General features: G+C 38.5%; 2 long non-coding RNA genes across 5 annotated transcripts; one reads left to right on the forward strand and one right to left on the reverse strand.

The window, feature by feature from the left end:
• The first annotated feature begins 17,453 nt into the window (after positions 1-17,453).
• Positions 17,454-31,037, forward strand: LOC138849189 (uncharacterized). Its single transcript, XR_011387621.1, has 3 exons — positions 17,454-17,606; positions 17,946-18,091; positions 30,469-31,037. It is a non-coding gene; the product is annotated as an uncharacterized lncRNA (long non-coding RNA).
• On the reverse strand, positions 18,321-72,796 carry LOC103348729 (uncharacterized). Of its 4 annotated transcripts, XR_001793663.3 has the most exons (8): positions 72,560-72,783; positions 70,227-70,310; positions 63,670-63,805; positions 53,465-53,600; positions 49,183-49,273; positions 31,737-31,820; positions 22,264-23,440; positions 18,321-19,551 (listed from the first exon to the last, which is right to left on the reverse strand). It is a non-coding gene; the product is annotated as an uncharacterized lncRNA (long non-coding RNA). The 4 variants fall into 4 exon arrangements; XR_007920459.2 differs by lacking the exons at positions 18,321-19,551; positions 22,264-23,440 and having other exon boundaries at positions 30,831-31,820; positions 72,670-72,796; XR_007920458.2 differs by lacking the exons at positions 18,321-19,551; positions 22,264-23,440 and having other exon boundaries at positions 30,831-31,820; positions 49,183-49,268.
• Positions 72,797-144,179: the final 71,383 nt, after the last annotated feature.

The raw sequence follows: 144,179 nt of genomic DNA on the forward strand, positions 1-144,179 counted from the left end.
CATTTTGAATCTCAAGCTTAAGAGAGAAAAATTCATAATCTATTTTTCTTCATACTAGGTATACAGTGTTAACTCTTGCCATGATTTAGGCTAGAATTACTTAAAATGGGGTTAATGGATTTGTAGCACTGGGGTTTTAGTTGATTATTTTGTATCCCTAATACTCAAGTTGATTTGATGTTAGTGGACCAGCATGTATGTCTCTGAAAGTATAACTAGATTTGTTTAAAAATTTTTTTGAGAGAGGAGAAGGAGAGAGAGAGACTTCCATTTCATTCTGCAATTCCCCAAATGTCCACACTGGAAAGAGGTGGTCAAAGCTAAAATTAGGAGCCCAGAACTTGATCTGGGTCTCCCACGTGTGTGTCAAGGGCCTAAACACTTGAGCCATTAACTAAGTCTGCATTAACAGGAAGCTGGAATTAGGAACTGGAGCTGGGTTACAAACTCATGCACTCCCATTTGGTATGTGGATGTCTTTTTTTTAAGATTTTTTTATTTGACAGGTAGAGTTACAGACAGTGAGAGAAAGAGTCAGAGAGAAAGGTCTTCCTTCTGCTTGTTCACTCCCCAAATGGCTGCAATGGCTGGAGCTGTGCTGATTGGAAGCCAGGAGTCGGGAGCTTCCTCCTGGTCCCCCATGTGGGTGCAGGGGCCCAAGCACTTGGGCCATCTTCTACTGCTTTCCCAGGCCTTAGTAGAAAGCTGGATTGGAAGAGGAGCAACCAGGACTAGAACTAGTGCCCATATGGGATGCCAGCGCCGAAGGCGGAGGATTAACCTAGTGTGCCACAGCACCAGCCCCTGGATGTCTTAATTACTAAGGTGAACAACTGATCCTGGAGATTTTATTTAAACACCTCTGAAATAAAGTTAAGAACTCATAAGTCTGCTGTTTGGACTGAATTGCTCAAAGCACAACACTATTCATGAGGATGCATTATTTTAGATTATATCGTGTTCAAATTTGTAGCATGTTGGAACATTTTTGTATGTTTCTGGTTAATGAAAGACTGAAACTATCTTCTTTCATTTTGTCTTTTTATACATTCATTAAAATAAGATCAGCACCTATGTTATGTGTTTGAATGGACTACTATAAAAGTTAAGATTTCAGCCTTGAGCCACACTCAGCAAGTCATTCATTTCTCCGCATATGTGAATAAATTATCTTTGTTTTCAATTACAAGAAAACAGAGGAGACAAAATTATAGGAGAATGAGTTTTGGATGTACATTTCTATGAACTCCCCATACATATGTCATGGCAGACTATTAAGAAAGTTTGTTATCCAAGTTGTACTACCCTTGTGGGATCATAGACTCTGAAGAGTAGAGTGTTCAAAGAAAGTGCTATAGAATTCAGTACAAAGATAATAATAATGATTTGCTTACTAGAACCCACAATATATCTGCTGCTATTTGAGGAACAGGGACAAAGAGTTGTTGAATGGCCTCAAAAATAACAGTCATTTGCAGACAGAGTTGAGACGTTAATGATAGCACTTTGGGAACTTAATGTCACTAAGGTTAGGAAAATCATACATTTCATTTACTGAAATTTCCTTTCGTAAACTAAATGTGATTTTCCTTTAACTAATATTGGTCAGCCTATTTCGATGCTATTTTACTTGCCCTGATTGTCTGTGTATCTTCATACATACACAGTCATATCCTCATACCAACGTGTTACAAAGCATTTGTGAGAAAACACAGTTGAAAATATTTTTGCACTGGGGAAACAATTGAAATAAATGTGTAGTACTTTCACAATATGCATGTTTCATGAACTTTTTTTATGATCCCATGTGCACATAAACACAGTAAATACTTTGAATAGACCACTCCAATCTCCTCATTGCCAAAAATACAACAAAAAAAGGCCAATAGAGCACTAATAAAAGCCACAAGTATAGAAAGTCTTAGGAATAGTGTTGTGCTCCTGTTTTTAAAATATATTTATAAAAATAACTATATTTGTTGATAGTTCCACACGTAATTTGAAAGGCATTTGCTTTCCTGCATGCAGTAGTTGGCTAAACACTGATAAGTTAACCAAAGTGTATTTTTCACTTATAATAAGCATTAGTCATTAAGATTGACTTGGGGTGTATTCTTAAGAACGACATCTAGGAGCCAATGCTGCGGCATAGCATGTGAAACTGCATCTGCAGTGCCAGGATCCCATATGAGCACTGGTTCAAGTCCCAGCTGCTCCACTTTCAAGCTAGGTCCCTGCTAATGTGCCTGGAAAGCAGCAGAAGATGACACAGGTGTTTAGACCCCCGTGCCCCCATGAGGAACCTAGATGAGGTTCCCGTGTCTTGGCTTTGGCTGGGCCCAGCCCTGACCATTGTGGCCATTTGGGGAATGAACTAGCAGATGGAAGACCTTTCTCTCCCCCTCTCCCTATTCCTCTCTCTCACTATTCCCCTCCCTTTCCCTCTCCCTCTCTCCCTCACCTCTTTTCCCTCTCTTTCTGTAACTCTGCCTTACAAATAATTAACTAAAATCTTATTTTAAAAAATAAGATCAACATCCTACAAAACTTAATGAATATACCTGGGCAAAGAAATAAAATGAATAAGGGATTTGCAACTCAAGATGCTACAGAGACCTGAATACTAGTTGAGCTTTCTTTCTCTGAAGCACTTAGGACTAGAAGTGCTTCAGAATTCAGATTTTTTTAATGCTTTGGAAATATTTACATACACATAATGAGATGTCCTGGGGATGGACTGAAGCCTAAGCACAAAATTCATTTATATTTCATATACTCCTTAGACACATAGCCTGATGGTAATTTGATTCAACATTTTTAGTGCACCTGCACTTTGACTGCAACCTGTCACATGAGGCCAGGTGTGAAATTGTCCACTGGTGAAATTATATTATATCAGCTCTCAAAGTTTCAGGTTTTGGAAAATTTGGGATGTAGAATTTTCTGATAAGTCGTACTCAGCCTATCATATATTTAGAGTGTGTTAAGTAAAGAATAAGCATTTATTAAAAGATTGAAAATTATCCCTGGGAACTGACGCTGTGTCTAATCTACTGCTTGCAACATCAGCATCCCATATGGACTCTGGTTCAAGTCCTGGCTGCTCCTCTTCTTATCCAGCTCTCTGCTATGCTCTGGGAAAGCTGTAGAGGATAGCTCAAGTGCTTGGACCTCTGTACCCCCATGGAAGAAACTCCTTGCCCCTGGCTTCTGATCAGCCCAGCTCTACCTGTTGCATCCTTTTGGGGAGTGAACCAGTGGATGGAAGAGCTTTTTCTGTCTCTCTCATTCACTGTCTGTAACTCTACCTCTCGAATAAAAAAATAAAATCTTAAAAAAAGGAAATTATCCCAATGTCAATGGGCTGGAATTTGGAGTGGATTAGTCAAAAAGATGAAAAGATACAATTAATGTCGTGGCTATTGAGTCTCACATTACCTGCTGCACATATGTAGAGGCAATGAGCAATGTACTGCTTGAAATGTACACAGTCGCTTTTCCAGCAAGTTCCTGGAAAAACTGTGGTTTGCATAGTTTACATTATGGCTTTCACAAAATCTTTTTTTAACTGTAGTTAATTGAGAGTTAGGGAGAGGTGTGTGACTGAGTTGGAGTGGAACGGGAAGTAACTGCATGCACAGGATGGTAGATCCATTCCTTCCCATCCAGATTATTACTGCAGTGATTGGCTTTTACATAAACTCTTATATTATGACTTATTGGCATTGCATGAAAGCATTTCTTCTAACAGAACCTAAATTTACATCTATCTCAAGTAACCTGCATGGAGAAAATGTCCACTTACTGACCTATTCTATGATTATTCATTAATGTAATCATTCACCCACTCACCCACTCAGAGGAAATGCTTTGAGATGTGATTGTATGGATGATACTGAGTGACATTATAGATGAATCTGATGGTCTCTGCCCTCAATTGGTTCACAGTTCCAAAGATAGAGAAACACATGCTGATGAGTACAATGAAGTGTCAAGGACTCTTTCTCACTTATTTTTAAATGTTTATTTATTGATACATATATTTATCTGAAAAACAAAACAATAGAGAAGAACAAACCTCTTCCATACATCCATTCAGTTCCCACAAATGCCTGCAACAGCCTGGGCTGGGCCAGGCCAAAGCCAATATCCTGGAACTCAATAGGGATCTCCCACTGGGTGGGAGTACCTGGGCCACTGCTGCCTCCTACAAGGTCTATTTTCAGGAAGCTGGCATCAGAAGTAGAGTCATTGCTCAAGCCATGCCTCCAATATGGGATGCAGACACTCAAGCAATGTCTTAATCTCCGAGCCAAATGCCCACCTCGAGAAGTCTATGTTAGAAAGTCACACAGTGTAATGTGGAAAGGATAGCTATTTCCCAATGAAATTATACCAAAAGAAACTTCATGGAGATTTTTAGTGGTGATGCAAATCTTGAAGTTTCAGTAAAATTTTACAAAATGGGGAAAAGAATCAATGGTGTTTTGTACAGAAGCAGAATAAATGGCAGCATTCTGGAAACCACTTCTTGGCTCATAAAAGCTATAAATTATTCCATTCCATGGTTTATTATGTTAAAAATGATTCTTAAATGAAGCTCAGGCAATTGGCCCCAAGGGGCATTGCAATCCCTGGGATACCTTTTTGGTTGTCATATGGGTGCAGGTTTGCTTATAGGTTCAGGAATTGCTTGTAAGCAGTAGTTGGAAGTCTGTAATTCTGTCAAGCATCCATCAATGCTTAGTGGTCTTTCCCAAAACCAAGGATTATATGTTACAAATGTTAGTGTTGTGGTGAAGCAATTCTGTTCTAAAGTGCAAAATGTGAGTAAATAATACAGATACAAAATCAGAGATATTGTGGAGGTTGTCATGCAGACAGACTTCACAGATGACTATTTTACAGTGATAAAGAGAGGGGGCAAAAGAGGCAAGGAAGAGCACCAAAAGGTTTTATACCAGTTGCTGTTTATTCTGGTTGAAACATTATCCTTTTTAAAAATAAATACATATTTATTTATTTGAAAGACAGAGTTATGGAGAAGGAGATATAGAGAGAAAGAGATCCATAGTCCATCTGCTGGTTCTCTCTCCAAATGGCTGGAAAAGCTGGCACTGTGTCTGGCCAAATCCTGGAGCCCAGAACTCCATCAACCTCTCCCACATGGGTGACAGGGCCATATTCTACTGCTTTCCTAGATGCTCCAGCAGGGAGCTGAATTGAAAGTGGAACAAGCGTGACTTGAATTTGTGCTCAAATGGGAATGTTGGCAACACAGGTGGAGACTTAACCTGCTGTGCTATAACTGTGGCCCCAACATGTCATTCTGATCTGTAGCAGCCACTTTTAGATTAAAAGACCAAAATCTGGCCGACACCATGGCTCACTTGGCTAATCCTCCACATGCGGCACTGGCACCCCGGGGTTCTAGTCTCGGTTGGGTCTCCAGGTACTAGTCAGTTGCTCCTCTTCCAGTCTAACTCTCTGCTGTGGCCATGGAGGGCAGTGGAGGATGGCCCAAATGCTTGGGTTCCTGCACCCGCATTGGAGACTGGGTCCTGGCTTTGGATCGGCGTAGCACCAGCCATGGTGGCCATTAGGGGAGTGAACCAATGGAAGAAAAGATCTTTGTCTCTGTCTCTCTCTCACTGTCTTTAAGTGTCTCTCTATCTCTCTCTCACTGTCTAACTCTGCTTAGCAAAAAAAAAAAAAAAAAAAAAAGGACCTAAATGAAAGATCTCTGCGAGTGATATCCCAGTAAAAAGAACATGCCATCAAAGAAGGAGGTACCTTTCTCTGAAGGGAGGAGAGAACTTCCACTTTGACTATGACCTTGTCTAAATAAGATCGAAGTTGGCAAACCCAAAAGGCTTCCATAGCCTTGGCAACTCATGACTAGAGCCTAGGGAGACTGCTGACTCCATAAACAAGAGTGTCCAATTGTTAAGTCAACAACAGGAGTCACTGTGTACATACTCCTCAAGTAGGATCTCTGTCCTTAATGTGTTGTCCGATGTGAAGTAATGCTATAACTAGTACTGAAACAGTATTTTACACTTTATGTTCTGTGTGGGTGCAAACTGATGAAATCTTTACTTAATATATACTAAATAGACCTTCTGTATATATAGATAATTGAAAATGAATCTTGATGTGAAGATGGAAGAGGGAGCAGGAGATGGGAGGGGTACGGGTAGGAGGGAAGTTATGCGGGGGGAAAGCCGTTGTAATCTATAAACTGTACTTTGGAAATTTATATTTACTAAATAAAAGTTTTTAAAAAAAGGACAAAATCCAGGTAGTCAATGAATATCAACTGAATTCTTATTTCTGTTTTGAAGAGGTTGTGTGACTTTAGTGATACAATTGATGCAGTTTGGGTCCCAATGCCTTTATTTGCAAAGGGGAATATTTGCAATAGATAATCTATTATCCTCCTAAAATTCTAGAACATATACAGGGAAATATGTAGTGTGATGCAGGATTTTTCCATTCTTATACAGATGGCTCCTTGATTATGACAGCTCAGCTCATGATGTTTTGATTTTATGATGCTGCAAAACCAGACAAATTCAGTATAAGCCTTACTTTTCATTCTGATCTTTTTCAGACTTTTACTGTGTAGTCCAATTGTCTCTCACTATGCTAGTCAGCAGCAACAAGTGTGAATGGAGGGAAAACACCCTATACTGTATAATGTCTTTAGGTTTCTGAGCAATGGGATTTGGTGGATTAAGTGTATTAAATGCATTATCCTCTTATGGTATTGATTTAGAACAATCCCAAAATGTGTTAGAGGAGTTTCTATAGAACCACAAACAGAGTCTGCTCACCTGATAGGCAGAAAGCCAATCACTGACATCAAGGTGGAGGAAGAAAGGAAGCTAATATTGCAAGGAGACCAAGGGGCCAGGCAACTATTGCTTAATTCCCAGGCTCCTAAAGGGGCTAGTGATGAAGGCTCTTATGGGCTGAAGTTGGCATGAGAGGTGCACGTTTAGCACGTGTCCAGGTTTCTGGTTAGTTGGTGGTGCTCTTGGCATTTCTTTGATTGGTTAATGATGATGAGAATTTTTATGATACCAAAGTGGCCTTCTGTCAGTATGGGAGCTAAGTGAGGCTGCTAGCTATTTTCTGCTCCAGAACTGGAATCCTCCAAAGGATATTCCTAGAAAGAGAATATTGACCATCATGATGTTATCTATTGGAGAAGCAAATGATCTCACAGGTCTGTCTAGGAATAACTTCACTACTCCCTCAATTAATTGAGTTAGTTTTAGTAAATTATTGGTTTGCTTTCAGTAGGCAGGACAAGAACACTGTAAGCTAAAAGAATGAGGCTAGGAGACTGGGCCTGATAGTATGTACATCTGCATGCAAAGCACTTTTTCAGGGCATGGCTTGAATATCGTCAGTTTATCATGGATTTATTGGGATGCCATCCCTTTGTAACTCAAGGAGCATCTTAGTTAATCTTAGTCATGCCCATGTGCACACACGCACACACATACACACACATGCATAGTCATGTGTCATTTGCCTCTCAACCTCCCTGATAACAAAGGCACAGATTATAATAAAACCTTGCTGTATGTAGGCTGGTGAGGGCTGATGAACACTGATACATTTCCCTTATGAAGTGTTCTCTAACTCATTCATTGGCAGAATTTTCAATTGTCTTACTTAAAATCAATATATAAGAAAATTTATCATCACACATAGAAACTGAAAGAATTTGTGACATTTATTACACTCTCATTCCCTGTGATTAGGATAATTATTTTATAAAATTTTAATGGGTTTTATCATGCTGTTGATGAGTGCCAAATGTTGTACATCACTGAAAGAAGTAACCCTATGTTCTACCGGGGAAAAAAGTTTACTTCTAAGATACTGTAAAATACCTTTTTTAAAGAATTGTGCCAACAGCATGTTATCAAAAGTAGCATATGATAAACAAAATGTTTGTGTGATAAAGATAGGCATGGAATCAAGACTCAGAATGAGCAATAAGACTTCCACATGGTGCTCTACTTCCAGGGAACAATTTCAAATACTCTTTGTCTACAGAAGCAACAGAAGACTAACTCTCATCAGGTTTTTCTGGGGAAGGTGTTCTCGGGTTGCTGAGTTACATAACCTGAGTGTAAGAAGGTACACATAGTTCTAGCAATGCTGCCAGCCACAAGGATCAAAGGATATTTGTGTAAACATTTCTCTCATGAGGGAAGAATTATGAGAACCAAACCTTATCATTGATATTCTTATGACATTGAGAGATTTGCAGAGTGAAGAGTATTAGAAGAAATCATCTTGCATTAAATGTGTGTTGGAGAGAAGAATTAGAAGTACATTATGTAAGTTCTGCAAACTAAGGCTCTAGACAACTTCTTCACATTTTCCAACTGCAGCTACCTATGATTATATCATGAAATTCATGCAGCTTTGTTGTCATCTTCCTTAGCCAACCTGGGGAATGTTGATTTTATGTATGACTTTGAAGGTGGAAATGAAACGCTGAGTTTGGAGGAAATAGCAAAGGAGTTTCAATTACGCTCAGGATGAGCAAGGATGACAGCTGTGGCCTTGGGCACTTTTGAAATTCTTACAAACTCCATCTAATACATTCTTTGGTTAACCCCTAACCACATCCACTCAGTGGCAGCTTTAGTGCAACAACATAGCAAGGGAAAAATCTACCAAAATTTATATAGCCTAGTGACAGAAAAAGCTAGTGAAAGGGCCAATCACTTCATGAAAGACTGAGATCTCAGAGGTAACAAAGGAGGATGGAACAGACACACGGCTCAGTAGTGAGAAAATCATGGGGCTACTGAGTGCATACACTTTCCCAGTCTGAGATGGCTTTATTTTCCAGTTTTCACGGGGAAGATAACTGCTAAGCTAAGCCTGAAGGTACAATGAAAGGAAAAGGGACTACTTGGCTGGTCTAGAGCTGTGGGCGTAGGGGCAGAGATGATTCTACAGTCATCTTTTACTTTTGAAAGTTTTATTTCATTTATTATAAAGAGTTACAGAGAGAGGTAGAGAGAGAGAGAGAGAGAGAGAGAGACAGAGAGGTCTCCCATCCGCTGATTGACTCCCCAGATGGCCACAATGGCTGGAGCTTCGCTGATCTGAAGCCCGGAGCCAGGAGCTTCTTCTGGGTCTACTGCGTGGGTGCAGGGGCCCAAGCACTTGGACCATCTTCTACTGCTTTCCTAGGCCATAGCAGAGAGCTGGATTGGAACTGGAGCAGCCAGGATTAGAACCGGCAACCATATGGGATGCTGGCACTTCAGGCCAGGGCTTTAACTCGCTGTGCCACAGCGCTGGCCCCTACAGTCATTTTTTAACTCAAAATGGCATTAGAGCATCAGAGAAAAACAGACTTGTGTTGGTGGTGCCACTCAGTGGTAACCATATTTCTATAAATCTGTGGACTCACTTCATCACAAGCAAAAAGAAATGAATACAGACCTTCTAAATTTTGGAGGGAAATATATAACAAGCTACAAATATATCAACCTTTGGCATGAATTGAGAAGGGTTGTGACTCACTGTTCTTTCTCATAAGCACTTCACCTTTGGGGGATGGTAAATATATTCTACAGAGGTCAGAATCAATAGGGAATCATTTTCATCTCTATTCAGAAAGCACAGGATGAATTCTGCTCTACACATGATGAAACAGATTCACCTCAACCTCCTCATCTTGCTAACAATAATACACCCTCAAAACAATGAAAGTGGCAACAAAAGGGGCATTCAAAAAGGTAGAAGAGACAAAAATAAAACAAAACAAAACCTGAGAAATCTGGCCTGAGACCAAATGATTAGAGGAACAACATAACAAAGTTGTTTATGACTCTTTGAATAAATGATGTTGATCCAGATATGTTATTTCTCAATCCTCAACCACTTAAATGATGGTGAGCTTGTTTTGCCCCTAGATTAAAGCAACCAATCACATTTCAGTATGGGAGAATACTTCAAAGAACTCATGGAAATGTAATAAATAAATAAGTTTAATTTGGTGCAATTTTTTTCAAATACATTTTTTCAAAATACAAGCTTTTCAAATACTAAAGTATCATTCAAAATTTTCATGAAAAAAATCTATTTTTTGTAAAGCAAGCAGGTGGCACAAGAGTTAAGTCACTGCTCAGGACAGCACATCCCATGTAAGAGGGCCTGGGTTAGAAACTCATCTCCACTTTGTACTCCAGATTCTTCTTAATATACACCCTATGAGGAAGCAGGTAATGACTCAAGTAACTGGGTCTTTGCTACTCATGTTGGATAACTGGACTGAGTATCATGTTACTGACTTCAACTTGGCTGTTGCAGGTATTTGGGGATTCTGTCAGCAGACAGCAGATACAATGGATTCCCCCCACCCATAACCTCCCTCCCACCCACAACCCTCATCTCCCGCTCCCTCTCCCATCCCATTCACATCAAGATTCATTTTCAATTATCTTTATATACAGAAGATAAATTTAGTATAAACTAAGTAAAGATTTCAACAGTTTGCACCCACACAGAAACACAAAGTGTAAAGTACTGTTTGAGTACTAGTTATTCCACTTATTCACATAGCACAACACATTAAGGACAGAGATCTTACGTTGGGAGTAAGTACACAGTGGCTCCTGTTGCTGTAGGAATAAGAGAGGGAGGAGATGTAGAGTTCTTCACATGCTCAATCGGACTTTCCCCAAACGGCAGAGTTAAAAACATGCCAGGGGATTCCAATTCAATTCCATCAAGTTGGCATGTACCAATACCATCTCACTAGTCACAGTGATCAGTTTCAGTTCATAATTGATCATAATGATAGGATTAAGAGACAAAGGGATCACACAAACAAGACTAGACTGGTGTCTGCTAATACTGATAGAATAAAAAGGGGAGAGAATGAGCCAACATGGGAAGCGGGATGCACAGCAGACTCATAGAATGGCAGATGTCCTAAACAGCACTCTGGCCTCAGAACCAGCCCTTAAGACATTTGGATCTGGCTGAAAAGCCCATGAGAGTATTTTAGGCATGGAAAGCCAAGACACTGTGGGGAAAAAAAACCTAAATGAAAGATCTCTGTGAAGTAAGATCCCAGTGGAAAGAACAGTTCATCAAAGGAGGTACCTTTCTCTGAAGGGAGGAGAGAACTTCCACTTTGACTATGACCTTGTCTAAATAAGATCGAAGTCGGCAAACCCAAAAGGCTTCCATAGCCTTGGCAACTCATGACAAGAGCCTCAAGTGTTTACTGACTCCATAAACTAGAGTGTCAATTATTAAATCAACAACAGGGGTCAATGTGCACTTACTCCCCATGTAGGATCTCTGTCTTTAATGTGTTGTACTATGTGAAAACACACTTAATATCCTAATCAACCCAACAGCTTAGATCAGGAACATAACACACTGGGGTCAATTCTGCTATTGGCCATGGTTTTGAAAGAGGATCAAGCCACACATCGACTACCAGAAGAGAAAAGATGAAAATTCAAAATTTGCCAGTTTCTACTGAATGATCATCTCCTTCATACCATTTTAAGACTGCAAATGGTTAAGTGAAACCATTATAATTCATGTACCACCTGAACAAAAAAGAACTCAGATTTGATCACAACTCAAATGTAAAATCAGAAACTATAAAACTCTTAGGAAAAACTTGGAGAGAATCTTAAGAATTGATGACTAGAAACATGTTTAGATTTGACAGGAAAAAATAGTGATCATAAAATCGATAAATTGGGCCTCATCAAAATTAAAAAAAAATTCGCTCTGTGAAAGACCTTGTTAGGAGGATGGAAACTTCAGTTTTATGTTCAGATAAAAATGAAAGCTCATAGCAGCTTTACTCATAATAGCCAGAAACATGAAACAATCCAGATGTTCTTCAATGGGTGAATGGTTAAACAAACTGCACCATACTCGTCCCATGAAATAACGCTCAGAATTAAAAAGGAACTAACTCTATGTATACTGAACATCTTGACTAAATCTCCAGGGAATTATGTTGACTAAAAATAAGTCAATCCCCAAGTATGCAATACCAAAGGAGTCCCTAACATTCTTGAAATTATGAAATCATAGAAAAGGAAGACAGATTAGGGGTTCCCTTGTAGTTAAAAGATCATGGGTAGGGAGAAAGTAGCCCACAGTAGTGAGCTTTCTGAGGTGGGATGTTTCTAAATTGTGATTGCATCAGTGCCAATATCTTAATAATGACATTTGACAGTATTTTACAAGTTGTTACCAATGCCAAGCTGCTTAAAAGGAGTATGCAATCTCTTTGTATTGTTTCTGACAACTGCATGTGAATCTATAATTGTTTCCAAATGAAAAGTATAATAATTATGATAATAAAAACACAGAATGGAGAAGATTGCAGGTCCAAGTCTTTTAATTCTTTCAGTTCTCAGTTAAATCAAAGCAGGATAAACTATTAAATAAATGCGCTTGATGCAGAGGCCTGACTTGTGCTGCAGCAGGTTAAGCCTCCAGTTGCAAAGCCAGCATCCCATGTCAGAGCATAGGTTCCAGTCCTGGTTGCTTCACTTCCAATCCACTTCACTTCTACTGCATCAGGGAAAGCAGCAGAAAATGGCCCATGTGCCATTTCCCAGCCACCCATGTGGAGATACAGATGGGGCTCCAGGCCCCTGTTTTATTTTATGTTTTTTACACTTTATTTATTTATTTGAAAGTCAGAGCTACATAGAGAGAGGAGAGGCATAGAGAGAGAGGTCTTCCATCTGATGATTTACTCCCAAAATGGCCTCAAGGGCCAGAGCTGCGCTGATCCCAAGCCAGAAGCCAGGAGTTTCTTGCGAGTCTCCCACGCAGGTCCAAGGGCCCAAAGGCCATCCTCTATTGCTGTTCCAGGCCTTAGCAGAGAGCTGGATCAGAAGTGGAGCAGTCAGGTCTCTAACCAGCACCCATATGGGATGCTGGTGCTTCAGGCCAGGGCATTAACCCGCTGAGTCACAGCGCTGGCCCCCAGGCTCCTGGTTTTGATTTGACCAGCTCAGGTTGTTGAGGCCAATTGGGAGTGAACTAGTGGATGGAAGATCTCCTTCTCTGCCTCTCTCTGTGTGACTCTACCTTTCAAATAAATAAAATAAACTTCAAAAAAGAGAGACAATTGATGCTTGATGCAAAGAAACTTGAAGTGAGATATATCCTATAATAATAGAACATTCTCTGAACATACCAAGGTATTTTTGGTCCTTTAATCAGTATCATGGAGAGTGCATTGGAGGTGAGGCATGAGTTAGAACTTGGCTTGAGTTCTTTAACTCTTGAGTTGTTTCTTCATGTGGAAATATCCATCCATTCTTCATTTACCTGAGTAACACCAGCCAATATATATGTGTCCCAAACAGCTGTATTTTCCTAGGCATTTAAGATCTTTTTCACCTCCTTATTTTTCTAATGATTAAAAATATATGCCCATTTATAATGTAGCCCTAAGATTTCAGGGCAGCTTGTGACACAGTCTTAGGCAGGTGCTCCAAACATTTGCATTTGGATTCTTTCAATCCATTCTAATGTAGCACTCTCCATATAAAGCCAAGTGTTTATATGAACAGTCAAAAAAAGTGTGTGTTGTCATAAATTTCTACATGTTCATTGAATTTTAACATACTGGGGCTTAACTAAACTTGGAGAATCACTTATCTTAATTTTTAATTTAAATGTGCAGTGACTGACTAAAGTGCAAATTAGAGGCCAATTGACCTGGAATGATAAATATTTAATGGTCAGGGGGATAAATCTAATCCTTCTCTACCAGTCAGGAAAGGCCACCATCTTGTATGTGCAGAATCTGGCACTACCTACTTATATAACCTGGAAAGAGCAGAGAGAGACAGAGAGAGTAGAAAATCATACAACAGTTCTTTAAAATTTCTCCTGTAACTGGCATGCTTCATCATACAGACTCCCTTTTCTTTAGATATAGTAATTGGAAATATTATGCCTAGCCCAAGGGGAGAAATATTTTCATTTCACCATGTTTTCTTTCCTCAATGGATGGTAAAATTTCACTGAATGGAAGTGACAGGAAAGAGTATTTGAGACCCATCTATGGAAGACAAAATATAACAGAGTGAATCAACTCCAATTTACTTTATATCCAATTTATCCTTATATTTAATTAACATTAAATAATTTCATAAGAGTGATTTGCTAAATTATATCCACATAATTATTTTCAGGCTGTCTTTTATCACTGAGAGAATACATCACTTTTTGAAAGTAAACTTCAGTTTCTTTTTTTTTTTTCTATTTAAGATCCTTTGCTCTTTTTTAAATTTTTTTAACTTTTATTTAGTAAATATAAATTTCTAAAGTACAGTTTATGGATTACAATGGCTTCCCCCCCCCATAATTTCCCTCCCATTCACACCTCTCCCATCCCTGCTCCCTCTCCTATTCCATTCACATCAAAATTCATTTTCAATTCTCTTTATATACAGAAGATCGATTCAGTATATATTAAGTAAAGATTTCATCAGTTTGAACCCACACAGAACATAAAGTGTAAAATACTGTTTCAGTACTAGTTATAGCATTACTTCACATTGGACAACACATTAAGCACAGATCCCACATGAGAAGTAAGTACACAGTGACTCCTGTTGACTTAACAATTTGACACTCTTGTTTATGTCATCAGTAATCTCCCTAGGCTCTAGTCATGAATTGCCAAAGCTATAGAAGCCTTTTGGGTTTGCCATCTTCGATCTTATTTAGACAAGGTCATAGTCAAAGTGGAAGTTCTCTCCTCCCTTCAGAGAAAGGTACTTCCTTCTTTGATGGCCCCATTCTTTCCACTGGGATCTCACTCGCAGAGGTCTTTCATTTAGGTCTTCTTTTTTTTTTTTTTTCCATACTGTCTTGGCTTTCCATGCCTGAAATACCCTCATGGGCTCTTCAGCTGGATCCGAATGCCTTAAGGGCTGATTCTGAGGCCAGAGTGCTATTTAGGACATCTGCCATTCTATGAGTCTGCTGTGTATCCTGCTTCCCATGTTGGATTGTTCTCTCCCTTTTTGATTCTATCAGTTAGTATTAGCAGACACTAGTCTTGTTTGTGTGATCCCTTTGACTCTTAGACCTATCAGTGTGATCAATTGTGAACTGAAATTGATCACTTTGACTAGTGAGATGGCATTGGTACATGCCACCTTGATGGGATTGCATTGGAATCCCCTGGCACGTTTCTAACTCCACATTTGTGGCAAGCCCGATTGAGCATGTCCCAAATTGTACATCTCCTCCCTCTCTTATTCCCACTCTTATATTTAACACGGATCACTTTTCAGTTAAAATTTAAACACCTAAGAATAATTGTGTGTTAATTACAGAGTTCAACCAATAGCACTAGAACAAAAAAAAATACTAAAGTGGATAAAGTATTACATTGTACATCAACAATCAGGACAAGGGCTGATCAAGTCACTGTTTCTCATAGTGTTCATTTCACTATGGCCTTAACTGCTTTCATTATACAGAGTGAATAGTTCCTGGATTTCCTCAATTGCTTTTGTTATTTATACAAAAATTTTCATACACATTAAAAAGTTGATGGATTATTTATTTTGAACTAGGAAGACATTGCAAGAGACAGATGAGTTCTCACAGCAACAACCCTGTTACTTAACTAATGTTAGCTTCATTTCAAGATATGGAAACTGAGTCTCATAGGTCACATAAACTGAAAACCTTTAGTCCAGGCTGACTGATAACACACATTCTCAACTACTATCATTAAACAAATAATATTTTTAAAAAACTGTGCTTTGTGGATCTGATTTCTATTAAATTAATTTAGGCATAATTGTACATGACTAAAACACAAACAGATGGCCTCCACACTTCAGGATGCAGCAGGTTCTCTACTCCCCACCACACATCAAATTGCCACCTAACAGGGTGGGTTTTTGACTAGCGGTATACACCAGACTAAATATGCCTTATCCTCCTTATAACCTCAGAGTATCTACATTCAATCCTGTCCTTCGCTGTGGGCTCCAGCTTCCTGCTAATGGAGACCCTGGATGGTAGTGAAGAAGACACACATGATTGAGTTTCTGCAACCCACAAGAGAGACCTGGGTTGTATTCAGGGACTTGGGGCTTGAACTAGTGGATAGGAATTCTCTCTCACTCTCTCCTTTTTCTCTTTCTCAAACAAATGAGTAAATGATTTTAAAACTAAAGTAAATAAACAAACCACATTTCCCTGTTGTAATGGGCGCCCTAGGCTCACCAGCCCATTTTGCTCTATTGCACTCTCTTTTCCTCATCCTCCTCTGATGTGATGTTAGCCAGTCCTTAGAAACAAGCAGAAAAAGCACTCTGAAGAACATACTGTGGATATAATCTGAGTCTGTTCTCATCACTGGGGTATGGATCACTACCTTTCTACTTACTATGAGCTGAGAACTGGTAGGCTGCCCATGAGCTGTTTGTGACTCAGGTGTCTTCCTGAGTCACCTGAAACTATAGGAGCACAGGGCAATTGCTCTGCTCTGGGATTATGTGAAGAGGCTAATGCTCCACCAAGACCCTGACCTCTGCATTGCACAAGGATCTCATGTTCTTAAAAAAAAAAAAAAAAGTGTTACTTTAACAAAATCAATATGTTCCTCTGATCTCCACATCAAAACATATTATCTGGTATGGCATGGTCACAAGATACAAAATTGAAATCAGAACTTTCCTGAAAGACTACTTACAGACATAGTTACTATAATTTATGAATGCTTGCTTTAAGGTTGAATTAAGCCAATAAATTCAAAGTAGTTATAAATACAATTGAGGAACCAAAATTTTCTTAAATATCGTTGGCTTATCCTACAGTGATCAGATCCAGCAGAGTTGATTTACTTGGATCACATATTTGACTTGGTTCTCTTGTGACTTGGTTTCTTTTTCTGTTAACAGGGATGCTTGTCCATGCTGCCTGTACCCAGAAATACATGGAGAGTCAATGAGGTAAGAAGAGCCCATGCATTCACTTCTGGAATGCATATTTTTTCTGATTGGGCCAGCTGAGTAATCTCAAATTTCAAGGAATCTCAGTCTGAAGTCATCCAAGACCCACCCAGGGCTGCTAGCGGGTTGCCTTTTGTGTTTCTCCTTCTCTCCCACTCTGTGAAAGGGGCTCTAAGGTCATTCATAGAGGAAAGTTCTGCAGGACACAGATGATGAGCCTTGCTCCCAGGCTCTGGTCTCAGGCTCCTTTCCTCTCCCAGATTCCTCAAGGTCTGCCCCACACCTTGCACCCTACAGCTTCATGCACTTTCCAGTGCCTTGCTTTGGCTGCTTCCAGCACACAGGTGGCAGTAGAGGACTGAGCTGAAGCCAGTGATCTTTGCTATTCCATTTTTACAAGCCTGGCTGTCAGCTTCTGAACAGACGTGGGAGGAGAGGAGTGTCCAGCCGGCAAGCCATGCTGACCCTGGGAGTGGATGTGTGCATGCTAGTCCAGCCTGTGGTAGCACTAAAAGCAAAGAGCTCACTGGGACTCAGTCAGAGGCAATAAGACTGGGTGAACCATTGCCACTGCTGTTGCCTTTACAAGTATTTACTATTTTCTTCTTTCCTCCCTTCCTTCCTTTTTTCCTTCCTTCCTTCCTTCCTTCCTGCCTTCCTTCCTTCCTCCCTTCCTCCCTTCCTTCCTTCCTTCTTTTCATTATTATTGTTATAAAAATTTTTCTTAAATTTCTCTATATAACTAATTTGTCCATCTACTCCATTTACTTATCTGTGTAGAGTATATTGTAGTCTTTTGAGAGGATCTGCCTGATAGGATCTGATCTGATAGAAAAAAAATAAAGGGAGGAAGGAAGGGAGGAGGGGGAGACAAGGATGGAAGGGACTATCTATTAATTTATTTCTTTATTCTAAACATTTTTTTAGGGAGAAGACATTTGGACTAGTGGTTAAGACAACAGTTGGAATACTTGCATCCCATATGAGAATGCCTGGGTTGTATTCCTGACTCTGACTCCTGATTCCAGGTTTCTGCTGATGCAGATCCTGGGGAGGCAGAGATGATGTCTCAGGTAACTGGTTTCCTGATATCCACGTAGGGGATCTTAATTGAGTTCCCAGCTCCTAACTTTAGCTATTATGGGAATTTGGAGGGTTTAACAGTAGATATGAGATCTCTATCTCTACTTCATATATAAATCAATGATAATTCTATTTCTTTAATTGCTATATAAAAGCACAGGCTAATGGGATCATTCTCATTAAACATTCTCGTTAACTTAAAAGAAAACTGAAATAAACCTTATTGTCTGTTGTTTACAAATTCAGGATTAGGTGCATCTCTGGCTCCATCCTTTCCCATTGATACTGCACTGTCCATCCCATGACATGAAGCATCTGTCCAAGTATCTCGCAAACAGCAGCTTCTGTTTCCACAATGTACTCCTCTGCCTGCAATGCCTAGAAAATAGCTAACCTAAAAAGTCAGCAATACCGTCACCTCCTTTAAAAAATGCTTTACTTGGGAAAATGTTCGTTTTTTCATATCTTCTACATATCTTTTCATACAATGGATAAATACAGACTGTGGTGGATTGAATTTGTCATCTTTATCCATTCCTCCAGTGCAGAAAATCTCTGTTCTCACAGCATCTCATAATAGAATGTGGGTACATCCCAGCCCTTCCTTCCTTGGCATATAACTTGATTTTTCCCATTGAACATCAGTAAGCTCTGACACAAGCAGAGACTTGAACGGTGTTTGTGTGGTTGTGTCTGCTCTGCAGTCACCATGGGCAGACACACTGTGGGAGATGCTGCCTACTCTACCAGGCTTCTGAACCAGGCACATGGAGCAGACAAGCAGTTAAGAGCTGAGTGCTACTGAGTACAGTCAAAATCAGCTAAACTTCATGCTCCCACACTGAAGAGTGAGGGGAAAAATGAGTGCTATGGTGATTATTTGATATTTTGAGGTTATTTTTAGTATCAGCATTATTGTGGCAACCGCTGATTAAATGCTTTTATTGATTTGGAATGTAAGATCAATACCTTATTTACCCATGTCTTAATATGTCTTAATAAAGGTCTGTTGATGGAATAAAGGAAAATAACTGTGTTCTTGTAATAGGCATAAAGGTGACTAGCGTCTGTATTATACCTTCAGGGAGTAATGTATTTAGTTTGGAAGAGTAAGACATGTGGGTCCAACCTTCCTTTCTTTCTTGGATTTTGCAACAACAATTGTACAGACTAGTGTTGTGGCATAGTGAGTAAAGCCACTGCTTGCAACACTGGCAACCCATATGCAAGTTGGGCAGCTGGTTCACTGTGAATCCAAGGCTTCTACTGTACCTTCCGTCTACCTGTGAATAGTAAAGTTGCTCCATTTAGCCTTAGCTTGTTGCTTCAATGCTCCATCCATCAGACTCTTGTAAGTAGTAGAATTTGTAGTTCAAGTTGCAATGAGATGAAATGGCAGCCAGCGCACAGTGAATCTGCTCTCCAGGAACCAGTTCAGTTTTCTGAGAAGCTGAGTTAATGTATTGATTATGTATCAATATAACATAATCTTATGCGTGATACAATATACTGAGCTAAAATTCTGTGTGGAAAGTAGAACAGAAATGCAAGTTCAAATGACAAAGATACACAAAATTTCCAACTGTTAAAGTGTTGGATGTTACAATGGGACAACTAATTAAGCTGAAGCTGAAACATTTTATTTGTGAATTTTAGGTAAGGGAGTATAGTGTTTACAAAAATTTTGGGAGGCAACAGAACAGAAAGGATTGAAGACTGCTTGTAATGGAATGACTTAGAAAGTTTCTCTTGTCTTTGAATTTTGGAAATGTTATGTGAACATAGGCACTTTCCAATATATTGCAATATTAAGTTAGTGGAAGTAAGTGCATTTATCTGATCATGGAATTTCATAAAAATAATTTAGTAATGTCCAGTGGTAGTGTTTTTCTGTGAGATGCAATCTATGGAAATATATTAATAGTGACCAGGTTAAAAATTAGTCTATTGGGCTATTTAAATACGGATGAAGATTAATTTGAGAATAGGAGCAAAAAAAGAAAACCTTCTGACCCCTTTTGGACTTAATAGTTCATTCTAGTGACAGAATATCAGTTGATAAAATTCTGCAACTTTTAAGAGGTTCATTAAGGATGGGGTTTATTAAGTAGAAACAGAGAAACCACATGGTTCAGAGTCCAACATTAAAATTGATTTGATCAAGGAAAGGAATGAAAGAATGAATGATTGGGGCCTGGAGGTGGGAGGAAATTTCTGCAGGAGGTAGACTAAGAAACAGTGATCTGATATAAAAGTGTTTTGGGAGAAACAAATATAAAAATTAAGAATGCCACTTGTTTCCCTATTGCCATCAAATAAGTTATATATTTTCCAAGGTGTTTTGTAATATATTTTAAAAAATTCATACCCTTAATAACTCAAGATTATACTTGCATAATAAAAATATTTTCTAATTAATATATGTAAAATGTAATTTCAGAGTAATTTTTTCTAAAAATGGAAATATAAATCATATGTACATGATTAACTATTTTCTTAAAATACTATTTAATTTATATATTTTTCAAAATAGAACTACAAAAGTATGTATTTGTGGAAAACTGTCATTCAAAAATGGATCAAGATATACAGCTCAAGAGCAATGTCAACATAAAAAAAAAAAAACAAATAAGAAATGGTGAGAGTGACTGAAGGAAGGAGGGGTGAATGGGAATTATCATATGCTCTCTTTTTTTTTAAAGATTTATTTATTTATTTGAAAGTCAGAGTTACACAGAGAGAGGAGAGGGTGGGAGAGAAGTCTTCCATTGGATGGTTCACTCCCCAGTTGGCCACAATGGCCGGAGCTGTGCTGATCTGAAGCCCAGAGACAGGAGCTTTTGCTGGGTCTCCCACGAGAGTTCAGGGGATAAAGGACTTGAGCCATCTCCTTCTGCTTTCCCAGGTGTATTAGCAGAGAGCTGGGTGGAATTGGGGAAGTCGAGTCTCGAACCGGCAACGCTATGGGATGCCGGGGCTTCAGGCCAAGGCATTAATTCACTGTGCCACAGCACCGGTCCTTATCATACGCTTTTTTTTTTTTTTTTTTTTTTTTTTTTTTTACAGGCAGAGTGGACAGTGAGAGAGAGAGACAAAGAGAAAGGTCTTCCTTTGCCGTTGGTTCACCCTCCAATGGACGCCGCGGTGGCGCACCACGCCTATCCGAAGGCAGGACCTGGTCTCCCATGGGGTGCAGGGCCCAAGGACCTGGGCCATCCTCCACTGCACTCCCTGGCCACAGCAGAGAGCTGGCCTGGAAGAGGGGCAACCGGGACAGAATCTGGCACCCTGATCGGGACTAGAACCCGGTGTGCTGGCGCCGCAAGGTGGAGGATTAGCCTAGTGAGCCATGGCGCCGGCCATCATATGCTCATAAAGCTACATACAAGAGGGGATGGCGCTGTGGCGTAGAGGGTAAATCCGCCGCCTGCAGTGCCGGCATCCCATATGGGCGCCGGTTCAAATACTGCCTGCTCCACTACCGATCCACTCTCTGTTGTGGCCTGGGAAAGCGGTAAAGGATGGCCCAAGCCCTTGGGCCCCTGCACCCACGTGGGAGACCTGGAAGAAGCTCCCAACTCCTGGCTTTGGATTGGCACAGCATCTGACCAATGCAGCCATCTGGGGAGTGAACCAGTGGATGGAAGACCTCTCTCTCTCTCTCTGCCTGCCTCTCTTTCTCTGTGTAACTCTGACTTTCGAGTAAATAAATCTTTAAACAAACAAACAAAAAAACATGGAGTTTGTTCCCTTTTTATAAATTAAACATTAATTAGCTTGAAACAAAAAAAAATTCTCACACATAAAAAAGAATGAATGAAGCTATAGTAAAGCAAATAAATAGCCAATTAGTGTCTTTAAACATATTTAAAAGGACACTATCTACATATGGTAAAACAAAATTTAGGTAAAGAACACAATTTGCTATGAGAAAGTAAGTGAGAATGGAGAAGAGCTTTGGTAATTAGTGATTTTTTATGTTAATATTTGCCTAAGATTTATTCAAATATGAACTCCAGTCTTCTATGAAACTGTTCTTCTGGTTACCACACATCTGTCTAAGCCTCATTCATCCGCCATGGTAACTGCCTCCGCCCACGGCTCCATCCAGTTACATGAAGAAATAGCACAAATTCCCATCACCTCCACAATGGCTTCCTACCTTTCTCTTTGCTGCCGCTATGGTCTCATGAAGTGTCCCCTAAAATCAGTTCACAGAGGAAGAGAGAACATAGGTCTGATTTACAGAGGGTTCTGTAGGATGTATAGGCACCACCTCAAAGGGTTTTGTTTTAATCTAGCGCATCCCAGGAGCACAGTAGTGAAGGAAAATCCTTCCAACAGATAAAACTTCAAGTGGTGCACCTGGTTTTTGCCTTCTTCATTTTTCTGACAGGGGATGCAGCCAGAATTGAGTCTGGTGATGGGAGAGGAGATGAAAAAAAGCAAAGTTACTTCAAACTTCAGGAGGCCCAAACAGGCCCATGCAAGAAGAGGCACAGAGTGGCTATGAGAAGCAAAATTACACAGGGTGTTTAGGAGGGATGTGCAACCTTGATAAACTGTAAAGACCACGGGGAACCTGGGCAGAGTAACAACCACATCTGCATCAAGCAAAATCCTCACTGCATTATTTTTCTGAATAGAACATCATCTACAGGACTCAACCTATTTAAAGGTATGAACTTAGCCTACTGATAAAATATCTCTGCCACTGCCACGTTCTGATGTCTGGATTCAGTTATCTACATGTTTTCACTTGTACCAAGTGACAGACTATTTGAATTGCCACAGGTTTAAAATGTCTGATTGCATCTTATTCTTCTCTTTCAAAATTGTCTTGTCAATTCCTAAGACTTTAATTTATCTTAGGAAGGCACAGATCAGCTTTTCAATTTGCATGGATAGATGCTATTAGGGTTTTAATAGGAATGGCACTGGATTTGTGGACTGCTTGACATCTTTATGTCAATGACCCTTCCTATGCATTCCTATTGCGTACTGCTTCACTTACTGAGGTCTCCTTTTATTTTCCTCAACAAATTGATGGTCCTATTAGAAAATCTTGTTTATATTTCATTATATCACTGTACAGGCTATTTGCTGTTTTGAATGTTACACATTTTTAATAATAGATTTTCTTTTTTCTACTTTTTAAATGGAGATTTTCTATATAACCATACTACCAGATTCTTTAATTCGTTCCAATAATTATAAATTTCACTAATTGTCTACTGTAGATTATATTTCCTGTATGTGATGTAGATTCTTTCTTCACATCTTTGCATCTCTTAATTTTTTTGTTTTATTTTCTTGACTAAAATTTCAAGTTCATCATCCTAGAGAGAAAACAGACATCTTTAATGAGATCATTATTAAATTTTATTAAATTGATATCTGTATTAATAAGTACACTTTTCATAAATTTGAGATTAAATAGATTTAAATTTTTCCAACATATTTCCATTTTGCTAAGGATAAATATTTATTGAGAACAGATGTTGACTTTTGAATTGTTGACTATTGAATTACTTTTAGGCATCTATTGAGGTAATTTATGATTACTCCACATATGTATATTGAAGTGGTTTTACATGAATATATTTTAAAATATTCAAGCAATATATTCAGCTCTTTGATAAGTCATATATTTTCAATCAATTTGCATGATTACTAACTTGCTATTGTGGTTGAAATTAGAGAAAATACAGTTCTGTTCTTATTTTTTAACTAAGCTTATTTGAAACATAAGGATCCTAAATAAAAATGTACACATTATTGCAGTACACATCTCAGCAAAATTACATAAAGAGACCGCACCCCTGTGTATACCACTCAGTTTACGAAATGTCCCCAGAACCCCACAATCTTCATATTTTTTCCCATCCCATTTATTATTTCCTGAAGGAATGACAAAAATTTGAATTATGTCCAGTTGGTTACCATTAGTAGTAAAATGAATATTTCTATTACATTGTCTATTTTTCAACTAAGGTAAAATTTATACAACAAATGGTAGAGATCTTAACTGTGTAATGCAAATAATTTGGACTGTTGTATAACCCAGTAATCAGCACAACAACCCATACACAGAACATTTTCCTCACTCCTGCAAGTGACTATGTATTTTTTTTTTCAATCAGTTCCCCTCCTAAGGGCAGCCACTATTCTAATATCTATCATCATAAGTAAGTTTCAGCTTCATTTCAACCTCAAGCAAATAAGAGATTAGACCCTTGCAACTGACTTCTTTCCTGCACCATAATGTTTTTGAGGTTCTTCCATGTTATTGCCTACACAGTCACCTGTCTTTCTATAGTTAAATAATATTCCATCATTTACATAAATAAACAGCAATTGATGGTCCATATGTTACTTTTGTAGTTGTTAAGACAGAGACAGACCAAAAAGGTCCCCATCACCAGCCCACTCCCCAAATGTCAACAATGTTTCCAAAGTAGTTGTATGTAATTACTTACTCAGTAAGTAATTTCTGAGACCTTAAGATACTCCACACCTATAGCAGCCTTTGCAAATATCAGTGTTTTGAATACACAGTCTTTGTTTTAGATGTGAAAGCATAATGTACCGTGATTTTAATTTGAATTTTCTTGACTAGTCATGATGTTGAACATATTTTGCATGATCTTCCCATTGTTATAGCTTGTTTTGTGAAATGTCTCTTGCAATTTTTTGACCATGTTTTATAAATATGATTTAAGGATAAGCTCTCTGTCAAATATATGTATTGCACCATTTTTACAATTTTAATAAAATATTTTTATTTTGATAAGGTAAATTTCATCTTTTCTTTTCAATTTGTTTATTTTCTTGCATTGGTTCTAGTAAGTACTTTCCTACCCTAAATTCATAAAGATACTCTGGTATGTTGTATAGTAGAAGGTTTATAAATTTAAATTCTACAGTAATTATAATTTACCTCATATCACCTTTTTTGTGAAATGCATAAATTGGAGGTTAAAATTCATTGTTTTCTTTACATTGATTTGTTAGTTCAATATCATATGTTGTGTATATTTTCTATCATATTTGCCCATGAATTTTAGGAAGCTCTTTGGTAATTGCCATCAAAGTTAAAACCAAAACAAATCAACCACCCAACAAATTCTTATTAAGTGTTGATGAGGATTGCATTCAATACAGGAAGAACTGCATCTTCAAAATGTATTTCTTCATTTATTTGTATCTTCAGTTACTCAAATTCTTTTGTTGTTTTTCATGTAGATTCTTACAAATACTTGATCCATGTATTTTAAGCATCTTACAATTTTGATGTTACTATAAACATGTGCTTTATTTCATTTTCCAGTTTATTGTCTAATAGTGTACAAATATTAAATTGATTTTTAAACATTATTTTAAAATTTATGCAGAAAGTCTTATTGACTTAAGATTTTAATAGATTCATTGATTAATAATTTATATACAGCAAACTGCTCGTGTTGAAAACACATAATTTGATAATTTTTTTGAAGATTTTATTTATTTACTTGAGAGGTAGAGTTACAGACAATGAGAGGGAGAGACAGAGAGAAAGGTCTTCCATCCTCTAGTTCACTCCTCAAATGGCCGCAATGGCTGGAACTGAGCTTATCCGAAGCCAGGAGCCAGGAGCTTCTCCTGGTTCTCCCATGTGGGTTCCACTGCTTTCCCAGGCCATAACAGAAAGCTGAATAGGAAGAGGAGCAGTTGGGACTAGAACCGATGCCCATATGGGATGCCAGCACTGCAGGCAGAAGATTAACCTACCGCACCACAGTGCCAGCTTCCATAATTTGATAAATTTTAACATACATACAGATCTATGAAATAATTGTCAAAATATGTTTTCCCTAAAAATTTCCTCAATTCTCTCCCATTCCCTGCCTCCATTCCCTCCATCTCTAAACTCCACTCACTGTAGATAACCACTAATCTGCTTTCTGTCAATGTACACTAATTATGCTTTTTGATTTCATTTGAATGAAATCCTAATTTAAAGGTACTTTTAAAATATTTCTTCTTTCATCATGATTATCTTGATATTTATATAGGTTATTGAAAGTTAACTGAGACTACATCTTTGTAAAAATTATGAATGAGAATAGGAGAGGGAGGCGGAAGAAGGGTGGGATCATGGGCAGGAGGGGGGGTAGGGTAGGTAGCATCACTATATTCCTGAATCTGTATTTAGGAAATATATGAAGTTTATATATATATATATATATAAAAGAAAATTTAAAATAATAACAATAATAACAGTAATAAATGAATAATTTGTGAATAAAACAGCCCTTTAGCCCTATTTTGTTATGCAGATATACCAAAATTTGTTTTATCATTCATGTTTTGATGAATATTTGCTTCAATTTCATTTTTTGGCTCTAACACAGATAAAGCTACTATGATCGCTCATGTAGAAATCTTTGAATGGACACTTGCTTTAATTTCTCTTGGGTAAATACTGAGAAGTGGAGTAGCTCTATCCCACTGAAGAAATTTGCTTAATGTTTTAAGAAACACCTAAATTGTTTTCCAAAGTGGTTGTAATATTCGACATTCTCACCAGCTGTGAGAGTTCCAGTTGTTCCACCTCTTTACCAACATGAAGCTTAGCTATGCTAACAGATGGCAAGTGGCATCTTATCTGTGGTTTTAATTTGCATCTCCTTAATAGTAATGATTCTGAGCTTTCTTCATGTGCTTATTTGCCATCTGTGTATCTTCTTTGGCATGATGTCTATTCAAATATCCCACTGATTCGTTCTTCTTTTTCCCATTTTTCATTAGGCTCTTTGTTCTTTACATTGGAGAACTTTGCTTAGAAGAACAGATCTAAGTATTTGGTATATGTACTAATATTGACCTGTGGTTGTATGCAAGGCAACAGCAGAGCATGGTTAGGGATATTGGTCCTGCTATGGTTTGAATTCCTCAAAGTTCACAGATTGGATATATGACCTACAAGGTAGAGGTATTGGATATTATTACCCTTGAGAAGTACATAGATCACAAGAGTTCTGCCCTCATAAACCAAAGAGTGTAGTTTTAATGGAGTGGTTTTGTTATCAAAAAGTGAATTTAGTACCCTCTTGCTCTCACTCTTTTTTGCCTTTCTAAAATGGGATATTGCATCAAAAAGGACCTTGCTAATTGATAGTAGCTTAATCTTGGACTCCACATCCTTCAGAATCACAAGGAAATACAATTCTATTCATATAAATTTTTTCATCTAGTATTCTGTTATGGACGCACGAAGCAGACTAAGATTGGCACGCATCACTATACATTCAATCTAATTGTTTGTGTTCTCTATGTGTGTTGAAATCCCTGAGTTCCTAAACATAGCTCCATTTCCAATTCAACTCCACAAGATTTGTTCTAGGTTTTTATTCTGTCTCTTTTCATTTTCTGTATTTTTAAACTCATTGCTCTATACAGGGAAGTCTGGAACACATTATCCTTAGTATATCTGATAATTTGGATTTTTCTTCCAGGTAAGCAACCTACTATTCTATTTGCTGCCCCCACCACCACCGCATGGATACTTTTTTATTTAACCGGTTGTGACATCACAATGCAGGAATGCTAATTCTCCGTAGGCTCTTCTTCACTCCCTCAGAACTTAACACACACTTGACATTTGGATGCTGACTGCTTAGGCTGGGTTGTACGACCTCACCATTGTGGTCACTGGGACCAGCTCTGAAAACTTTCTTTGCACCATCACCCTCTACTCCCTCTTACCTTTCCCATTGTGTATATCTTTCTGGCTTGATATCATCTGATGGCTTTCAGAAAAAAAAATTAAATTTCAGGAAGCATAAATGAAACAGGAAGAGGGAGAAGAAAATGAAAAAGCTAGTGGAAAATGAAGAGGAAGAAATTCCTCTTAAATGATAACTTAAAAAAAGAGTAACACACAATTATATATTTCCTTTAGTCCTTTCCAACAAATGTTATATTAGTTTTATTATCACATAGTACAACGTATTTTCTGATTTTCCTTGTGACTTTCTTTCAACATTCACCTGTGTCAAAAATGTTTAAATTTTAAATAATTTTAACAATTTTTGGGTAATTTAAAGGTTTCTGGCTGTGTTACTGCTCATTGTTGCCAAGTTTATTCTACCATGGTCAAGAACATATTCACATTGTTCTTAAAATTTGAAGTTTACTAAAACTATATGTTCTGGCCGGTGCCATGGCTCAATAGGCTAATCCTCCACCTTGCGGCGCCGGCACACCGGGTTCTAGTCCCGGTCGGGGCGCCGGATTCTGTCCCGGTTGCCCCTCTTCCAGGCCAGCTCTCTGCTATGGCCAGGGAGTGCAGTGGAGGATGGCCCAGGTGCTTGGGCCCTGCACCCCATGGGAGACCAGGAAAAGCACCTGGATCCTGGCTCCTGCCATCGGATCAGCGCGGTGCGCCGGCTGCAGCGGCGGCCATTGGAGAGTGAACCAACGGCAAAGGAAGACCTTTCTCTCTCTGTCTCTCTCTCTCACTGTCCACTCTGCCTGTCAAAAAAAAAAAAAAAAAAAAAAAAAAAACTATATGTTCTACAATGTCCAACATATGTTCTACATTGGTGAAGATTTCATGTGCCCTTGGAAATCATTTCTGCTTTGCTTTCCCTGTTTCATTGCCTGTCATTATACTTAAGTTGTTATTCTGGACTGTAGTCATCTCAAGAAATGACTTAGGAAAGATTTGCCTGTAATGTCACTAACGCGATGGCATAGATTCTGTTCCTTGAAGGCCGTTGGACTTAGAGCTCTATGTCTCACTGGTCATTGGCCAAAGTCCTCCTTCAGTTTCCTTAGCTCTCATCACATGGACCTCTCAAAGATGGGAGCTTGTTCCATCAAAGAGAGAGGGAGTCAAGAAGGCAAAAAGAGAGAGAGAGAGAGGAAGAAATAGAGGAAGAGAGTGCAAGATGGAAGTCACTATCATTTTTACTCCAAGCCTGAAAGAAACACTCCAATACTTTTGCTATAGCATATTAATTAGGAGCAAGTTATTACATCCAGCACACACTTTGAGAAAAGAGATTACACACATACATGAATATCATGAGGTAGTGCCATTCAGAGTCATTTTAGTGATTACCTACAATAGCTTTTATCTTTAACTTGTAATAGGCCTATTTCCTTTATTATCTATATGAGCATGGTTCTGTAGCATGCATAAATTTGATTTAACTTATTTTACTTTCTTAGTGTGATACAACAGAATATTTTAGTGCAGCTCATTTCTTTTTGTACATTTTTGTGTACATGTACAGATCTTTCACTTCAACTCCTTAGCAGTCCTTTAAAATGATTATTTTATTTACTTGAAAAGCAGAGTAATAAAGAGAGGGAGAAATAGAAAGATCTTCCATCTACTGGTTCATTCACCAAATTTCTACAACAGCCAAGGTTAGATCAGGCCAAACAAGGAGGGTAGAATTCTACTCAGTCTCCCCTGTGTGACAGGAATACAAGGTCTTTGGTCATGTTCCACTGCTTTTCCAGGTGCATTAGCAGAGAGCTGGATCATAGGCAGAACTAGTGGGATCCCGACCAATGCTATGATATATAGGATGCCAGTGTCTCAGGCAAGGGGGCTAACCAACTGCACCATAATATTGCCTCTCCCCTCCTTTTTTAGCACTTCTTATTTGGACCTGCTATTAACTGATTATTTCTTAATGTGATCTTAGTTTTTTAGGATATCTCTCCTGAATATACAGTTTCTGTTACTATGAATTTCTTTTTGAAGGATATCTTTACTGAATATACAAGTCTGCAGTGAGTCATTTTCCTATTAACCCTTTGAGATGCTGGTTCATTATTTCTATTACAGTTGAGAAGTCAGCTTTTATTGCTAAAATTGTCTTCTATATATAATATACCTTCATCTCTCTCACAAATTATACATTAATCTTTGACTTGTATTCATAGTCATTTGATTTTAATGTACCAACATGTGATTTTTTTATTTATCTTGTTTAAAATTCAATAAAATTGTACATGCCAAATCATATTTTAATTTAGTTTAAAAGAATTTGACCATTATTACTTACATAATTTTTCAGATCATTATTTAATCCATTATAATAGTAACATATACTATGCAAATTAGTATTCTAAAGATTATTGTGAATTTTTTTCTCATAATTCTGTCTTTTTTCTTATTGGAGTTTTATTGATCCGCTCAAAGTCTACAAACACTTTCCCCTGCAGTCTATTTGATTCTGTTATACATTCTCTGAACTTATTTAAAATGTCTTATACCTTCCATTGATTTAATCTCCATTTTATTTTTCTAATTATTTAAATTTCTTTGATGATGTCTTTTTTTTTTTTTTTTTTTTTTTTTGGACAGACAGAGTGGACAGTGAGAGAGAGACAGAGAGAAAAGTCTTCCTTTTGCCATTGGTTCACCCTCCAATGACCGCAGCGGCCAGCGCACCGTGCTGATTTGATGGCAGGAGCCAGGAACTTATCCTGGTCTCCCATGGGGTGCAGGGCCCAAGTACTTGGGCCATCCTCCACTGCACTCCCTGGCCACAGAAGAGAGCTGGCCTGGAAGAGGGGCAACCGGGACAGAATCCAGCGCCCCGACTGGGACTAGAACCTGGTGTGCCGGCGCTGCAAGGCGGAGGATTAACCTAGTGAGCTGCGGCGCCGGCCCTTATATGTTCTATCATTATGTTTCAACATTCTCATAAGTCCTTATTCATATAAGCTTGTGTAAAGTATTTGCGTATTAGTCCTAACATTTCTGTCATTTCATGATCTTTTTGTAAAGATTATATTTTTTCTTGATTGACCATGTTTTTTCATGCCTGTAACTTTTAAGTTATGTTGGGCTTTATGAATAAAAGTAAATCTGAATGTCATTGTTTTCCTTTGTAGATTGCTGTATTTTCATAACTGGAAATAAATAACTTGGTGGAGTACCTTCATCTTTAGTCTTTGTTATATGCTTTATTAGACTACTCGGTTTTAGTTTTTATATTTTGTCCTTGAGCATAACTCTTCCTTTAAGCTATGATCTTTAAATATATGATCCTTTTAGATTTTTGCCCAATGCAGCAAATGCATTACAGTCTCCATATTGGCTTGGCCTAAACTCTGATATTGCTAAGCAATGAAGATCTATGGAGTCTCCATTCTCAACTCCATGGAAGTCATGCTGTGGTCAGACTGGTTAAATTTTGGATAACATATTTGCAGTTGACCTTCAGCCAAGATTATGAGAGGAATCAGCACACCTACATCTGGGTCCTCTTCTATGACTCTCCCTCTAATTCAACACTCTACCTTTGAAATTTAATCTCTGTCAATATAGTTTCAGTTATTGCTATCTATTCAAAAGTACAACGAGACTTCCACTAACTTCTTAGCATCACTTTCTCTTAGTGAGGATTAAGAAATTGCCCTCAGGAAGAGATCTCAGGATAATATGCTACTAATTTGCATGTTCTATTCTCCACAGAATTAGTCTTACACTATTAGTTGGTTTCATTTTTCAAGATTTTATTTATTTGAGAGGTAGAGTTACAGACAGAGAGAGGGAGAGACATAGAGAAAGGTCTTGGATATGTTGGTTCACTCCCCAGTGGCTGCAACAGTTGGAGCTAGGCTAACCTGAAACCAGGAGACGGGAGCTTCTTCTGGGTTTTCCATGTGGGTGCATGGGCCCAAGCACTTGGGGCATCTTCCTCTGCTTTCCTAGGCATTAAAGAGAAAAGTGGATCAGAAGAGGAGCAGCTGGGACATGAACATCTCATGCAGGCTCCATAGGTGGAGGCTTAACCTACTACATCACAGAGACTGCCCTTATGTTGCACTATTTGTTATCTGGTGTCCAAATATTCTAATACCTCTATTTTTGTTTAGTTCTCAATTTTTATGGCAATCAAGTAAATATTGAAATAATTACTTCATCATTAACAGATGAAGGAGTCAATTTGTCAATTTGATCTCATGAGTCAATTTTATCTCATTTGTACATTTGCATTTCTACAAGAAATTTCATGAATAGCTTCCACTTACATTTTATTTTCTGCCATTTAAAAAATATATACATAGTTTTACACACTAAATTTATATAAAAATGACTTTTACTGAATCATTTTATTACTGATTTAGTGTCTATAATGGTTGCTATTTCCATCAGGTTTAATATATATTATTTAAAGCTAAAACTAAAATTATTTAATTATTTTTATATGTTCAGTGCATTTAAATTTTGAAAATTCTAAGCAATTTCTAAAGGATCTTCTATAGGATTTGGAGGCAAAACAGAAAACCACTCGCTGAAATTTTGTCCAAAGATTTTAGTTCATAGTTTAATGTTTATTAAGAATAACATGCATTGAAAAAAATTGGGGTTCCTAGTTTTTTTTTTTTTTTTTTTTGACAGGCAGAGTGGACAGTGAGAGAGAGACAAAGAGAAAGGTCTTCCTTTTTTCCATTGGTTCACTACCCAGTGGCCGCTGCGGCTGGCGCACTGTGGCCGGTGCACCGTGCTGATCCGAAGCCAGGAGCCAGGTGCTTCCTCCTGGTCTCCCATGTGGGTGAAGGGCCCAAGGACCTGGGCCATCCTCCACTGCACTCCCGGGCTACAGCAGAGAGCTGGACTGGAAGAGGAGCAATCGGGACAGAATCCGGCGCCCCGACCAGGACTAGGACCCGGGGTGCCAGCTCCACAGGCAGAGGATTAGCCTATTGAGTCATGTCGCTGGTCAAAGGGTTCCTAGTTTTTATAGATGATCCTTTTCCAAACATGACCACAGGCACAGAAGTTCTCTTTGGATGGTCATGTTAAAAACCACTTTTGGGGGGTTTATTTTAATTTGAATGTGGAAAATCCACCAAAGCTTCATCCCTAGGGTGTTGCTGTTGGGAGGTGGTGGAAACTAGTAGGTGAGGCCTGGTGCAAGTTCATTGGGTCAGGATGGTTGTTCTCAGAGGAGAATCATTATGAAAGCCAGGGGTTAGCCTCTCTCCCTCTGACTTCTGGCTCAGTAGGTGATCTTCCCTCTAAACACACTCAATGGTTGTCCTCCTCTGACCCTATCAGAGGCCCAGTCAATGGGATTTCTCAATTTGGTCAGGCTTGAACCTCCAAAATTGTGAGCTAAAAGCACCTTTTATCTTTATAAAGTTGGTATTTTATTGAAGTGTTAAAGATGACTCTTGCGTCACTGAGCTCCCACATTTTCCTTGTTGTTAATCCCCGGGGACACATCCTCTCTCTCTCTCTCTCTCTCTCTCTCACACACACACACACACACACACACACACACACAACATCATGAGGGCGAAAGTTAAGCCAACTGAATTGAGCTGCAATAAACATGGTACTATAGATCACTTTTTAATGAGCTGATTTCATTTATTCTGGGTAAATTTCCAGGAATGGGATGGCTGGGTCATATGGTAGATCTATATTGAGATTTCTGTGGTATTTCCATACTGTCTTTTTTTTTTTTTTTCTAAATGACATCTCTTGTTTATTTTTTTTATTTTTTTTAGTTTTAACTTTTTTAACTTTTATTTAATAAATGTAAATTTCCAAAGTACAACTTTTGGATTATAGCGGCTCCCCCCTCCATAACTTCCCTCTCAGCCACAACCCTCCCATCTCCTGCTCCCTCTCCCCTCTTCCATTCCATTCACATCAAGATTCATTTTCAATTAACTTTATATACAGAAGATCAATTTAGTATATATTAAATAAAGAGTTCAACCGTTTGCACTTACACAGAAACACAAAGTGTAAAGTACACATTGTACAACACATTAAGGATAGAGATCCTACATGGGAAGTAAGTGCACAGTGACTCCTGTTGTTTAACAATTGACATTCTGGTTTACAGGGTCAGTCATCACCCTAGGCTCTTGTCATGGGTTGCCAAGGCTATGGAAGCCTTTTGAGTTCGCCAACTCCAATCTTATTTAGACTTTTATAGTGGCTGAACCAGTTTACATTCCCATCAACATGCATTAGGGTCCATTTTTCATCACATCATCCCCAGCATTTGTTGTTTGTTGATTTCTGTGTAAAAGAAATTCTAACGGGGGTGAGGTGAAACCTCATTGTGGTTTTGGTTTGCATTTCCCTGATGCCTAGTGATCCTGAGCATTTTTTTTTCATATGTCTGTTGGCCATTTGGATTTCCTCTTTTGAAAAAATGCTTGTTCAAGTCCTTTACCCATTTCTTAACTGGATTGTTTGTTTTATTGTTGAGTTTCTTGAGCTCTTTATGTATTCTGGATATCAATCTTGATCAGTTGCATAGCTTGCTAATACTTATTCCCATTCTGTTGGTTACCTCTTCACTTTGCTGAGTGTTTCTTTTGCAGCACAGAAGCTTCTCAAATTGCTTTAATGTTATTTATCAGTTTTAGCATTGATTGCCTGTGCTTCTGGGTTCTTTTCCAAGAAGTCTTTGCCTATGACAATGCCTTCTAGTCTTCCCCCAATGTTCTCTAATAATTTGATGGTATCAGGTCATAGATTCAGATCTTTGATCCATCTTGAGTGGATTTTTATGTAGAGTGTAAGGTAGGGGTCTTGCTACATATTTCTGCATGGGGAGATCCAGATTGTCAGCATCTTTAGTTGAAGAGACTGTCCTTGATCCAGGGATTGATTTTAGCTCCTCTGTCAAAGATAAGGTGATTGTAGATGTGTGGATTGATTTCCAGAGATTCTATTCTGTTCCATTGGTCTATCCATCAGTTTTTCTGCCTGTACCAGGCTATTTTGAGAACTGCTATGTATTATGCTCATGAAATCAGGTATTGCGATGCCTCCAGATTTGTTTTTGTTGTGTAAGATTGCTTTAGCTATTTAGAGTCTCTTGTGTTTCTGTATGAAATTTGGCATCCTGATTTTTAGATACCCAAAGAATGCCATTGGTATTTTGCTTGGGGTCACATTGAATGTGTAAATTGCTTTTGGCAGTGTGGATAGTTTGATGATACTGATTCTTCCAATATACGAACATGGAAGATTTTTCCAATTTTTGTGTCTTCTTCTATTCCTTTCTTTGATGTTTTATAATTTTAATTGTAGAGATCTTTGATGTCCTTGTTTAAGTTTATTTCAAGTTATTTAACTTTTTTGTCTATATTACGAATGGAGTTGATCTTAGAAGTTCTTTCTTAGCTATGATATTGTCTGTGTATACAATGACCTTTGATTTTTGTGTATTAATTTTGTATCCTGCCAATTTACTGGAATCTTTTATGAGTTACAATAGTCTTTTATTGGAGTCTTTGTATCCTCCACATATAGATTCATGTCTCTGCAAATGGGAATAATTTGACTTCTTCCTTCCTAATTTGCATACCTTTGGTTTCTTTTTCTTGCCTAATGGCTCTGGCTAAAACTTTCAGGACTATATTTGATACTAATGGTGAGAGTGGATATCTTTGCCTGGTTCTGGATTTTAGTAGGAATGCTTTGAACTTTTCTCCTTTCAATAAGAGGCTTCCTATCATTTGTTGTAAACTGTCTTGATTGTGTTAAGGAAGGTTTCTTCTAAACCCAATTTGCTTAAGGTTTACATCATGAAATATTGTATTTTTTTTGACAGGAAGAGTTAGACAGTGAGAGAGAGAGAGAGACAGAGAGAAAAGTCTTCCTTTTTCCATTGGTTCACCCCCCAAATGGCGGCCATGGCCAGCGCGCTGTGCTGATCCGAAGCCAGAAGCCAGGTGTTTCCTCCTGGTCTCCCATGAGGGTGCAGGGTTCAAGGATATGGGCCATTCTCCACTGCTCTCCCGGGCCACAGCAGAGAGCTGGACTGGAAGAGGAGCAACTGGAACAGAACAGGAGCCCCAACAGGGACTAGAACCTTGGGTGCTGGTGCCACAGGCCGAGGATTAGCCAAGTGAGCTGTGGCGCCAGCCGAAATGATGTATTATTTTACAATGCTTTCTCTTCATCTATTGAGATAATCACGTGGTTACATGGTTTTGTTTTTCAATTTGTTAATGTGGTAACATTTACTGTGTTGTGAAATATTGAACCACCCCTACATTCTAGGAATAAATCCCACTTGGTCTGGGTGAATGATCTTTATTATGTGGTGTTGCATTCACTTGGCTAGAATTTTGTTGAAGACTTTTGCATCTATTAGTGGAGTATTGGTCTACAATCCTGTATCTCTGTAGTATCTTGTTCTTGTTTAGGAATTAAGGTGATGCTGGCAGCATAGAAGGAGTTTGGGATGATTCATTCCCTTTCAATTGCTTTGAATAGCTTGAGAAGAATTAGAGGTAGTTCTTCTTTAAATATCTGGTAGATTTCGGCAGTCTGATTAAGCTTTTTTTTTGTTGTTGTTGTTGGGAGGGTCTTTATTGCTGATTCAAAATATATCTTGGTGATTGGTTGTTTAGGTTACTATGTATTTATGGCTCAATTTGGTAGTTTATGTGTATCCAGGAATCTATTCATTTCTTCTGTGTTTCCCAATTTGTTAGCATACAGCTCTTTGTAGCAATTTCTGATGATTCTTATTTGTGTTGTATCTGTATCCTTTTCATCTCTGACTTTATTGATTTGGATTTTATCCCTCTCTTTTGGTTAGTTGGGCCAGTGGTGTATCAATTTTATTTATTTTTCAAATAACCATTTTTTTTTTTTTTTTGGGAAGGCAGAGTGGACAGTGAGAGAGAGAGAGACAGAGAGAAAGGTCTTTCTTTTGGCCGTTGGTTCACCCTCCAATGGCCGTCGTGGCTGGTGCATCACGCTGATCCGAAGCCAGGAGCCAGGTGCTTTTCCTGGTCTCCCATGTGGGTGCAGGGCCCAAGGACTTGGGCCATCCTCCACTGCACTCCCTGGTCACAGCAGAGAGCTGGCCTGGAAGAGGGGCAACCAGGACAGAATCCAGTGTCCTGACCGGGACTAGAACCCAGTGTGCTGGCGCCGCAAGGTGGAGGATTAGCCTATTGAGCCACGGTGCCGGCCAAATAACCAGTTATTTATTTCACTGATTTTTTACATTTCTTTTGGTTTCAACTTTGTTTACTTCTTCTATAATTTTAATTATTTCTTTTCTCCTACTAATTTTGGGTTTGGTTTGCTGTATTTCTAGGTCCTTGAGATTCACTGATAGCTCATTTATTTGTTGCCTTTCCAATTTCTTGTTATAAGTACCAATTCCTATAAACTTCCCTATTAACACTGTAAATGTCTATCCCATAATTTTTATATGTTGTATTGTCATCTTAATCCATTTCTAAAAATTTTGATATCTCTTTTGATTTCTTCTGTGATCCACTGTTCATTCTGGAGCATGTTGTTCAGTCTGTATGTGTTTGCATATTGCCTAGAAGTTTTTATATGTTGATTTCCAGCTTCTTTCCATTGTGGTCAAAAAATGCATATGCATGGGATGATTTCATTTTTTTTTAATTTTCTGATACTCTCTTCATAGCATAGCATATGGTCTATCCTACATAACATTCTTCACACTGGTAAGCATAATGTGTCTACTGCAACTGTAGGATGGAAAGTTCTGAAGAATCCATTAGGTCTATTTGTTCTATAGTGTTTATTAACTCTGTTGTTTCCCTGGTGATTGTTTGGTTGATCTATTGCTGAAAGTAGGGTATGGTATTGATGTCCCCCATTATAGTTATATTGAAGTTTATGTCTCCCTTTATATTCAATAACATTTCTTTTAAATAAACAGGTGCCCTGTAAATGGGTGCATATACGATCATTATAGTCACATCTTCTTATTGAACTGATCCTTTAATCATTACATAGTGCCCTTCTTTGTCTCTTCTACTTTTTAAAAATGATCTATTTATTTGAAAGGCAGAGTTACAAAGAGGCAGGGAAGCCCTTCACTTGACCCAGCTTCCAAAGTAACCACTGCGGTCCACAGCATGGCCAAGTAGGGTCAACAACATTGCAGGCAGAACCAGTATGCACATGGGATGCCAGCAGTGCAGGCAGTGGATTCACCAGCTACACCACAGTTCCAGCCCCTTCTTTGTCTCTTTTAACAATTTTTGTGTGAAAGTCTATTTTGTCTGATATCAGGATGGCTACCCTAGCTCCTTTTTGAGTTCAGCAAGCATGAATATCTTTTTCTATCCTTTCACTTTCAGTCTGCATGTATCTTTGCTGATGAGATGTGTTTCTTATGTGCAACAAAAAGTTGGGTATTATTTTTAATAGATTCAGCCATTCTATATATTTTAACTGGGAAATTGAGGTCATTTACATTCAAGGTTACTATTAATTAGTAACAACTTGGTCTTGCCATTTTTCCATAAATATTCCTATTTTATATTATGGATTTCCTTAGTGCTTTTACTGGGAGATTTTCTGCCTTCACATTTTTTCATAGTGATGACCATGTTTCTATGATTCTATGTCTAGCACTTCCTTAAGAATCTTTGGTAAGGCTGGACCTGTGGTGACAAATTCGTTTAAGTTCTGTTTGTTATGGAAAGTATTTATTTCACATTCTTTCATAAATTAGAGCTTTGCAAAGTACAGTATTATGGGTTGATTTTTTTTCATAATTCTTGGTATCTCGCTATACTCTCCTAGCTTGTAAGATTTTTGATGAAACGTCAGCCGTGAGTCTAATTGCAGATCCACTGAAAGTAATCTGGCATTTCTCTCATGCATATTTTAGAATATTTTCTTTATGTTTTACTTTGGAGGGTTTGACTACAATGTACCATGGTGAAGATCTTTTCTGTTCACATCTCTTAGGAGTTCCATGAACTTCCTGTACTTGGATGCCTCTTTCTCCAGATTGGAGGAATTTTCTGTAATTGCTTCACTAAAAATTCCTTCTAAGCCATTCTTTTTCTCCATATCTGTATAAACTCCTAAGACCCATATGTTGGGTTGTTTGATAGTATCCCATAAAGCCCAAACACCATTTTAATTTTTTCTAATTTCTTTTTTTTTGAGTCTGACTGTAAAGTTTCCAGAGATTTGTTTTCTAGTTTAGATATTCTTTCTTCTGCTTCAAGTCTGTTGTTAAGGTTTTCCACCACATTTTTTATTTGATCTATTGAATTATTCATTTCTAATATTTCATTTTCATCTGTTTTTAAAATTTCAATTTCATCGGAAATTTTCATTTGTGTCATGTATTTATTTCTTAAATCATTAATTTGCTTCTTACTGCTTTTGAGTAATACTATGATTAGTTTTTTGAATTCGATTTCCAGCATCTCATCCATCTCTTAATCTTCACATTCTAGTATTGAAGTATTTTTGTGTTCCTTTGGGGGCATCATGTTGTCTTCCTTATTCTTGTATGTATATATAAATTGCTTAAACTAGTTGGATATTTATTTGTTTTCACTTTTAAAAGCACACTTAAATGTGGGGAAAGATGTTCCTTGGCAGATTTTAAAAGTCACCATGTGTCCTTCTACTTGCTTCAGGATGATAGCCTCAGTAGGTGACCTCCAACTCATGAAGAAGATGTCTGTTTTTGTCCACATACTTGTCCATGTATCTAGCGATCATCTCTCTCTCTCTCTCTCTCTCTCTCTCTCTCTCTCTCTCTCTCTGAGTTATAGCTAGCCAGTAGTAAGGGCAAAGGACAAAAGAGTACAATTTGGGAATGTGTTACGTTATCATAATTCTCAAACCCATAAGCTGTACTTCCAAAGCTTCCTATTCAGTGTTTGTTCCTAGAATTTTATTTAATCTCTGATTTTTCCCCAGATCTATATTGCTGGCCAGAGGGAATGAGATGGTATGGTTCTTTGAAGATAAGATTTCAGGCATTGCAGTGAAAGTTCACGGCAGATGATTCTGCAGAGAGAAGGCATCACTACAGGAAGTACGGCCCCTGCAGGTGCTAACTGCTATGATTAAACAGGTCAAGAACTAAAGAAGAATCTCCTTTCACATTCAGCAGTGAGTGAATCCAAGTTCCGGTACTGACCAAGCTTCCTGAGCTTCAGGGCCTGTGAAATCAAACTTTTTCAGCTGTAAATTCCAATGCTCTAATGCTCAACCAGGCATTACCCGTCTGCTTCTGATCTGCATTGTGGCCTTGTTAATTGCATTCCCATGGGATTGCTAAATTGTGGGGAGTCTCCTTCCTGCCTGCCTTTCAATATTAACCTTTAGGCTATCAATTGCCTAAATTGCATCCCATAACATGCCCTGAGGTTATCAAATTACCTAAATTATGCAGCATGAAATATAAATAAGCAATCAGATGATACAAACAGTTGCATCTATTGTAAACATGTAGAGAAGGAACTCACAACTAGCCTGCTGCATGTTGTGAAGTTGCTGTGATATATTTCATGTGATTTCTCCTGGAGCTTGACTTTAGACTGCAAAGCAGTAAAGGTTCTTTGACCAATAGCATAGTCTCCACACTCAGGGTGAAGATAGGAAATGCTTTCTATTATCTGCTGGTGATGGGCTGGGCTGTGACTACAGCTGCAGACTGAATTTTTCTGATATTGCTTTTGTTATAAAAGGCCCTGTAACAGATGGAATTATTACCATGCGTACCCAAAAAATTCATATTTAAGTCCTAACACCTAATACAAATCTACAAGATGGTAATCAAGGTCAAATGAGATCATAAGGGCATGGGCCCTAATCTGATAAGGCGGATGTCTTTTTAAGAAGAAAAAAGTCTAGACATCTCTTCAAGAGCATACAGAAAAAATCGCATGGGCATATAGAGAATTCACCTAGCAAGAGGGGCATCCCGTAAATCTACCCCACTTATATGTTTTTATTTAGTTTTTAAAAAATATTTGTTTACTTGAAAGGAAGGGAGGGAGGGAGGGAGGGAGGGAAGGAGAGAGAGAGAGAGAAATCTTCCATCTGCTGGTTTACTCCCCAAATGACTGCAACAGTTAAGGCTTGGCCAAGCCAAAACCAAGATCAGAGAATTGCCTCTGGGTCTCCCAAATGGGTGGCAGGGACCCAAGTACTTGGGCATCTTCCACGGTCTCCCCAAGTGCATTAAGAGGGAGCTGAATCAGAAGTAGAACAGAGGGAACTTGAATAGGGCCTCTGATAAGGGATGGTGGCATTGTAGGCAGCAGCTTAATCCGCTATGCCACGATGCATGCCCTACCTGTGCTTTTGAAATTGCATTTATTTATGGAGTATAGTATGATAATTCAAAATAAGATTCAATGGGCAATGACCAGCTCAAATCAGTTAGCACTTTATTTCTTTAATCGTTTTTATAATTTTTTGAGTAATATGTAATGCTTGTATATATCTATGCTCATTAGCACTTTGAGCTAGGACCCTGGTATTTTGTTATTGCAACATAGCTATCTTCCCTCTTTGAGGGGCTGGAAGATTTAGGGATCATATTCTGGAAAAGTTATACAAAGACACAGAGGGTAACATGAAGGACAGAGGACCAAATGTTTTGGTCATTGCATGAGGCAGCTTCTAGCATTGCTCTTCATGATTCTCATGTCCTATTATTCACACTTTTCAATTACATCCCCACCTAGTGTGTGAATTTGACCCATTCATTGGCTTCTAATGAATAGAGTGTTGCAGAAATCATAGGGTTTTTCTAGCTTAGGTAGGCTGTTTCTAGCTTAGATTTGCCAGATTTAGCAAGCAAAAATTTATAATGTTCTATTAAATTTTAATTTAAGATCTATCCTGTATTTTATCTGGCAACCCACCTAAGCTTGAGCAAATCAGATGTGAAAGAGACAATGGAAGCCACCTGAAAGATTATTTCACAAAAAGTTGGTGGTTTCCATCTGGAGTACCCTGTCGCTCACTTGCTCTGAGTGAAGCCAGGTGCCTGGTTTGAGCTTCCCACGGAGAGGCTGTTGTGGCCAAGAATTCAATAATGTCTTTGCCAACAGATACTAAGACATGGAGGCTTGACATTAGTCATGTGAGTGAGCTTGGAGCATTGAGATATTTTAGCTCTGGCTGACACCTTTATTTTATACCTCCAGAGCCAGAGGAACAGCTGAGCTTTAGCCAAATTCCTAACCCACAGAAAGTATGAGACAATAAATGTTGTGTTGTTTTAAACTGTGAAACTGTGAGCAATGCATCACATAGCAAGAGAACTAACTCAGACACTGATCTCTAAATCAACCAGCTGATGTCTCCTATCCTGGGAGACCATGGCAAGGCCCTGAGAGAGTCAATTGCATTTAATCAAATGCGAGTCTTGAACATGCTGTGTCCCTTTGCCTGGGGCATCCTGTTTCACTCCAGTCCTCTTCTTCATTTGGTTTTGAGTTGATTTTCCCGTGGTCCAATGGTGTAATGTCTTATTACATTTAGTGTTGCACTGTATTGCAATGTTATATTTACTTCTTTTTATTCTCCCATTCTCTCCAATTCTGGGTCTATCACTATGTCTGCTATACAGTAGAGCTGATAAATGAAAATGATTAGAGTAACATTTTTTAAAAAAAGATGCAATTTGATGTGATCCTCTGAGGTTTGTGAAACAGAGATTAAATCCTAATCATGTGTTCTCTGGTTAAAATACAGAGTTTGCATTCATTAGAGAGCATCGTAGGCACAGGTATCTAGGGATTCCTTAATGGCAGGAGAATTGGACGGAGAAAAAGTGGATGAGGAAAATGAAAGTACATTGCCTGCCTTCTGAAAATCCGTACCCGATTCCCAGGAATGGAATGGTGTGGTGCAGAGGGTGAGTTCAGGTGCCATGCTGAAGTCTGAGACTTGTACTGCAGTGGCAAAATAGCCTTGAGAAAATTATTCTCATTGTCTGTACCTAGTTTCCTTAACTGTGACACTGATCATAAAAAGTTGATGCACATTTAGTATTTAACAAAAACCAGAGAGTTGGTTACATAAATATTCCTACTTTAGGAATATTCCTGGGATAGGCATATTGCTATTATAAGCAAATAACATATGGATAAAGTGACAGGAATTAAAGCAGTGGGCTAGACTATGTAGTAATAGTCATGACTACCAAGAGCCTGCTTTACGTGGGGACTCTGTCATAACAGCCCACATATAACTCGGTCCTCATACACACCTCATCAGAGAGGTGTGGTGTATAGATCATCGATTAGATTCACTACACAATTAAGTAATTTTTCCAAAGTCACAGCTGTGGTAATGGCTGTAGCTGGGAGTTGACCCATTTGACAAACATTCAGAACCTGCCCTATTACCCACTATGCTATTCAGTCTTGCGCTGGTGGTCACTTTCTGCTTCCCAGAGATACTCCAGCATCAACTGACTGAGACTTTGCTGGGATGGTAAGTTGTTAGGTGTTGTTTAGGATCACAAACACAATTTTTTAAGGTTTCTATAACTAAGTTCCTTTACCCAACTCATCAGTTTTCTTCTTTATTTGTAAGATTATTTTAACTGTGTACTAGAGTGCTTTGTGTGACATGAAACATTCACTCAGTTTGAATTTGTTCACTTTATGCTCTAAGGCAGAAAGGCAATGCATTTGGGGGACATGTGTCTTTTGGGTTGTACATTGAAAAAAAGTGCAAGTCAATCCTAACTATTGAACTGTATTGCCTAAGAATGGCTGAGGCAGTGGAGTGACATCAAATGTAGCTGTTCCCTTGAAAGGAAGGGCACAGTCACTCTAAGAGAAGATTGAAATAGAAGAAATGAGTTGAGGGAGTCAGCAGACCCTGGACCTGATTTAATGCTGGTGTGCTGAAATTAGTCAATGCTCTTAAACACCTAAACTGCCTATAGCTCCCTAGGTATCTAACCTGGAGTTGGTTTGGACACACTGGCCCCCCTTAAGTGTGAGCAAAGGATTTAAGGTGATTATACTCTCAAGACAAATCAAAACATGTTGGTACATTTGTGCTGTGAACAAGGGGATTGATCACCCTTGTTACACGTGTACTGAACATCTATTATCTGTGAGGCAGAGTGATAAGCAGGAAGTGTATAGATAAAAATGTACCTCAGATACATGATGAGTTCGAGGGGAAGCACATAATTATCCATTCACAAGTGTGATAATGGAATTGTGGACACATGCCAGGGAGGAGACAAAATGTAGTCCCTCTCAGGATGTTTAGAGTGAGTGATTCTTGAGTAAATGTTTCAAAAAAGATTTATGTATTTACTTGAAAGGTAGAATTAGAAAGAGAGAGAAACTTCACCCAGGATTCCCACATGAGTGACAGAAGTCCAAGAAGAGCCACCTTCCTTTGCTTTCCCTGGTGCAATAGCAAGGGGCTAGATTGGAATTGGACCAGCTGGGACACAAACTGGTATCTCTATGGGATGCTGGTGTTGCAGGCCTCAATGTAACCTGCTACATCACAGTGCTTACCCCTTGAATAAACTTTTGAGAAGGGTCTGTCTTGTATATGTGATGGAGGGTTCTTTCCCGGCAAAGGGCACAAGTTATGCAAAGATATTAACATAGAAAGAGAATGACACATCTGGGAAACTGGAGTGGGAGATAAAGAGTAGTTTTGTGGGAAGAGGATGAACAAGACAATAATGGCCAGTTTGAGAAGAGCATTCTGTGTTCATGAATTATGGTAGATAATTTTGAAGCCAATTAAAAACTCTTCATAAGCATTGGCATAGAAAAAATTCCTCCAAGAAATTTCAATTGAGGCACTGTCATTAGAATCAATAAAAATGCCAAGGAAAGAAGCTATTAATATTGTCCTGATTGAGATGATAAAGCCTCTAGCTAAGGAAATAATATCATAATGGGAATATGAAGACAGATTACAGAACTAGGAGGGGTCTTCAGAAAGTCTATAGAAAAGGGGTATTAGGAAAAATCTATGTCTGGCTTTCAAAAAATACACCAAAGCAAATTTACCTTCTAATATAGTTTTCCACAGAAGTTCTTAAGTATTCTCCTGTCTACGCAACAAAGAACGTAACTTCTTGATCAGTTAATTGATGGGCATGTGGGTAGAGAAGACTCATGCTGGTTCTAAATTCCTGGCTGAGATGGCATGAGGTCTGGGAGTGTAAAATCCACAGTGTGTTCAGAAGTCTACTAATTAAGCAGTGCATTCATCTATGAACAAAATCTGAGTGGATTACATCAACAGAAGGGATAGTTTTCCCACACTAATGGCGTCCACAGAAAGGTAAACCCATGGCTAGCATGGTGAATCTCAGAATTCGACAGAACTCTAAGCTTCTCCTCTTTCCACTGGCCATTTTGGGTGACTGCTCCATCTGAAAGGTTATCCTGAAGTTCAGACCTTGCTCAGAAATTCAGATGTTCATGTCAGAGTTCCAGGCTAAAAGAGTAATGAGAAGCAATGAAAAACTGGGCATGCTCTGCCTTCCCTCTTTTTAAAGAACATTCCTGAAAATACTTCATCACTGCCCGGCTATGTATCTTATTCATCAGGCCCTACTTACAGGGCCTCAACAAGATAGAACTGCTTGCTCAGAAAGAACCCTTTATTTTGCTGATAATGTGCAATAGATATGATTTTGAGGCCTGTTCCTAAAGAAGAGACTACAGAGGTAACTATTCATCTCAATAAATCAGCGAATTTACATTTTGGAGAAAAATTATATCACCCAACTTTGTAAACATTGCAAACCCCACAAAAAGTCATATACAAAAAATGGCATTAGCTAATTTTTGAAAATTGGTTTTAGCCATTTTATATATATGGACTTCTCCTTTAACTAGCTTGAGTCTTCCTTGTTTCATAATAACTTTAATTTTAATTAAAGATTTGAAAGGCAGAGTGTTAGAGAGAAAGAATAGACTGAGGAAGAGATGATCTTTCTGCTGATTAACTCTATAAAGGTCCTAAAGGGCCACAACTGGGCCAGACTGAAGCCAAGAGTCTGTAACTCCATCTGGACTCCCATGTGTGTGGCAGGGCCCAAGTACTTCTGCTATCAATGCTGCCTTCCCAGACACATTAGCAGGAAGCTTGACTTGGAAGCAGAGCAGCCAGAGTTTGAACTGTCGCTCCAATTTAGGATGCATGTGTTGCAAAAGGCTGCTTAACGAGGTGTGCCACAACGGTGGCTCCTTTACAATAATTTTAGTAGAATCATAGTTTTACGTAGTTTGAGAAGACCAGAGAATACTACACTTGTTTCTTAACTGCTTTAGGAGTAGAAACTAATCTGAAATGTGTATGTTTGTGTGTGTGTTTGGAGGCAAATAGCTGGAATTATAAGGATGGGGATCAGGGAAAAATACTAAATTATATTGCTTGGTTACATTGATATATCTTTGCTGACCACTACCATACATACACAGCCAATTATAATATTTTTGTTATTGTATTGAGCTAAATCACAATTTTTTAAAAAATTGTAAATATTCTTTAATTTTTCTTGCTATCTTAATTTTTTGGTTTTGTTCTCTTCATTTTTTCCTTTTTTCTTGGGGATGAACTATTAAAATTTTTCATAAAATATTATTGTTGTATTTATGATGGAAACCTTGGTCTACATTCAAAGACATACACAAAGTTGTGTTTCAGAGTTGCCATGTCCTGAGTAGTGGTCACCCAAGGAGCCCAAGGGATGAAGCTGTCAGTGAGCCTTCTGCAGGACATGCCCCAAAGGTATACCAGGAATGAGAGGGGTAGGATGACATTCTCCAGGTGCCTTGGCACTGTTGTAAGTTTGCACAACATGTGCACAGAATTTAGCCCAGCAATCAACAGAACATGAGGAGCTTGTGGTAGCCCTGGGGACATTCTCTGAATCTTGTTGGCCCTCTGCCTCCATGGTAAATAAGAGCCTTATGTGTATGAGAGTCCCATGTGAGGGCGAAGCTACATGATTGGTTAGGGCCAAGGAGTTTGAGTACATGTGACACACATCATTTAGCTGCTAGTGTGAGACCCCAGAGAGAGCTCTCCTATCACTGTGGGAGAAATTCAGACAATAGCATGGAGGATAGTATTTTGCTTTTAATTTAGCAAGAAATGCTGTCTGCTGGTACTTATTTTTTGGACTTTTTACTTTAAAATATGATATAGAAAAGTAAAAAGAAGGGTTCGATGAGCACACATTGATTAAACAATTATAACACTTTTCCATACTAATCATATGTAAAAATTATATAAATACTTTGAAAGCAAGGATGCATACAATAGGAGATAACATGACATATACAAGATATATTAAATAAGGAAAGAAGGGTATATTATTATTTAAGGGGTATAAGTTAGCAAAGATAGCATTTATAAATATCTATGTACCAAATAATATGGAATTCACAATTTTTACTATGTAACCTCTACATGTGAGAGAAAATACGGTGTTTGCCTTTCTTTGTCTTGCTAGCTTTGCTTAGCATAATGATCTCCAGGTTCATTCATTTTGTTGTAAATGTTAGGATAAAATTCCTTAGTGGCTGAATTTATGTTTATATACTAGAGTTTCTTTATCCAGTCATCCACTGATGGCTTTTTATGTTGATTCTATAGTTTGCTGTTGTGAATAGTTCTGAAATAAGCAAAGGAGTACAGATATTTGGTCATATTGAAGTAGGCAGGCATACAGAATAAAATTGATTAGATTTGTGAACTGGAAGACCATGCGTTCTCCAGGCCCCTGTGTGACCTCATGCCCCTACCTTATACCTTCACCACACCCCTGTTTGACCTCATGCCTCTACCTTATACCTTTACCACACCCCTGTGTGACCTCATCTCCTTACCTGGCCACACCTGGGTGCCCACCAGCCAATCAGGTTAATTAACCACTCCCCTTTGGAAGTAGGTTAAAAGCCTGGGACACAGTGTGTCTGCGCTTCTCTTCTTCCCTGACCTCTTGCCAGGAGGGGCCTTGCTGTAGCCCTGTGCCTCCAGGGTGCGTGTCCTTCAGGCCACTTTGCATTGGTTTCCTGGCCTAGATGCTCCTCCACGTGGCTGGTTCCTGGTGCTCGGTATGAATCCAAATTTACCTCTCTCTCTTAACTAAAGCTCTCACTTTCCTATGCACCTTTCTTACTAAATAAAAGCCTAAAACGTACCATGCTGCCTTGTTTATCTGTGCCAGTACTTAGAATTCTTCTGTAAATATTAGGCAAGAACCCTCTTGGGCTTATTAATATTGGGGATTTATTAATAGGCTTATGGTGAAATCATATGGCACCCCAAATTCCGGTAGCCTATGTGGTACCCCAGATGGCACTTCTGGGGAACTCTAATGGGTCACACTTTTGTGTAAATTTTAGGGGGGTCTTGTCCGATTTCAATATGGTAGATTTCTTTTTTTTTTAGATATCTCATACTGTTTTCCATTATAGTATTACTAATATTCATTCCCTACAGCAAAGTTTCCTTTGCTCCACAATCTCACCAGCATTTGTAATTTTTTTGCTTTTATGTAATAAACATCTAAGCTGTCATGAGATGAAACTTCATTGTGTTTTTTATTTGCATTTCCCTAAAGGACGGCAACACTGAGCATTCTTTCATGAGTATGACATATATTTTGTTTCTATTGTGAAAAATATCTATTAATATAATTTGCCCATTTCTTAACTGGATTGCTTGTTTTGTTGTTGAGTATCTTGACATCCTTTTACATTCTGGATATCATTCCTTTATCAGAGGCATAGTTTGCAATGTTTTCTCTCATTTCGTTGATTGTCTCTTCACTCTGTTGATTGCCTCATTTGCTGTGCAAAAGATTCTTATTTTGATACAACACATTTTGTTTTTTTTTTAATTTTATTATGGCTGTTTTTGAGGGATTGTCAAAAATATTGTACTCTATGCCTAAATCTTGAGTGTTCTCTTATGTTTTACACTAAATGTTTAGCAGTCTCAGGATTTATATTTAGATATTTGTTCCATTTTGAGTTGATTGGAAGAAACAACAGATTCTAGTAGTGAATTTAATTCACTAAATTTGGGAGGATTAGATTTGGGATCTATTGTTTCATGTTGGAATTGCTTGAGTGGAATTCTTATAAACCAGGGACCAGGCTGCTCATTTGGCTTTCAAAACCTTCAATCACTGGTAAGCATCAGACTATCTCAGTTACCCCTCAGAAATCCCATTGTTTCTCTCAGAGGAATAGTTTCATTATTTAGTATAGTGTATGTTAATTGTTACATCCATGCATATATGTGGGCTAATGAATTTACCTTGGTTGAGTTCTCTTCTTCTTTCTTTATGATTAACTCCTGTTGGATTTTCAGTGAAAATGGCAGAGTAAGGAACTCCAACAACTCTTTCCTCCATAAAAGCAAGGAAGAATGGGAAAATTGGAAAAATTAGTCGTCCAAAATTATTTAAAAAATATTTGCAACATTATAGGAAAATGGAAAATATGGGGAAAAAGAATAATTTTGTGGCATTTTAATTTGCTGTCTTTTGATCTCTATTTTTTCAACTCTCCCCAGTGTAGTTTGGCAAACCAACAGCTACAATAATTTAAAAAAAAAGCAGATGCAAGCCCACTAAGTAGGAAGCATGAGATTGAAGTTCCTAATAACCTCATTTCTTGAGAATTGCCATTGTTTTATGTGTCTGGTGGTTTACTGAAAGATAATGCTTCTAAGATCATCTCTATTATAATGGACAGAATGTTACTCCTTGATAACAATTTTTATTATAGAGTGTTCTCCAAATTTTTTAATTTCTTAACTTTACAGATATCTGAGGTATAGGTTAAAAGCTGTGAAAAATAATAAGCAAAACCAAAAGCTTAAAATTGCAAACTGGGAAACTGCTGACATAATCCTTGCGATCTACAATACCACACACCTATAGAGGGCTCTGAGCATGCCCAAAGAGGAACAAAGGTGTTTGTTCTCAACTCTGCCTGAAATTTAGTCTCTGTGCAAATAAGAAGTGAAGACAAAGGCAAAGTCTCAATTGCCTGGATCACTGTTGAAGTTGTATTTCAACATGCAAAGGAAGGGAAAGTTCATGGTTCCAAATATTTAAAATAATCTCTATATCATCATTAGCAGACTACTTAGCCAACCTCAAATAAGAGATTTCAATGATCTCGTGGGACTAAGAATACAAACATTACAAACACATTAAGAAAAATCACTAAACAGGGAAACCACAACATAAACGAGCAATAAATAGTAGCAGCAACAATTCTTGGAGAGAGTGAACACTTGTATTTCTATGTTTACTGAATTATATTATTTGAGATGTCTTGTTACAACAAGAATTATGAAATACGCAAAACAAAACAGTAGAAAGTGCATGTTACACACAAGAAAGAAAACATACAAGTAGGACTATGCATGAGAAAGTCCAGGCATTCACTTTGATAACTTTAAATCAGTTATTTCAATAATATCCATGACTAAAGGAAATCATGTCTAAAGAAATAAAGGACAGCAGAAGAATGAGTGTTAACTATTATAAATTATTAATAAAACATACTAAAATTACAAAACAACAGAAATTCAGGCATTGGTAAATACAATGCTATAACAAAAGAAAAAAATCACTACAGTGACTCAGCAAATTTGAACAGTTAAATGGAAAAAGCAGTGAGTGATCTGGAATATACTTCAACTGAGATTACTTAATATGAAAATAAACACAATAAAGAAAAATGAAGAGATTTTCATAGATGCATTGAACACCATCAAGTATTCCAAATATATATATATATATATATATATATATGGCTTTCAAGAAGGACAGAGAGAAAGAGACAAAAAGAATACTTGAACAAAGAAATTCACCTAAATTCACAAATTTGAAAATAGGCTTCTATGTATTCTAGAAGCTCAATACACTTCAAGTATTGCAAAGTTAAGAATAGACTTTTGGAAGCCACCAGAAAGAAATGACATATCACATAAAAGTTTAACAGCTATTTTTTCCCCTGGAAATCGTGGAAGCCAGGAACCTGGGATAGCATATTCAAGTACTAAAAGGAAATAGTGTCAACTAAGAATCTTACATCTCTCAAACTAGCTTTCAAATGTAAAGGGGGATTTAAGACATTTCAAGATAAATAACAACTGAAGGAATTTTTCAGCAGTTGGTCTGTCCTAAAAGAAATATCAAAGAGAGTCATTCAGGGTGAAATGAAAGGACACTAGATAATCACCTATGTCACCAGCTATTCAATTATTGTTTACATCCATTGTCTATATTCCCACTAAACTGGACTCTTTTTGCTTTTGACTTGTTAAACCTCTTATTTGGTAAAATATTAAGCCTTTTTACTGTAATGTAAATTTAAAATATGTTTTCTCAAAAATTTAAAAAATTGAGAGAAGGAAGGAGGGAGGGAAGAGGAAAGGAATATCGTTATGTTTTTAGAATCATATCAATGAATCACACTGAAGCTGTTAAAAACTGATAAAAAAAAATAATAAAGTACATGTTGTGTTTTTCTTTCCGAGCAACAAAAGAACACTGGTAAAAGCACTACATACTTCCATAAGATACTGATGTGTAAAAGACAATAAGAATGTCCTTTTGTTTATAATTCTTTCTGTCCCTTCAATTTTAGAAGAAGGTACAGTAGGCTGGTGCCGCAGCTCACTTGGCTAATCCTTCGCCTGCAGCGCCGGCACCCCAGGTTCTAGTCCCGGTTGGGGCGCCAGATTCTGTGCTGGTTGCTCCTCTTCCAGTCTAGCTCTCTGCTGTGGCCCGGGAAGGCATTGGAGGACGGCCCAAGTTTTTGGGCCCTGCACCTGCATGAGAGACCAGGAGGAAGCCCCTGACTCCTCTCTTCGAACTGGTGCAGCACGCCGGCCATGGTGGCCATTTTGGGGGTGAACCAATGGAAAAGGAAGATCTTTCTCTCTGTCTCTCTCTCTCTAACTGTCTAAATTTGCCTGTCAAAAAAAAAAAAAAGAGGGATAGTGTAATATTAATATGACATTAAATAATGGGAAATATTCGTATGCAATTGAGCTGAAGTTCACATAGATTCACATTAGATTTTTATAAATTGTTAGCTAAGGTCCACAATGGGACATGCAAGAGGTAACGAGAAGTACAGTAAAAGGCATTTGAAAAGAGGAATTAAAATGCAATTCTAGAAAATAGTTTATAAAAACAACACAGAGTACATTTCTCAAGCACTTACTTCTCTCCTGTAACTGCTTACACCTATTTTAAAGCTGACCTATTCTGAACATGGGTTGCTTCCTTGAACTCTTAGAACCACACAACTGTGCAAGCAATCTGATGCAATATGAAGATGCTGAGTGGAGAAGTCTCTATTTAGTTTTTTCACCATCAGAGGTTGCTTAGTTTACTCCTCTGATAGTTTCATCTCAGGGAGTGTTTATCTGGCTGCTTTTCTTCACTAAGAAAGGGAGGTAACACTCTTGACTTGGCATATTTATGGGAGCATTAATTCTGCTCAAGCACATGGCTAGTGTGGCATGGTGTTAACAGGAAGGTCATTCAAAGATTTCAGGGAAAAATTACATTACATTAAAAATAAGTTTATTCTGTTGAATAATGATTTCGGAATCACTATGGGTCTTCAAAAATTGATGGGAAATATATACAATAAAAAGGATGGGTTTCTTTTTTTAACTTTTTTAATATATTATTTATTTGACAGGCAGAGTTACAGACAGAGAGAGGGAGGGACAGAGAGAAAGGTCGTCCATCCACTGATTTACTCTCCAAATGGCTACAACATCTGGAGCTGTGCCAATCCGAAGCCAGGAGTCAGGAGCTTCTTCTGGGTCTCCCATGTGGGTGCAACTGCTTTCTCAGGCCATAGCAAAGATCTGACTCCCAAGTGGACCAGCCAGGAAACAAAACAGAGCCCATAAGGGATACTGGTGCCGCAGGCAGAGGCTTAGCCTACTACTCCACAGTGTCAGCCCCTGCATGGGTTTCATTTAAATTTTTTGGCACCAAAATAAACATATTTTGATTCCATTTCTCTACAAACCTTTTTTTTTTTTTTTTTTTTTTTTTTTTTTTTTTTTTTTTGACAGGCAGAGTGGACAGTGAGAGAGAGAGACAGAGAGAAAGGTCTTCCTTTGCCGTTGGATCACCCTCCAATGGCCGCCGCTGCAGCCGGCGCACCGCGCTGATCCGATGGCAGGAGCCAGGATCCAGGTGCTTTTCCTGGTCTCCCATGGGGTGCAGGGCCCAAGCACCTGGGCCATCCTCCACTGCACTCCCTGGCCATAGCAGAGAGCTGGCCTGGAAGAGGGGCAACCGGGACAGAATCCGGCGCCCCAACCGGGACTAGAACCTGGTGTGCCGGCGCCGCAAGGTGGAGGATTAGCCTATTGAGCCACGGCGCCGGCTCTCTCTACAAACTTCTTAAAGTACTCATACTAATATTATTGTGGTTGGCTTATTATTGTCCAGAACTCTTTTTGACATCATTCCAGTTTTTAAACTTCCATTCTTTTTAGTTCTGCTCATTATCACTGAGAATGCCTTTCACCTCCCAGTGATCCACCTTACCTGTCCATGTTCAGTTCTCCCAGGCAGTCTGGCCCAGCTTGAAGCTCTTTCAGCATACAACTGCAATAAATGTTCAGAACTGAACACTAGAAGGCTGAAGAGAAGAGCGTGCAGTGGTTTCCAAGGTGAAATTTTGCTAAGGATAAAAGTACAAATTAGTCATGTTTCTTGTTTATTTGTATAATCACTTTCTACATTTGGACTTTCATGTATAACACAGAACACTACTCTTTTGAGAATGTGGTGAACAAAAGAATTATGCACATAATTAAAGGTAGCACACCTTACTCATTTTATACTTAATTAACTAGGTAAATCCAGAATCCAATCAAGAGAAGCTATTTAACAATCAGATAACATTAGAAATAAAATGAAGATTTCTCACAACTTTCCAACTTTGTCAAGATTTCACTTGTTACCTGAACCAAAGCCTTAAATCACATGTTCACAAAATATTGAGATTAAAAAAAAAATCTTTCAATTGTATGATATAGAAAAATTCAGAACTTTTAAATGATTGCAGCTAATGCAGAAGACCATTAAAAACTTGGACTATATTCATATTTCCCCAAAGGACATTTAAAAGTAGATGATTTTATTACCCCCAAAATGGGTAAGATAATTAATTATGTATCCTAATGTGATTTATTAATAGGTGCTCAAGATTAAATAGCATCAGCCCTTATCCACAGGGAATTAATTTGTACTCTGAGCAACCAGAAGTGAGGAAGATATGAAACGGATGATGTTTCAGGAGCAAATGAAATGAGCTATAATAACTTTACATAAATAAAACTATTTTTAAGCCTTTCCTTGAGTTGCATTTGTGCCGCCCTGAGGCAGGGTTGCTGTGCAGGGCTCCTGTGGGAGACTAGGGGCAAGAGAATGTTGATTACATTTTCAATAACCTAGAGTGCCTCATATACATCTTATGATACTTTGTAGCTGCGAAGAGAAACTACTCAGGAAAGGCCATCATTTAACACTGCCTTTGCCACAGGAGATGGGTCAGAGCTTCCAGATGCCTTTTCAATAACCAAACTGATCAGAGGCTTTCACTACTACCAGAGAGAGAATGACAGGAAAGTGTAAGGCCTTTGAGAAAATAGCATAGGGATTCTTTTTTAAAAATAATTTTTTCATAATTTATAAAGGTTTTATATATTTTTAACTTACAACAGTTGTAAACATTGTACAGTGTATAGTGTGATCTCATCTCCTTATCATTTCTCCAGTGCCTTAAAGCTCCCTTTTTCTAGTTCGTCACAAGGTAAACAATATATTAATACAAACTAGAGCCACCTCATTGTCCTCTGGAGCATAACTTACTCCTCCATCTGTCTTGCTACCCATTATTCAAACACTCTCTAGTGAAAGGCGTTAGGCAGCCTCAGTTGTAAGTGAAGTGCCAGCTAGATGTTCAGGTATGTCCCAAAAATAGTCTGTTATGAGGGTTCATAATGGGGATTAATTTTTTTCTCAGCTTTGTTTACTTGTATTATTTATTTTCAATTAACTTTATATACAACAGACCAACTCTATACTAAAATTTCAACAATTTGTGCATGCACACACACACAAACCCACAAAATATGAAAAACTGTTTGAGAACAAGTTGATAGTTAATTCCCTTAGTACAACTCATTGAGGACAAAGGTCTTGCATGGGGAGTAAATGCACAGTGACTCCTGTTGTTAAATTAACAATTAACACTCATGCGTGCCATCATTGATCACCCGAGGGTCCTGACACCAGCTGCCAAGGCTTCTGAAGCCTATTTAGTACACAGTCTCCATCAGTATTTAGAGGCAAAGCCATAAGCAAAGTGAAAGTTTTCTCCTCCCTTCAGAGGAAAGTATATACTTTTTTTAATGGCCCCTTCTTTCTACTGATGTCTCACTCAAAGAGATCCTTCTTGTAGGACATTTTTTGCCACAGTGTCTTGGCTTTCCAGGCCTGAAATGCTCTCATGGGCTTTTCAGCCAGACCAGAATGCCTCAAGGGCTGATTCTGAGATTAAAGTGCTATTTACAGGCATTCTATGAGTCTGCTGTGTGAACTGCTTCTCATGTTAGAAGATTCTCTCCTTTTTAATTCTATCTATTGGTATTACCAGACAGTTGATCTTATTTAAATGATCCCTTTAACAATTAATCCTAGCTATATAATCAATTTAACACTTAATATGGTCACTTTAATACTTAAGATGGCATTATTACTACCTAGCTTAATGGGATTTGTAGTCCCATGACAAGCTTTTAGCTGTATCTTTAGTAGTAAGTCAATAGGAATGTATGAAGAACATCCTTGTCTAGTTCCAGATTTCAGTGGTAATACATCAGCCTTCCCAATTCAATAATACACTGGCCTTGGGCTTGTCATAAATTGCCTTGTCTTGAGGAATGTTCCTTCTAAACCAAATTTGCTTGGCGTTTTCATCATGAAAGGGTGTTTGTAGTTTATCAAATGTTTTCTCTACACCTGTTGAGATAAACGTGTTTTTTGTTCTTCAGTTTGTTAATGTCCTGTATCATATTGATTGATTTATGAATGTTGACCCATACCTGCATACCGGGGATAAATTCCACTTGGTCCCCATGAATGTTCTTTCTGATGTGTTGTTGGATTCGATTCACCAGAATTTCGTGGAGGAATTTGGAGTCTATGTTCATCAGGGAAATTGGTCTGTAGTTCTCTTTCTCTCTTGCATCTTTTCAAGTTTAGGAATTAAGGTGATGCTGGCTTCATAGAAATAATTTGGTAGTATTACCTCTCTTTCAAATGTTTTTAATAACTTAAAAAGAATTGGAGCTAGTTATTCTTTAAATGTCTGCTAGAATTCAGTGGTGAAGCCATCTGGTTCTGGGCATTTCTTTGTTGGGAGGGTCTTTATTACTGATTCAATTTCTGTTTTGGTAATGGGTCCGTTTAGGTTTTCTGTGTCTTCATGGCTCAATTTAGGTAGGTTTCATGTGTTCAAGTGAAGTAAAACCTTCACAGAAGGGACTGCATTTTGGAGCACCTGAGACTCCAGCTTGAGAAAGCACCCTTGCGCCACCCCCCAGCATGAGACTCTGGTCTGAAACTATGATTTAAAACACTCGGATAATAGCAGTCCTCTATATCACACCTGGCAACCTGCATCACACTTGGTATAGCATCGAAAAACCCTAGCAAGATTGCTCAAGCTTGGAAGTGGATAAGCTGAACCTGGGTTAATGATAAAAATATTATTTGTCTATGTCCTACATATGATTTAAGCCAATACTTGGATTAATGCCAAGATTATAACTGAAATTGTTAAGATTATAACTGGCATTGTTAAGATTATAATTGACATAAATTTCGCATAGGTTTTAGATTAACTTGACCCCGGTTACCATATATTCCCTCCTGATCCTATCAACCATGTATTCCCCTCCCAATTTTGTGGTTTTAGCCTTTATAAACCCTGTTGCTTTGGTCTTTTGGGTAGAGAGTTCTTTAGGGCATGAGCCCACACTCCACCACTGGCAATAAAGGACCATCACATTTTATGAATGTGTGGTACACCTTTGTTTGCACTCACTCAGATACAACACAGGAATCTATCCATTGCTTCTGTATTTCCCAGTTTGTTGGCATATAGCTGTTTGCAGTAGTTTCTGATGATTTTATTTCTGTGGTGTCTGTTGTTACATTTCCTTTTTCAACACTCATTTTATTGATTTGGGTCTTCTCTCTTTTCGCTCTCTCTTTTTTTTTTTTTTTTTTTTTGTTAGTTGGGCCAATGGTGTATCAATTTTGCTTATTTTTTCAAAAAATCCCAGCTCTTTGCTGATTTTTTAAATTGCTTTTTTTTGTTTCAATTTTGTTGATTAGTCTCTAATTTTAATTATTTCTTTTCTCCTATTACTTTTGAGTTTGACTAGATCCTTGAGGTATATTGATACTTAATTTTTTTGGTGCCTTTCCAATTTCTTGATGTAGGCACCTATTGCTATAAACTTTCCTCTTAACACTGCTTTTGCTATAGCCCATAAGTTTTGATATGTTATATTGTCTTCTTTATTTGTTTTAAGAAATTTGTTGATTTCTCTTTTGATTTCTTCTATGACCCACTGTTCATTCAGGAGTATGTTGTTCAGTCTCCATTGTTTGTGTATATTCTGGAGATTCCTGAGTTGTTGCGTTCCAGTTTCACTGCCCTGTGGTCTGAGAAGATACATGGTATGATTTTGACCTTTTTGAATTTTCTGAGAATTGTTGTATGGCCAAGTATGTGGTCAATCCTAGAGAAAGTTCAATGCAGTGATGAGAAAAATGTGTATTCTGTGACTGTAGGATGGAAGGCTCTGTAGATATCTCCTAGGTCTAGGTATATTTGGTCTATAATGTTTATAAATGTTCGTTTCCTTGTTGATTTTCTGTCAGGTTGATCTGTCCACTGCTGACAGTGCATTACTGGAGTCCCCCATTACTATTTTATTTATTTAAATCCACTAACATATCTTTTAGATAATCAAGGACCCAGTAATTAGATGGATATATATTTATAATAGTCACATATTTCTGTTGAATTGATTCTTTAATCATTATATAGTGCCCCTCCTGGTCTCTTTTAAAAGTTTTCATGTTAAAGTCTGTTTTTTCTGATATTAGGATGGCTACATCAGCTCTTTTGGTTTCTGTTAGCACATATTATCTTTTTCCATCCTTTCACTTTCAGTCTGTGTGCATCTATGTTGGTCAGATGTGTTTTTTGTCAGCAGCAGATAGATTGGTTTTGTTTTTTAATCCATTCAGCCAGTCAGTGTCTTTAAATGGGGAGGTTTTTTTTTTTTCTTTTTTTTAGATTTATTTATTTATTTATTTATTTTTAAACATTTATTTAATGAATATAAATTTCCAAAGTACAGCTTATGGACTACAATGGCTTCCCCCCCATAACGTCCCTCTCACCCGCAACCCTCCCCTTTCCCACTCTCTCTCCCCTCCATTCACATCAAGATTCATTTTCATTTCTCTTTATATACAGAAAATCAGTTTAGCATACATTAAGTAAAGATTTCAACAGTTTGCTCCCACACAGAAATGTAAAGTGAAAAATACTGTTTGAGTACCAGTTATAGCATTAAATCTCAATGTACAGCACACTAAGGACAAAGATCCTACATGAGGAGTAAGTGCACAGTGACTCCTGTTGTTGACTTAACAAATTGACACTCTTGTTTATGGCATCAGTAATCACCCTAGGCTCTTGTCATGAGCTGCCAAGGCTATGGAAGCCCCCTGAGTTCACTGACTCTGATAATTTTTAGACAAGGCCATGGTCAAAGTAGAAGTTCTCTCCTCCCTTCAGAGAAAGGTACCTCCTTCTTTGATGACCCGTTCGTCCCACTGGGATCTCACTTGCAGAGATCTTTCATTTAGGTTTGTTTTTGTTTATGTTTTTTTTTTCCCCAGAGTATCTTCGCTTTCCATGCCTGAAATACTCTCATGGGCTTTTCAGCTGGATACGCATGCCTTAAGGGCTGATTCTGAGGCCAGAGTGCTGTTTAGGACATCTGCCATTCTATGGGTCTGCTGTGTATCTCACTTCCCATGTTGGATCATTCTCTCCCTTTTTTATTCTATCAGCTAGTATTTGCAGACACTATTCTTGTTTATATGATCCCTTTGGTTCTTAGTCCTATCATTATGATCAATTGCGAACAGAAATTGATCCGTGGGACTAGTGAGATGGCATTGGTACATGCCACCTTGATGGGATTGAATTGGAATCCCCTGGTATGTTTCTAACTCTACCATTTGAGGTAAGTCAGCTTGAGCATGTCCTAAATTGCACATCTCTTCCCTCTCTTATTCCCACTCTTATATTTAACAGCAATCACTTTTCAGTTAAGTTTCAGCACTTAAGAAGAATTGTGTATTAATTACAGTATTCAACCAAAAGTATTAAGTAGAACAAACAAAAAAAAAAAAACTAAGAGGGATAACATATCAAGTTGCTCATCAACAGTCAGGGTGAGGGCTGATCAAGTCACACAGTGTTCATTTCACTTTAACAGGTTTCCTTTTTGGTGCTCAGTTAGTTGTCACCTATCAAGGAGAACATATGGTATTTGTCCCTTTGGGATTGGCTTATTTCACTCAGCATATTGTTTTCAAAATTCCTAACAGGGATCACTTTTCAGTTAAAATTTAAACACCTAATTATAATTGTGTGTTAATTACATAGTTCAACCAATGGTACTAGAACAAAAAAGATACTAAAATGGATAAATTATTACATTGTACATCAACCGTCAGGACAAGAGCTGATCAAGTCACTGTTTCTCTTAGTGTCCATTTCACTTCAACAAGTTTCCCCTTTGGTGCTCAGTTAGTTGTCACCGATCAGGGAGAACATATGATATTTGTCCCTTTGGGACTGGTTTAATTCACTCAGCATGATGTTTTCCAAATTCCTCCATCTTGTTGCAAATGACCGGGTTTCGTTGTTTTTGACTGCTGTTCAGTATTCTATAGAGTACATGTCCCATAATTTCTTTATCCAGTCTACTGTTGATGGGCATTTGGGTTGGTTCCAGGTCTTAGCTATTGTGAATTGAGCTGCAATAAGCATTAATGTGCAGACAGCTTTTTGTTTGCTAATTTAATTTCCTTTGTGTGAATTCCAAGTAGTGGGATGGCTGGGTTGAATGGTAGGGTTATATTCATGTTTCTGAGGAATCTCCAAACTGACTTCCATAGTGGCTTAACCAATTTGTATTCCCACCAACAGTGGGTTAGTGTCCCTATTCCCCCACATCCTCTCCAGCATCTGATGTTGGTAGATTTCTGAATGTGAGCCATTCTAACTGGGGTGAGGTGAAACCTCATTGTGGTTTTGATTTGCATTTCCCTGATTGCTAGTGATCTTGAACATTTTTTCATGTGTCTGTTGGCCATTTGGATTTCCTCTTTTGAAAAATGTCTATTGAGGTCCTTGGCCCATCTCTTAAGTGGGTTGGTGGTTTTGTTTTTTTGGAGTTTCTTGATTTCTTTGTAGATTCTGGTTATCAAGCCTTTATCTGCTGCATAGTTTGCAAATATTTTTTCCCATTCTGTCAGTTGTTTCTTCACTTTCCTGACTGTTTCTTTTGCAGTACAGAAACTTCTCAATCTGATGCAATCCCAAATGTTAATTTGGGGTTTGACTGCCTGTGCTTTGGGGTGTTTTCCAAGAAGTCATTGCCGGTACCTATATCTTGCAGGGTTTTTCCAATGATCTCTAATAATTTGATGGTGTCAGATCATAGATTTCAGTCTTTAATCCATGTTGAGTGAATTCTTGTGTAAGGTGTAAGGTAGGGGTCTTGCTTCATGATTCTGCATGTGGAAATCCAATTTTCCCAGCACCATTTATTGAATAGACTGTCCTTGCTCCAGGGATTGGTTTTGGATCCTAGATCAAATATGTGTTGGCTGTAGATGTTTGAATTGATTTCTGGTGTTTCAATTCTGTTCCATTGGTCTATCCATCTGTTTCTGTACCAGTACCATGCTTTTTTGATTACAACTGCCCTGTAGTATGTCCTGAAATCTGGCATTGTGATGCCTCCAGCTTTGTTTTTGTTGTACAAGATTGCTTTTGCTATTCGAGGTCTCCTGTGTCTCCATATGAATTTCAGCATCATTTTTTCCAGATCTGAGAAGAAGGTCTTCGGTGTCTTGATTGGTATTTCATTGAATGTGTAAATTGCTTTTGGGAGAATGGACATTTTGATGATATTGATTCTTCCAATCCATGAGCATGGAAGATTTTTCCATTTCTTGGTATCCTCTTCTATTTCTTTCTTTAAGGTTTTGTAATTTTCATTGTAGAGATCTTGAATGTCCTTGGTTAAGTTTATTCCAAAGTATTTGATTGTTTTTGTAACTATTGTGAATGGGATTGATCTTAGAAGTTCTTCCGCAGCTGTGGCATTGCCTGTGTATACAAAGGCTGTTGATTTTTGTGCATTGATTTTATACCCTGCTACTTTGCCAAAATCTTCTATGAGTTCCAATAGTTTCTTAGTAGAGTTCTTTGGGTCCCCTAAATAAAGAATCATGTCATCTGCAAAGAGGGATAGTTTGAGTTCTTCCTTCCCAATTTGTATCCCTTTAATTTCTTTTTCTTGCCTAATAGCTCTGGCTAAAACTTCCAGAACTATATTGAATAGCAGCGGTGAGAGTGGGCATCCCTGTCTGGTAACAGATCTCAGTGGAAATGCTTCCAACTTTTCCCCATTCAATAGGATGCTAGCTGTGGGTTTTTCATAGATTGCTTTGATTGTATTGAGGAATGTTCCTTCCAAACCCAGTTTGCTTAGAGTTTTCATCATGAACGGGTGTTGTATTTTATCAAATGCTTTCTCGGCGTCTATTGAGATAATCATATGGTTTTTCTTCTGCAGTCTGTTAATGTGGTGTATCACATTGATTGTTTTGCGCACATTAAACCATCCCTGCATACCAGGGATAAATCCCACTTGGTCTGGGTGGATGATCGTTCTGATGTGTTGTTGCATTCTATTGGCGAGAATTTTATTGAGGATTTTTGCATCTATGTTCATCAGGGATATGGTCTGTAATTCTCTTTCAATGCTGCATCTATTTCAGACTTAGGAATTAAGGTGATGCTGGCTTCATAGAAAGAATTTGGGAGGACTCTCTCTTTTTCGATTATTCTGAATAGTTTGAGAAGAATTGGAGTCAGTTCTTCTTTAAATGTCTGGTAGAATTCAGCAGTGAATCCATCTGGTCCTGGGCTTTTCTTTGTTGGGAGGGCTTTTATTACTGTTTCAATTTCTGTCTCAGTTATGGGATCTGTTTAGGTTTTCGATGTCTTCCTGGTTCAATTTAGGTAGGTTGCATGTGTCCAGGAATCTATCCATTTCTGATAGGTTTCCCTGTTTGCTGGCATACAAGTTCTTGTAGTAATTTCTGATGATTCTTTTTATTTCTGTGGTGTCTGTTGTTACATTTCCTTTTTCATCTCTGATTTTATTGATTTGGGTCTTTTCTCTTCTTTTTTTAGTTAGTTGGGCCAATGAGGTGTCAATTTTGTTTATTTTTTCAAAAAACCAGCTCCTCGTTTGGCTGATTTTTTGTAATGTTTTTCTTGATTCAATCCTGTTGATTTCTTCTCTGATTTTAATTATTTCTCTTCTCCTACTAGATTTGGGTCTGGTTTGCTGTAGGTTTTCTAGATCCTTGAGGTGAATTGAAAGCTCATCTATTTGGTGCCTTTCCAATTTCTTGATGTAGGCACCTATTGATATAAACTTTCCTCTTAACACTGCTTTTGCTGCGTCCCATAAGTTTTGGTATGTTGTGCTGTTATCCTCATTTACTTCCAGAAAAATTTTGATTTCTCTTTTAATTTCTTCTATGACCCATTGTTCATTCAGGAGCATGTTGTTCAATCTCCATGTGTTTGTGTATGCTCTAGGGATTCCTGAGTTACTAATTTCCAACTTCATTCCTTTATGGTCTGAGAAGCTGCATGGTATGATTCTAATTCTTTTGAATTTGCTGAGACTTGCTTTATGGCCTAGTATGTGGTCAATCCTAGAGAAGGTTCCATGTACTGCTGAGAAGAATGTAAAGTCTTTAGCTGTAGGATTGAAAGTTCTGTATATATCTGTTAGATCCATTTGGGCTATAGTGTCATTTAAATCTTCTGTATCCTTGTTGATCTTCTGTCCTGTTGATCTATTTCTGAGAGTGGAGTATTGAAGTCCCCCAGTACTATTGTATTGGGGTCTAAGTCTCCCTTTAAGTCCCTTAGCAAATCTTTTAGATAAACTGGTGCCCTATAGTTAGGTGCATATCTAGTAGCTGGTTCCCTCCAAAGTTTCCCTCAGGATAGCTGGCGCTCTCGCAACCCCGCAGTTTTAGCCGGTAAAGCGAATGATTAGAGGTCTTGGGGCCGAAACGATCTCAACATATTCTCAAACTTTAAATGGGTAAGAAGCCCAGCTCACTGGCGTGGAGCCAGGCGTGGAATGCGAGTGCCTAGTGGGCCACTTTTGGTAAGCAGAACTGGCACTGTGGGATGAACGGATGAACCGAATGCCGGGTTAAGGCACCCGATGCCGACACTCATCAGACCCAAGAAAAGGTGTTGGTTGATATAGACAGCAGGACGGTGGCCATGGAAGTCAGAATCCGCTAAGGAATGTGTAACAACTCACCTGCCAAATCAACTAGCCCTGAAAATGGATGGCGCTGGAGCGTCGGGCCCATACCCGGCTGTCGCTGGCAGTTGGCTTGCTGCTTACAAGAAACACATCTTTCCAACAAAGATCCATACAGACTGAAAGTGAAAGGCTGGAAAAAGATATACCATGCCATCAGAAATGAAAAAAGAGCGGGCATAGCCATCTTAATATCAGACAACATAAACTTTACCACAAAAACTGTTAAGAGAGACAAAGAGGGACACTATATAATGATTAAGGGATCAATTCAACAGGAAGATATAACAATTATCAATGTAAATGGGGAGTTGAGGCCATTTACATTCAGGGTGACTATTTATAAGTACTGATTTTGCACTACCATGTTCCCATAAATAGTCCTAATTTTGTATTTAGGACTTCCTTTGTCCTTTTACTGGGTCATTTTCTGTGTTCATCTTCTTTCATAGTGATGTTCCTGTTTCTGTGTGCAGCATGTCCAAGAGCTTCTTTTGTAGGGATGGGCAAATAGTTACATATTCTTTCAATTTCTTTGGAAGATCTTTATTTCTCCTTCATTCATAAATGAACATTGTAGGATACAGTATTCTGGTTTGACAGGTTTTTTTTTTTTTAATTTCTTAATACTTGGAAGACATCTCACCATTCTCTCCTTGCCTTTAGGTTTTCCAATGAAAAGCCTAGAGTGAGTCTAATTCAGAGTCCGGATTCCTCTGAATGTGATTTTGTGTTTCTCTTGTGCCTATCTTAAGGGAGGGTTGTGGGTGGGAAGGACGGTATGGGGGGGGGAAGCCATTGTAATCCATAAGTCGTACTTTGGAAATTTATATTCATTAAATAAAAGTTTAAAAAAAAAAAGATCTTTTCTTTATGTTTTACTGTAGGGAGTTTTACTATAATGTGTCATAGTGAAGATCTTTTCTGTTCATGTCTGTTGGGAGTTCTGTGTATTTCCTGTACTTGGATGTTGCTTTCTTTCTCCAGATTGGGACAATTGTTTGTTATTGCTTCATTAAGAAGACTAGAACATCCCTTCTCTCTTTCCACACCTTCCAGAACTCCCTAGGATCCATATGTTGGGTATTTGATAGTATCTTTTTTATCTCCAACTGTGTTTTAGTTTTCTAATTTCTTCTTCTTTTTTTTTTTTTTTTTTGGTGTGATATTTTCACAAATTTGTCTTCTAGTTCTGATATTCTTTTCTCTGTCTTACATATTCTATTTTTAAGGTTTTTCCATCACATTTTTATTTGATTTATTGAATTCTTCATTTCTAGTATTTCATTCTGACTTCTCTTTAATATCTCAGTTTCTTGGGAGCACTTTTGATTTAGATCATGAATTTGCATCTCACGGCTTCTAAGTAATCTGATGATTAATTTTCTGAATTCCATTTCTGGCATATCCTCGATCTCTTCATTTTCACATTCTATTATTGAAGAGTTGTAGTGGTCCTTTGGCGGGGGGCTCATAGTGTTCTCCTTATTTAGTTTTTCCTCTGTTTTTCAGCATTTCTGTATTTTTTCTTTTTTTCCCCCTATGGAGAATCTCTTGTGGTGGGGTTTCCCTCTGTTACAAGCTGCTATGTGTGCACTGCAAGTGGAAGCACAGAGTGCCAACTACTTGAGCACTGCTCACTTAAGAATCATGGTGGAGGTGGTACAAGCTCCTGTGCACGTAGCATTGCCTATTGGGGCCTGACTTGCTTCTCAATGGTGGGTGGAATGCCTTGAAATTTCAATATTCAGGACATCTCTTTGTAGTACTGCTTGTGTGATAGGGAATACATTCTGCTGAAATCTTGTGGTTCTCATTCCTGGGTGGGGGGGTTGTGGTGAGGTAGACCCCACAATTGAAGGGCATGTGCACAAGAGCCAAAGGCAGCAGTCACCTCCTTATCTTCAAAAACGTAAACAATCAAGATGGCTTTTTGCAGCTGGCCTCAGGTCTGGGGAAGATGGAGAAGGGGGCGGGGGTGCCCAACCTCTCTGTTTGTTCTTCTATACCTTCTCTTTTTTTCCCATGTGGAACTTCAAAAGCAGTTTGCCAAGCTCCCCATCCCACTGCTTGTCACAGTTCTGTGGACATGATATTTCCCATCTAACCTGGTCTGCTGGGGTTTGGTGCCAGCTGCCCAAGTCTGCACCTTTGCTGCACCTCCACTGCTTCCCTTTCTTATTTGCTCTTTCAGCATGGACTTGTCCGGTCTCTGTTGGCCTCATGAATTTCCCATGGATATATCTCCATTGTGTTTTTGCTTTCCTTTTTGAGTACCTATTTTACCCTGTGTGACATTGTCCTGTTGCTATACTGCCATCTTGGGGTGCACCCAGATTTGTTTCATCATGGGGATTTAAATCCCCACGTTCTAGTCCAGCCATTGCCACAGTTATAATGAAGAAAATAAGTTTTAATTGTCACATTTTTATCTCTTTTTATACCCTCTCCCTCTCCACAATTCTCAAGTTTGTATACCTTTCCTTATTGATAATTATTGTTACTTTAAGCAGCTATTCTTTTTCCCAGTTGGTGTCAACTCTTACTTGGAAGTGAATTTGTTGACAAAGTGATAGTTGTGAACTGAGGGTTGCCTAATACATTGGACATAAACTTCATTTGCCCACATTAAATGTAAGGGGTGCTGTGGTGTAGCGGGTAAACTGCTGCCTGCAGTGCTGCCATCCCATATGGGTGCTGGTTTGAGTCCTGACTGCTCCACTTCCAATCCAGCTCTAAGCTATTGCCTGGGAAAGCAGTAGAAGATGGCCCAAGTCATTGAGTCCCTTCACTACACGGGAGACCTGGAAGTAGCTCCTGGCTCCTGGTTGACGCAGCTCCGGCCATTGCAGCCAATTGGAGAGTGAACCAGCAGGTGGAAGACCTGTCTCTCTCTCTCTCTCTCTCTCTCTCTCTCTCTCTCTCTCCTTCTATTTCTCTCACTGTGTAACTCTGATATCAAATAAATAAATCAATAAATCTTTAAAAAATAAAAATAAATAAATGTAAGGTTTGATTCCTACTTACAGGTTCTGCTTTTGAAATTAGAGACAATGAAGTCTACCAATTAGCAACACAGATTTTTCAATGAGAAGGGCTATGGTCTGAATATTAGTCCCATTATTTACAAATTATGTCCTAGTAAGGTGACTTCATTCGCCTATTTTTAATAATTCCTAAATTTGTGGAGGAGTTGTTATGTGGCACCAGTGGTGATAAGAACTTCATAGTCATTTTTCCAACCTTCATAACAACCTAGTGAGTAGATACTGATAATTATTTCGAGTGAAGTGAAGCTTAGATATATTGAAAATCATTTATATAGCCATGCCACTAATGGTGATAGAACTTCAAAAATCTAGCCATCTCAGTTCTATTCTTTATTTTATAGAAAAATGGGGGATATTAGTGCTTCGCTGAAAATTCTTTTGTGAGTTTCACATTAGTTATGTTTTAAAGATTCTGGGACAGTTTGAGAACATAGTGGATGACTATTTATATGATCTAGAATGGCCAACATCTTTCAGATTCTACAGAATCAGAATGAGTTAATATAATAAAATAGAAGAATGACAGAGGTTAAAATTATACTTGAAGGGAGCAAGAGCCATGCAAATGTGTTAGATTACAAAAAATATTTATGCTTCTTTTAGGTAAAATATTTTTATCCTTAACCTACAGTTGGGAAAGGTATACATTCACCTTCAATATGTATTAGGAATTATGGTAGACTCTGAAAAAGCTAAAGTAAATCTCCAGTTTTCACATCCAAAGACCTAAAAATCCCATGGATTAAAGAGCTAAAGTGTACTTTCGGGGCACTGTGATAGGTACCACTGTTGTGTGTAAGCATTAGGAGTTATAATAATACAATAGATATATACTTAACACAACCTTAGGAAGTCAACAGGACTTCTATGAGGAGATGGTCAATCATTAGTCTTTGAAGCAGAAACAGAGAATATCTGCATGGAAGGAAAGCCAAGTACAAATGCACTCAAATGTAAGAGGTCACATCTCAGGAATTTGTGACTAGACAGATGGTTTCCTGAGAATCGATCGTAGGCTATAATCTCAGTGAGCTCAAATTTGGTTAAAAACTGAAGACCATTACATAATCTAATCACATTTCCAGGGAAAGAACTCCTGTCTATCTATTGAATTTACTTTACAAGTATCTGACACTTAATTTCTAGTAACATATTCCCACTTTTTTTTTTTTAAGAGACCTCTATTCAAATGCAATAAATGTATGGGGACCTCTAGTGTTAGGGGTTGCTATGTGACCATCCTACCCCAAAAATGTAGCTCCTTCTTTTGGCCACAGCAGGCAAGTCAGAAAAGAGCATCAGCATCACCTAGAGCAGTGAGCTTCAATCAAGGAGTTGTGAACCTATCTTAGGTAACCTTATCTTGTATTGCACTTATTATGCAGATGTGAAGTTGTTGGTGTGTATTTGACTATAAAACAGAGATTCTGTCTCAGAATTGGCCATTCAGAAAATTAAACACACACACACACATAACATACACACACACACTAAGAGAGGGCAGGGGAGTGAGACCTGGGGGACATTGAGAGGATGAAATTTTCTATTTACTTGAGAGTTCCTGCTGTCACAATCAGTAAATATAGAGAAGTTGATATAAGTTGAATTTTGCAGTCACTGCACCCACAAGTTTTCTAATTCATACAAGTAAGTACTTTCAGTTTCCACTGTTTAAGAAGTTGTCATTAATTCATGGAATGAACTGCTGATGGGTTTATATTTCATACAGATGAGGTGAAGAACTCTCTAATGAGAATTCTCCCCAAAATACAGCCACACCTAAATCACAAGGGAAGTATTTGTAAAATATGCATGGTCTTTATCCTTCTGAGGATCTGTTCACCTCTTTTTATTTGATAAATTATACATCTCAGTAAGAAGAAGTGTCTTGACCTGCAATTGTCCTCCCATGCTTCATCTCTTCACAAGGTGACCCCTGCAAAATATGATTTTCACCATCTACAATTTGAGTGTCTACTAAATGCTCTCTGTTTGGTCCCATTTTTCTTTTGGGTTGGCAGTTTCTTTCTTTTTTTTAACTTTTATTTAATGAATATAAATTTCCAAAGTACGGCTTATGGATTACAATGGCTTCCCCCACATAATGTCCCTCCCACCCGCAACCCTCCCCTCTCCACTCCCTCTCCCCTTCCACTCACATGAGGATTCATTTTCAATTCTCTTTATATACAGAAGATCAGTTTAGCATATTAAGTAAAGATTTCAACAGTTTGCTCCCACACAGAAACATAAAGTGAAAAATAATAGATGATTTTTTAAATGATGATGAAATCAGATCAGACCTATTGTCATGTTTAATCCCAGTGAGAGTCAAGTTGGGAACTGATAATTTCTTCTTCTTTTTTTTTTTTCAGAAGATCAGTTTAGTATACATTAAGTAAAGATTTCAACAGTTTGCCCCCCCATAGAAACACAAAGTGAAATATACTGTTTGAGTACTCGTTATAGCATTAAATCTCAATGCACAGCACATTAAGGACAGAGATCCTACATGAGGAGTAAGTGCACAGTGACTCCTGTTGTTGACTTTACAAATTGACACTCCTGTTTATGGCATCAGTAATCTCCCTATGCACCAGTCATGAGTTTCCAAGGCTGCGAAAGCCCCTTGAGTTCTCTGACTCTTATCTTGTTTAGACAAGGTCATAGTCAAAGTGGAAGTTCTCTCCTCCCTTCAGAGAAAGGTACCTCCTTCTTTGAAGACCTGTTCTTTCCACTGGGATCTCACTCACAGAGATCTTTCATTTAGGGTTTGTTTTTTTTTTTTTTTGGTTTTTTTTTTTTTTTTTTTTTTTTTTTTTTTTTTTTTTTTGCCAGAGTGTCTTGGCTTTCCATGCCTGAAATACTCTCATGGGCTTTTCAGCCAGATCCGAATGCCTTTAGGGCTGATTCTGAGGCCAGAGTGCTGTTTAGGACATCCACCATTCTATGAGTCTGTTGAGTATCTCGCTTCCCATGTTGGATCACTCTCCCCTTTATTCATTTTATCGGTTAGTATTAGCAGGTACTAGACTTGTTTATGTGCTCCCTTTGACTCTTAGTCCTTTCATTATGATCAATTGTGAACTGAAATTGATCACTTGGACTAGTGAGATGGCATTGATACATGCCACCTTGATGGGATTGAATTGGAATCCCCTGGTATGGTTCTAACTCTACCATTTGGGGCAAGTCAGCTTGAGCATGTCCCAAATTGTACATCTCCTCCCTCTCTTATTCCCACTCTTATGTTTAACAGGGATCACATTTCAGTTAAATTTCAACACTTAAGAATAACTGTGTATTAATTACAGAATTAAACCAGTCATATTAAATAGAACAGACATTTTTCAGCAGTTGTTGAATTCGAACTTCTGTGATAGCTTGGGCTTCCAAGGAAAGATTCTACCCTCTCTAAGATAATAAACACTGGATATAACATTTCCATTTGAAATATATTGTGTCAGTTCATCAGCATTACCTAATTTTTAACAAAATACGTACATTACATCTACCTCTGTTAAATCCCTTCTCTCGAAATTACCAGGATATGACAAATATAACTTCAGATTTGTTTCATCTGCTCAGCTGTGAAGAACAACACAGTGAGTAATTAGATAAATAAATAAAAATTAGATAAATAAATAAAAAGAAGTAACTATATTTTTAAAGAGTCAAGGAGAAAGTGTTTGCTGGAAGTGTTAAGATACCAGCTTGGATATCTACAGCCCATATCTGATATTCATAAGTTTGAGGCCCAGCTCTTGTTTCTTTTTTTCCAAAGATTTACTAATTTATTTGAAAGGCAAAAAGTGTGTGTGTGTGTGTGTGTGTGTGTGTGAGAGAGAGAGAGAGAGAGAGAGAGAGAATTTTCCATTGGCTCATTTATCTCCAAAACCACAGGAGCCACAGCTGGGCCATACCACAGCATGAAGCCTGGAATTTCATCTGGATCTCCCACATGGGGAGCAGGGACCCAAGTTCTTAGGCCATCAGCAGAGGTCATCTGTGGTGCATTTGCAGGAAGCTGGATCAGAAGCAGAGCAGCTTGAACTCAAACCTGCACTGTGATATGGGAATTCTGCACTGTGATATGGGAATGCAGATTCCATGTAGTGGTTTGACCCACTGAATCAAAATGTTGGACTCCCCTTACCCTCAACTTAGATCTTTATTCCAGATTCCTATTGCACATCATGGGAGGCAAAACGTGATAACTCAAATGGCTGAGTTCCTGCCACCCATATGGGAAACTGATTTGCCAGTTCCTGGTTTATACTTGGTCAAGCCCTGGTTGCTGTGGGCATTTGGGAAATGAATTGGTGAGTGGGAAATCACTCACTCTCTCTCCTCTTGCCTCTTTCTGCCTTTCAAATGTATATCACTGGGGCCAGCACAGTGTCATAGCAGATTAAGTGGGCAACCCATGTGGCACTGTTTTGAGTCCCAGCTGCTTCACTTCTGATTCAGCTCCCTGCTAATGTGCCTGGGAAACTGAAGTTCTTGAGCCCCTGCACCCACATGAGAGACCCACATGAAGCTCAGGCTCCTGGCATCTGCATGGCTTAGCCCTAGTCACTGCAGTCATTTGTGGAGTGAAGCAGTAGATGGAATATCTCGTCCCCACTCTTCTCTCTGTAACACTGCCTTTCAAATAAATAGTCTTAAAAACTACAGCTAACTTGTGAAAAAAGTGGAGGAAATATAGTGAGTATAATGAGAGATGAGTGGATATAATATGATAATTCTATGCTTAACTTCTTGAAGAACCACTGAATTGTTTTCCAGAGTAGGTGAGCCATGTTACATTCTGCACAGCCATATATGAGACTTCTCTTTTCTCCCTTCTTATTTTTATCACAGTAGTAATTCTAGTACAAAATACTATTTCATTCTGGCTTTGACTTGCCTTTTCCTTAAATATCAGAGACAGTCATCAGTTTTTCATGTGTTTATTAATTATTTATATATCTATTTAGATAAATGTGTATTAAAGTGCGTTGCCCATTTTTAAAGACAGAATACATTTTATATGATGGCTTTGAAAGTTAATTTGGATGCATCTACCAAACTTATACATAGGAATTACCTATGATATGGCAATTCTATTTTTAGATATGTAAGCAAAAGAACATGTCGACTGAAAGATAAGGGTGCTTATGGTAGTGCTATTCATTTTAGCCCAAAATTAGCAACAATGAAAATATCTGTCGATAGTAGAATGATTAAATACATTGTAACACTGAGTACTTGGAATTTAATACAATGTTAAAATGAATGCATTCAATGATTAAAAAAATCATGAGGGTGATTATTGCAACATTATCTGGAGCATAAAAAGTCAGAAACCAAACAATATAAGCTGTGGTTTTCATTTATATGATTTTCAACAAAAGAATTAGCCTTGAGTATTAGAAGTGAGGATAAAGGTTAACATTGGCAAAGTAGGAGCATACTGATTGAAAGGGAACATCAGTAGGACTTTTTGCAAGGAACTCACATTGTAGGTAGTGATTTTTACTACGTTGATCTCATGATAATCCATAGGTCCCCATGCTTAATGGAATGGTCAATTCTCTGAGAATATTTCAATTAAATAGTTCATTTTAAATGTTAATTATCAATAAACACATTAGAATGTCATTAGTGTAGATAGTATTAAGTAAACATATACTCACCTTTTCCTGAAATGAATGTAAATAAATATATAAAGGTCACAGTAGTCTGAAGGTATTTAAAGATCAGATAGATAGTGTAAACTGTGTCATCTGATTTTAGTTTGATTTACATTCAACATCAGTTTTTTTACCAATAAAATTATTGGAATAAATACTTACATTGTTTGAGTATTTTGACTCTGTTCTAGCTGCTTTGTATTTTCCTATTCAGCTGTTCTTGATTTATAATTAAGCCTAAAAATTATTTTTAAAAATGTTATATAACTTACTTAGAGGCAGAGGGAGAGAGAGAAAACTCCCATCTGCTTCTTCACTCCCAAAATGCTTGCAATGGCTGGAGCTGGCCAAGAACATAGCTGATCATAAGGAACTCAATCCTGGTCTCCCTCATGAGAGTTATCTGTGTGAAATAGCTAATTCTTACATCACAGGATTCTTACACCACTGGATTCTATTCTTGTGTTATGTTAAAGATAGAATATTTCAATACCTAGATTCCATAATGTTTGGACTTTCACTCAATTTGAGATCAAATTAATATCTATAATGAATTTGATGACCAGCGTTTAATTAAGAGGCTAGAAATTGTAAATGAGGGATTTTTTTAAAGATTTACTTATTTATTTGAAAGGCAGAGTTACACAGAGAGAAGGAGAGACAGAGAAAGAGAGAGAAAAAGAGAGAGGTCTTCCATCTGCTGGCTCACACCCCAGTTGGCCACAAAGGCTGAAGCCAGGAGCTACTTCTGGGTCTCCCATGTGGTTCAGGGGCCCAAGGACTTGGGCCATCGTCTACAGCTTTCCCAGGCCATAGCAGAGAGCAGGATTGGAAGTGGAGCACCTGGGACTTGGACCGGCACCCATATGGGATACTGACACTGCAGGCAGTGGCTTAACATGTTATGCCGCAGCACTGGCCCCTAAATGAGGGAAATTATAGGAGTGTCAAAGAACTTGTTTTCTTACATTTGGCTTGTAAAATCATATTGTGTTATTGTAATTATATTGGCTTGTAAAATCATTTCATTATGTTAAACCATGGATTTTTAAAGGAGACTTATTTATATGAATGACACAGAGAGAGGGAAGGAGAAACACACACAGAGAGAGGGAGAGAGAGAGAGAGAATCTTCCATCTGCTGATTAGTCCCCAAATGATAGCAATGGCCAAGATTGAGCCAGGCAGAAGCTAGGATCCTGGAAGTCCATCTTGGTCTCCTCCAAAAAATAACAAAAAATATAGCTCCTAGAGTCTGCTTTAAGGGATTTTGAAAAATACCTTCCCCAACCCATGCACACACACCTGGAAATACGCCAGGATACTTTAAAAGTCCATAGAAGGAGCCGGTGCTGTGGCTTAGTGGGTAAAGCTGCCACCTGTAGTCTCGGCATCCCGTATGGGTGCCGGTTCAAATCCCGGTTGTTCCCCTTCTGATCCAGTTCTCTGCTATGGCCTGAGAAAGAAGTGGAAGATAGCCCAAGTCTTTGGGGCCCTGCACTCATGTGGGAGACCCAGAGGAGGCTCCTCTTCAGATCGGTGCAGCTCCAGCAGTTGCAGCCATTTGGGAAGTGAACCAGCGGATGGAAGGTCTCTCTCTCTCTCTCTCTCTCTCTCTCTCTCTCTCTCTGCTTTTCTGTAACTTTGCATTTCAAATAAATAAATAAATCTTTAAAAAAGTCCCTGGAAAATGAAATTAACTTATCAAATAGAGTTATATGGAAAAAATAAGTACTTAGTGTTACACAGCACAGGGAGTCACATAAATGCATCCTGTGCCTTATGAATCAATTGAAGTGAGGAATTCAAAAGCTTCAAACATAAATGACAAAGAGAAGGAGAAGGTGATTGTTATGATTCAATCAGCACATGTTGTGCACATGGTTTGAAGTATCATATTTAACCTCATCAATATTTACAAATATCATATTAATAAAAATTTTAAAAAAAGTTCAAGGAGCAGGAAATGCTTACTAATATGATTTGATCTTCATATACTGAGCATATGTATCCAATTATCACACTCTGTCCCACACATATGCACAAGAAAAATCAAAATAAATGTTCACATCCTCTGAACAAAAAAAAAAGTTTATTTTGGTTCAAAAATTTGAAGACTATGCATATGACTGGTTCATCAAAAAGTTCATGAAAACTCATAGAATGAAAGCATTGTGCATTTATTTAAAAATATTTTGCATCAAAATAAGCATATTTTAATTCTCTCTTTTAGGCCAACTTTTAAAAATATCTTTAGTGTGGGGAGAGTCCCACTATAGTTGTGAGAGACAGAGACAGAGTCATCAATAAAATCAAGATATTGACTTTCCCTCATCATTCTGGAGAACACTCTCAGGTCTGCTTAAGGAAGAACTTCCCTCTCAGTTCCTGTAACAGGCAGTCACAAATCATTGCTGCTACTGCAGTTGTGACTTTTTTTAGACTTGAATGTAAACAGCATTATGCATTATGAATTATTTGTAACTGACCTTTTTTTCAACAAAATGCTTTTGAGATCCATCTACACCATTACATGAATCAGTAGTTGGTTATGATTTTTTGCTGAATAGTTTTTCATTGATGGGCATTCTTAAGCTTACTCACCACATACTGACAAGTATGTGGGCTGCTTTAAATTTCAGGCTACAATTAGTAAAGCTGATATAATAATACTCATACACAATCTTCTAGTAGGCTTTCTCTTCTGTAGGGGAGGTGCTGAGGTATGATATGGGAATATTATGAGTAGCTTTATAAGAAACTGCTAAAGTATTTTCCAAAGCGATAATATAATTGTATCTCTCCAATAGCAATGTATAATGGTTTCATTTTTTCTACATCCTTTCAACAGGAAAGGATGCTATTATTTCCAGTCTTTTGAGTCATAGATGTTTTGGCAAGTGTAGAGTCGAAGCTCACTGTGACAATAGTTTGCATTTAAAACTATTGGTTTTAAACAATTTTGATACCCTTAAGTGCTTATATGTTTGCCCTTGCTACATATATGTATAATTTCTCTGCTTTTTAAAAAACTTGTTTTTATTTTAATTTGGCACATAATTGTGTACACTTATGGGATAAAAGGTGAAGTTTTGATCCATGTAGACATTGTAGATTCAATCAAGCAAATGATCACATCCATCAAATTATCAACCATCTTCTGTGATGAGAGCATTAAAAATGTATGCCTTTAGTAACCTAAATTACCTGATACATTATTATACCTATAGTCCCCACTAATTTTTTTAGCACAAAGTTTTGTTGTAAGTTTTGAAGAATGCAGAATGTAATTGTTTACATAAAGTAACCCACTATTCCTGTATTGAATCTTGTCTCTAATTGAATCTTGTCTCTTTTTTTTGCAGGCAATTTCACATATTGTTCGCTTAATGCTCAAAGAAATTTGACAGACTTATAGAAAACCAGCATCCATGGAGCCACTACTCACTACCCAAGAGCCACTAACCAAGCTTTCAAAACACCCATATGTACTTTGAGATTCTAATGCAGTTCCTCAGTTAGCAACAGGTAAAGCTGTTACACATATGTAGAGTAACACTTTCTTAATTACATACACTGGCAAACAGAGCCCCAGCACTGATTTTGATTTTTTATTAAACAGTACATTTTTTAAGAGATTCATTTGTTTATTTATTTTATTTGAAAGTCAGAGTTACAGAGACAGGGAGAGAGAGAGTAAGCAAGCGAGAGAGAGAGGTCTTCCATCTGCTGATTCACTCCCCAAATGGCCACAACAGCCAAGGCTGAGCCAAACCAAAGCGAGGAGCTTCATCATGGTGTCTCATGTGGATACAGGAGTCCAAATACTTGGGCCATCTTATGCTGCTTTCTTTGGTGCATAAGCAAGGTGTTGGGTTGGAAGTGGAGCAGTCAAGACTCATATGGAATACCATTGCTGCACAGGGCAATTTAACCAACTGTACCACAATGCTGGTCCAAAATAGCACATTTTTTATTGTCCTTTGTGTTCATAATGTCACCAAAGAAGAGTATATTGAAGCCGAGTTATTACACATTGATTATCATAATTTGTCTTAAGTAAAATATGCATATTGAAGCAACTCTCTTGGTGATTCTGATATACTTTTGTTATTGTTATATCTTTGGGTTTGTATTTTTAATTTAAATATGCATTTAACTGGCAAATAACAATTGCTTTTATTTATTTATTTGACAGAGTTTACAGACAGTGAGAGAGAGAGAGACAGAGAGAAAGGTCTTCCTTCCATTGGCTCACTCTCCAAATGGCCAAAATGGTCGGAGATACGCTGATCCGAAGCCAGGAGCCAGGACTTTCTTCCTGATCTCTGCAGATGCATGGGCCCAAAGACTTGGGCTATCTTCCACTGCTATCCTAAGCTACAGCAGAGAGCTGGACTGGAGGAGGAGCAACCGGGACTAGAACCTGGTGCCCAAATGGGATGCAGGTGCTGCAGGATTAACCTAGTGCACCACAGTGCTGGCCCCTACAGTTGCATATATTTATAAGGCACAATATATTACTCATTTCAAAATTTCCAGAGCCTGCTAGCATCATGGCACAACATGTTAAATGGCCACATGTAAATCCGGCATACTTTGGAGAAATATAGGTTGGAGTTCTGATCTAGCTCCCTGTTAATATGCCTGGGAAAGAAGCAGAGGACAACTCAAGTTCTGGGCCCCTGCCACCCATGTGGGAGGCCTGGAAAGATTTCTGGGCTCCTTCTGGCTTTGGCCTGGCTTAGTCCCAACTATTGTCATTGGGGTAGTGAACCAGCAGATGAAGATCTCTTCAGCTCACTCTCTCTGATATTTAAATACAATAAATAAATAAATATTTTATAAATTGCCAAAGAGAAGATTCTAAATGTTTCACAAATAAATGAGTAGTATGTGAAGTGATGAATATGTTAACCAAGCTGACTTGCTCATCTTCCAATGTGCGCATCATGGAAACATTACACTGTATCCCAATATTGGCTCTTGCACAGGTCATATCTAAGACAAAATCTTTAACACAATCCTTTGTTTGGATTCTGCATCTATAACATAATAGTAATTCCCAGAGTTCTTTATCCAGGTCTGGACACAATTTCCTCATCAGGTAAAGTGGCTGCATATCGCATATCTATTCTCCTATCCATGGGTGGCTTGTCTCAAGATTTTATAAAGATTTATTTATGGATTTGAAAGGCAGAGAAGGAGAAGAAAGAAAAGAGAATCTTCCATCTCCTGGTTCATTCCCTAAATAGCTACAGAAAAGCCAGGAGTTTTATTTGGGTCTCCCATATGGATGCAGGGGGGCCAGGGATTTGGGCCATCCTTCAATGCTTTCCCAGGGACGTTGGCAAAGTGCTGAAGATGAAGTGGAGCCTGCAGGAATTGAACTGGTGCCTATGTGGAATGCCAGAGACAGAGCCAGTGATTTCACCTGCAATTCCACAACATCAGCTCTTGTCTTTCAACATTTTAATGACAATTTCTGGTAAGTAGAAATCTTAATTTTGCAGTTCTTATATTTATTTATTTATTTATTGACAGGCAGAGTGGACAGTGAGAGAGAGAGACAGAGAGAGAAAGGTCTTCCTTCTGTTGGTTCACCCCCCAAATGGCCGCTCCGGCTGGCGCACTGCACTAATCCGAAGCCAGGAGCCAGGTGCTTCTCCTGGTCTCCCATGTAGGTGCAGGGCTCAAGGACCTGGACCATCCTCCACTGCCCTCCCGTGCAACAGCAGAGAGCTGGACTGGAAGAAGTGCAACCAGGACAGAACTGGCTTCCCGACCAGGACTAGAACCCGGGGTGCTGGCGCCGCAAGCGGAGGATTAGCCTATTGAGCTGTGGCGCCGGCCGCAGTTCTTATTTTTACAACTTTTTCTTTATTGGTGTTCTGTTAAAAATATCTCTGATTGCCTAATTTAGTATCATAAAGGAATCTTATGCTTATATTAAGAAGTTTGTTTCCGCCGGCGCCACGGCTCAGTAGGCTAATCCTCTGCCTTGCGGCGCCAGCACACGGGGTTCTAATCCCGGTTGGGGCACCGGATTCTGTCCCGGTTGCCCCTCTTCCAGGCCAGCTCTCTGCTGTGGCCAGGGAGTGCAGTGGAGGATGGCCCAAGTACTTGGGCCCTGCACCCCATGGGAGACCAGGAGAAGCACCTGGCTCCTGCCATCAGATCAGCGTGGTATGCCGGCCGCGGCGGCCATTGGAGGGTGAACCAACGGCAAAAGGAAGACCTTTCTCTCTGTCTCTCTCTCTCACTGTCCACTCTGCCTGTCAAAAAAAAAAAAAAAGTTTGTTTCCAGGTTTTATATTTAAGACTAAAATCCATTTTAATTTAAACTTTGTGTAATGCTGGAGATACATAACTAGGCAGTTTATTATTATTATTATTATTATAATATATGGGTATGCAATTGTTCTCATTGCCAGAAAATTTTTTCTGTCTCTGTTGCATTGCTTTTGCATGTTTTAAGGAACAGCTGACTACATTTGTGTAGGTTTATTTCTAAATTTTCTATCCTGTTTCATGTTTCTGTCTATAATTTCTTGATAAATTTCATTCTATTACTCATTTGTCCATCTTTTCAGATTAACAGCTTTTAGAGGCTAGTTCTCCTACACTGACCTTTTCTTTTCTAAAACATGTTGTAAGACTCTTTAGTTTTGTGAGAAACTGCAAAAATGTTTTCTCAGAGTGTATTTACCAGTTTGCATTCCCACCAGCAATGAAAATGTCTATTCCTTCACATCCTGGCTAACATTGTCAATTGTCAGGATTTTGACCATGTTATAAGGTGAGCGATGCTATGTCATTGCTTTTTAGTTTGTAATTTTCTACCAACATAAGATGTTGAGTACCTACTCATATGCTTATTGGTCACCTGTGTACTTTCCTTGCTGAGGTCTTTCGTCCGGTTTCAATCAGGCTTTTCACTTTGCTATTGTTGAGTTTTAAGAATTATTTATATCTTTTGGATGAAACTGTTGATATTTTCCAGGCTTCCTTCGATCTGTTCTCAAAGACTTTGAAACGCATGAGGCCAAGTTTGAAGGTCTGGAGACCCGTGGAAGGGCTTCACTTTCTTCTCCTGCATGTTCCTTCTTCAGGGATTGAAACACTGAAATGCCTTGGGGGTTACCTTAGATCTCCTACCCCATCTTCAGTTTTCTACAGGTGAAAGTAAAAATGCCTCTGGCGGTTTTCTCCTTCACTGCCCTCCTCCTTACCAGGCATTCTCCAACAGGAGAGGTTCTGCATACTGCAGGGCTGCTGGCTTGCAACTCCTCTCTGTAACCCACCTGTGTGTGTATGTGTGTGTGTGTGGTGTGTGACTACTGCTGTCACAGTACTCACTGAGGCCAGCTGTTGAGTGCAAACTGGATCTCAGGGTGGGACTTCTCAAGGTTCTACTCTGTCAAAGCAGCTCACATACAGTGGTTAAGTGTTTGTTAAAATTAAGGTCTGTGGTGTTGTTTTACTTCTACTCATTCATCCATCCATCTAGCCTACTCTTCTTGAGTGTCTTCCATTTGCCTCAGTGTAACCCTGGTAATATAGCACTATGGCCTCTTCAGGCTTTAAGAAGATTGAAGGGGAATGATTTTCTTTCTTTTTTTCATATTTTTAAAGATTTATTTATTTATTTGAAAGACAGAGTTACAGAGAGACAGAGACGTAGAGAGATGTCTTCCATCCGCTGGTTCACTCCCCAAATATCTGCAATGGCCTGACTTGGGCCACTCAAAGGTCAGGAGCCAGGAGCTTATTCCAGGTCTCTCACACGGGTGCAGGGTCCCAAGGACTTGGGCTATCTTCGACTGCTTTCCCAGGTCATAGCAGAGAGCTGGATCAGAAGTGGAGCAGTCGGGACACGAACCGGCACCTATATCTGATGCCAGCACTGTAGGTGGCAGCTTTATCCACCACACCACAGCGCTGGCCTGGGGAAGAATGACTTTCGATTTAGCAGTTTTTCATGACACCTTTCAAGGATTAGTGGAACAAGGTAGAAAAAATTTTCTTGAAATCCCGTGTAAATGGCAGTGTCTGGAACAAGTTGTTTCAAGAAACAGGCAACAAATAAGCATTCACAGGTTGGTTCTAGCTATATATTCCTACAGTGAATACTTGAAGCATCATATTTTCATGTGTGAATCAATATCCAATTTACATTGTTTTTATTTACTCTTGAGGATCTCTGTGTTACACTCTCATAGCATAATATTTATGTTCCTTTGCTTTTGAAAATTAACAAGATTTAATGTGGGACAAGACTTTCTTGGCATGCATCATGACCACTCACTCACCTGTCAGAAATGGCCTCTGGTAATTGAGGTGGCTTGCCAAGGTTCGCTCTGCCATTTTTCCTCACTGGCAGTTTTCTTCCCAAATTCTCTGAAGTGTTACAATGTGTCCTTAATGAGCTGTGGATAGATAACAGTGTATAACATGAAATAATGCCCCCCAATGGTTCGAGGTTTCTTAAGAAGTCGAAAGCATAATGCACTTGCTAAATCATAGCAATAGCAGTGGTGAAAAAAAGCTGCATAAAGTGGTGGTTATGTACTTCGTAAATCATAACTGCAGTGCCTGGAGGGATGTCGGCAAATGGCAGAGTAGGCAGCTCCTGCCCTCTCATCCCATCCAACAGAAACCCCAAAACAAGCCAGAAGTGCCAAAAGTAACTTTATTGGGTCTCTGAAAAGAAGTCAGTGGTTTATAGTAAACCAGCAAGTGCTACTCCAAGATAAAGGCAACTTGGAAATGGAAAGAACCTTTGTGACGTTTTCACTTGCTCATGCTCCACTTGTCTGCAGCCCAGCAGCTCTCTTCAACCACTGGCAGTCCGTGTTTCTGTGTGGAAGCTTGATCACGTGCAAAGGAGGCAGAGCAGGCCTTATTCACAAAGTATCATTGTAGCATTCATTTAGGTTTTACCTGATTAGAAGCTGCTAAATACACATGTGCATTTGTATATGTATATATGTGTCTATACAAAAAATAGTACCTTCTTATCCACAAGAGGTATGTTCCCAGGCTCGCAGAGGATGGGATACTTGAAATCATAGATAATGCTATGTATGAAAACTATTATGCTTACTGATGTACATACATAGAGCAGAGTTTCTTTTTCAGTTCAGCACAGTATTAACAACACTTATTTTTGGCTAGGACATACAATGAGCCTTAATTCATTTCAAAAGATCAAAATCCTATACTGTCAATTCTTTGTTAATAACAGAAGTAAATGATAAGATAATAAAAATATGGTATCTAGAAAATATTCAGACCTCAGGGAGTTGAACAGCACACTTCTAAATAAGCTATTGGAAAAAAAAAAAAACACAGAAATCCTAAAGGAAATTAGAAAATATTTAAAAGTGAATGACAATTAGAATAAATGATATCAGTTTTGGAGATGCAACCAAAAGCAATGATCAGTGGAAAATGTATAACTTTACACACTTGTATTCAGAATAAAAAAATTGAAAGCAAGTGTCAAAGTTTCAATTTTAAAAAGCTTAAGAAGAAAACTAAATTAAATCACTAATAAAAGGAAGGAAATAATGATGAGAAAAAAGCAGTGAAATAGAAAATAAGCACACATTTCAAGGCTAAACTTTGATTCAGTTAATAAATAAAATTTAAAAAAACCTAGGATAATAGGGGAAAAGTTTAAGTAATGGATGCCACAACAAATTAGACAGAACAAACTAGTCTTGGTATTCCATAGCATGGTGACCTGACCACATCATATATAACATTATATAGTTTACAAAAGAACAATAATAACCAATAATAAAAATAAAGCTATATAATAATACATAAAAATCAAATTGATGTGACTATGTTTTCTTCTCTCAAAAGTATATTCTACAGTACCATATATATATATGCAGGCAGCATATACAGAGTATACACACTGGGAAAAGAGATAATTCATAACATAAATAAGAGTGAATAAGACAGCATCAAATTGCATCACACTACTAGAAACAAAAGGTAAAACTTTTTTATTTATGGAATTTTCCATTTATTATTGTTGGACTATGCTTGACTTTATCTGAAACTGCGAAAAACAGAACAACAGATAAAAGGGAACCACTGAGTTAATGGAATGTGCAAACACACGCACATACACACCACAATGAAAAAAATAAAGAAATGAGTCAGATGTTTGTCTTAGGAAACACATCAGCTGCTCTAGGAAGTTTGCCTGAGTGCATTTGCTGAAGGAGGTTTCAGTAAAGCCACCAGGTTCATATCTGTGACTTATGTAATTTCATCCGTTCATTCATTCGTCAACTACCTCTATTTTGCTAAGGATATCTCCAGATCCTGGCCCGAATGGTGTAATCAACAGAGATCTCATCCTCAAGGCACTTTCAGTTGCTGTGGGAAGACAGACAAATATGCCGACTCTTATCATGAGACATCCTACGTGTCATGACAGAGGCCACGGTGAGAAAATAATTCACAGCGTGGCACAGTACTGACCATCAGATGAGCATCAGCTGCATCAGGGTAGCAAGGCCATGTGGGCCTTATTTAGTTTCTGCATTTGAGGGAGATGAGGCATATCATGAGCCATGGCTAGGGAGCCCTGGGTGGTCACACAGGGGCACTGGCAGAACTTGGCACAACAGGGAGCAATCAACGGCACAGCATTTTTTTAAAGGTTAATATATTTTTCCAATGTCACTGATCTAATAGCAGACCTAGAGAAAACCAAGCAAGGGTTCTCAAGGTAGATTTTGGAGGTCAGTAGCTTTGATCATGAATATCACAATACAGCTAAGTGCTAAGACATGGATTAGAATCATTTCTATGGGAAATGAAAGCAAGGGCGTCCAAATTCAATGGGTTCACGGTGTACAAATCTAAGATGCTTTAGAGACTTGTAATGTTCAGAGTAGCTAGAGAAGAGAACAATATGTTTTGAAGACAATAGGAAGGAAGTCATTAGGAAATCACTATAAAGCTCTTGTACCTAATGTCAATTATAATTTTTAGGGAATCAGTATATATGCAATAATTGCACAAAGAACTGATACACACACACACACACATATATATATATAATTTGCCTCTCAAAATTGTCCCTCTTAAAGTCATGTAGAGGATATTGTGGAAGAGAGGGGGCACTAATTTAAGCAAGGAATCTGTTATGAAAGACTAAGAAAGGATGAGGACCAAAATTAAGATTCGAAGTGAAAAAAGACAGAACAGATATTATGACTATCAGAGGAATGACAAAATGTTATTTACCTAAGTCAATGATTTTGACCCAAAAACTTATTTGTTCCCCCATTGATGATATAAAATATGATTTATCTTCATGCCATTTTTATTACTTACATAACTGTCTGATTGATTCTCTTATATTCCCTTTGTAAGCAGTGTTGTCTGAGCTCTGATAAGATGCCACACTATAGCACACCCTTTCATCAGTAAGTGCACAGAGCTTCATGAAGGTGAGAACTCATTTGTATTCATGAGATCAAAGTTGCAGGCCTATTGCATCTCTTTAGGTGGGCTACAGACTTACAAATCTAGAAAATAAGAAGAGTTTATGAAAAGTAGGTATATGAACGTTTATCCAATGTGCTAGACCATCTGTGGGAAGCAGGGCCCAAAGAGGGATACACAACAAAATTAAAATAAACAATGTGGCCAGGAATATATTCTAACAACTTTCGAAGGAGTAAGAACATTGCTGAGCAGATTTTGAAATATAATATGTAAACTTAGTGATTACAAGCAACTGACTAGCTCTACCTATGTGCCTTTGTTAAATTAGTTGTGTAAACTTGCATAGGTTACTGAATTTCTGTTATTCTTAGCACGTTTGCAAAGTGGATAAGTTAGTATCCATTATGCTTCATTGTTAGAAAGATGAAATAAGATCCTTTCTAGCTAATGACTTCCAACTGCTTTTGTATCAACTTACTGAAATGTCTCATAGAGAATAGTAGACTCTTAGTAAGTTAGTACAATATTCACCATCACATTGTACATAGCACAAGGAAACTGCAAGGACATTAGCTGAGATAATAGTTTGAATTTGTAATAAGAATGACTTTGCATTTGATGATTTTGATCCATCCCTTTCTATGTTAGCCCCCTGCTTCTTAAGACCTGAAAAGGCTTATATTATTCCCTCCTCCTTGTGCATCCTCTGTGTTGTTCCTTCTTAGTGTCTTCAAAATGCATTTATGAACTTCACAATATAAATTCACAACACCACAGGCTCCTCTATAGCCATGATTTCACATGGCAGACTTAAGGGTCCATGGGAGAAGCACATCAGTGATAAAATCTGGGAGATATTCTAATCTCCTGTACTGCTTCTTTACAATTAATCAGTTATTTTAGTGTATTATGAATAGTAAGGCAAGTCACAACCTAATACAAAGGTTGATTTAAAAGTTCATAAAAATGGAATTAAAGGAGAATGGGCACTTTCCACGAACTTTTTTTAAAGATTTATTAATTTGAAAGGCCAAATGATGGTGATGGGGAAGAGTGAAAGAGAGAAAGAGAGAGAGAGAGAGAGTTCACTCCCCAAATGGCCACAACAGCATAGACTGGGCCAGGCTAATGTCAGGAGCCAGAAACTCTATCTGAATCTCCCACAGAGACCCAAGTACATGTGGCATCATCTGCTGCCTTCCCAGGTGCATTGGCAGGGAGCTGGATTAGAAATGGAGCAGCTGGGACTCACCACTAACACTCCAATTTGTGATGCCGCTGTAGCAGGTGGTGAGTAGCCCCCACCTCGCCACAATGCTGACCCTTATATGAACATTTTGAAGACTCCTCACATGAGGGGTGTAAAGACTTGAACTTTGATCTCTGTAATTGAAAATCTAACAGACAGATCATATCTGTCACTAAACTGCATCTGTTCAAGCTATAAACTTGCTTGATTTCTAAGACGTGATCATTAGAAAACCACAAAGTGTTTTTTTTCTTTGAGTTCCTAGTAAAGTTACAAAAAACATAAATAAATAAAATAAACAAACAAAAAAAACTAAAAGTGAGTGTAAAGTAAACTGAAAATGGATCTCTGTAAAAATTAAGAGTGGAAATAGGAGAGGGAGGAGGAAGTATTAGAACCTGGGTGGGATGGAGAACAGGGTGGGAAGTATCACTATGCTCCTCAATCTGTTAATATGAAGATCGTATACCTTAAATAAAATTTTCTAAAATAAGAGTGACTTTTTTTTATTTGACAGGTAGAGTTAGACAGTGAGAGAGAGAGACAGAGAAAAAGGTTTTCCTTCCGTTATCTCACTCCCCAAATGGCCGCCACAGCTGGCGCTGCGCTGATCCAAAGCCAGGAGCCAGGTGCTTCCTCCTGGTCTCCCATTCGGTTACAGGGGCCCAAGCACTTGGGCCATCCTCCACTGCCTTCCCGGGCCACAGCAGAGAGCTGGACTGGAAGAGGAGCAACCGGGACTAGTACCCGGCAACCATTTGGGATGCCGGCATTGCAGGCGGAGGATTAACCAAGTGAGCCACAGCACCGGCCCCAAAATAAGAGTGACTTTTATTATATCTTTGCAGCCAGTCCTCAAAGATATGATCCATGAATTATCAGAATAGAACAGTAAATATAAACCTTAAAAAGAGGTTTACACTCTAATTTAAATAGATACCCTTACTCATAATTTCTGTAGGTGTATATACTTCCAAACTTGTATATCTACACTCCAACACTTATTAAATATTTATTCCCCTAACATATGTGATAATCTATGTTCCTAAGCTTATAAAAATACTATAACTTCGATTTATAAAAAACATTTACACCCTCAGTTAAATAGCTATTGATACCTCTTAACTTATGTATCTACCAACATGACTAATTTATCTACACCCTTCAGATTACATAGATTTATAATCTTACATTGTAATAAAAACCTATACCTCTAATTTGTATAGCTATCTATCCCTCCTGATATTATATTAATATTATTCCAAAAGAAATTATCAATCTTAGCCACTGTAAAATTGGGAATAATTTAAGTGGTAAGAATTGGGTTATCTTCTGTACTGCGCTTATATGCGAAGGAAGATTTCATCATTGATGAGTGTTATGCTGTCATTTAAGAAAAAGAAGGTTTTTTTTTTTCCAAAACCCATAACTTCCATCTGTATAACTTTAATCCGATTTGACCATCTGGTGGGTCCAGACGGAATTTGTTGCTCTTATACCACCATCTGTGTTAGAAATTGACTGATATTACTTGGACTAATAATTAGATGAAGATATATAAGGGAATTTGAAAAATCACCTTGTAGATATGACAGCTTTGTTTGGGATAAGTTTTGATTTGTGACCTAATTAAATACAGCAGAGGCTGTCTGTGAAATTTGAATAATTACTTATCAGAGAAGGAAGCAGAGAGAAATAGGCCTGGGTCCCCTGAAAAGGAGGGAGGAAACTCAAGAGATGATTCTGGCCACACATAGTCCTCCCTCCACCCAGAACAGAACAACATAAAAAATAGTTGAGAGACAAGTGGCCTCCTTAGTCTTAAGCACCACCACCTACAGAGCTAAGCCTGACTGTGTTGTCACTGACAGCCCCAGAGTATGAACTGAAAACTGAGTTGGGTCGGACATTAATATGAATCCATATAACAACATGGAGCAGCAATCAGCTAACTGCTGCTAGAGCCCTTTTGTGAACTTAATAAAGGTTCTCAAATTCATTCTCCCAGAACTGGCTCAGCAACTGATGCCCAAACTAGATGTCTCACGTCCATAAGGCGGTGGCTGGGGCTCCCTGTTCCAAATCTCCTAATCAAACCTTTGCCCGAGAGAAGGTCCGGCATATACTTCATAAAGGAGCAACACCCCTTTGCACAGAGGTTAAGCAGATGCATCTTTATTTGCTTGACCACAATCGGTTACATGCTTGCTCTTAAGCTTGTTAGAACTGATAGGATTGGCCTAGACCAAACATGATTCATCCCAAAGCTGGGCACAGCCACACCAAACTGAAAGCAGCATTTTTTTTTAGAACTTTGAAAATGAGAGGAAGGGGGTGAAAAAATAGTTTATTCAAGACAATACAACTGGTACATAGAAAAGCACTTATTGAAACTCTATTTTTCTTTGTACGAAGCTCATTCTTACTGGGTTCCATGACACTCCCCTCTAATCTATAGCATCATCAGAGAGCTGAAAATTGGATTGCCTGTTCTAGGTCATGAACCGTGTGTCTGAGCAGCAGGAAAATAAAACCTTAGAAGAGGTCAAAGTGATTCTTCTTAAAAAATTAATTTCTTAGAGTTGGTGGGGAGAGAAATGAAAAGAGAAAGAAAAAGAAGAAGAGAAAGAGAAGAGATATCTCAATGAATGATTCTTTCCCCAAAAACAACAGATAGAGCTGGATCAGGCAGAAGACAGCAGCCAGGAACTCAACCTAAGTTTCCCAAATGGGTGTCAACTGCTCAACTGCTTGAGCCATCACTGCTGCTTCCCCAAATGTGCCTTAGCAGAAGTGGGGTTTGAATTGAGGCACTCGGATATGTTATGTTCAAAGCAGTGTCTTAACCATACACCCAGCTCCTGCCACTGGAAATGATTTGCAATGCATAGGGCATAAAACATTGGAAACCTCTGAAGGAGCCCTTTTGTTAGGTAGCAAATGCAATAACCTTGTTAGGTGGCCTCCAGACCTCCACCTGGGGGTTACTCAGGCAAACTCCCACTGCCTGACACGAAGGGGGAGCCATGAGGTCAGGTATCACTGGGCTGATGGAGATCAGGAAGGAATTCCAGGAAGCCCTCCACCCAGCAATGCCCCATAAGTGTAGGAGGAGGAGAATGGAGTGTTCACGCCCAAATTCGTAAAATCTCCACTCTGAATACACACTGGGTTCTCGGTTCTTTCTTGAATCCTCCACCCCTTCACCCCAGCCTCATCTACTTTGCTTCCTTAAATTTTTCCATTGCTTACCATTACTCCTTGTCTCAAGTCTGAATACTGTCTTGTGCAAAGACAAGAACCCCCAACACCATTTCCAGTGACACGTTGAACTTGGATCTCTGATCTGCCCAGAGAGAATAGAACACTTCTGTGATAACCATATTGCTATGGACTAAAGGTTTGGATGATACCCCCCAATCCCATTCATATATTGAGAATGTAAATGTTGATGTGGTTGTAATGCTTAATGTTATGGGTCAATGAAGCTGGGCTACAGGATGCAGATGGCTCATAAAACATTATTTCTGAGCATGTCTGTGAGAACATTGCAGAGGAGAGTGCTTCACCCCCTGCTCTCAGGTCCTGAAGCTAATGACTCCCAGGCCTTTGGACTCCATAGTGCACCCTATCCCAATCCTCTTCTCAGACTTTTGCTCTTGGACAGAATCACATTACTGGACTTCTTGGCTCTACAGCTTGCAGACAAAATGTGGGATTTTCAGTCTCTGTAATCATATGAGCTAATTCCATTAAATATGATCTTATATATCTATCTCTTGGTCTATCCATCTGCCCATCTGTCTATCCCATTACTTCTGTTTCTCTGGAAAATCTCAATGCAGTTATGCTATTTTGTGGCGGCTTTAGGTGGTAAGTAAATCATGTGACCAGATCCCTCTCTCTCTCCCTCTGTCTCTCCCTCTCTCTTTCTCTCCAGCTCTACTTGTGAGGATACAAGATGGAGGCATCTGTCTGTAAAACAGAAAGCAGGTCCTTACAAGGGAAAGAGTTCGTGAGCACATTACTCTTGAACTTCCAGCCTTTCCAGCTGTGAGAAATCAATGTCTTTGTGTAGCCACCCAGTCTGTGATAGTTTGTTAGGGCAGCCCAAGTTGTTAGACACATGCTCAGAGGCATCACTTCCAGGGCTACAGAAGTGCCTGTGTGACTGACCCTAAATTCGAATCCGGCCTTTTGGTTTCCACTAATCAATTGTTGAAGGTCAATGAGAACTGAATCTGTTTGTCTCTTGTTTCGAGATTAGATTTCAAAAACTGAAGCTGCTGTTGCAACAGTGAAGTCTGTATCAGGCAGAAACATTTAGATAAATACTGGACCCTAGATAACAACAAATGAAAAACTTTAATTTTTTGTTGGATTTTTGAGTTTTTAAGAAAATGACTTTTTTCCCCCAGGAGCCAATGTTTATGTGTCTGTGTCTCTGTGTGTGTGTGTGTGTGTGTGTGCGTATATATATATATATGTTTATATATTATATACATATGGAAAAAGTAGAAAAATCTGTTTCTTTGACAACATTTTGTCTTCACATATTAATATGGGTTTATTGGCCAGTGCCGCGGCTCAATAGGCTAATCCTCCGCCTGTGGCGCCGGCACACCAGGTTCTAGTCCCAGTTGGGGCGCCAGATTCCGTCCCGGTTGCCCTCTTCCAGTCCAGCTCTCTGCTGTGGTCTGGAAGTGCAGTGGAGGATGGCCCAAGTGCTTGGGCCCTGCACCCCATGGGAGACCAGAAGCACCTGGCTCCTGGCTTCAGATCAGCGTGGTACGCCAGCCGCAACGCACCGGCCACAGTGGCCACTGGGGGGTGAACCAACGGAAAAAGGAAGATCTTTCTCTCTGTCTCTCTCTCTCACTGTCCACTCTGCTTGCCAAAAAAAAAAAAAAAAAAAAAAAAAAGAAATTAATATGGGTTTATAAAGTACAAATATATGAACATTTTATTACTACCTATATTTTCAGATATCCCTGTATAAAATAAATAAACATAGTGTTGAAAACTCCTGTAAAGTCAGAACTAAATAATTACTAGCTTGAGATATTTGTTCTTTTTTATTATTAAAGCACAACTTAGGGAAATTTTCATGTGTTGGTTGCAAATCTGAGAACTCCATGGCAAAGTGAGTATTTCATGCCAACAATACATTACTTGGACAACTGGACTTTCAGTATGCATTTCAATGTCCTTTCACTTATTATGATTGCTTCAAGGAGAAAGCTTCAATTAGTCACTAATGATATTTAAAAGGCTATTTAACATCTGGTATTCAAATTTTAAAAATATTTTAGATGCAGAGTTAGAGAGAGAAAGAGAGAGAGACACACACACAAAGAGAGAGAGAGAGAACCCATGTACTGAATCAGAGAGATAGCCTTGGCTGGGCTGAAGGCAGGGGCTGGGAATTTAACCCACATGGGTGACAGAAACCCAATTATTTGAGCCATTATCACTGCCTCCAAAGGTCCACATTAACAGAAAACTGGAGTCAGGAGTCTATCCCAAGGACTCTGATGTGGGATGTAGGTATCTTAACCACTAGACTAAACACCAGCCCTGGTAATCTTCTAAAGGCAGAAGGTACATCAAATAAAGGCAGGCAAAGATATGCAGAGATGAGGAAGGAGGTAAAAGGTGGTGTTAAAGTAACACCACAAAATGAATTTATTAAACCATCACACTTGATCTGTATGGAAGAATATATGAAAATGCTTGTGGATGACTTATTGCTTGCTTTTAGAATTAGAAGATATATGAGACTTGAAGTCCTTAATTTTCCCTCCATGCTATAAATCAATAAAGTGAAGCACACATTACTTGGATGACTTTAAAAACCAACAAGTATTTCTGATATAATTGAGTGTAGAACTTTGAGCACTAACTCAGCAAGCTTTCTGCAGTATTATATTAGATCTGAAAAATGTGACCCATTAAATATATTTAATCCCTTCCCTGTAAGCACATTGTGCACCACTTGTGTATTCCTATCTGTTGCCCCAAGTCCACCCATATAAAACAACATTAGCCATTTAAGGAAAGTTACAATTTCTAACTTACCTGTTCCCTAAGTTAAGTAATTCCTACAATTCATTGTCACATGCAATAGCTGTATTCCTTCCTTTCCCTCCCTCTCTGTGAAAACCCTGTTATTCTGTTATTTTATAAGATCCACAGATAGTTATCCCCTTTTGAACAATGCAATTGGAATCCCATAAAGGTAGATTACAATTTACTCACAAATGATTCGGTTATGACTTATTTGTACTCTTATCTGTTTTCCATAATCCAAATTAAGAAAATAACCCCAATTTCATCCACTTAAGTATGGGTAGGGTTAAAAGATTCACCCACATGTGGTTGTCTCCTCTTGTTGGGCCAAGGAAATATTGTATCTCCTCTCTTCCTTGGACTCGGGCATGACTCTGGTGAATTCCAGCTTAGGCGGGATGAGTGGGCATGTTACCTTGTACTCAAATCTTCCATAGATCATAGGAGACCCTATTTGCAACCTGTTTTTTGTCATGTCAAATTAGGAGAACATAATTCTAGAGTGAGGCTGCATAGTGATGGAGTTACCATCTGCCTGGATCACCAAGAAGAATCTTGACCTGGGCAGCTCTTACAGAATATACAGCATATTGCATATTATTTAGAAGCATAGCATTAAGATTTGGAGAGGTTGGCATTGTGGCACAGTAGGTTAAGTTGCTGCCTGCAATGCCAGCATTCCTTATAAATGTAGGTTTGAGTTGAAGATATTCTACTTCTAATCCGGCTCTCTGCAAATGCACTCAGGAAAGCAGCAGATGGCCCAACTTCCTGGGCCCTGCCACCAATGTGGGAGAACAAGACGGAGGTCCTGGCTCCTGGCTTAGGCCTGCCCCAGTCATGGCTCATGCAACCATCTGGGGAGTTAAACAGCAGATGGAAGATCTTTTGTCTCCCTACCTCTCCCTCTCTGTCTGTAACATTGTCTTTCAAAGGCAAGGGGATTGGGGGGTAGCAGGAGAATGAGGGAAATGTGGTTATATTCTTGGAACTATACCTTTGGAATGCATAAAATCATTTTTCTTTATATTAATAAAAAATTTAAGGAATAAAATAAAATCAATCTTTAAAATGTATTAAAAATATAATTTTTTTTCTGTAGCATTATTATATCTATCCTGATAAATAGGGAATAGACCACATTATCTTTTCCTAGGATTTTTAAAATTTAAGCTTCAAAGAGTCAAGTTCATGGATCATGGATTCATATACCCCGTTACTTATTTATGATATATATTTGGTTCTAGCAGTTTGCTAAGCACTGAACACCCTAACATGAGCAGAACTCAGCTGTTGACCTGTAGTGCTTCACAATCCATTACGTTAAGAAGCAAACAGAAGTTTAATAGAGATAGATACTAAGAAAGAGGAACCCTGGAGAATCAAGACAAAAGGGATTAATTTGCTAGGAAGTCATGATGGCTATATGTGCTATGATATGGCTATAGGGGACATGAATATTATTTCACTTCTGAACTCATGCAGAAATCTAAACCCACAACTCCTAAAGTGCTAAGAGAACAGAAACATGATCCCATCGTGTTGTTGGAAGTGAGGACTTTAGAAAGTGATTCAGATTGGATTCAGTCATTAGGCTAGTGTACCCATTACTGAATCCTGGCCTCTTCATAAATATAGAGTGTGAAACCATAGATGAATAGATCAATAGAGACATGTATGCTCCCACTGTATGTAATGTGAACATTGGAATTTGCAACTTCTCCCTCCAGAATCATGAACCAAAATCTACCTGTTTATAAATTTAGCCTTCTTCAAGCACTTCATTCTAATAAAAAAGTTGATTAGGTTAGAGCAGTAGACACTGCCCAGATGAAGCAGGTCTTATATGCAATGTTACAGGTTTTAATTGACTTTTTTTTAGGTTTGAGTTACTTAGTAGGCTGTTCTGTGGTTGCCCCTAAAATGGATTAGCAATGGATGTCTGAGATGTTGGGCTACATTGGATTCTGACCATATTTTCACTTTATTTGTGAAGTTCACCATGTCATGATTAAATCTTTCAGTGAATTAGCATCAATCCAGGACACAAGGCAGTGTTCACTCATTGACAACTTCAGCATATATTTAAGGTTTCTGTCTTTTCTCATTAACACACACACACACACACACACAGAGAGAGAAAGAGAGAGAGAGAGAGAGAGAAGCACAGAGTTCTGCAATTATTTAATGAGAGAATGTGATGCAATTATGCTCTCAAATCAGCTGATAAAATAAATCTTTTAAAGAAGCAAATGAAAAGAATAGAGTCTCTGAAGGATCTTGTATGATTTTTTCTCTTTTCTTTTTAGTTTTTCAAAGAGAAATTTATTAATTAAAAACAATAACCAGTTGAGAAATGCATGAAGTTTGCATACCTTAAATAAAAGGATTCTGGGAAAAATAACAGTAACCAGAAGAAAATTAATTGGGGGGCCCTCATGCCAGAAAACACCCATGTGTGCACACAAATGACACAGTGAGAGGTGAATAGTGGAGAGTGGATATACTTCAAATGAAAGCTTATAAGTGTGTGATTCTACTCTTGGGGGAGAACACTGTGGTATAGTCAGTAAAGCCACAGGACGTGACACTGGCCACCCATATGGGTGCCGGTTTGAGACCCAGCCACTCCACTTCTGATTCAGTGCCCTGCTAGTGTGCCTGGAAAAGCAGCAGAAGATGGTCCATGTCTTGGGCCCTGCATACATGTGGGAGACCCAGAAGAAGCTCCTGGCTCCTGGTTTTTGACTGGCCTAGCTGCAGCCATCGTGGATATTTGGGAAGTGAACCAGTGAATGGAAAGATCTCTCTCTCTCTCTCTCTCTCTCTCTCAATTCTATCTTAAAAATAAATCAATGTAATAAAAGAAACTCAAATCTTAGCTAATGTCTATGTGTTTTCTTGGCAGAGACACTGTTCTTTGGAAAGTTCCTCTATGGAAGAATTATGTGACTAGGATGGATCCAGTGTACAGAATCAGAAACTGATCGTGTGGGGTTTGCTTGTAGTTCATTTTCTTGCAGCACACAAAGGCAACAATATAGAGACATAAGGTATCATGTTTTCTTGCTTGTGGTGACTGTCTGGTACAGATCTTGGATAAACCCATTGACTTGAGATTTATCTCTACAGATCAGGAATTTATCTGTTGAAAGCAAAGAAACATTTGTCTAGGGCAATCATTCCCCATTCAATAGTCTTCTAAACCCTCAAAAGCCAAATTGTAATATCCTTGCATGTGTTTCCATGTAAAAAAGAATAAATAACTTATCAATGTTGAATCTAAAGCAGAACATCTGGATTGCATTAGCAGATCACTGTTTAGTGATTAGTGATTTAGAATCGCATAATGATAGATTTCCCTGAATTCTAGAATTATTTGAGATATGATTGTTGTTATTGTCTCCAAAAAAAAATTTGACTGAGTTCACAACCTGAACTTGTTAAATATCAGAGGTTTCCAAATTATCTTATTGAATTTGCAAATCTGAGAGAAACCCAAAAGCATTCCTTGTTTCAAAAAGCAACAATGTTTCAGGTACACCTCAATAGTTAATAAACTCAAAAATGGTTGCTCTTGTACTAAAATCCCTACTACAAAAATGTCTCCTTCCAAAACACTACAACATTTGAACCAAAAAGGAAATTAAATTTTTAGAGTTCTCAAAATAAAATATATTTAATTGATAAAATTTCCAAACAATCAGGAACTGACAGTCATGACTTACTGTAGAGTTTCCTATAACTCTTAAGAAGATTGCAGTGGCATTACATACAGCATAACGATGTTGTGAAGTTATTACCCATTTAAAGTAGAAAAAATGAAGTTCATGTAGACTTTTAAAATGGGTATACTAACATTGTAAAGATTGTCAGAGGAAGAGAAGAGCAAAAAGGAGAAAGTATCATGATGAATAAGCATTGATCACAGCTTTTGTGTATTCCTCAATAAATGTGGGGGAAATATCCCAAGCCATTGGTGTAGGTGACAACTTTTTGGATAAAACTCCTGAAGCAAAGGCAGCAAAAGCAAAGCTAAACCCTTGGGATTATATAAAACTCAGAAGCTTCTTCATAACAGAGGAAATTATCAATAGAGTGAAATGACATCCAACAGAATAGGAAAAAATATTTGTGAGCTACCTATCCAACAAATGATTAATATCTAAAATATATCAGCAACTTTAAAAACTCAACAACAAAAAAAACCAGGCCTGTTAAGAAATGAACAAAGAACCTCAACAGACAGTTCTCTAAGGAATAAATGCAAATAGCCAATGAATAAATGAAAAAAATGTTAACATCACTTGCTGTCAGGGAAATGCAAATCAAAACCACAATGAGATATCACCTTACCCCTGGTAAGGATATGGAGAAAGGGTAACACTTATAAACTGTTGGTGGGAATGTAAATTAGTGCAACCACTGTGGAAAAGAATATGCAGATTTCTTTTTAAAAATTAGAAATAGACTTGCCATATGATCCAGCAACCCGAATACTGGGTATATACCCAAAAGACATGACCACATTGAGCCAAAGCATTACCTACACCACCATGTTTATAGCAACACTGTTCACAGTAGCCAAAATATGGAATCCATTAAGGTGTCAATCATCAGATGAATTCATAAAGAAAATGACATATATACACACAATGGAATATTATTCAGGTATCAAAGGAAATGAAATTCTCACATTTGCAGCAAAATGGATACAACTGAAGAATGTGATCTTGAGTGAAATAAGCCAGACCTAGAAAGACAAATACTGCATGTTCTCCCTTATATGGGGGAGCTAAAATTAAAAATGGAAAAAATCAAAAACAAAAACCAAAAGAGAAATGCTTGTGTGTATCAATACTGCAGTAAATATATTTTTTAAAAACTTTTATACCTTTGTTTAACCAATGGTTAAGAAGGTTATACTAACACAGTTTCATAATTTGTGATTACTATAAAATTGGCTGTAAATGAGTGAAATCGTCATCTTTCCATTTGATTATTGTTTATTGACTTTGCTTATATTTGCACTAAACTAGAGTCTTTGACTTTTACTTATTAAATTCTTTATTTTTCTAAAGATTTATTTATTTATTTGAGAGGCAAAGTTACATAGAAAGAAGGAGCACAAACATACAAAGGGGAGAGAGAGAGAGAGAGAGAGAGAGAGAGAGTACTTCCATCCACTGGTTTACTCCCAAATGGCTACAATGACTGGGGCTGGGACAGGCCAAAGCCAAGAACTTAGAGCATCTTCCGGATCTCCCAGCTGGGAGCAAGGGCCCAGGGACTTTGATCTTCATCTGCTACTTTCCCAGTCACATTAATGGGGAGCTGGATTGAAAGCAGAGCAGCCAGGACTCAAACCAGCATCCATAGGAGATGGTGGTCCTCAAGGAGTTGGCTTAACCCATTAAACCGCAGTGCTGGCCCATGTTGAACTCTTTACTAAGTGAAGCATTAAGCTCTTGACTGTAATGTAACTTAAAAATGTTATCTCAAAAAATTAAAGACAGAAAGAAAAAAAGAAAGAGAGACAAAAAAGAGGGAGGGAGGGGTGGAAGGAAGGAGAAAGGTGGAGTATAAGGGGAGAGAGGGAGGAAGGAAATATTATATTCTTAAAATTGTATCTATGGACTATATTGAACTGGTTAAAAACTAAAATCTGTTGAAAATTTTAAAAGAGTTAAAAATAAAGCATATCCAAATTCATAAATACATAAAGAGGCAGTCTAAGAAGGTACAATCAAAGATTGCTTTGCATTTGCACATGGTATCTTCCTTAAGATAATAACTCTGTATTACTTTAGGGGCTATCCACTAACAAATAAGGATGGGTACTCTATACCGGATTTAACCAGTGAACACACACACACACACACACATACGCATCATAGACTTCTTGACATAGATTTATTGTTGCTAGCAACTCTTCTGGTCCACAATATGAAACGAATTTACCTTTCTATTGCAACCTGTGTAAATATATGTCTGGTGAGAAATATTTTATCTGATGGGCATCTCAATGAAAAAATTTATTTCTAAGTTGGGAGGAACTTAAAGTGGTCAAAGAAATATAGCTGTAATAAAATATATATTCTAGGGGAATGTGGATGATAGCAGTAGCTGCAGAGAGAAAAATCTAGAATAGAATAAATTATGTTAATAAATAAAAGACATGAGAAGAGTCCTAATAGATTTGTTTATGTGGAAAGTGTAAATGCCAAGACAGTTTTTTTGTCTGTGGATAGAAATATTAGCCATAATGGGATAAATCACAGAGGCAAAGAAAATCCATAGAAATGGGTCTGTAAACAGTGTAACTTCATAAATTCATATAAATCTCACAGTAAAAATTCAGAAGTGTACATGCTGAGCTAAAAAAAAATGATTAATTTAACCTTAGTTTGACTGTCTTCAAATTGATAGATAGGATGACAGAAAAAGGAAACACCATAGCAGAGACAAGATATAAAACCACAGCCGACCTAGTGCCTAATCCTTAATGCAGATGACTGTGAAAATCACTCTTCAGAATCACTACTCACTGGAGTGCATTTAATTTTGAGATGTAGCTCCACCTAGCCATGTGGGTTCAGGTCCAGGTCCTGCAAAGCCAAATTCCCCATTCAAAGGAAACTTCAAAGTTACAAAAGCAATGCTCCTAAAGCAAGAAAGGAATTGGGCAGACACTCAGGGGATAAACTAAATAACCGAGTTCTAATAGGTTTCTGCCGGTTCAGCTTAACTGTGTGCCACTGAGGTGCCTAATGATTTCTCACAGAACTACAAGGCACCCAACTCTTCTAGCTGCTGGCATCAGATGACACTGACAATGAAGATGATGCTGGGGATAAGAATTAGTGTGAAACAGCTAAGAAATTTGCATTTCAATAGAATTGTTTGTATTTAAGAAAAATTTAAATGTATGGTTTTATTTCATTTTATGACAGCTCTATTTGGAAGATTTGGAGAAGTCAAAAACACATTACTCTAATTTGTTCAAGGAAAGCTTGTTTAGTAAACACATATATTCAAGTCTTCGAAAAACTAGATGATGAAGAACCAGCGGATGATGTTATAGCTTGTTGAAATGGTTCTTATTACAGTTAAAATGAGCAAGACTTATCAATTTTATTTATTTATTTATTTTAATAAACAATTTGCTTTCTGCTTTCTTCTTATTTTTTACATTTTTTTTCTCAGAAAGTACTGATAAAGGTAAAGGACAGGAATCAGAAGGTGTTTGCTCATTACTAGATAGCTTAATGATAAACACATGTGTGGGATTTTTGCATGTTATTACTATGTATTTTAACGGTTATATAAGTTTGAATCTCCTGGAGAATGCTGCTGACATCAATCAGAGTACAACAGAGCTATTGGTGCAAATGAAAGAAGAGGAAGCCCAATAGGTCAGTCTGCGTTCAACATCAGAGCCAGCATTGTAGCACAGGGCTGCCTGAGATACTGTCCCCAGCTGCTCCACTTCCAATCCAGCTCACTGTTACTGCTCCTGGGAAAGCAGCAGAAGATAGCCAGAGTGCTTGTGCCCCAGCAACCCACATAGGATACCTGGATCCTGGCTTAAGTCTGGCCCACCCCTGGCCGTTCAGCCACATGGGGGAAGTGAACCAATGGATGAAAGGTTCTCTCACTCACTCTCTCGCTCGCTCGCATGCTCACTTTCCAATTGCTGCCTTTCAAACAAATAAATAAATATTTTTTAAGAGAAAGACTCTAGAGTCGATTTGATGTCCTGGAAAGTAAGGAGAGTAGGGAAGGATGTCAAAAGGAGGACCTCATGGTGGAGAAGAGTCCTATTAGACAGGAATGGCCAGACCTACTGCCTTCTTGCCATTGTTCAAGTGCTCCCTAAGGCCTTGGCCTCAGATTGAAGGCTGAGGCATCTCCTTGCCAAGGAACATCAGATCCTTCCTCCAGGGAGATGTGAACACAGTATCCTCTTGACTGCCACTCCACCCAGACCCTGAATGTTCAAGAGGCTTTTCCTCCTAAGGAGGAAAATCCTAAGGAGGATTTTGAAGGGAAAGTTGAGTGGAATGAATGACATTTCCAACTTTACAGGTGGTCCCAGTGCACTCATCCATGACCCTCGGCCTTCCTCCCTGCACCCAATGCTACATTCTCCTTGCCCTCACTTTTTGTCTGTGTTGCCCAAGAGCCTTGCCTGTTTTTGTGACCCCGTATCATTAGTGCTGGGGAGCCTGAGTCCCTGGTAACCATGGCTTTCCCAGGCCTGGGTTTCAGCACTTGTTGAGTTCATAGTTGTGTACCATAGTAACAAGAAGTCCATCATTCTGTCTGAGTCCCACACATACTTTTTACAGTTCCATTGTGTAACAGCAGCCTTACACGCTACAGCTAATTGTAGTCAATTGCCCTGTCATGGTGGTGATGCTTCTTCTTGTATGCTGGTCTGTGAACACCAAAATTGCAAGCTGGCTTGTCATCTGTCTTTAGAAACCTGCTTGTGTCAACTGGCATGTGGGCTCTCCATTTGTGGCCTACAGCCTTTGATTCTGCCGAGCCTACAGCATGGAGACGGAAAGCAGACATTCCTTAGTATGCCATTGTGAGTAGTGGTAAATGGTGCTTCTATCCAGCAGGTTCCTAGACACTTACATTCTTCCCATTGGAGCACAGTGCCATATAGGTTTCTGATTTGTTGAGTATACCTCATTCTTGAGAACCACCACACTGTTACTGAGTATTGTCTTTGAATTGTCCGCCCATCCATGATATCAAGGCCATTTCACACTCTATTGGGCTGTTTTGTAGTGATGCATGATGAAATGCAACCAGTGGAGCCTGTGGTGATAGGCCTATTCTGGCAGCTCCTTCATCACAAACTGAATGCCCTTGTCACAAGATATGTTGTATGGGGTTTAATGCCTGTCGATCAGTGACTTTGTAAGCCACAGATAATAAAATTCAATGAGGATGTACTACTTGTGAAGGCAAACTATACTGAGATTCAGTACGTATTCCTGGGAAAATAAACCCAAGATTGGAGAGATCCACTGAAGTAGATTTATCTAGGGCCCATTTGGTCTCCCCAAGGAACTGTAGCATACTGGAAATTCAGTATTGAAGCTGATTACTTTCCATCCAGAAGTGACAGGAAACAGAAGAGGCTCAGTAAGAGGCAATTCATGCTGTGGAGCCTATGTAGACATCACATATTCACCACTGTAGCCACTCAGTTCCTGTGCCTGGTGTGCCATTTGCACAGAGCTTCTGATCAAGTCTGCCTAATATCAACTGACCTGGTCATCTTGTTTTCTCTGTTCTGGATATACCAGAAGGAGGTTTATTTATTTTTATTCATCTTTTCAGCTAACCAGTAGTTGTCTTATTGGTGTTGTTTATTGTATTTCTATTTTCAATTACACTTCCCTCTAAGCACTGCTTTAAATGTTGAAATCTTAGTATAGAGTTGATTTTCTGTACATAAAGATAATTGAAAATGAATCTTAATGAAGAATGGGGTGGGAAAGGGAGTAGAAGGTGGAACGGGAGAGAGGGTGGAAGGGAGGGTACGGGGGTGGGGAAGAACCGCTATATTCCAAAAGTTGTACCTATGAAATATATATTTATTAAATAAAAGCTTCCTAAAATCAATAAATAAATATATATATATATTACACAATTTTTTGAGAATTGGCATTTTACTTTTATTTAGCAATGGGTATTGTTTGAATTTCTCCTGAGACTCTTCCTTGACTGTTGGGCTGTTTAAAACATGTTACTTGGGGCCGGTTCTGTGGCACAGAGGGTTAATGCCCTGGCCTGAAGCACCGGCATACCATATGGGAGCCGATTCTAGTCCTACCTGCTCCTCTTCCAATCCAACTCTCTGCTATGGCCTGGGAAAGCAGTAGAAGATGGCCCAAATCCTTGGGCCCCTGAACCCATGTAAGAGACCCAGAAGAAGCTCCTGGCTCCTGACTTTGGCTCTGGCCATTGCGGCCATCTGGGGAGTGAACCAGCAGATGGAAGACCTCTCTCTCTGGCTCTACCTCTTTCTGTAACTCTGTCTTTCAAATAAATAAAATAAATCTTAAAAAAAATGTTACTCAATTTGGATTTTTCCAGCTCTTGCAGATTCCTATTTTAATTCCATTGTGGCCTGAGAATGTATTATTTCCATTATCTTACATTTGTTTATGTGTGTTTTGTGGCCCAGAATGTCATCCATCTTTTTTTAAAGATTTATTTATTTACTTTAAAGTCAGAGTTACACAGAAAAAAGAAGAGGCAGAGAGAAAGAGAGAGCGAGGTCTTCAATCTGCTGGCTCACTCCCCAAGTGGCCGCAACAGCCAGAGCAGCGCTGACCCAAAGCCAGGAGCCAGGAGCTTCTTCTGGATCTCCCACGTGCATGCAGGGGCCCAAGGACTTGGGCCACCTTCCATTGCTTTCCCAGGCCATAGCAGAGAGCTGGATGGGAAAAGGAGCAGCCAGGTCTCGAACCAGCACCCATATGGGATGCCAGCACTGCAGGCAGCAGCTTTACCCACCATGCCATAGTGTCAGTGCCATAGAATGTCATCCATCTTAGTGAATGTTTCATATGAACTTGAGAGTAATGTGTAGCCCTCTGGTTTTAGATGAGCTGTTCTATAGATGCCAATTATATCTCGGTGATTTACATGCTGCTCAGATCATTTATATCCTTACCGACTTTCTTCCCACTTGATCTGTCAGCTACTGACAGAGAAGTGTTGGTGTCTATCACTCAAAATGTAGATTTGTCTAATCCTTTCAATTCCATAGGATTTTGTCTCATGAATTTGACATTATCCTTGGAAAATTGTGCAGTGTTTAAGGTTTTATGACTTTTTGAAGAATTAATTTCTTTATCATTACATATTTCCCCTCTTTATCCCTACTAATTTCCTATGTTCTGAAGCCTTTTTTGCATGTAATTAATATAACTATTTCAGCTTTCTTTTTATTGCTGTTAACATGGTATATCATTCTCATTTTACCTTTTGATATTTTTGAAAGATTTATTTATTTATTTGAAAGGCAATTACAGTGAGAGAGAGAGGGAGTCAGAGAGAGAGAGAGAGAGACAGAGAGAGAGAAAGAGAGAGGGAGAGAGAGATCTTCCATCCAGGAACATTAGCAAGGAGCTAGATTTGAAGCAGAGCAGCCAGGACATGAACCAGCACCCATATGGGACATTGGCACTGCAGGTGGCGGCTTAACTTTCTACACCACAGCACAGGCCCTACCATTTGATACTTTTATTATGCAAACCACATGCGGGCACACACAACGTAGAACTCAGTGTCCCAATAATTTTCCAAGGGCTCAGTACAGTGTTGTCAGCCATATGCTTGTTGCAGTATAGCAAATCCCTGGAGCCCCATTCTGCATGACCTCTACATGCATGGAACTACTATCTCCTCTTCCTCTGCAATCAATTTTCTAGTTTCTGTTTCTATGAGTTTGATTATGTTAGATGCCTCATAAAAAGTAAAATCATACATTATTTGTGTGGGTGTATGTGTGAGCATGCATATATAAAATTGGATTATTTGATCAATTCAATTCAATTCAATTCAATTGTTTGAGGAAGAGAGCATATGCACTTTCTTTGCCTGGTTCATTTTCCAAATGTATTCAATGACTAGAGATAGTGCACACTGAAATCAGGAGCTGAGAACAGGTCTTCCACAGGTATGTCAGAAACCCAAATGCTTGAGCCATCATCAGTGTCTCCCAGGGTGCACTTTAACAGGAAGATAAGATGGGGAACAGAGTCAGTTCTCAAACCCAGGTACTTTGGTATGTAATGTGGGCCTCACAACCAGCAGCTTAATTGTTATATCAAACCTTCCACAATTTTGTTTTTAGTTTTAACTTGTCAGTCTGTATTGAGAGTGGTAAAAGTTTTACAGACATGCTTATTGTCCATTTTAATAGGTGCTAGCAATCTCTACCTTTTCATTGGTATGTTTAGAGAATTGGCAATTATAGTGATTATTAATATTGATGGACTAATTTCTAGAGTCTTTGAAATTGTTTGCTGTTTGATGCATTTGTCCTACCTGAAATTGTTTAAAATTATACTTGAGGACCAAAATCTTGGTCAATTTCTCTTGATGGGAATGGCATACTGCTTTTATACTCTTGTCTTTATCCTGTGCTGTCATAACTGATGTTTTGCAACGCTCTCTCTTCTACTTGTCTTGGAGCATCATAATGGTAGTGTGCCTGAATTATTAAATACGAGTGACACTTATCTGAGTACATGTCAATTAGCAAGTCCTTAATAAGCATTTGCAGGGTGAGATGGAATATGAACAAGTGAGTACTTGGGGACAGGGTGAAACAAGTAAAAAAAACTGAAGACAAAAATGAGAGACAGTATGAGCAACCATAATAGTTTTAAAAATATAATTCTTATTATATATTTCACACTAAGTGGTCTTCATGTATTACTATTTAGTCATCACAAAAAAGCTTTCATAAAAATGTACAGCTGAGGAATGTAAGTTTTTTGAAGATTTATTTATTTGAAAGGCAGAGTTAGAGAGGGAGAGATAGAGAAAAATGAGAAAGTGAGAGAGGGAGAGGAGAGGGGGAAGGGTAGAGAGGGAGATCTTCTATCTGATGATTCATTCCCCAAATGGCCACAATGGCCAGGGCTGGAACAGGCCAAAGCCAAGACCTGGAAATCCATCTGGGTTTCCCATGTGAGTAAAGGGGTCCAAATAGTTGGGTGATCTTCCAATGCTTTCCCAAGCACATGAACAAGGAGGTGGATCTGAAGTGGAGCAACCAGGACTTGATCTGACACTCATATGGGTGTCATCATGAGCGGTGGGTTAATCTACTGTGCCATAATGCCAGTCCCAGGGTGCAGTTTTTGTTTAAAGATTCATTTATTTAAAAGGCAGTTACACACAGAAAGAGACCTTCCATCTGCTGGTTCACTTCCCAAATGGCTGCAACAATCAAGGCTGGGCCAAGCTAAAGCCAGGAGCCAGGAATTTCACCCAGGACTCTCACATAGGTGCAGGGGCCCAAACACTTGAGCCGTCTTCCACTGCTTTCCCAGGTGCATTAGCTAGGAGCTGGATCAGAGACGGAGCAGCCAAGACAGGAAACTGGGCCCATATGGGATGCTGCATAACCAATGACAATTTAACTCACTGTGCCACGACACCAGCCCCCAAAATGTGGATTTGAAAGTAATAAATAAAAGACTCATGGATTGTAACTTTCAGTGCTAGGCCACCACCACATGGTTTTGAGAACTCCAAAGATAAAAATGCATTACCACCAAATACATGCTTCCTTGATGTAAAATTGTTCCTCATGAGGGTTTAATTAATCAGAAATCAGTCATTAAACCTATTATTGAATAACAAATATAAATACACAGATCTTATAAGGATGCCACAGATAGTAAAGAATGTGCTTCATCTGCTAAGAAAACTTATCTCGCAGTTACTGGCAGTTTTGTTTTTTGAGGTTTTTCTTTCCTTTGTAACCAGAAACTTGTTTTGTCCCAAGAGGAGTGACATAATGCCCCAAAGTATATATTACAGAACATGAATTCACTCCTCTGATGCTATTTGAAATATACATATATTGTGCCTGGCAGAACATATTTGCTCAGATAGCCAAGTGAATAAAATATTTATTTCTGGAGGGGAAGAAGAGAAGGCAGAAGGAAGACACACAGCAGCAATAAAATGTGCCTCCCAGGAAAGGCTTCATTCACATCAGCATAAATGTTGCCAGAAACAGAATAAATTTTGTATAGAAATAAGTAGAAGGAGAAATGTGTTAATATATTTATCTGAGAACAGTGCATGACAGCAAAGTGCTGCTAACTTCTGTTCATCACCTGATTTTGACTTTCAGTGGGACAACTTCTAGAGGTGCACTAGTGAAAGACAGAAGATAAGAGGGGACAGTGCTGGCCATTCTCTCAGAATCACATCTGTGGGATGAGTAGACTCAAGCTCAGGTAAAAGTGCTGGAGCTAGAAAATCATCCACACTTACTTGCTGTTGATCCAAAGAATCATGTAGGACAAGTGCTCAATGATGCAAGGTCCTCAGGATAATAATCAACAACAACTGTGTAGTGTTATGGTGGAACACACTGTATTCTCAATCTCCCATTCAACTGTCCTGTCCTTTCAGGTATTCATTATGTAACCTGTAATGTTACAAAGACAAAATCTAGATGACCGGCCAAATCCCCACCTCCTGGTATAAATGCCCTGTGCAGTCCTTTTCTTTAGAGTATGTGCTGTATACCATGTAACTCTCATCTCATAAATGGAACACAGTAAAAAAAAAAAAAAGCAATGCCACATTCACTATTAGTTAATAAAGACTCTGATTTCCATCTTGCTTATTTTGTCTGAATTATGTTGCTGGCTGCTTATTAGGGAGGCCAACTACCACGTTAAGGATAGCTCTACTGTGAGATCCTAATGGCAATGAATTGGGAGAAGCCTCCAGTTAGCATCCATTCAGGACCCAGGGCCTCACTCCAATAGCATAAGAGGAGCTGAATTCTGCAAGAACCAAGTGAACTGGCCAGCAGAGGCTCTTTTCTAGCACTGAGCTCTAGGATGACTGTGGTCTTGGCTAACATCTGCATTACAACCTTGTGAGAGAACCTGAGAAATATGCATTCAACCATGATGTGTTCAGATTCCCAACATACAGAATGAGTGAAATAATAAATGCATGTTGCCTTTAAGCTATTAAATTTTGGAGTGATTTCTTGAATAGCAATAGAAACTGATATGACTTTTCTAGGGACCAAGAGAACTTGAAGACAGTAATTAAACCAATACTTGTAAATATGCTCAAATATCAATCATGACTATAAATGTTGATAGGATGCATTTTACACAGATATGTTCAGCATCCTCAAGTCCTGAAATGCAAAGGTCTTCAAAAAGATCATGAAAAAGTTATATTATGAAAAGTGACACACACAAAAATTATCTTTTAATTCCATTTTCCCCAATGTTTTAAGTGCTTTCAGGCTATGAGATTGATGAAACATTACTACTCTTGATATGAGCAAGGTTGGGGTAATGATAGCAGAAAAAAAAACAGACCCATTTTCTTTTCTATTTTTTGTGGTCTAAATATTGAGAGGGGCTATTCAATATTTTCAACCAAAATGAAATGAAGCATGAATGGTAGTTAAGTGATATGATAATTGTTTTGACCAATTTGATTGTGGTAATAATCTAGCTATATATTCATATCAAAGCACTACACTGTGCCCCTTAAGCCACACAACTTTGTTAATTAAAACTCAATAAAGGGTGGGGGCAGCAATGTGCAGCAGTAGGTTAAGCCTCTGCCTGCAGTGCCAGCTTCCCATTTGGGCACCGGTTTGTGTCCAGGCTGCTCTTCTTCTGATCTAGCTCTCTACTTGTGGTCTGGGAAAGCAAATGAAGATGGCCCAGGTGCTTTGGCTCCTGCACCCACGTGGGAGACCTGGAAGAAGATCCTGGCTCCTGGCTTTGGATCAGTTCAGCTCCAGTCATTGAGGTCATTTGGGAAGTGAACCAGCAGATGGAAGACATCACTCTCTGTCTCTCCCTCTGTCTGTAACCCTACTCTCAAATAAATAAATCTTAAAAAAAAAAAAAAAAAAAAAGGCTGGCATCGCGGCTCACTAGGCTAATCCTCCGCCTTGTGGTGCCAGCACACCGGGTTCTAGTCCCGGTCGGGGCGCCGGATTCTGTCCCGGTTGCCCCTCTTCCAGGCCAGCTCTCTGCTGTGGCCAGGGAGTGCAGTGGAGGATGGCCCAAGTGCTTGGGCCCTGCACCCCGTGGGAGACCAGGATAAGTACCTGGCTCCTGCCATCGGATCAGCATGGTGTTCCGGCCGCAGCGCGTCAGCTGCGGCGGCCATTGGAGGGTGAACCAATGGCAAAAAGAAGACCTTTCTCTCTGTCTCTCTCTCACTGTCCACTCTGCCTGTCAAAGAAAAAAAAAAAAAAAAAGGAGCCAGCACTGTAGCATAGAAAGTTAAGCCACCACCTGCAACTTTGGCATCCCATATGGGCATCAATTCAAGTTCTGACCACTCCACTTCTGATCTAGCTCTATGTTGTGCCTGGGAAGGCAACAGATGATGACCCAAGAGCTTGGGCCCCATACCCATTTGGGGGACCTGGATGAGGGTCCTGGCTCTTGGCTTCAGCCTGGCCCAACCTTGGCCATTGTGGTCATTTGGGTAGTGAAATAGCAAATGGAAGATCTTCTTTCTCTCTTTCTGTCTGTCCCTCTTTCTGTGTAATTCTGACTTTAAATAAATAAATAAGTCTTTGAGAAAATAAAAAATACAATAAAACTGATAAATAAAAACTGAGAATAATTAAAATTAAGTAAAAGTTCCTATTGATGGAAATCTAAAGGATAAATATTTTTACACATGATAATAATAATGCCCTCTTATTATATTGTTATAGAATATTCTAGTCCTAGTAATATTTTTGATCATACTTGTCACTTTAAATTATAATATCTCAGTGTTTATGTGGTAAAAATCAAAATTATTTCTTATGAAACATAATCAAACTAAGGAAATTTGCAGATAATTAAAGAGTTTCATTGACAAGAAAAAATTGCCCCTAAAATCTTTTATTTTAGGGCACAATAATATCACCATTTAAAGAGATTATTTTGGATCATTTATCTGGTTATTTCCATACTTTTCCATATAGTCTTCCCACTCACTTTTCCACCTTTAAAAGATAAAAAAGATATAAATATTTTATCTCTATATTAATACTTTGTGATTTTTTGTGTCCTGTTTACTTAATATTTGGTAAGATCCATCCATATTGTTGCAAACAGCTACAGTTCATTCAGTTTCTATATATATGATTTTATTGTATGCATATAGAAAAATCATCAATGCTGTTTTTAAAGGATGCAAAGATAAGTTGTTTCAAGCTCAGGAAACAATGCTGTTAAAAGAATTCTTGTGTATAGATCCTAATGTGCAAGGTCGTGAGTTTCTTTAGGATATTACCCAGCAATTCAATTATGGGCTTACAGGGCAAATGGGTATTCAGTCATTTATAGAATGTCAAAATGTGATCCACATGCTGAAACAGTTTATCCTCTCATCAGAACAGCATAGGAATATCTGTTGTTGTAAATCTTCTTCAACAATTTAATATTATCAATATTCATTTTATGTTTTTGTTTATGAAATGTATTTAGCTTATCTAAAGGCACTGATGTTGTCTTACAGGTTTAATTCTTTCTTTTATAATCATTAGAAGTGGAATTTTTTTCCATAAGGCTATTGTCTATAGTAAGGGAATCATAAAGGAAATTGTCCTTTAGCAAATGCCTACTGATAAGTTTTAAAATCTTTTATCAAGGCCGGCGCCGTGGCTCACTAGGCTAATCCTCCACCTGCAGCACCGGCACCCCGGATTCTAGTCCCGGTTGCTCCTCTTCCAGTCCAGCTTTTTGCTGTGGCCCGGGAAGGCAGTGGAGGATGGCCAAAGTGCTTGGGCCCTGCACCCCATGGGAGACCAGGAGAAGCACCTGGCTCCTGGCTTCGGATCAGCACGGTGCACTGGCCATAGTGGCCATTGGAGGGTGAACCAAGGGAAAAGGAAGACCTTTCTCTCTGTCTCTCTCTCTCACTGTCCACTCTGCCTGTCCAAAAAAAAAAAAAAAAAAAAAATCTTTTATCAATCTCTCTCTCTCTCTCTCTGCTTTCCTCTTCTCTTCACTTTGTGCCCTTTGTATGAAGTAAATTCCTAATTTTAATATACTCTAATTTATCAGCCATTTCCTTTGGGTAAGTGATTTTCTGAATCTTTCTTAATATACCCTTCTCCAGCCCAAGATCATGCAGGCATTCCTTGATTACTTTCTTATAGAGTCATAATTGCTTTTCTCATACTTGAGTCTATGATACACCTGCAGTTGACTTTTGAACATGGTAAGAATAAGGGATCCAATGTCATTTTATTAATAAATAGAGACCTTGATAGTGCTAATACTACTTGTTGGAAAAATATAAAATCAACTAGTCTCATGTGCTATTAAAAATTTCCTCTTCTGCCGTATTTGTGTTTCAAGAGCTTATAGGCACTGTCTGTTCAACTGTTCCATTTATTTATTCCTGTGCCAATATCACTTTCTCTTTCTTGCTATGGCTTTGGTCTGAGTGTTACTACTCACAAAAGAAATTTTTTTTCATTTTTTTTTCTTTTCAAGAATTTTTTTAGTATTTTATTTCAGTTATAGAAGTTTCATATAATTCATATACACAGATTCAGGAACACTGTGGTACCCCCTCAACTCTACCTCCCTCCTGCCCACTCTCCAACCCTTCCTCCTCCCTCTCCTATTCTCACTCTTAATTTTTACGAAGATCTATTTTCAATGTACTTAATACTCATGAGGATAACCATACACTAAGTAAAGACTTCAACAAATAGTATGAAAAAAATACACTGTACCGCAACAGAAAAGACAAAGATGTAAATAATTGAATCTCAAAATGTCCATTTCAATCCAGTTCATTACATTTTGTTCTTCACTTTTGTGCACAAATAATAGAATCTGCTCTACTGACATAAACACCCATGGGAAAAAATCCTTATTTCTTTCTTTTGGAATTGATTTTATAACATAGAAATAATCATCTTTTGTGCAATAAGGATTGATGCAACTGTTAACAGTTTGATCTCATTTATACAGGTACTATTTAGAGTTTGGTATTGATGGGTATCTTATGTCCCTCAGTAGTACTGTTGCTTTATTGAGATAGAATTCTAGGTATCTAGCATTTTATATTATTAAAGTGATTTCAAATACAAATACACACACATATATGCATTTAGCATTTTATTACCTAATGTATAAGAGACTGTCTATAATCTAAAATTAATTTCACCATTCCACTTTTATCCATCAAATCTATCTGTTGAACACTTATTAATCTTAAGAATAATATCATTATTCCTTCAACTTCATATTCTAAATCACATTGTCTGTGAATATTGATAATTTCTGCCTCCTCAATGTTTACCTTTTCCTTCCTCTTTTTCATTCCCTTGGCTTTAGTATTCAAAATAAGTCCCTAGTAATAATAAGATGTTTAATAGCAGTGGCTTGGTGATGTGATATATTTGTATACACTAAAATAGTATTTTTTTAGAAATCCCAATTATGCCTATATTGAATTTTTCATTGCCAGGATTATTTTAAATGCTTCTTTGCGAATAAGCTGTCAAAACAAATAGAGAACGTAAGTGTACAATCTAATATTTGAGGACATGTACTTAAATAAAAAATTTTCAAGAACTATGAGAAAAATGTACATCATAACAAAACTATGTGTGGAATTCCATTTTTCCATGAACTTTCATACATAGAACATATACATATTACCTAATTTTTAAACTTGTCATTTTAATGTATTTTTTCCTTTTTTTTTCTTTTTACTTTTTTCATTTCTGTCTTTTAACTCCCCTCTTATATCTGATTTGGCTGAGGCATTAAGATGCCAGTTAGGATACCATTGAACCAGTTGCCTGGGTTCAATGTTTGTTTCTTTCTGCTAATTCCAGCTCCCATCTAATGCAAGAATCTGGGAGTCAGCAGTGACGGATCAAATAATTGGGGTCCTGCCACCTAGGTGAAAGACCTGAATTGAATTCCCAGTTCCTGATCATTGAAGGTATTTGAAAACTGAATCAAAAAGTGGAAAGTTTCTGTCTTTCAAATGAATACATATTTTTAAAATTTTCAGAAATGTCTACAAATATAGACTGTCTTATGAATCTCCATTTTAATCTTCTTTTCTGTGACATATTTTCCTTCTACTCTTGCCCTTTCTTTGTTTTATTCCCAGTTACTTCCTGTAAGAATATCTTTTATTTTTAATTAATTAATGAAAGAGTGACAGGAAAAAAAGAGGCAAAGACAGAGTGATCGTCTATCTGCTGATTCATTCCCAAACAGCTATTCTGGACCAAGGTAAAGCCAGAAACCAGGGACTCCATCTGTTACCAGGTAACAGGACTCCAAGCATTTGCATCATCCTCCATTGCTTCTCTAGTCACATGAGCAGAAAGCTGCATCCAAAATGGAGTAGTTAGGATTCAACAGACACTCAGATACAGGATGCCAGCATCACCAGCTGTGGCTTAACCTGCCATGCCACAGTGATGGATCCCATAAGGGCGTATTTCTTCTGCCTCAGAAACAGACAGCACATTGCTCTTTATGGTGAGAAATTCTCCGTGAGATTGCTGGGGACTCTGGTCTTCTCAAGCTGTGTTCTGGGCAGTTCTGCCAGCAGATTTGTACTCACCACTTCCATCTCTGACCACTCCAAATGAGAGGAACAGCCAAAGCACTTCAAGAAAACCCTGCACCCTCAGCAAGAGTACATTTGCTGAAACTTTCTGGTAGCTGATGCTTGGTCTTGTGTCCCCTAGACCTTCTCAACACGGTACTTTCATTCTGCTCCATCTTTAAATGCACTCACTGTCATTTTTCTCTTTGATTTCAGTGTGGTTCATTGCAACCACTTTTCCAATTGTTTAGATATGAGCCTCAGATGTCATATTTTATTGAGAGACCCACTTTCAGGATTTTCATGGTGGGTCCTGTCAATAATGGATCCCCTAAGCTTTTTCTAATCCTCTTCCCAAGTGACTTCTGCCTAGCTTGAGCATTTATGTTACTTTTAAGTCTTGATTTTTCCACTGAAAAAAGGATGGAGGGGTGGGTGGTCATTTGAGGCACCTGTATCCTATATCAGAATGCCTGGGGCCGGCGCTGCGGCTCACTAGGCTAATGCTCTGCCTTGCGGCGCCACCACACCGGGTTCTAGTCCCGGTCGGGGCGCCGGATTCTGTCCCGGTTGCCCCTCTTCCAGGCCAGCTCTCTGCTGTGGCCAGGGAGTGCAGTGGAGGATGGCCCAGGTGCTTGGGCCCTGACCCCATGGGAGACCAGGATGGGTACCTGGCTCCTGCCATTGGATCAGTGCGATGCGCCGGCCGCAGCGCGCCAGCCGCGGCAGCCATTGGAGGGTGAACCAACGGCAAAGGAAGACCTTTCTCTCTGTCTCTCTCTCTCTCTCACTGTCCACTCTGCCTGTCAAAAGAAAATAAAAAAAAAAAAGAATGCCTGGGTTTAAGTCATGGATCTGCTTCATATTCTAGTTCCCTTATAATAAAATCTCCAGGAGACAGCAGAAATGGCTCCAGCTCCTTAGTCATGGCTATCCCAGTGAAATGGATTGTGTTCTAGTCTAATGGTTTCATTCTGACCTAGCCCCCTCTTTTTGGGAGGTGAACCGGCAGATGAAAGATTTCTCCATGTCTGATTAATCGCTCTTGCTCTCGCTCTCACTCTTGCTCTCATTCGCACTCTCACTCTTTCTATCAAATTAAAAAGAAATAATAAAAATATTTTTGAAGATAGTACCTGAGACATATTTTATCTATCTACCTGCCTCTGTCTTTCTACTCACTCATTTTTCTTTTTTTTTCTTTTTTTTAACTTTTATTTAATGAATATAAATTTTCAAAGTACAGCTTATGGATTACAATGGCTCCCCCTCCCCCGTAACTTCCGTCCCACCTGCAACCCTCCCCTTTCCCGCTCCCTCTCCTCTTCCATTCACATCGATTCATTTTCAATTCTCTTTATATACAGAAGATCAGTTTAGTATATATTAAGTAAAGATTTCAACAGTTTGCACCCACATAGAAACACAAAGTGAAAAATATTGTTTGAGTACTAGTTATAGCATTAAATCACAATGTACAGCATATTAAGGATAGAGATCCTACATGAGGAGTAAGTGTACAGTGACTCCTGTTGTTGACTTAACAAATTGACACTCTTGTTTATGGCATCAGTAATCACCCTAGGCTCTTGTCATGAGTTGCCAAGGCTATGGAAGCCTTTTGAGTTCACCGACTCTGATCATATTTAAACAAGGTCATAGTCCAAGTGGAAGTTCTCTCCTCCCTTCAGAGAAAGGTACCTCCTTCTTTGATGACCTGTTCTTTCCACTGGGATCTCACTGGTGGAGATCTTTCATTTAGGTCAATTTTTTTTTTTGACAGAGTAATCACTCATTTTCTATCTAACTATCTATCTTATCACCATTTTTTTCACATTCCTAGAAGGAGAAAGAGGGTATACAAAGACAGTACTGCTGAGATGTATGCAACCCTGCATATGATTTTTTAAGGTTTATTTTATTTATTCAAAAGACAGAATTACAGAGAGAGGTAGTCACACACACACACACCACACACACACACACACACACACACAGAGAGAGAGAGAGAGAGAGATCTTCCATCTGCTTGTTTACTCTCCAAATAGTGGCAGTCTCTGGAGTTGAATCTATCCAAAGCCAGGAGCCAAGAGTTTCCTCTGGGTGCAGGGGACCAAGGACTTGGTCCATCCTCTGCTGCTTTCCCAGGCACAGTTGCAGAGAGCTGGATCAGAAGTGGAGCAGCTAAGACTCCAACCAGCACCCATATGGGATCCTGGCACTGTAGGCTGGGGCTTTAATCCTCTGTTACAGTGCCCCCCACCGCATGTGGATTTTAATAGCAAAAAAACCTATGTTTGTAGTTACATTTGGAATTTGATATTTTAGTATGGCCCTAAGTCATTTATATATCACAACTTTTTTAAAGTAATCTTAAAAAGGGCTGGCGCTGTGGCTCACTTGGTTAATCCTCCACCTGTGGCACCAGCATCCCATATGAGCGCCAGGTTCCAGTCCCAGTTGCTCCTCTCCCAGTCCAGCTCTCTGCTGTGGCATGGGAAGGCAGTGGAGGATGGCCCAAGTGCCTGGGCCCCTGCACCCACATGGAAGACCAGGAGGAAGCACCTGGCTCCTGGCTTTGATAGGCACAATTCCAACCATTGCGGCCATTTGGGGGGCGAACCAACAGAGGGAAGACCTTTCTCTCTGTATCTCTCTCTCACTGTCTATAACTCTACCTACCAAATAAGTAAATAAATAATTTTAAAAAATCATATTGTAGATTCTCATATGTGGTTTTGTCTTGCTTCTCCAATCTTTTCAATGTTTACAGTGTCCAGAGTAATTATTTATCATGCCTCATAATCTTCTGTTATGTTTTTTCCTCTCTGATACTTCTCACACTTGCCATGTGCTTCTACTCATGTCTTACGCTCTTTACCATGCACTTCTGCTCCCTAAAGCTCCCTTCCTGCAAATTCAATATTTTCCTAGAAGAGAATTGAGTGATGAGATGCTTAATTCTGTATAGTAAATATATTAGAACAGTCATATTTGACCAATTTCTTCTATTTTGCAGTCTATGATTTAGGAGCCAGACAGTGCTTTATGAGTTGATCAAGGTCAATCATTAAGGAAATTTCTGGATACTTGTTCATTCTTGCCTCATTAATTAAATTAATGGAAGTATTCTGGAGGAAGTGTGGACATTTCAAAATGAATTTAATAAGTAGATTAAAGGTAACAACTTGTTTTTACTATTGGAAGTCATCTTCAGTGTGATGGGTTGGTAACTGAGACAGCCTTATCCACTGACAGTATATTTAGAAGACAGCACGTGCATCCCTGATGCATATCCCTTCTGGAAAAGACATAGGACTCAGACAAATTTTACTAAGGGGAATCTAATCACAAATCCAAAGTCACAGGAGCTTCCATTCCTATTTTCCTTTGCCTTCTTGACTCTTTTTAACACCATCTCTCAGGAATACAATCCCCTTGGCAGATTTTCGTGACCATTTCACACTCTGCCTTTTTACCTCTCCAACTTTCAAATCCTTTCTACAAAAGTGTCACCTTTTCTACAAGTGCTCAAGTGCTTGGCTGAGTCAACTTCCTGTAATTTAAGGAGTAGAATACTCCTTTTTTTACCTTGCTGTGAATTCTGCTCATTTTTCAGTTCCGTTTGTCTATCAAGGCACATTTCAAAACTTATCAAATCCAGAGAAACTTTCTTAGCTTGCAAAACTCATTATTCTTAATTCCATGGATTTTGCTCACCATCATCTTATCTAAATCTAAAACAATATGATTTCTTTTTTTTATCTTTTTTAAACTTTTATTTAGTAAATATAAATTTCTAAAGTACAGTTTATGGATTACAATGGCTTCCCCCCCTAAACTTCCCTCCCACCCGCAACCATCCCATCTCCCACTCCCTCTCCCATTCCATTCACATCAAGATTCATTTTCAATTATCTTTATATACAGAAGCTCAATTTAGTATATATTAAGTAAAGATTTTATCAGTTTGTACGCACACAGAACATAAAGTGTAAAATACTGTTTGAGTACTAGTTATAGCATTAATTCACATTGGACAACACATTAAGGACAGAGATCCTACATGAGGAGTAAGTGCACAGTGACTCCTCCTGTTAACTTAACAAATTGAAACTCTTGTTTATGGCGTCAGTAATCTCCCTAGGCTCTAGTCAAGAGTTGCCAAGGCTATGGAAGCCTTTTGAGTTTGCTGACTTCAATCTTATTTAGACAAGGCCATAGTCAAAGTGGAAGTTCTCTCCTCTCTCCTCCCTTCAGAGAAAGGTACCTCCTTCTTTGACAGCCCGTTCTCTCTACTGGGATCTCACTTGCAGAGATCTTTCTTTTAGTTTTTAGTTGTTGTTGTTGTTGTGTTTTTTTTTTTGTTTGTTTGTTTGTTTGTTTTTTGCCAGAGTGTCTCGGCTTTCCACGCCTAAAATACTCTCATGGGCTCTTCCTCCAGATCCAAATACCTTTAAGGCTAATTCTGAGGCCAGAGTGCTGTTTAGGACATCTGCCATTCTATGAGTCTGCTGTGTACCCCACTTCCCATGTTGGATCATTCTCTCCCTTTTTGATTCTATCAGTTAGTATTAGCAGACACTAGTCTTATTTGTGTGATCCCTTTGACTCTTAGACCTATCAGTGTGATCAATTGTGAACTGAAATTGATCACTTGAACTAATGAGATTGCATTGGTACACGCCATCTTGATGGGATTTTATTGGAATCCCCTGGCACATTTCTAACTCCACCATTTGAGGCAAGTCAGCTTGAGCATGTCCCAAATTGTGCATCTCTTCACTCTCTTATTCCCACTCTTATACTTAACAGAGATCACTTTTCAATTAAATTTAAATGCCTAAGAATAATTGTGTGTTAATTACAGAGTTCAACCAATAGTATTAAGTAGAACAACAACAAAATACTAAAAGGGATAAAGTATTAAATTGTACATCAACAGTCGGGACAAGGGCTGATCAAGTCACTGTTTCTCATAGTGTCCATTTCACTTCAACAGGTTTCCTTTTTGGTGCTCGGTTACTTGTCACTGATCAGGGAGAACATATGATATTTGTCCTTTTGGGACTGGCTTAATTCCAAAATCTAAAACAATATGATTTCTAGCAGTGTGAGTCTCTGTTGATGCTTGCTTACATTCTCAGGACAAGTCTATCTAGGTGTATCCGTTTATCATTGCAATTAGATTGAGAGTACCTTAATGTTGGCAACCATATCTTATATTTCTATTCCCTAAATAGTTCACAATTGGGCACAGAAGGAGTTCAGTAACCATTTAATGCATTTGCTAATGTCCCCGTTGCTCACTGTTAGAACAATTAAATAGGTAAACTGATACTATACAGAAGTGTCAACACAGGAAGCAGCCTTTATTACGATTTTTTTACCAATGTGGCCACTTCGTGGGTTAGTGGAAGAGTATGAATTCTTGAGGAGCATTTATTGATAATGCTCAAACTTTCAGCAATGAGGACATTGCTATCAAAAGATTAAATATTTAATCTCTAAATGGATGGAATATGCCAAATTTTTCATCTATCTGCCAGTTAGTTTCACAGTTCCTCACATTTAAGTGACTCTCTTTTCAATCATCTAAATAAAGTCTTGAATAGATGGGGATTCCAAGCTGATAACTGCATATAGGTTCCATTAGCACATCAAAATGTGTCAGTCTGAATCCAGTAGACTCTCTTTATTTGCTCTAGTTTTCAGAATACTTTCTAAGTACTGGGCTGAATACTCTTGGCTTATGAAAAATAACATGGAAATTCCCTTTCTTGTGAAAATACATAGAAAAAGAGAGTTCCAAGAATCTGTGTCATTACTGTTTGGGTATTTCAAAATTCTTTACTCCCATTGTCTTGAGCATGAAACTAAAATAGGATAAAGAAAAAAACCAGTGTTCATTAAGGTCCTATCATCTGCCAAGCCCTATAATTTAATTTGTGAAATTTTAGATTTAATATCCTCAGACATGGATAATTTGTCCGCCAATCTAAATAAAATTTTTGCACTAGATATTCTTTGTGAAAAATTTCATTTTTTCACTTGTTTACTGTAATAATTAAGAAAGAAAAAAACTGATGCAAAAAATAATAGTGAATGCATTCACAATTACCATTATTTTGTGTCCCTAGATGATAATTTCTAAAATTTGGTGTTAGTGACTATGAATAATTACTAAATTTACCATTTTAGTAAATAATAGAACATTTACATAATAAACATTAGTATATAATACATAATTTTATCATTCTTGTCTTTAGCATCAAATCATCTGCAATATTCTATACAAAATGATTATTTTGCAGAGCACCCCAGACTAGTTGGAGTTGCCATTATAGAATCCCCAAACCTGAGTCTGCTAGCTGAACATGCAAAAAGCCAATCACTGACAACAGGGTGGTGGAAGAAAGTAGCTGTTTATTTCTAAATGCAGAACAAGGAACTTAGCAACTATGGTTTCATTTCTAGGCTCCCCAAGGAAGTGTGGGTGAAGGTTCTTTTAGATTGAGATTGAAACAAAAAGTGTGTGTTCAGCTGTTCAGTGTCCAAATTCCTGGTTTGTTAGTGGTGTTTGTAACTTTCCTTTGATGGGTCAGTATTGCTGTGGTCATTAGAGAACTTATGGTGGCCAGGTGTGCTTCGGTTTGTCTGGGGGTCACATGTAGGTGTCATTAACTTCTGCCCCAGACCTGGAATTTCCCTGTCTGGTCCTAGAATTCTCCTAAACATACCTCTGAGGACAGGTGCTGTGGTGCAGTGGCGCAGTGGGTTAACGCTCTGGCCTGAAGCGCAGGAATCCCATATGGGCGCCGGTTCTAGTCCCGGCTGCTACTCTTCCAATCCAGCTCTCTGCTATGGCCTGGGAAAACAATAGAAGAATGGCCCAAGTCCTTGGGCCCCGGCGCTCATGTGGGAGACCCACAAGAAGCTCCTGGCTCCTGGCTCTGCATTGGTGCAGCTCCGGCTGTTGCGGCCATCTGGGGAGTGAACCATCGGACGGAAGACTTCTCTCTCTCTGCCTCTCCTCTCTCTGTGTAATTCTTTCAAATAAATAAATAAATCCAAAAAAAAAAAAAAAAAAAAAAACAAAAAACAAAAAACTCTGGAAAATATTGGCCATTGAGCTTTTAGCCATTGGAGAAGCAAATGACTTATAGAGCCAGTTGTACCATTCTCAGTTCAATTCAGTGAATCCCCCTTGATAAAGGAGAGATAAGGACACCGTGCACTCAGGAAGACAGACAACAGGCTGGGTCCTGCCCCTATAGGGGTTCAGTCTCAGTCTTAACCGTATGTATGCAATAGCATCATTCTGTGAGCTGATGCCAACTCTTTGTTACCAGTTGTTATCTAGTTGAAACTTGAAATATCATTTATCCTCTATCTTAATAACATGAAGCTGAGGGAAAAGATCATAATTATTTGCTGGTTGGGCTAATTCTAATTTATATAGGTAGGAATATTGTCAAACAAATCTGTTTGCTTGAGTGGGCCAGATGGACTATGGATCTGAGTAGGAAGCTATAACAGAGAAACCAGAGAACAGAATGGATACTCAGAGCCACAGCCCAAAGGCAGCTTCTAGAAAACATTTTCTAAACCAATATGTAACCATTCATAACTTAACAAAAAATGAAATCTAACAATTAAATACCCTGTTCTTTTGATGCCTGAGCTTTTCTTTCGGATGCATACGATGAATGACTATTTTAAAAGTATGCAAGCGGCTGGCACTGCGGCTCACTAGCCTAATTCTCCGCCTGCGGTGCTGGAACCCCAGGTTCTACTCCCGGTTGGGGTGCCGGATTCTGTCCCGGTTGCTCCTTTTCCAGTCCAGCTCTCTGCTGTGGCCCGGGAAGGCAGTGGAGGATGGCCCAAGTTCTTGGGCCCTGCACCTGCATGGGAGACCAGGAGGAAGCACCTGGCTCCTGGCTTCGGATCAGCGCAGCGTGCTGGCTGTAGCTGCCATTTTGGGGGTGAACCAACGAAAGGAAGACCTTTCTCTCTGTCTCTCTCTCACTGTCTAACTCTGCCTGTCAAAAGAAAAAAAGTATGCAAGCAACACGTGTTCGTGTGGGAAAACAAAAATGTGAGAACTTTCAAATAACTTTGCGGTTGGGGGTGATTAAATATTCTCTTATCAGTTATGCAAATATCAGAAGACCTTTTACTACATTTTTCATTTTTTTCTAATAAAGTGTTCATATTATCACTAATTAATTTCTTTGCTGTTTAAAATTTTTCTGGAATGGCATAATTTATAAATAATGTAGTATATGAAAAAAGAAGTATTAACAGATACTCAGCAAAGAATTCCTATCTGTTTACCTCTTGACTCAGAATCATTTCTGCTTGATTTCAACTTTACCACTGCCATGTTTCTAGCAGGAATGGGAAACCCTTGTTCTGCCAAAGGCCATTTGGATATTTATAGCATCATCCTCTCAACACACAAAATTATCAACTTAAAATTTGGCCTGCTATAGATTTATTTAATTGAAGTCCCACCTGTGGATAATTTGGCATGGCTAAATCAAATGATTTTCCAGGCTTTATCTGGCCTGCATGCTGGACCCCTACCCCCTGTTGGATTCTTGTCTCTACATCTGGGCTGTGATCTCTGCTTTGTTTTTCTGGATTTGTGCTAAGGGGACAGACAAGAGCTTGACACACAAGGCCATCCTGACCTTCACAAGAGACTTTGGCAGTGCACATGGAGTTTGCATTTTCCCCATCTTTTTGCCTCCTTTCATCCAGTGGATGTTGCTCTGTGAGTATCAGGTGCCCTGGGATCCTGGCTTTGTGCTGGCCATCATACCTCCTTTGCAAAAGATTCGTGAGAAACATAATGAATTCCCCATGTGATCAATCCGAACAGTACTTCTCCCCACTCTTTACCGGCAGCTGGTGCAGCTCTATTCTTTTTTTCTGCAATTATACATAAGGTCACGTGAAATCATACATCAGCAACTCATTGCCTTGCACAGATTGTAATGCTGTGGCTTGCCAAATATAATCCTCCAAAGTACAATTTTCCAGCTGAAATGTATCTACTAATCCCCTTATTGATTAATTAAGACTTTCACCTCAGTCCCTGGTGCCCCCATGGAATTTTGATTCTATACTATGGAACACTTTCAATATGGCTCACGCTGAGTACTTTTTTTCTTTTTTAATCTCACCATTATGACCTTAATGACAAAGTAACATTGCAAAAGGTAGGTCACTTTGGAGTTCCTCTAAAATCTGACAAACTGGATCTTCTCCAACATCCTCCATTACTTAGCCTAGTCCAGGGGAAGCTCAAGGCAGATATGACACATCATCTCACCTGGGTATGTTGCAATAATGAAAATTACCAATACCCTTGTCTGGACACTTGAGAGTAAGAGGCTCCAGAAGGTGACTCATCTCTAACAGGTATTTTCATTTTTGCAGATGCTGTGGGACTTGAAATCGTAGCATCTGGTCCTTGAAGCATTTCTATTGCCTGCCAGTTTTGCTTCAGATCCCCATCAAAATGTGTTGGGATGGCTCTAACCATACAATTCTTTCAACTTTGAGGGTTGGGAATTCAAAGTAGTGTTTATATTCTGAAAAAAGTAATCATTAAAAATGTCACAAGACACACACGAACACATACAAATACACACTCACATATTTTGTGGGCTTCCTTATTAACCTTAGTGTCTTGGCCCTTTTCCAAGACAATTGAGCAATTGCATTCTGCTATGTCCATACTCCCCACACATTTTTTTAATTGAGGATTTATCCTTGCTTCCCTTCTTAAATTCTATCACAATTTATGCAGGTTAGCAAGATGGACATACCAGGGCTGTCCCAAAGCTTCCTCATCTCTGATTGTTGAGAAAGTTGGCATTCTGAGAATGTAAGCTCTTCCTTAAGGGTCTGTAATGGCTTGAGAAGCGATTCTACAAAATAATTTTCCCTTAGAACAACCTCTGAAACTAGTTGGCAGAATTGGTGTAGAACCTCCATAATGGATTCACTTGCCAGATACACGAAAAGTCCGTCACCAACATCTAGGGGGTGGGATGGAAGAAATCAGGCTTTTTTGCTAATCCTAGCAAAGGGAACCTTTGAGTCCCAGTACTACAGCACCCAAACTCCACACACTTCTGTGCCATTCCAACATAGGTGCATTCTTGGCACGCAAGTTCCCCATCATGCACCTGAGTCTCACTCCCCTCCATGCATGAGACACCAAAATGACCAGGTATACCTGAAGAATCACATGGAAAAGCCATGAACTTCAGAAATTCACAAAATAAGAGGGACAAGAAAATGAGCAGTACTCAAGCCTCACCCAAATACTTCACCATTTGAACATTCTTTTAGGTCATGCCCCACTCTATGAAGGGACAATTCCACCATTGGTGGGGACAGCTACCCTTATTTCCTTATGAAAAAAGGTTGCCTGCAGTCACACCTAAGTGTGCACTATCCCTTTAAGTAAATCCTACTTTTTGCACAACTTTATATCTCCTAGAATTCTTTCATACTCAGAGACAAGAACTTGAATCAAACCCAGCCGTGGCGGGTGATGGTATGGTGCTCTTGCTCACAGCACTAGATCAAAATTTTGGAATGTATCTATTTTACTTCCATACCAGTGGTTATTACTACCCTGTTTGTTGATTCCATTTTTTACCAAGAAATATGGTCAGACCTTGCCATAACTAAATAAACCAACAGAAAAGGAGCCAAAACAATCCATTATCTGACCATGATACATTAGACGGCTAGCATCAGGATAGAATGCTTGGTTATATATACTGCAGAGCCTTTTGAAAAGTGTCATAAGTATAAAAACTAAAATTTGGTGTATTTTTAAAAGATTTATTTACTTATTTGAAAGTCAGAGTTACACAGAGAGAGAAGGAGAGGCAGAGATAGAGAGAGAGAGAGAGAGAGAGAGAGAGGTCTTCTGTCCACTGCTGCACTCACCAGTTGGCTACAATGGCCAGAGCTGAGCTGATTCGAAGCCAGGAGCCAGGAGCTTCCTCCAGGTCTCCCATGCGGGTTCAGGGGCCCAAGGACTTGGGCCATCTTGTACTGCTTTCCCAAGCCATAGCAGAGAGCTGGAGCGGAAGTGGAGCAGCTGAGACACCAACCAGCGCCCATATGGGATGCCGGCACTGCAGGTGGTGGCTTTACTCTCTATGCCACAGCACCCGCCCCAAATCTGGTGTAGTAATCATTATTATTTATAAAATTCCAGATGTTTTTGTGACTATTTTTATATGGCCGCAACATATATGGTAGTCATATAGGACCATTAATTGAAGTCAAGGTTGTCAGTTACTAACTATATCTAATTTGATGTAAAGGGAACAGAAATGCAAGAAGATGGTCACATTAAGAGAAATATGCAACTCAATTCCCTAGTCTTAAAGAAAAGAATTATAAGGCAGCAATGAATATGTGAATTTTATCTTCCTTTGGACTTTGCAATTAATAAGATGAGTATTTGATTCTCTGTTAGAAAGAATCTCTGAATTCATTACCTTCATGTAATGTCAAGATCTGTCACAAAGTAAAACTGAAGGAGTAGGCATTGTGACACAGCTGAATAAGCTTGTCCTTTGTGATGTTGGCCTCCCATATTAGAATGCTATTTTGAGGCCAATTACACTGCTTCCCATCCAGCTCCTTGATAATGTGCCTAAGATGCACCAAATGATGGTTCAAGCTTGAATTTCTGCCATTTATGTGGAAAACTCAGGTGGAATTTATGAATGCCAAGTTTAGCCTGGTCAAAATTTGGGTATAGTGACCATGAGGAATGAGCCAGCGAGTTAAGATTAGTCTCTCTCTCTCTCTCTCTCTCTCTCTCTCTCTCTTTCTCTCCCTCCCTCCCTCTCTCCCCCCTCTCCCTCTCTCCCCCTCTCTCTCCCTCTCTCTCTCTCTCTCCCTCTCTATGTCTCCATTTCTCTGTCACTCTACCTTTCAAATAGGTAAATAAACTTTAATATATATTATATATATATATATGTATATAGGTAAAGATCATGCACAAATAGGACAAGCCCAACTTCTTAAGTCTTTAAGGCAGCAACTCTCTAGTTTTGATATTTTTGATCAACAACACCCTATCAACAGATGATCACTGTAATGACTGAAGCCTTTAAGGTGGAATACCAAAACCCTGAAAAGGAAGAGTCCAGATGACCATGGAGAAAATCTGGCTTCCTAACCAGCGCTCTCCCCATTAGACCATATCCACTTCCTCAGAAAGACTTGTTGTGTTCCCAAATCAGCTTCTTGGTGTCACCCATGGACTTTGGCTATAGTCATCTGGTGAACAGCACATCTTTATACACCTGGCATGCATTAGGTTCTGGATTAATGGTTCATACCAATTTCACTTTCTTGATAACTATGAACATTTGTGACTAGTGTTATCATTGATAGAAAAGAAACTTGAACTCCTGCAAGGTTAAATTATCTGTCCAAGGTAGCACATCACAAGATGCACTCTGCAATGTTATCTCTATCTAGCCACAAAGCTGTACAACAAATTGATGTTATTTTACTTAACAGTGTGAGTAAGCAGTGTTGGTCAAGCATTGCCTATGTATTAAAATTATACTAGAGGCCGGCGCCGCGGCTCACTAGGCTAATCCTCCGCCTTGCGGCGCCGGCACACCGGGTTCTAGTCCCGGTCGGTGCGCCGGATTCTGTCCCGGTTGCCCCTCTTCCAGGCCAGCTCTCTGCTGTGGCCAGGGAGTGCAGTGGAGGATGGCCCAGGTGCTTGGGCCCTGACCCCATGGGAGACCAGGATGGGTACCTGGCTCCTGCCATCGGATCAGTGCGATGTGCCGGCCGCAGCGCGCCAGCCGCGGCAGCCATTGGAGGGTGAACCAACGGCAAAGGAAGACCTTTCTCTCTGTCTCTCTCTCTCACTGTCCACTCTGCCTGTCAAAAAAAAAAAAAAAAAAAATTGAACTGCCTAAAAGCACAACCTAGCTTCTGAGTGTCAGAAAAAGATTTGTACCAACTCTGGCATATCTGCAAAGCCTGTGCTCATTCTACCATCTTCCCAAAGGAAGTCACTTTTTATAAGTTTGTAAATGTCCCTTTATAGTCCTATGTAATGCCCCTTATTGTCTTCAAAGGAACACATTCCATTGACCATGTTGATAATCCACAGCAGCAGAATTTCTCTTTTAGAATAAAATGCAATTATCTTCCTCCTAGGTTGTTGCCATAGAAGATGCTCTAAAGGAGGAAGCACAAAGCAATTGTGTTAATTTGCTTCTGCAATTGCAAAGTAATAATGAGATTTAACTGTTCATCAAGTTCAGAATGGTCCCAGGTAGAAAAACGTCCTGATATCTCACTTCAATATACTGGGTTTCATGTATCTCTCAGCTCCTCAGATTGTTACTGTTATGAGAAAAGGGAATGAAAAGCTTTACTCTTAATTTTCCAACTTCACTCACATAGTGTTCAATCTACAAAACTTTCCATATTTCCTAAAGCTAAAGCAGAAAATACCATCAAGGTTGGGATTCTGCAAATGAGTGATGTGTGCTGACATAAGTTCTTTCAGATCTGGAAAAGCACAGGGCAAGAAGGTACCACCACACTGCGTTAACAGTTTTTATTTTTCCTACTTATACTCTGCCTGTGGCTGTGAGGGACTTCACAAATATTTACTGAGCAGTATCTCTTTCAAATACTGTGATATCTGTTGGGAAGCAGAATAAGGTGCTGCCCTGTTCTAAAGACATTTATTCCTGCTGGAAGATAGCTCTGTATCACTCCTCACAGGCCTGGAATAGCACATAGACGCCCACAGAGGCATGAGGGCTTCCTATGATCGCCCTAGAGGAGCACTCTGTTTTTGCAATGTCCACACAGAGCCCTGATCTTCCAGGGACAGATTTAATTTTTCAACTAGATCCTTAAATTTATGAAGCTATGGTAAAGTCCATTTATGCATCTCTTATTCTCTGGAACTCACCATTTCTGGGTGTGTCGTGTCTTAAAACATGACTACAAGGAGTAGTGGAAGATGGTGGATTTAAGAGAATGAGTTTGAATTCCAGCCCTGTACTTAAAAATCAAGCAATTGCAAAGCCAACTCTCTCAACTTGGGAGTTCTCATGTGGGAAACCTATTGAAACCATTTACCTCAAAAATCATGAGAATACTGAAAAATGCAGGAACAGTGTGCATGAAGAAAATGGATTTATTAGTTGACAGCTTCAGTCTAAGAAAAAGATTTTATTTCAAAAGTATTTATTTGAAACGCAGAGTTATGGGATGGGAGTGGGGAGTTAGCTTCTGTTTGCTGGTATACTCCCCAAATCTCTGCAATGGCCAGGGACGGGCCAGGCCCAGGTCACAAGCCAGGAACTCTTTGCAGGTCATCCTGTGGGTGACAGGGGCCCATGCACTTGGGCTGTCATCTGCTGCTTTCCCAAGTGCATTACCAGGGAGCTGGAAGGGAAGTGGAAGAGCCAGAACTCAAAGAGGCACCCATACTGGATGCAGGTGTTGCAGATGTTGGCTTAACCAGCTATGTCACAATACAGGCCCCATAAAAAGGCCTCTAAATGAGTAAGAGTGTAACCTGGAATATCTCAGCCCCTTTTTAAATCTGAGATCCCATAGTGAGGAAAACATAAGCTTTCCTGGAACTTTGCATCAACTGGAATATACATATATGGAATATACATATAAGCATATACAATAAAACCTGATTTCCCCTCTTTCTGTTTGAGGTAAAATGGATGTCCTTTCCACATTTACATATTGATCTAGGTTCAAAATAAAATTAAATTGGATCAGGAGTTGTGGTACAGCATAGAGCTTCTGTCTGCATCTCTGGCATCCCATATAGGTGCCGGTTTGTGTCATGGCTATTCCACTTCCATCCAGCTCCTAGCTAATGGCTTGGGAAACAGCAGAAGATGACCCAAGTATTTGGGACCTTAATGGGAGTTCTAAGATCTTGGTCTGGCCAGTCTTGGCCATTTGACCATCTGGGGAGTGAAGCAGAGGATGGAAAGCTCTCTCTCTCTCTCTCTCTCCCCCTCTCTGTCTGCCTTGCCATCTCTCCTTCTCCCTGTATATGTAACTCTAACATTCAAATAAATAAATAAATCTTAGAAACCAAGAACCAATTCTTTATTTCATCAGAAGGCCATTCAAATACCTAAATACAGTTTTGCATTGACTCATTGACACACTCCATCATAGAAAATATGACTTTGTTCCTATGTAATGTAATAACACTTCTGACCAGCTTCCTGGAGCCTGCAATGAAACTTAATATTCATAATTAAAATCATTCGTCTTAAGACAAAATTTTTGATATTTTTATTGATACATAGAAAATGAAGTATACAGTTTTGAAGAGAACAAAAATGGCTTGTGCTCACACTACTGGTTGCTGGTAGCTTAAACTGGGAGAATGGGGAAACTCTGTGCACTAGAAAAAAGCAGGATGAAGATGAGTGCCTGAATCTCAGAGGCTGAAGATGGGATGGGAGGTAGATGGAGCTAAATTTCCTCTAATGAAAAACCTAGCTATCTTGACAGGTCACCAAAGGCTAGTCCTGGTAGCCAAGATATTACAAACTAGCACCTACTGTGCAGCCAAGAAATTGAAACTGTTTCAAAGCAAGACTCTGAGGATCACTCTGACAAGTGAGCTCCAAGTTCAGCTGAGAATTTGAACCCCCTGAGGAATCTTTTGAAAATGCATGTTCCTGAGTTCTGTGCTAAAGCTTCCTGAGCTATGCCCAAGAAATCTTCTATGTTAGCCAATGATATCAACTCAGGCTGACTTTAGCAATAAAGGAATGCATTGAAAGGATAATGGGAAGTTCCCAGATTTTTTTTTAAGATTTATGTATTTATTGGAAAATCACAGTTACAGAGAGAGAGAGAGAGAGAGAATCTTCCATCTGCTGGTTCACTCCCCAGATGGCTGCAACAACTGGGGTTGAGACGGCCATAACTAGGAGCCAGGAGCTTCTTCCAGGTCTCTCACATAGGTAGTAGGGGCCCAAGCATTTGGCCATCTTCTGCTGCATTTCCCATACCATTAGTGTGGACCTGGATGGGAAGTGGGACAGCCAGGACACAAACCAGTTTCTAAATGGGATGCCAGCATTGCAGGGGGGAGCTTTCTCGCTATGCCACAATGTTGGCCCCAGTTCTTAGATTTTTGAGAAATGATAAAGAATCAAACTCGAGAAACTTCTAGTGACATAGAGTGATAGGCAACCAGATCTGGTGGAATCCACGTCAGAGCAAGCCAAGAAGATACCGCATCCTGGAGTAGAATAAAGCCAGGTAGAAGACTGGAGGACAGACAATGCACAACATTTGCCAGTGTTAGGAGTCACTTGAGCACAGTGGGAACACTAAAAACCTGAGCACGCAATAAACACTCAAGCTCCAACATGCTGACAGCTTCTCTACAGCCAGGAGTTCCCTGTTGTTTGGCACACTGACTTTTGCAAGCACAGACATAACTTATCCTTGTTTACCATGATAGACAATGTTATGTGTGGGGACCCAACATATTCAAAGGGTGTGCAAAAGTATTAACATAAATATTAAATTAGTTTCTGATTTCTTTTTTGATATTTATTTAATAATTATTTTGTTTATTTAAAAGGAGAGAGAGAGAGAGAGAGAGAGAGAGAGAGAGAGAGAGAATGAATCATCTTTCATCTGCTGGTTCGCTCTCCAAATGCCCCAAATACCTAGAACTGAGCCTACTCCAAAGCTAGGAGCCAGGAACTCAGTTTGGGTCTCCCATGTGGGTGGAAGTGACCAAGCACTTCAACCATCACAGCTGTCACCCATGGTCTGCCTTATCAGGAAGCTAGAGTCAGAAGTAGAACTGAGTATCAGACCCAGGCACTCCAAAATGGGACCTGGACATATTAATTGGCATTGCAACCACTAGGTCAAATGCCCATATCCACAATTACCTTATGTTTTTGAAATAGGACTATTCATAACAATTTTCAAAGACTTTGAAAACACCTATATTTAAGAACAACAGTGTGAAAGAGTGGGACTTGGTAGGGGGTTGACTGTGACAAACATGTAAAAATATGAGGGATTGACTTGACTGTGAAGGAAAAGCAAATAGATTATGCCTTCCCAAAGTCATAAAGGTGATAGTCTTGCCTGTCACCTCTCATGTTTCTCCCACTTTGCTTTTCCAGCACTGTTCTCCCCGCCTCTATGACATCACTCCTAGTTATTTCTCTTTTCTTTCTCAGTCAAGAGCAGAGAACCAGGTGCTAACATTTTGTTAGCACTTTCTTGTGCTTTGCTGTTGTGTAATGGTTTTTCTCTGTGAACATCCCCATCACTCCATGAATATGACTGAGATGAAGGCAGAGTGCTTCATGATCTAAAAATTAACTGACACCCATAGAAGGTCCACTTTCTAGATTCTGATTCCTGTTGCTGAGAGACACGGTAAAAAGCAACAAAGGAATCAGGCTGCAGAAATACCTGGGCAGGTTGTTTAAATCCCAACCCAGAATCATTGACTGACTCTGGATTAAGAATGGAAGGGGAATTTCACTTTGTATCAAAGGCTATAAGTGATTCTAGATATGGAAACATGAAAGCATCACTTAGGAAGAGCAGTCCCTTTACACAGATTGTATGTGATTTTTTTTTTCATTTTTAGGCTGAATCACAAAAGAAAAATACACATTGGAACCTAAAGCAAGAGATTTCTAAAACTTCTACTAAGGGATTCTAAAAAATTTTGTAATATCCTGCCATATTTTTCTCTTCAAGATGTGTATATATGAGCCAAGTAACACCCCAGAAAAACATTTTTGTCCTAAAAATATAGAATGAGAATTCTTCCAGAGATCTCCTGTGTATATCTACCAGAACTTCTTGAAGGGGTGGAATTGGTAGATGTCATCTTCAAGCATATTAGATATTGTAAAGATGATAATCCACTGTGTCAGAAACACTTGCAATCGTAATGCTGAGTTGTATTTTCATTTGTTCAGACTTTACCGGACTTAATTTTGCCAGCATGATATGTATAAAATAGCATAACCACATTGTGGTTTTTATTTGCACTTACCCAATTAACATTTGAACATTTTTTAACGGGTCATGGTGATTTAACTTCCTATTTGTGAACAAACTGTTATAATCTTAACCTTTGTTTCTTTTCTATTATCAGATAAATAATAGAAGAGCTCATTGGCTAGGGATGCCCATATTTCATATCAGAGCACCAGTTTGGGTCCTGGCACCTCCACTACTAAGCTGACTTTCTGTTAATGCATATTGGGAGGCAGCAGATAATAGCCCTAGCGATTACTTCCCTGTCAACCACATGGTATACCTGCATGGCATTCTTTACTATGGCTTCAGTCTGTCCCATGCCCGCCTTTTGTGTGCAATTGCAGAGTGAACCAGGAAATATTTTCTCTTTCTCTCTCTCTCTCTCTCTCTCTCTCTCTCTCTCATTCTGCCTTTCAAGTAGATGAAAATAAAAGATGAAAATAAGCATTTAATACTTACACAATTAATATTAATTTATTATCTAGATGCTTTACAACTTTATTATCTTTAAAATTTAATGCACTCAATTTCTCAAATCCTTTTCTTTTAGATATTATTCATGGATTGTTTTTGTAACTTTTCACGATGCCGAAAACATCAACATTTAATTCCCTCCTTTTTCAGAATCTGAAAATCATTTCTTGTGTAGATTTTTAATCTGCCCAGAATTGGTTATTTATTATAGCATGGCTCATATTTTGTTATATTTATAGCGAACCATCCCAAACAATCTCTTGAATTATTACTACTCTCAACAACTATTTTATCTGCAATGCTAGCTCAGTAGCACTGTACTATCCCCTTAGCCTAGAGAGATACATTGAAGATTGCCAGTAGAGACCTGGAACCACTGATGGTATCCAAAACCCTATAAATACTAGGTATTTTTCTATGCATATGAATATATTCCTAAGATATAAATTTAAATATTATGCCTACTAAAAGATGAACAGCAGTAACCCATAACAAAACAAAGCAGTTATAACAATATAGTCTAATAGAAGTTATGAAAATGTGGTCTTTGGCGCTTTAAGGATCAAGACAAACATTAACATGTTTAGAGTGCAGTTGACTATGGCTAACTAAAACTTTGGGAAATGAAACTACAATGAAAGGGTATATCCCTCCCTATCAATTTCTCACATGTCAATGAGACTAATTTTGAGCTCTCTTCTAACCCTATATTTTCACTTTGCTCCAGCATCTGCTGAACATAACTTTAATAGCTATAAATTCTAAAGAAATCCTCATAATCTCACTGAGTCACACTCCCCTGCCTTCTGCCTTCTGAAAACATCCTAGCAATTTCTGACCCATGTGAACTTCAGAATCACCATACCAAGTTCTGTAATCAAATCCTCTGGATTTGGGTTTGTGTTGTATGAGGTTCATGGGATATTTAGAAGAAAACTGTTCTTTATAATATTGTTTCTTCATAGTTATGACATATGGCACATATATTCAGATATTTTTCATTACTTTGAAGAACGTATAATATTTTTCTCTGTCATGATCTTTGCTAATTTTTTTATAAAGAGTTTCACAGAGAGAGAAAAGGTAGAGAGACAGAGAGACAGAGAGAGAGTGGTCTTCCATCTGATGGTTCACTCCCCAATTGGCCACAATAGCCAGAGCTGCGCCGATCCGAAGCCAGGAGGCAGGAGCTTTTTTTTGGGTCTCTCACATGGTGCAGGGGCCCAGTGACTTGGGCCATCTTCTACTGCTTTCCCAGGCCATGGCAGAGAGCTGGATCAGAAGAGGAGAAGCGGAGACAAACCGGCACCCATATGGGATGCCAGATCTTCAGGCCAGGGCGTTAACCCACTGTGCCACAGTGCCATTCCCATTGGCTAATCTTTTACTAAATTTAATTATAGGGCCCTTACTGATAGAGTGGCAATAAAATACACCTTAACTGGTCAAGTTTTGGAGCTGCTTTGATGGAAGATCAGACAGAAATGTTACCTAACCTTCACATATGTTTGTGTGGTCAATGAGATGTGTCCGTTTATTAAATTTTGAAGTTCTTTTTAAGGATGTATGAAAATGCTATTAATTTTTAGATGCATGTCATAAATAAAATTACTATTATTTTAATAGTTTGTAGCCATTTATGTAGAAAATAACATGCTGGTTTTTTTTCAGTCCTAACCATTGTGTGCCTCTCTATGCATTTCTTAATGGCTTGTTTCAATTCATTATAATACCAACTAGAAACATAGACAGGAGGTGATTATGTTGTCCTTGCTACTAAGTTATTAGAAAATGTTTTTCAAATCTGCTCATATAATTGGTAGTTGCTGACAAATTGTAAGCATTTTTAGTTCAATTAAGGAAATTTCATTCTACTACCACTTCCTAAGACTTTATAAAATATCATAAATATTAAATAATATTGTTAAATATATTTCAGCAACTATGGTTATAAACCTGTTTTATTTTTAATTTGTTTAATATTGACAGATTATAATTTATTAGATTTTATTTTTAATTTTTCTTGTTTTTAAGATGTATTTCATTTATCTATTTGAAAGGCAGACCAACAAAGAGGTGGGGGTGGGATTTTCTATCTGCTAGTTCATTCCCAAAGTGGCCAAACAGCTAGGAGCCAAGAACTCCATTGTGGTCTCTAACATGATAACAGGGACCCATATATTTGTACTATCATATATTACCTTCTCAGACACATTACCAAAAAGCTGGATCGCAGGCATAATATCTGCAGAATATCTAGGACTCAACATGACACTCCAATATTGTGTATTTGAAACAGGGGTTGAACTGGCTGTGTCACAAAGCCAGTCTCTGATTTATTTTGTACACAATAACTTCATTTATATAAAAATATACAAAATTTAAATAATTTTATATAGCATTTTCTTATTATCTATAATATTTCTGTGGAAATTTTTGTTACACCAATAGTAAATATTTGTTCCTTTTTTTCATCAACATTGATAGAAATGTACTTATTTCAGTATTCATTTAGATTTTGGGCAAAGTTCTTCTTTTATAAACAAACATGAAGATGTATTGAATAGCTATTAAGCCAAATTTTCCTATTTATTAGATTCTAGAAATGTATATGATTACTCAACTCTTCTAACATATTTGAATACAATTTTCACTCTGTGATCTTTAATGTTTGTTTTTTTCATTGCATGTATTCAAAGATAAATTCCCACAACTACATTTTTTCATTTTTAATTAACTGTATAAACAGAAAATCAACTCTAGTAAAGACTGCAACAATTTGCACTCACACACACACACAAAATATAAAAAAAAAAAACAAAACTGAGAACACGTTTCACAAGTTAACTCTCATAGTACAACACATTAAGAACAGAGGTCCTGCATGGAGTGTAAGCACACAGCAATTCCAATTTTTCATTTGTTTGTTTGTTTATTTATTTATTTATTTATTTTTGACAGGCAGTGTTAGACAGTGAGAGAGGGAGACAGAGAGAAAGGTCTTCCTTCCATTGGTTCACCTCCCAAATGGCCACCATGGCTGGCGCGCTCTGCCGATCTGAAGCCAGGAGCCAGGTCTCCTGGTCTCCCATGAGGGTGCAGCACCCAAGCACTTGGGCCATCCTCCACTGCCCTCCTGGGTCACAGCAGAGAGCTGGACTGGAAGAGGAGCAACCGGGACTAGAGCCCAGTGCTCATATGGGATGCCAGTGCCACAGGTGGAGGATTAACCAAGTGAGCCACGGCACCAGCCCCCCTCCCAATTTTTCTCCAAAGAAAAATTGAGGTAAAATGTAATTACCTTGGTAATTAACTTCAGTTGTCTAAATAAACATATTGATTACCATTTCTGGGCCCCCCCTTCAGATATTGAATAATTACGTCTGGAGCAAGCATTTGCCCTAGGCTTTAACACATCTATGAAAATGCCCAGATATTGGTTCTTGGTTCCACTCCCAACTCTGGTTCCTGAATCTAGTTTTTCTGGTAAGGCAGAGCCTGGGAAGCAGTAGTTGTGTCTTCTGTGTGGGATACTTGGATTGAATTCATGCTTTGGTTTGGCCTTCCCCTCATCTCCCTACTCCCAGTCATTGCAGAAATTGGGAGATGAACCAGCAAAGAGTTCACTCACTCATTCACTCTCTCCCTGACTCTCAACATTACACACTCAGCAAATTATAGCTTTTGACATATGTTTAGAACATGAGGATGAAGTCCCTCATATTTATTTCTATTGTACCCTCCTCATTAAAATACAGTTCCTGTACCCTTAATATTTCAATTTACTTTCATTATGATTAAATGAGTTAATAAACTACTGTATGACCAAATGTATGATATAATTTTTATTCACCTGGAATCAATTACAGGTGTTATTTTAGTTTACTTCATTTTTTAACTTTTATTTAATGAATATAAATTTCCAAAGTACAGCTTATGGATTACAATGGCTTCCCCGCCTCCCATAACTTCCCTCCCACCCGCAACCCTCCCCTCTCCTGCTTCCTCTCCCCTTCCATTCACATCAAGATTCATTTTCAATTATCTCTATATACATAAGATCAATTTAGCATATATTAAGTAAAGCTTTCAACAGTTTGCACCCACACAGAAACACAAAGTGTAAAATTCTCACCAATAGAATATAATGACACATCAGGAAAAATCATCTACCCAGACCAAGAGGGATTTATCCCTGGTATGCAGGGATTGTTCAATGTTCGCATCTTGATCAATGTGATACACCACATTAATAAACTGCAGAAGAAAAACCATATGATTATCTCAATAGATGTAGAGAAAGCATTCGATAAAATTCAACACCCGTTCATGATGAAAACTCTAAGCAAATTGTGTATAAAAGGAACGTTCCTCAATACAATCAAAGCAATCTATGAAAAACCCACGGCCAACATCCTATTGAATGGGGAAAAGTTGGAAGCATTTCCACTGAGATCTGGTACCAGACAGGGATGCCCACTCTCACCACTGCTATTCAATATAGTTCTGGAAGTTTTAGCCAGAGCCTTCAGGCAAGAAAAAGAAATTAAAGGGATACAAATTGGGAAGGAAGAACTCAAACTATCCCTCTTTGGAGATGATATGATTCTTTATTAGGGGACCCAAAGAACTCTACTAAGAGATTATTGGAACTCATAGAAGAGTTTGGCAAAGTAGCAGGGTATAAAATCAATGCACAAAAATCAACAGCCTTTGTATACACAGGCAATGCCACAGCTGAGAAAGTACTGCTAAGATCAATCCCATTCACAATAGCCACAAAAACAACCAAATACCTTGGAATAAATTTAACCAAGGACGTTAACGATCTCTATGATGAGAATTACAAAATCTTAAAGAAATAGAAGAGGATACCAAGAAATGGAAAAAATCTTCCGTGCTCATGGATTGGAAGAATCAACATCATCAAAATGTCCATTCTCCCAAAAGCAATTTATAGATTCAATGCGATACCAATCAAAATACCAAAGACATTCTTCTCAGATCTGGAAAAAATTTTGCTGAAATTCATATGGAGACACAGGAGACCTCAAATAGCTAAAGCAATCTTACACAACAAAAACAAAGCTGGAGGCATCACAATACCAGATTTCAGGACATAATACAGGGAAGTTGTAATCAGAACAGCATGGTAATGGTACAGAAACAGATGGATAGACCAGTGAACAGAATAGAAACACCAGAAATCAATCCAAACATCTATAGCCAACTTATATTTGATCAAGGATCTAAAACCAATTCCTGGAGCAAGGACAGTCTATTCAATAAATGGTGCTGGGAAAACTGAATTTCCATGTGCAGAAACATGAAGCAAGACCCTCACCTTACACCTTACACAAAAATCCACTCAACATGGATTAAAGACCTAAGTCTGGTTTACTTCATTTTTAATATACTCATCACTAATATACTCCCAAAGACAAAATTTTCCTTGGGATATGTTGAATATACTGGAAAATCTTGGGGGTATCCCTGCTTTCCATCTTAGCAGAACTATTCTGATCTCAAATCTTTGGTTTATAGATCTTAGGGCCGGCACTGTAGCACAGTGTGTTAATGCCCTGGCCTGAAGCGCTGGCATCCCCTATGGGCGCCAGTTCAAGATCCAGCTGCCTTTTTTTTTTTTTTTTTTTTTTTTTTTGACAGGCAGAGTGGATAGTGTGAGAGAGAGAGAGACAGGGAGAAAGGTCTTCCTATGCCGTTGGTTCACCCTCCAATGGCTGCTGCGGCCGGCACGCTGTGGCCGGGGCACCGCGCTGATCCAATGGCAGGAGCCAGGTACTTATCCTGGTCTCCCATGGAGTGCAGGGTCCAAGCACTTGGGCCATCCTCCACTGCACTCCCTGGCCACAGCAGAGAGCTGGCCTGGAAGAGGAGCAACCGGGACAGAATCCGGTGCCCGGATCGGGACTAGAACCCGGTGTGCTGGCGCCACAAGGCAGAGGATTAGCCTAGTGAGCCGCAGCGCCGGCTCGGCTGCTCCTCTTCCAACCCAGCTCTCTGCTATGTCCTGGGAAAGCAGTAGAAGATGGCCCAAGTCCTTGGGCCCCTGCACCGGCATGGGAGACCCAGAAGAAGCTCCTGGCTCCTGGCTTTGGATTTTTGCAGCTCTGGCCATGTGGCCAATTGGTGAGTGAACCAGCAGATGGAAGACCTCTCTCTCTCTCTCTCTCTCTCTCAGTGTAACTCTGACTTTCAAATAAATAAAATAAATCTTTTTTAAAAAGTTGTTTGTAAACATTTACATGAAAACATTTTTAAAATTATTTCTCACATGGGAAAGTCCACCCATGTCTTCCTATTTTATAGACTTTACCATTTTCAATGAAACTCACAATAGTTGCTGAAAAAGTATGCTTAGATTTTTTGGGAAAACTTGTAGTGTTCATACTGTATTGAAATTTTTCTCTTGTGTTGAATTCCATATTATTTTCCAGCATTTGAAATACTATTATACTGTCTTCTAGCTCCCTGTATTGTAGAGAAAGTCATTATCTACTCTAATATTCATTTTTAATTTTTTTCTCATTTTTTTCTTTCTAGACATTTTTAGCATTTTGTCCTTATTTTGTCTGAAATTAACTATAAGTTTTGCAGTGGATTTTCTCCCTTATATTTATTATTCAGGAAACTCAGGGAACTCTTTTCAATTTCAAAAGACATGTATTTCAGCTCTGCATAATTTTTCAATTTCTTCCTACTACATTTACATTTAATGTTTTCTTTTCCCCTTCTCTTCTCTTCTCTTCCCTTCCCTTCCCTTCCCTTCCCTCCCCTTCCCTTCCCATCCCTTGCCTTTCTATCCCTACTTTTCTCTTCCTTCCCTTTGTTTCCTTTTCCTTCCCTCCCCCTCCCAGCCCTCTTTACATTCTCTCCCTCTCTCTTTCCCTGTTCCCTCTCTCTCTTTCATTCACTATCTCTGCTTCTTTATTTTCCTTCCCCATCCCACTGTTATTATTGGACATCTTTTAAATATCTATTTTTTCCTATATTTATCTTTTTAATATTTTTAAAATTTTATTTATTAACAGAGTTACACAGAGAGGGAAGGAGAGGCAGAGAGAGAGAGAGGTCTTCTCTCCTCTGGTTCAATCCCCAATTAGCTGCAATGGCCAGAGCTGCACTGGGATCCAAAACCAGGAGCCAGGAGCATCTTCCGGGTCTCCCACAGAGCTGGGACCCAAGGGCTTGGGCCATCCTCTACTACCCTCCTAGGTCATACCAGAACACTAGATCAGAAGTGGAGCAGCCCAGACTTGACTGGCAGCCATACGGGATGTCAGCACTGCAGGCTGAGGCTTTACCTGCTACACCACAGTGCCGGCTCCTCCTATATTCTATTTCTGTATTCATTGTTCTATTTCCATTTTCAGCTTTCATAAGTTTATTAGAAGCCATTTTAAAAATTCCATCATGTTTTCATTTCTAAGAGTGCACTTCTAATTTATTAATATTTCTCATTTTAACATTCACACCTTATAGTTAGACACCATACTATTTTACGTCTTTCTAAACATGCTTACAACACATCTGTTGGTTTGGTAAAAATAATTTCTTGCATGGGTCTTTATTTCCAAATAGTTTTTTTTTCTCAATTTGACTTTGTTATTTTGATTTCTTTTATATTTGAAATTTGATTAACTTGTAGGTGATTTTAGTTGTATGTTAACATTCAATGTCAAGCCACGAAAAGTACTAGTGTGCCTACTAAATACCAAGGGGCTTTTGTTGTAGTGGACTTCTCTATTTAAGAATATGTCATGAAGTTTTCCTTTTCACTGGAGATAATGACCAGTATTTCCAGCAGGGGGTACTATGAAGTGGATGTGGGGAGTACATGCAAAGCTCTGTGGCCATTGTCAGAGGCAATGCATTGTTTCACCTCCCATTGCAGTTTTTTTTTTTTTTTTAGATTTATTTATTTATTTGAAAGGCAGAGTTACAGAGAGGCAGAAACAGAAAGAGAGAGAGAGAGAGAGAGAGAGAGAGAGAGAGAGAGAGGTTTTCCATCCACTTATTTACTCCCTAAAAGGCCACAATGGCCTGAGCGGGGTCAATTCGAAGCTAGAAACCAGGAGCTTCTTTCTGATCTCCCACATGAGTGGCAGGGGACCAAGCACTTAGGCTCTCCTCTACTGATTTGCTTGGCCACAGCTGAGAGCTGGATCACACGTGAAGCATCCGGGACTTAAACCGGCACCCATTTGGGATGCCGGCACTGCAGGTGGCAGCTTTACCTGCTATGCTACAGCACCTAACCTACTCCTCCACTTCAATTTTTTTTTTTTTTTTCCCTATTCCCAAGTGCTATTAACTCTCCTCCAGCTTGACCCATTTGGCTGTTAGCCCTCTTCCAGTTCAACTTGTTCAGGTGAAGATGTCATTAGGGACTGAGTAGGAAAAGTGATACTGAGGATCTATTTTCTTTTATGTATTTTCAACCACTTTCCTTTAGCTTCATTCATTGCCACCCTTCTCCTTATGGGTACACAGCTCTTCTTATTTCTGGACTTTTATTGGGTTTCTAAGATAAAGCATCCTAATTTGTTTTGTTTGTTTCAAATTTCCTTCCCACACGCTTAAATTTTAGATTCTCATATCCTAGAAATCAAGTTTTTCTCTCATCTATGTCACAGTATCATATTTTTACTAATATCCCGTGGCTATCATTGTCTTCTTCCTCATTTCCTTTGTATTGATGAGCTTATAACTTTTTATAAAAATAGAATTCATTTTTGAGCAGTTTTACATTCAAAGAAAAATTAAGTGGAAGATACAGAGTTGTCCTATGTGTCTTATACTCCACAGCTTGCACATCCACTGCCATTATCAACATCTCCCAAAGACTGGATCTTAATGATGAGCCCATGCAGATGCATCATTAGCCCCCAAATTCTGTTGTTTATGGGAGAGTTCCTTTCAATGATGTGCATTCTCTGCATTTGGACAAATGTGTGATAATATGCATTGGCTGTCATAGTAGCATGCAGAATACTTTCACTGCCTTAAAAGTTATCTACGTTTTTTTGATTATGTATCCTTTCCTCCCCAGCTACTCCATGAAACCACTGATCATTTTTTTGTCTCCACATTTTTACTTTTCCAGGATGTCATATAGTTGGATCATACATTATGTAGCCCTTCCATTTTACTTTACTATACTAAATAAAAGCTGTTTATTTCCTTTATATCTTTTTATAACTAGATAGCTAATTTTTGTAATATTAGATAATATTTCATTGTCTAGATGAATCAGTTTATACATTCAACTACTAAAGGATATCTTTGTAACTTTAAAGCTTATTTAAATATTTGTGTGCAAATTTTATTGTGAAGATATCTTTTAACCTCTTTGGATAAATGTTAATGAGTTTTCTGGATATTATAACTGCATAGTTAATTTTGTAATAAGCTGTCAAACTTTCTTCATGGTAGCTGTTGAATTTTCATCTTTTATCAGCAATAAACTAGAGTTCTTATTGCTCCAGTCCTTGGTTAGCATTTGGTGTTTCAGTGACCTGAATTTTGTGTTTTCTAACAGGAGTATAGTGGTATCTGCTTTTTCAATTTGCATTTATCTGATAACATATGAGGTAGAATGCCTTTTTATATGCTTATTTTACATCTATATATCATTTTATATTAAATGTCTATTCAGGTGTTCAGATAATTTTTAATTGCATGGTTCATTTTCTTATTGTTGAGTTTTAAGGTTTTTTTTGGTATATTTTGAATAACAATCCTGTATCAGATATATCTCTTGCAATTTTTACTCTGTGGCTTGTTTCTCATTCCCTTGATGGTAACTTTTGCATGAGTAGAACTTTTATTTTAGTTTTAATAAAGTCCAATTCATTAATTCTTTCTTTCATAGATCATGACTCTGGTGTTGCATCTAAAACAGTCTTTGCCAAACCCAAGGTCATCAAGATTTTCCCCTGAGTCATCCTGTAGGTATTTTATAACTTTCTGTTTTAAATTTTATACTATGATCCATTGTGAGTTAGTTTTTAAAAGGATTTAAAATCTTTGTTTAAATTTATTCTTTTACACTTTTAACTGAACATTAAAAGTTCCAACATCATTTGTTGAAAAGACTGTCTTTTCTCCATTGTATTGTCTTTCTTCCTTTGTCAAAAGTTGACTATACTCATGTGAATCTATTTGTGAACTCTCTATTCTGCACTGTTAACCTGTTCTCTACTCTTTCACAAATATTTGGCTGTCTCAAAGACTGCAGCTTTCTAAGTCCTGAAGTCAGATAACATCATCCCTTCCATCATTAATATTATGATGGACATTCTGCATCTCCCTGTAAAGGTTAGGATCAGATTGTTGATATCAGACAATAACTGATTACTATTTTGACATTTTGACTGGGAGTGTGTTGAATAAATATATCAGATTGTGAAGAACTGACATGTTGGTACTCCTATCCATGAACATGGATATTCTCTTACTTGTTTATGTTTATTTCATTCAACTCAGTTGTGTAGTTTCCCTCTTAGAGATATGGTTCTTCTTTTGCTGCATGTATACATCAGTATTTCATTTTGAGGGGGTGGTAATAAAAGTAGTACTACATTTTAAATTTCAACTTTCACTTGTCATTGATTGTAAATTGATTTTTTGAATGAATTCTTCTATAGAAATTAGATAAGAAAATATTTCACAACTTGACAATGTATGGAGGAAAGCCTTTGATGCATAGTTTTCATCACTTGTAATCACCAGCTTGTGTATTTGGGCATGTCACACATATGTCAAATGGGTGTGCTGCTCTGTATCAGCACTCTATCTCTTGTTCTGCCTTTCTCTGGTTATATGAATTTATAAATATTCCTGAATGATTGAGTATGCTTCTAAGAATTCTGTTGCTTTTTTGCATGAACACCTGTTAAATACAGCCACTGAACCATAATCTCCACCAAACCTACATACAGCTGAACTAACTACTGGGAGTTTTGCCTGTGTCTGCAGAAAAAGCAGAGCAGATGGTTTGATAATTAAAGAGTTCTCCACTGATGATGTCCCCATCGTAGGCTTTCTATTGAATATTAATATCCATGCACTTCCCCTGCCAGCCTTTCTTTCTCTCACACAATCCAATTGACTTTCGGATACTGTGGAACTTAATATATATGTGCATTAAAATTCTTTGCTTCATTTTAATGAATGGCACTATGTTACTTTAGCAATGACTTTGTTTTATATATACAAAATAAGATAGAGTATACAGAACAAACAAAGAGAATGTAAAAAATTTCTTAACAGATGTATATTTAATTGGCCTGTCCTCTTGACACTCATACACATGTAATGGGGAATACATGATGTTCTTCTCGTCTTTTCTCTTCTCTATAAAGTCATGTTTAGATTCATTACGGAAACTGAGGAAAATTGATAGTTTTTTCTGATCAAACACATTTTCTGATTAATCTTGACATCTTGATCTAATGACAATAAATGGGATTAATTTAGCTTGTATGTCCTTTTAGAGACATCTTTGCAAAGAAATGTCAGTTCTGGAAGTATTTGTTTAGATCAAAATACACAACAAAGCTTATAACCTCTCTCAATTAAGGGTTGCTTTAAAGCCATGCATCTTTCTATTTTTCTTTCATTTCTACCTCTATTTCCATGCTAATTCTAATAGTATACATTGCAATTTTGTTAAATTACAACAATTATCCAAATGTCCTTTATTTTTTACTTTTAAGTGAAGAGTTGCAATTGAGAAATGGCTTCCATCAAACATAATCAACTGAATCTAGCAACTATAAGTATGAACTTTGAAGCAGATATTTCAACAGATGAGCCTTGTTTAATGAGTACAATATTATTTAATACTTTATGAGAGAAATTGAAATAGAAGATATAGCGAAGCCATGTCAAGCTAAGTGACCCCAGAAACAAATATGCTATTGTAAGCCACCACATTTGGGGGTAATTTGTTTATCAACGATAAGTAATCAATATAAAATCAAAATTAAAAAATGCACACACATACATAAATATGTATGTAGACATCTATGTGTGTACATACTCATATGAAGAGTTTTCAAAAATTATGGAAAAAAGAATTTAAAGATTAGTTTATTTTGGTACAAGGAATTTAAAATTCATGCAGTTTTTTTCATAATGTGCATTTCAATGAATGTTTGGAGAACCTCCATATGCCTGGAATTAATTTTTGAACAAAAAACAATATTTTTATATTTTAATTCCAATTGTCCATGACCTTTTTGATGATCCCTTATCTACACTGATGTCCCTGTTTCCTTAAAACCCATTTTAAGTTGGAACAATTGTAAGTTGAAAATGGATTTAATGCACCTAACCTATTGAATGGCTTACCTTAAACTTGCTCAGAACATTTATTTTTGCCTATAGCTTGGCAAATCATCTAACACAAACTGTGTTTTATATATGATAACTGTGTGATCCCATGACTAACTGGGAGGTGTAGCTTGCTGCCTCTGCTCAGAATTGTAAGAATATATGGTAGCACATATTACTGGTCTGGAAGAAGATAAGATTAAAATCCAAAATTTAAGGTTTGTTCTTTATGAATGTGTGCTAATTTTGCACAATTATAAAGTCAAAACTTTCTGAGTTGAAATCTTGTATATCGTGGATGGCTTAATATATTAACTTTCATCTTCAACCACAATGACAGGATAGCCCCAGAGGATGTGTCTTACTACTCATTCAAATAAAATTCAGGAAAGTATCAACAATGGACGGATGTCCGTAGAGAAGTGATCTCTGATCAGTTACCATTGTCTATCACACAGCAGCTCTCTGACCTTCTACCTAACAGAACTTGAAACTTGATCCTTCAGTGATTTAATTTGAGGGTTGATTCATGAACAAAAGAAGCATGGACTGTGCAAAATAAGTAAATGAATATGGATTAAATGTAACAAACATGAGTTCCTATGGATGAAAAATCACTGGACATGATCTAGAGCTTTCTGCCCCTACAAATTGCCAACATGCCGGTAACCTATTTCCTCATATTTCCCTCTGAAAATTCAAAGGAATGGTCCCCACACCAGTGTTCCTGGAGATTACTGCATGGATAGTACCTTTGTTTATTTCTCTGTTTCTCCTTGCTAAGTCTTTTATTGCTGAACAGCACCTATGATTAACAAAGCTTTTCTCTGGCCAGCGCCGTGGTTCACTTAGCTAATCCTCCACCTGTGGTGCCAGCATCCCATATGGGCGCCAGGTTCTAGTCCCGGTTGCTCCACTTCCAGTCCAGCTCTCTGCTGTGGCCCAAGAGGGCAGTGGAGGATGGCCCAAGTGCTTGGGTGCTGCACCCACATGGCAGACCAGGAAGAAGCACCTGGCTCCTGCCTCCTGGCTTTGGATCGGCACAGCGCTGGCTGTAGCGGCCATTTGAGGAGTGAACCAAAGGAAGGAAGACCTTTATCTCTGTCTCTGTATCTCACTATCTAACTCTTAACTCTGCCTGTCAAAAAAAAAAAAAAAAAAAAAAAAAAAAAGCTTTTGTCTAGGAGATTAAGACCATGCTCCTTCAAGCCCACGCCCAGGGATCATCTATTGTGCCCATCTCTGCCCATATTAACTGTGCCCTGGTTTCTTAACTCAGTGCTAAGTGTCTATGTTTCCCTGGGTATGTCTGGAAGGTGCACTGTTGCTCTACTCTGCATGGGCTACTACACAGAATCAAGGATAGAGTGAAACCAAAAAAAAAAAAAAAATTGTTTTTGAATGTTTTCCTGTGATATCTGTTACCTTATGGATTTATATAGGAGGGTCAGGAAGCATGTATCCTAATGAGCAAAGTTTGGGATTACAGTCCCTTTCACAGTTGCATCTCCATTTATTTCATTTTGAATAAGTTATTTGTATGAGCTTTTGTTTACTCACCCACATTTGGCACAAAAATTTCTAAAGCATACTTTCAACATGAGAACTCAATAGTAAAAAGAAATAAGGCTGAATTACAAGCATTAAATTCTCCAAGTACTTGCCTAAAGGCTTTACATAGGTTTTAAGTTT

Source organism: Oryctolagus cuniculus, chromosome 3 (genome assembly GCF_964237555.1).
Source record: "Oryctolagus cuniculus chromosome 3, mOryCun1.1, whole genome shotgun sequence".
NCBI lineage: Eukaryota > Metazoa > Chordata > Mammalia > Lagomorpha > Leporidae > Oryctolagus > Oryctolagus cuniculus.